Here is a 122,603-nt window from a genome sequence, read left to right as displayed (position 1 = left end):
GAGAGTGATGGTGTACCCATATACATTAAATAAATAAATAGGGGTTGGGGATTTAGCTCAGTGGTAGAGCACTTGCCTAGCAAGCACAAGGCCCTGGGTTCGGTCCCCAGCTCCAAAAAATAAATAAATAAATAAATAAATAAATCTTTAAAAATTTAGAGAGAGAGAGAGACTTGATATATGTTCAGCGATGAGATCTGATGCCCTCTCCTGATGTGTCCTGAAGACAGCTACAGTGTACTCATATATAATAAATAAATAAATCTCTAAAAAAATTCATCTATTCACAATGTACCAGAAAGAAATAAAAATATCTAAGTTTAACATAACAGTTTGTAAAGTACCTTTATATGCGTGATTTTATTTCTTCTTATCTTAGCATGTGACCATCTCCAAAGCCTATAACTAGTTCCACAGAATCTCGCTGTTTGTGTTTGGGACAGTCTCACTTCGTACGTATCCTAGTCTAGTCTGAAGTTTGATATGTATACCAAGTTGGCCTTGAACTTGTAAAGATCTGCTTACCTCAGCTTCCTGAGGGCTGGGATTAATTAAAGGTTCCTACTGCCACACTTGGCTTTTAATCTTTAAAATTTGCTATTCTTAATAGTCATTTCTGGTGTTTTCTCAAGTTAAACCACCTCCCCCACTCTGCCCCCGAGACAAGGTCTCACTGTGTAGCCCAGTCTGATCTTGAACTCTTAGGGGTTTGCCTGCCTATGCCTCCTAAATGCTAGGTTGAAAGGCCTATGCCACAATGTCCAGCAACTCGAACCTCCTTTTATTACTTTTCTTAGACTCTGCCCTTGCCCAGACTTCTACCACAACACTGTAGCCGGCCTTTGTCTACTTTGTGGGTTCTTCTTTCTTCCATCCTTCTCCACCCTTTTTCTTCCACCCTTTAAACCCCCTAAAATTAGGTAGGAGAGAAAAATGGATAGCGGGGAGATCCCTGAATAAAGTCAATAAAGTCCAGGGTCAGAACAGGGGCAACAATGTTGCTTCATTAAACTACTTCCTGCTGATTGAGGGCATCAAGTTCTTTGGGGCCAGTTAGATCTTCACTGTCAGGATATCTAATTTCTTCCCGTTGTTTATTCTTTGCACATGACTACTTAACAAAGCACCACCAACGATGTCCAACAACAGTCACAACAGCCAACAGCAGCCAATAATAGCCAACACTGGCCAACTACAGCTAACAATAGCTAAAAACAGATAACAACAACCAGCCAACAACAACTGATCAACAACCTACCTTGCCCTCTACCCAAGCATTTATACACCCGCTGAGAAGTCCCCGGAGTTCCACAGTCACACAATCACAGACACTTTCTGCAGCTGGCAAAACCATGCCCCTGCTACAGCACGAGGCAAATCACAGTCAGCTGAAACAGCCCCATATCCCACACCTGGGATTAAAATGGAAACATAGTCTTACAATGTCTCAGTTTTTTTTTTTAAGCAAAACAAAACTCAAAAATTCTCATTACACAGCACTTATAGCTGTCTGCCTTTCTGGTGCATGCTGGGGTGTTTCCCATTAGACTACAAGGTCTACATTGCATAGGAATTACTGCTGTTTTGATGTTTGTTTGTTTGTTTGTTTTAAAGACACCATTTCTCTGCGTAGCCCTGACTGTCCTGGAACTCACTCTGTAGACCAGGCTGGCCTAGAACTTAGAGAACTGCCTGCCTCTGGCTCCCAAGTGCTGGGATTAAAGGTGTGGACCACTACTGCAAGGCAGATTTTTGTTTTTTTGAGAAAAGATGTCTAGCCCAGGCTGGCCTCCTCATGATACTGGTACCTTCACTTCTCCATTGCCGGAAGCACAGGCGTGCACCCATTCTTGGCTTGTTGTCTGTTTCTTTCCTTGTTTAAGGGTTTTATTTATTTTACATATTGTGAGCACATTGTCCCTGTCCTCAGACACATCAGAAGAGGGCATCAGATCCCATTACAGGTGGTTGTGAGCCACCATGTTTTTGCTGGAAATTGAACTCAGGACCTCTGGAAGAGCAGTCAGTGCTCTTAACCGCTGAGCCATCTCTCCAGCCACTGTTGTCTGTTTCTTGATGCTGTGTTTTTTCTCCTGGTACTGTCACCTAGGTCCTTACACGGTGGACAACTGCAGTGCCCCTACCATGACCTTCTTGCTGTTAATGTTTTCCTTGTAAGAGTAATCCTCCTTCCTCTGCAGAAAAAACAACCTAGAAATGGTATTTGTTTACTTATTTTCTTAATATTGTTATGTGTTTGATGGAGGGAACTCACGCCATGATACGTGCATGGGGGTCAGAGGGCAATGTGGTGGGGTCAGTTCTCTCTTTCTACCTCTGTACAGGTCTCAGGGAGTGAACTCCAGCACTTTTAGCCACTGAGCCATTTTCTCATCCATAGCAGTACTATTCGTATGGGGGCTAAGCTTAAATCTTCCTCTGATAGTCAAAACCCTCCCATATATCTTTAACTGTATTTTCCATATCTACCTTAACTGTATTTTTCTTATTATCCACATTTCCTCCTTCCACTTGTCTATATTCCTTATTGTTTTTGAATCTCTTCTTTTAAGACCCAACTTCAATGTTACCTTCCCCAGGAAACTTTTGACTCTTTTGGTCCTAACTAATGTCTTTCTTTTACATATTACTATTTATCATCATATGACTTACTATTATAGCATATCTAGACATATTTTTATTATCATATAAATATAATATCGTATATTATCATCTATGTCAGGGATTGGCAGTTATGATTTATGATCCAAATATAGCTTACTGTAGGTAAGAGTGGTTTTACCAGTGCTGTAGACCTGGCTCAGGAGTTAAGAACCTAGGCAGCTCTTCAGAGGAGCTTGGTCTCAGTAGCCACATGAGAGTGCCTTATAACTACTTGTAACTCCAGTTCCAGGCAATTCAGTGACCTCTCTGGCCTCCATAAACACCTGGACTTCCACGTACAGTACTCCCTCCCCACGTGATTAAAAATAAAATAAATCAGGGACTCAGCAACTAAGAGCACTGCTACTCTTCAAGAGGATGCAGATTCAATTTCCCAGCACTCATAGGGTGACACATAACTGTCTATGACTCCAATCCTAGGAGATCCAATGCCCTCTTCTGGCTTCTGTGGGCACCAGACACACATATAATACACAGATAAACACTTAAATACATAAAACAAAATAAAAATGATTTTAAAAATAAGATAAAATAATCAGAGCTAGAGGGTTTGTACGATGGCTAAGAATACTTGCGACTCCGGCAGAGGGACCTAAGTTCAGTTCCCATTGGGGGCTCACAACCACCTGTACCCCCAGCTCCAGGGATCTGACACTCTCTTCTGGCCTCCTTGGGCCATCAGGCACACATACAGTATTTGCAGGAAAATATTTACATTAAAAAATTATTCGTTATTTTGTGTTTTATTCCTCCTCTTTCTTTCTTTCTTTCTTTCTTTCTTTCTTTTTCTTTTTAAAAGAAGTTCAATTAAGTAGCTGCGGCTGTTCTGGAACTCAAACTCACAGAAAACAACTTGCCTCTCCTTCCCAAGTGTTGGGATTAAAGATGTGCACCACCATATCCAACAAAACTAAATCTTAAAAATATGAAATAATAAAAAAAATCAGATCCTGGGGTTGGGGATTTAGCTTAGTGGTAGAGCGTTTGCCTAGCAAGCATAAGGCCTTGGGTTCCGTCCCCAGCTCCGAAAAGAAAAGAAAAGAAAAAAAAATCAGATCCTACAATTAGATCATTAGATCATTTTCCCCATTATGTAGTATTGTTAGTGTCTTTGGGAATATATATATATATATATATATATATATATATATATATATATATATACTGTTTTACACTGTCTTAGTTAGGGTTTATTTTATTGGGGTTGGTTTACAGGTTCAAGGGTTCAGTCCATTATCATCAAGGCAGGAGCATAGCAGCATCCAGGCAGGCATGGTGCAGGCAGAGCTGAGAGTCCTACATCTTCATCTGAAAGCTGCTAGTGGAAGACTTTCAGGCAGCTAGGATGAGGGTCTTAAAGTTCATGTTCACAGTGACACACCTACTCCAACAAGGCTACACCTCCTAATAGTGCCACTCCTGGGCCAAGCATATACAAACCATCACATTCCACTCCCTGGCCCCCATAGGCTAGTCCAAACACCAGTCCATAGGGGCCATACCTACCCATAGCATAATTAAAAAATATATAGTCCAACTTCCAAAACCCCCATAGTGTATAGCGGTCTCAGCAATGTTAAAAGTCCAAAATCCAAATTCTCTTCTGAGATTCATCCAATCACTTAATTGTAATCCTCAAAGCAAGACAGGAAACCAACTGGGCAAACTCCAAACTCTGGATCTCCATGTCTGATGCCAAAGCTGTCTTCAGATCTCCAACTCCTTTTTCATTTTTGTTGACTGCAACAAACTTCTTTCTCCTGGGCTGGTTCCACTGCCTGTAGCAGCTTTCCTCAGAAGATATGGCTCTGGCATCTCAAATATCTTGGGGTCTCCTAGGCAACTTCAGTGTTACGGCTTCTTGTTCCAATGTCTGGGATCCACACATGATCTTCTGGGCTCCTCCAAAGGGCTGGCATCACTTCTCCAGCTCTGCCCTCTGTAGCGCTCTAAGCTCAGGTTGATTCACTCCACTGCTGCTGCTGTTCTTGGTGACCATCCCATGGTACTGGCATCTCCAATACACTGGGGGTCTTTTGCTGCAACTATGCTTCACCAATAGCCTCTCAAATTCTCTCTTCATGGCGCCAAGGCTTAACTCCTTTGCATGACCTCTTCAGTCCTGGGCCATCAACTACAACTGAGGCTGCAACTTCACCAATGGCCTTCCCTGGCCTCTCACAGTGCCAAGCCTCAGCTGCTCTTCATGACCCTTTCGTACCTTCAAAATCAGTACCACCTGGGTGACTCTTACACATTACCAAGTACAGCTGCAACATGAGGTACAACCTTGGCTATCTCTGAAACACAGCTTCTTTGGGCTGTCAGAAAACATTTTCCCAGAAAACATTTCACCTCAGTGATGCTGGTCTCTTCTTTATCACCACTAATTTCTTAGCTACAGCTGACCAGCATCAATTATCCCTGCAGTCCCTTCTAATTTTACTCTAAAGCCAGAGCCACATGGCCAAAGCTGCTGGGTTCTGCTGCTTGCTGGGGCTGGAACATGGCACCTTGTCCTATTACATCATCACCAGTTTTCTGTTTTCCAACTCCTTCACTGCCTAAGCTTGGCTGTCCTGGATCTTGCTCTGTAGACTGGCCTTGAACTCAGAGCTGTGCATACCAGTCTCTTGGGGTTAATATCGTGTGCCACCATGCCTGGATCTAAACTTAGCTGGGTAGGATCTTGCCCCAAATTCCAATTCTCTTAATCTGTTATCTCCTAGAATCTAGGATTCAGCTCCATTCTCCTTCCTGGTGCCTCTTGAATACTTAAACCATATATTTTGTATAATTCCTTTCTCAGATTGATTCTTTTCATTAAAATGCTCTTCATAAGAGTGAAATTTAACCTCATGAGACTTTCTTTTTCAAAGCAATTAATCTAAATCTCTTCACCTTAGCCTCAGGCAACTCTTCAGTCAATGGCAAAAAGCAGCCACATTCTTTACCAAAATACCACAGAAGTAGCTTCAAAGCCATATACTGAAATTCTTCTCCACCGAAACCTCTTGGGGCAGGTCTGCACCGTTCTGCCATTCTAATAACGCTCAGCGTCAAAGTCTTCCATATTTCTACCAGAATAGCCTGTTAGCCCCACTTAAAGGATTCCACTGATTTCTAAATCCAAAGTCCCAAAATCCACATTTTCCAAACAAAAGCATGATCAGCCCTATCACAGTGATACCCCAGTCTCTGGTACTAACTTCTGACTTAGTTGGGACTTTACTGCTGTGAACAGACGCCATGACCAAGACAATTCTTACAAGGACATTTAATTGGGGCTGGTTTACAGGTTCAGAGGTTCAGTCTGTTATCATCAATTTGGAGCATGGCAGCGTCCAGGCAGGCATGGAGCAGGAGGAGCTGAGAGTTCTACCTCTTCATCTGAAGGCTGCTAGTGGAAGACTGACTTCCAGACAGCTAGGATGTGGGTCTTAAAGCCCACACCCACAGTGACAAACCCACCCCAACAAGGCTACACCTCCTAATAGTGCCACTCCCTGGGCCAAGCATTTACAGACCATGACATACATTAAAATGTATTTACTGTATGTGTGAGTATATGCCATGTTCCCATGTTTGTACAGGTGCCTGTGCAGGCCAGAAGAGGGAACCAAGATACCCTAGAGCTGGAGTTATATACACGGTTGTGAGTCATTGGATGTGTTTCTGGGAACTGTCCGTGGAATTTCCGGAAGAGCAGCAAGTGCTCTGAACTGTTGAGCCATCTCTCCAGCTCTCCCACTAAAATTTAAAAAGAAGACATAGTGTAGCCCATGAAATTACATGAAATTCAAACTTCAGGGGTCACAAATAACATTTATATCAGTTGCAGCCATAACCGTTTGTTGACATAACTGTTCAAGTGCAATAGGAGATGATGGCTCAGCAAAGAGAACGTAGATCCTGCAAAACAAAAAACATTTATTATTTGGTACCTGGGAAGCTAACTGATCCCTGACCTAGATGCTAGTTCTCATTATCACCTCAAAGCTGGTCTCATAGCAGCAAGAATAAAGGTTTGTTTCACTAAAGACAACCTTTCCAATGCTAATTAATTGTTCATTAGAAAGCTTCCAGAGGAGTAGGCTGTTCAGAGTGAGTAGGAGCTTAGTTAGAATTTTAGTAACGGAGGCAACCAGGTTCCTATTAGAAACAGAATCAGAGGATCTCAAATGGATCTTTCTTCCACCTTCCGTATATCTAACCCGACCGAGGAAAGATATAAAGAGTCAAGTTAGGAAAAAAAAAAAAAAAAGACTGTTTGAGGTTTTTCTTCTTTGAATTTGGTTGTTGAGAAGAGACCAATCCACTGAGTGGTTGAGGCAAGCCACAGTTAACAGTTGCAACAGTGTGTGACGGTACCAACAGAAGAATATATTTGTGAAAGCTGAAAGTATCCGGGTTTGGCTGACTGAAGCTGTAAGAGATTTTTTTTACAATGCCAACAAGTACCGTAGGCATGAAAACTTAAAGAATTTCCTTAGATGGACTAGATAGATAAACAGAACTACATTTAACCAAAGTTATCAGAAGCTCCGTGCATTTACCTGTGTTCTGTTTATTTTCTTCCTTACCTTTTCCCTAAAAGATATATACCATGTGGGGTTGAGCTAAGGCTCAAGGGTTTTTATTAGCTGTTCTTCCAGAGGACCAGAGTTCAGTTCCTTCAGATACTACTTACTACTTCTCTTTCCTTTACCAGCTCCCTACTTCATTTTCTGTCTTCTCATCCCCCATGGTCTCCCCCTCCTTCCCGCTCTCTCTGTCCTACCCTAGTTTGGAAATGCAGCAGATTTCTGAGCCTGCCACCACTGGGTTCAAGGAGCTGTCAGTCTGCGCTAGGCAGAGTTTCTATTGGTTGGGCTGGAAGCAGGGAACCGCAGCTCACTATAAAAGGTGGAGCCGGTCAAGGCGCGGGGAGCTGCTGACAGGACCAGGTCAGAAGGGGCTCCCTGAGCTACGCTGCAGCCTGAGCGCCTGGGGCAGCACGAAGCAGCAGCTCGTGCCGTGCACTCTCCCCTCCAAGACCGCTAGGGCCTCTGCCCCGGAGCCCAGCAACTCTCGGCCGTAGTCCACGCACGCATCTCCCAGGACCCCTTTGCCTCACCTGCGCCTGCCACGCCCCGTCCTGCCGCCGGGATGAGCGAGGTGAGTGGTGCCACTCAGCACACCCCGCCACCTCCGGCGCTCCGGGCCAGGGCTGCGGCGGAGAGAAGGCTGCCGCTCCAGGTCCCCGGGAAGCGAGAGATACTCTCTGGATGGACGCCACTGCCCCTCCAGGAAAGCCCCCATCTCCCGGTTCTCTGAAGTTACTGGGAGGGGGTGCTTTTAGCCTAACAATTGCCTAGAGTGCTTTGGGGAGGGGATGACTGGAGTCAGCTGTAAGCGGGAACTGAGCTCTCAGGGTGATTAGCCTCTTGGGGTGCTATCCTCTGCAACAATCGTATTGCTCCGAGGTTACCATGGCTTTCTTTGATGCCCCCACTTCAGTTCTCTCTGGCTTCAGCAAGGATTTTGTGGTTCTTGAATTCCATAAGCAGCAGCCAACAAGAGCTCCGTCCCTGGCCACCTAACTCCTTCCCTTCAGGTGGCACTTTTCAGTGAGGAACGATGGGGAGACCTGCCGTCCATGAATACTGTAGGGGAGGAAGGCACATCTAGCACCTGGGGAGATGTTCTCATCCAGGGTAGACCTCCCTCTGCAGTGCCCGTTACATTCAAATCTTCGCACAGGTATGGTGGTGATGGGAGCCAACCCGGTCCTTTAGCTGGTTGACTCATTTCAAAGAACACTGTCCATGGTAAGACTTTAAGATGACCTGTTCCCTATTGTCTGACTTAATTCGTAGCATCCTGGGCAGATCCTCTTATCCGGAGACAAAATTATCTTTTGCAGAGGATGTTGGTTTGAACAGTGGGGTCTCATACCTTCCTTCTACGGCCCCTTTCCTAGGAAGCTCGCCCTTGTGTTCAATCTGCTTCTCAGCAGTATGCCAGCATCTAGTTGTGCTACTTGGTAGCTATGCGGTCTTGGGAGCACCGCTTAATTTGTCTGTGTTTTGGCTTTCTCTCTGTAAAGTGGAAGCAATACTGGTTGTTCTGAAAGACTAAGTGAGATATGTCAAGTACTTTAAACACTACCTGGCTTCTAATGGAATCTGAGTTAGCTAGTGTGTGTGTGTGTGTGTGTGTGTGTGTGTGTGTGTGTGTTTCAAGTTAGTTGGTTCCAGAAAACCAACTTAAGAATCGACAAGCCTCCTTAATGATAGAGCACTCGTCTTGCATGAGTGAAGTTCTGGGTTCAATCTTCAATATTAAAAGCAGATAGACAGAGATACAGATAGAGATAAAGAGAGAGACAAAGAGACAGAGAGACACAGGTGCACACACGCACACACACACACACACACACACACACACACACACACACACACACAGACAGACAGACACAGAGAGACAGAGAGACAGAGAGACAGACACAGAGAATTCCCTGCAGCCGGGGCCTGTTTAGATAGGAAAGATGAATATTTTTCAGTAGTCCTGCTGACTCCTACCAAAAGTTATCACCTAGGGAGTCAATTAGTACCAACTGCTATGTTGTCTTGGTTGCTATGTCCACTGAGTTTATCCTGGAAAATCCAGCTCGCTTGGTGGGCTGCAGAGGAAGGAAAGTTTCCAGTACCTCAGCTCGTTGTGACAGTGACCATGGCAATCTTGCAGAAAGAAAATAATAATAAAATTAAAAGGACTGACCCTCTCTGGCTTTTTCCAGCTCTAACACGAGAAGGGAGGCTTTCTTTGCCCTTTTACCTCGCCAAGGTCTAGGGTCCCAACCGCTCCTCCCCAACATCCCCTTTCTAAATCCAACAATTTTAACCCAAGCCAACCTCCACTGGTGAATTTTTCTGAAGACTATGCTGACAGGATCTATGGTTAGTTTGTGGTAAACTAACATGAGGAGACACGCGTGGCTCCCGGGTAGGACATGCGGTAGAGGGCTTTCGAAGTGACATTTAATGAAGTGGGATGCTTTTCCACGGTAAGAACAGTTTGGAGTGCGCTTGGGGCAGTCAGATCTTGGCTACTCTAGACAGCAGCCGAATTTGACGAGAAGCTCTGCAGACTGATATGAGTAGGATCCATCAGTGGGGACTCTGTGTAGAAGACTGCTCAGCCTCCTAAGCTGTCATGAAACTGGGCTAGTTAGCAATTTAACCATCCGGGCTGTCTTCTAACACCGAGTGGAGCCTTGCTTCAGGGATGAATATTTATAATATCCAGAGACAGCCACCTGGGTGTACACAGAGACCAGCTGTTTCTAAACCAGAGCCCCAAGGGTGGAATCTCCTTTTCCCTACAGGCTAAGAACCAGTCTGTTTTCTTCCTCTTGAAAGAAACTATGATAAAAGCGGAAGTGTTGCCTGGAGCTGTGGAGCCCTAGGGCCTTATTTCTTTCAGCCCTACTCTCTTTCAAGTTGATGTGCTCCGGCCAGGAGAGCCAGGTACCCCAAATCTTATGTAGATTTTACCTCCCCCACCTGCTTATTTTCTTGTTTCAGAGACACTGCTTGAAATGAGAAGATTCAGGATATCTTTAAGAGATTCGAGTTTCCACTGAGGGACAACTGGGGAGGGGGACTCTGGACCAGGGCAACTGAATGGGTAAGGAAGGTTCTGGTAGGGCTGCAGAGCAGGGTGGCTGTGCTTTCTCCTGGTGGCTGTCATTGTCACTCAGTACTGCAGCGGAACATTTCAGTGTCTGCATGCTCTTGTGCACAGGAGCTGCAGGGAGGGCGTCATCTCCAGCTTGTCTGTGTTCACAGCTGGAGGCAGGACTTGATTGCCGTGAATCACAGTCTGTCTCCTGTCCTTTAATAACTTTCCCTCTGGTTCCGGGGAAGCTTGGGTATGGGAAATGCGTTCAGTCCTGGAGGGCTCTTTCCTATAATCCCCTTTTATGCAGCGTAGCTGGCTGCAGAGAGCAGAACTGCAGGGTTTTGTAGGAAGCCGTGACATTTCTCATCTGTGAGGCACTTAGCTGGGCGAATCCTTTGGTCCAACAGTCACTTTGCTGAAATGGGAGTCACAGATTACCGGTGACAATTCCCACACCCGTCTCCTGAGTTTTAGCTGGCAGAGGACAGAGACCGAGGGACAGAGCATCTAGATCGTTAGGAGAGAACTTAGAACTGCTGTTCTCGAGTCCTGTTGTTAGTCTTCTGAGGTGTTCTTACCTAATGGAAACAGATATTGCTCTTCAGGGATCACTTTCTTCCCTGTGCACATCTGTCTCCATTTGCAATCTTCCCCACAAAGGACATTCAGGGTGATGTAGTTCTAGTGGACCTCTGTGAGTCAGTTGTTAGGAAGCTTGTCACCCAAGTTTCTCTCTCCCTCATCGATGCTCATTATATTGCGCTTTGTTGTTATTTTATTATTATATTATGTTTTATTGTTATTATTTGGTTAAATTGAATATAAGACATAGGACTGACTACTTGTTATTAGAATGTCTTCTATCTCCAGCAATCTGTTTTCTAAAATAGGGAAAGCAGGGTTTGGCTCACAGCCTTCTCGCATGGTTCATCCTCTTCTCGCTCACCCATTTATGTCATTGGGTTTAGCTGCTTGGCTAAGACTTTCTGGTTGGTGAGAAGCTGATGGCTTTGTCATCTTCTGATCTGAGTCTAGAGACGATTCATTTTCCCAGTCGGCAGCCATGATCAGGTATCTCACTGCACGCCAGGTTTCTGTGGGGCAGGCGGTCATATGAGAGTCTGATGCCTCTTTCCTGCCTGTCTGTGGAGGGCCCTAACTAGCAGACACGACGGAGATTTTTGATCCTGGTTGAAGGGAAGAAAATAAATCAACTGCTATCTTTTCAAAGTGTTGGTCCTATGGATGCTTACCGCTTTTTACGGTTTACGTTTCCTAATTTCCAAGTCATTTTTTTTTTTTTTTGGTAAGTCTGGTTTATCATAGAAAAACTAAACTTTGTTTTGAAAAATTTCTTCGAGGTTGAAAGTCAGGTATATCTTTTACCGGGATAGCCTCAAAATGAAATATCAAGACACTGCAGTGATAGAGTTTTAGATTTGCTGAAGAGCTTTAAAGATCATCTGGTCCCGTTTTCTGATTTTACAGGTGAGGAACCAGAGCCCAAGTCTTGTCTGCGTTTGTGTAGTACCAAAAGACAAGGGCACAGTACTGCTGATGTCTCTTTCCAAATGCATTTTCTTCAGGACTCTTTTAAATTGTTGCTCCATTGAATATAGAAAAATCTCATTTACCTGTAGTTTTAAAAAAACAGCCTTGGAGATCAAACCCAGAGCAAATACTTTATCACTAAGCTATCATCTTTTCCCTTAAAGTTTAATTAATTAATTAATAACTTCTTGAGAGATATACTTGTGCCTTGGCCACCTCCCCTTACTGCCTTTACCTCCCAAATGATAGAATTACAGGCATTCACCACCATTCCCAGCCCCCTTTTTATGTGATTTTGAGACAGGTTTATATTAAGTTGCTTATACTGGCTTTAAACTTGCAACTCTCCTACATCTGTCTCCCAAGTAATGGAATTAGAGCCGTGTATCACCATGTTTAACTACCTTCAGCCCCCACCCCCAACACACACACCTTGGTGTTTGACCTAGGATCCCACTATGTACCTCAGAGTACTCTGGAAGTTTCTATACTCTTTAAAGCTCTTGACTCCCGAAGAACGTTGCCTGAGGTTGTATTTCCACCACCACCTGCACATACTCACATGTTATACACACGCCTCCCAGAGGTATAACACACACACACACACACACACACACACACACACACACACACACACACGGTAAGGGACTGTTCAGAAGCAGAACAATTTTCCAGCGTGTATAAAGCCTTTGGCTTCAACTCTCAGTGCAGTACATGTCCTCCCTCACACAGAAAGCTCAGTCAGAAGTAGATTCATAACTCCTTTGCAATGGTGCGCGTCTGTAGGCTAGGAGTTGGAAGCAGGAGGATGAGTTTGAGGCCCTTTAGCCTATGTAGCCAGTTCAAGACCAGTCTCTGGTACAAAGCTAAAACAAGCAAAAGCTAATGCTGTTGCAGTTCAGGTGGTAGACAAGGTCTTCCTTAGGTAGTGAGTTTGAGGCCTGGCTGGGTTACATGAGAGCTTGGGAGAGGGAGAGCAGGAGAATATGACAATCAGGAAGAATGAGAATCAGTGAACACAACACCGAATGCCGCCTCCTCCTCCTCCCTCTTCCTCCCTCCTCCTCTTCTTCTCCCACCTCCTCCTCCTCCTTTTCCTCCTCCTCCCTCCTCCTCCCTCCTCCTTCTCCTTCTCCCCTCCTCTTCCTCCCCCTCCCCCTCTCCCCCCTCCTCCTTCTTTTAAGGTATCCTTAAATAAAGGCCGGGAGGCCTAGACTTGGTGGCTAGGTGTGGGTGTGTGTGCCATAATCCTAGTGCTTAGGAGGTGATAGCAAGAAGGTCAGGAGTTCAGCCTGAGCTACTTGAGGCCCTGTGTCAAACACCAAAACAAAACAAACGGGCTGAAGAGAGAGAGCTCAGTGGTTAAGGGCACTCAGAGGTCCTGAGTTCAATTCCCAGCAACCACGCGGTGGCTCACAACCATCTGTAATGGAATCTAATGCCCTCTTCTCATGTGCATGAACATGAAATAAATAAATAAATCTTTAAAGCAAAAGTCTACAACAAAGCTAAACAATGAATTTAGACCTTGTGACCTTCTCCTCACCATTCAGACTCACTGAAAGCCTGGGTTGCTTTCTTCCTTCCCTCCCTTCTTCCCTTTTCCCTTCCTGCATCACCAGCCTAGGCTGACTTAGAGCTCATCAGCTCCGACTAGCCTCTGAGATCCCGGTGGCTCAGCCTCCTGACTACTGCTGTTACAGGGGTGAGTTGTTAACACGGGTGAGCTACCACATACCACAGGGCTGAGCTCCCTTCCTCAACTCCGAAGCTTGATTCCTGCTTCCGGCCGCTGGACTCCAGAAGGCATCACCTGGTTCCCAACCCCCACCCAGGGAAAAGAGGTGCCATTTACCACTCTGTTGTGTTTGGTGCTGCCTCCCTCCCACACAAAGGCCTCCAGCTGAGTGTTTGCTTTGTAGGCTGCAGGGGGATTAATACGTTTATTTTAGAATGTTAACACCGCTGGTGGGATGCACATTGAAGATTATAGTAATAAATGAAGCTTTAGCGTTACTCTCTCTCCCCATCCCCTGCTCCTCAGTATGGGGTAAAGGCTCGGCTCCAAGCTGCGTGCAGAGTGCCACAAATAACCACTCATTAAACTGTGGCAGCCCGTGCTGGGGGGAATGGGCAGGGGCTGTTGACTCATTGCATACCATGAGTTGGCAGGGGCGAAGAGTTCTGCCCCTGCCTCTAGTGGGGGGTACTGCTATTCCAGGAAACAGAGTGTGGTGGCCAAGGGGAGAGGGACAAACCAGGGGGCTAGTCTAGAAAACAGGGTGGGTGGCCAAGGGGAGAGGGACAAACCGGGAAACTGGTGCTGCTTAAGTTTCTAGTCTTGTGGTCAGAGGTATCTAAGATGTCAGGCGTCTGGTCTTAAAGTTTCTGTATTAGGAGAGGAATGTGCGTATGGGGAAACTAAAGTAAGGGTTCCTAGTTCTTTTTCTGTTATTATCTTGAGGGTGACCTTGAGCAAGGCTTTCTGAAGCTGTTTGAGGACTGCTGCTGGTTACTGCACTGAAAGAGTTGAAACAGTTCCAACAGATTTCCAAAAACAGCAGTCCAGGGTCGTGCAGGGGCACGGGATCCCAGAGGCTTCTGTAAGGGCTGTTAGCAGTGACTTCCATTGGGGGAGAACTCATCAGTATAAAAACACCCTCTTGGGGGATTAAGAACAAAGCCTCTTACCACTCAGTACCTGGAAAAATATCCACTAACTCGTGCTCCCGTTTCTTCCTGAAAATGGAGTTTGTGAGATCTTGGACTTATGTCAATATAAAGACGGGGAAGGGGGGAGTTTGTTTTTTTGTTTTTTTTGTTTTGTTTTTTTCGGTTTTAGTTTTTGGAGACAGGGTTTTCTCCATGAAGCCCTGGGTGTCCTGGAACTCACTCTGTAGACCAGAGTGGCCTAGAACTCACAAAAAATCCGCCTGCTTTTGCCTCCTGAGTGCTGGGATTCAAAGTATGCACCACCACTGCCAGGCATGGGGGTGGGGAGGAGGGCTCTTTTAAGGCTTATCTTTAGAATTTTTTTTTTTAGTTTTTTTCTTTTATTTATTTATTTATTTATTTATTTATTTATTTATTTATTTATTTATTTTTTCCATCTCTTTAGAATTTTTTTTACGCTTCAAGCTCTTTTTAGGCTTCTCTGTCCTGGTCTACAGAGAGAACTGTGAGTATCTGTGGCTGTCCGTCAAAGCTAAATAATTGTAGCAGTACTGGAATCGGTGTTTTCATCTGCACAGCACCCAAGTCATGTCATACAAATGCGGTTGTCCCAGGTACGGGGTGGGGTGGGGGTGGGGGCGTCCCTTGCTCCTGGTTATTACTGCTGTTAACCATCTGTGATCCCGGGAGTGTGAAGGGCGTGGAGAGAGCCCAATAGTTTACCCTTCCCCAAACTGGTTTTAACTTGCTGCTTGGAAAAGAGGAGGGGGAGACCCAGTTTTCCTCTTCTGGTGATGATGGTTGCTGTGGTAACACCACTAAAGGGAAATTGACAAAGGAAGAAAAGGAAGACCGGTAGGAGGCAGGGTGAGTGGATCCTGTACAACAGTTGAGTTATGGGGTACCTGCTCCCCATTGGCCAAGGGGAAGGAGCAGTTAGGCTGCTGCTATGTGGAATGTCTTTAGGTGCTTTGCCAAGACAATGCTGACTCATACAATTATTTTTGGATCTGTTTTTTTATCTTTTTGTGTTTTCCTTTTTTTTTTTTTAAGACAAGGTTTCATAATATAGCCCATGTTGGCTTCGAACTCATGATCTTGACTCAACCTCCTTGTGCTGAGATTATAGGCATGCTGTACCACGATTGGATACAATTGTCTTTTGTTTGCTTTTGCTCTTGGGTTTCTTTTGGGGGTGGGGAGTGGGGGTGGATCCTGAGAAGTAGCAGCCAGTGCTTTTTGTTGTTGTTTTTTTTCGGGACAGGGTCTCTCTGTGTAACCTTGACTGTCAGGAACTCCATCTGTAGACCAGGCTGATCTTGAACTCACAGAGATCTGCCTTCTGCCTCCCGAGTGCTGGGATTAAAGATGTGGGTCACCGCTGCCCAGGTCTTGTTTTGTTTTGTTTTTTTTTTTTTTTTTTTTTTTTTTGGTTCTTTTTTTCGGAGCTGGGGACCGAACCCAGGGCCTTGCGCTTCCTAGGTAAGCGCTCTACCACTGAGCTAAATCCCCAGCCCCTTTGTTTTGTTTTTTAAAGGTTTGTTTATTTATCATATACAAGTATACTGTAGCTGTCTTCAGACACACCAGAGGAGGGCATCGGATCCCATTACAGATGGTTGTGAACCACCGTGTGGTTGCTGGGAATTGAACTCATGACCTCTGGAAGAGCAGTCGGTGCTCTTAACTGCTGAGCCATCTCTCCAGCCCCCTTGTTTTGTTTTTTAAAGAGAGGGTCTCTCTATTGTATAGCCCTGGCTATAGACCAGATGGCTTCCAACTCAGAGATGTGCCTGCTTCTGCCTCCTGAATGCTGGGACTAAAACCACACTTGGCTGGAGCCAGTACTCTAAACCACTGAGCTCTCCAACCTCCCCTGACGTTCCTTGATGTTTAAGACTTACTTTCATGCGCGTATATGAGTGTTTTGCTTGAAAGCGTATGCAAGTGAACCATGAGCTTGCCTGGTGTCTGAGGAGGCTAGAAGGAGGCGCTAGGTCGCCTGAAACCGGAGTTACAGATGGTCGTGAGCCTACATGTAGACCCTGGGAACAGAACCTCAGTCCTCTTTGTTAGAGCAGCCAGTGCTCCTAACCACCGAGTTATCTCTCTAGCATACTCTATGGTGACTCAGGCTTGCAATCTCAGCCCTCAGAAGGTTAAGGAGGATTGCATGAGTTTGATAATAAACGAGGACCACATAGCCCTAGGTCAGCTTGAGTTACACAGTGTAAGACCATGCTAAGCAAACAAACAAACCCCCAAACCTCTGGAGTGCAAGTTTTTTCCGCCTGTAGCTTGGACCCCTCTTCTCTTGGGAAAAGTTCCACTTTATAATGCTTCTCTATGAGTTTTGTTTTTGCTACATCTAAGACATTTTTTTCTATGCTGAGGTTGCAAAACCTTTGCCCCTAGGCTTTATTCTAAAATCTTACACTTAATTGTACCCGCCACTGCCACCGCCACTACCACCACCGCTGCCACCGCTGCCCTGAGACGGGATTTCGTGTGGTCAGCCTGCAGTACTGTACAGGCCACGTTGACCTCAAGCTTGCCTCAGTCTAACCGCCTCCACTTCTTCAAAGTTTAGCTTTTGAGTCTGTTTGCAGCTGATTTCTGTAAGGTCCAAGTGAGCTAGTTTTGCAGTGTCCATCCAGTTGTTTCCATACTGCTTGTTGAAGACACCCCCATCCCCTCCCCTTCTGCTTTCAAGTCATGTGCATTCTAGCATTTTCTCCTCTTCCCTAATATCTCTTCCTCCCCTTCCTGGCCCCCTGTCTATTTTCATCTCTCTCCTGCGCCCGCACCCCACCCCCGGTGTCTAGAGTCTGCATAGGAGAGAAAACCGACTATTTGTCTTTCTGGGTCTGGTTTATTTCTCTTACCATAATGATTTTCCTTATCCTTTTAATGTTCCTGTTCCTCAGACCTTGGCCCCAGGTCTGTTTCTTTTCATTCTAATGGTACTTGGAAAAGGAATTCACATCAAAAGGGGAGGAGGGAGGGCAGGTAGACAGAGATGGGGGTGGGGAGTTATATTAGAGGATAAAAGGATGGATTGTGTGGTTCCTAGAGGAAGGGGCTGAGCCTGGAGCTCAGATCCCTAAGACCTGGTCTGACTGTTAATAAAAGGTCTGGGAAGGCGGAGATGGGCGAGTATACAATGGCTTCCTGTGCTCGGATTTGGAGGAACTAAAAAGGGCAGATAACTTTTTGGAGGGAAATACTAAGGAAAGAGAACATGGCCTCCATCTGCATCTTAAAGCCTAATGGGATAAAAAGGAAAAAAAAAAATCCCCTAATCCAGCAGGCCTTTGTCATCTACTCTCCCTACAGAGCAGAGTCCACACCTTTGAGCTGCAGGGAAAACAAGAGCATTCGCTTAGGAACTGGCACCTACTGGCAAGTGAGGGAATGGAACATTGGAATACATCAGGCCCAGAGGAGGGAGTGGATGAAAGGAATACAAGAAGGTAGGCAAGGGAAGACGTTGGGGCTCTCTAGGGAAAGTGAGATGTGATGGCTTTCACAGTTGCTAATTAGTGTTTGGTACAGAGAAGTGGAAACAATTAGTCCTGTGTGGGCAATGGCACTGCACTGAACCCAGCTCTGAGCTCACTAGGACGCGAATAATAGTTTCGAATGTAAGCAAGGGAGTCGTTTGCTCTGGGAAAGAGTGCGATGGTCTTGCACACGGAATTCTCAGACTCTGAAGGGCTAGGATCTGGTCCTGCGAGTGAAGAATCTGGATCGTCCCTGGGGGTCAGTTTGGTGTGTCAGGAGCCTCACAGAGCGAGCACCAGGAAGCAAACACCAAGTCAAGGTGGTCCGGTCAACAAGCCCAGCACGAATCTGAGTGGGGCTGTGTGGTCTGGGATAAAGTCCTCACATAGCATGTAGTAAGATTGCTCCTCCATAATGAGAGGGCAGGGTCCAGCTCCCCAAGGTGACGTGAAGAAGGCGTTTTGGATTGTGAATTGAGAAGCTGCTTGAGAATCCGAATTGGGGAGAATTTGGATTCAGTCGCCTGGCTGTCGGTATGGAATTCAACCATGATTCCAAAGATCTTCCTTCCTACCTGGGGACTGCTCTGCTGTATGTGCTAACTTCTACAGTCAGGTCATTCACATTAGCCCTCCTCTCGAGTGTATGTGAGTGAATGTGAGTGCACACAGACACTTTAGTTGGAGATCTAGATATCACATAGCATAATGTTCAAGAGCATGGACTCTCAAGACTGCCTTTCTGACTTCAAGCCCTGTCCTTGTGACTTACCTATGTGACCTTAGGCCAAAAAAATTAATCACTCTTGTCCTCAGTTCCTGGTTTGGAAAAGGAGAATAAATATTTTCTGGAGCTGATAGAGTGAGTCCGTATGTTAGTGGCTTTAAAAGCGCACCCAAAAGTAACAGACTGGTAGTATTTATCTATGTGGTTATAAATAACAAGGCAAGGTTACATTACCAAGTCCTTGATTTCTATCAGTTCTCCTACAAGGAGCCTGCAAGGGTGTGGTTCTCAACCTGTGACCCCTGGAGGCGGGCAGTTGAATGACATGACAGGGAAACGGATACTTACATGATGATTCATAACAATAGCAGAATTATAGTTATACAGTAGCAACAGAAATAACTTTATGGTTGGGTCACCACAACGTGAGGAACTGTATTAAAGGCTGAGCGTTAGGAAGGTCGAGAACCACTGCTGTAAGGAGAAGGAAGATTTTGCTAAACCATTTTATCATTGTTAGTTCTGACCTGAAAGGAGCAGAACGACCAGGAGCTTTGTGATCCACACCCGCCTAGCATGAGGGCAAAGACGAGGCTGAGAAACACAGACCTGTTGTAGCTCTTGAGTTGACGTTGCTCCTTTGGAGAGATGAGAGTTTGTGAGGGCTTTTTGGTTTTGATTGCTTTGTTTTTGTTTTTTATAGAGTACCAGGTGAACCTGAAGTACAGATAGGATAGTCTGATAGTTTGCGAGTACCTGTACCAGATCATCCTAATTCATCTAAAGTTGATTTTTCTAGAAAACAACCCAGAACGTTGAGGTAGAGGACAGGGACCAGTGAGCAACTGAGTACCATACAGAGGCTAGTCCGATTGTCCCTACCCCCAACAAGTCACAAACAGCTAAATCTAGAAATGCAGTGCCCACAAGTAGCTATTTTGAGAGTTGGCTCCAAAGGATGGAGGGAGGAGGGGCAGGAAGAAGCATCCCTAGCAGTTTTCCACGGATGGCGTGAGGGAGATTTCAAGGGGTGTTGTGAGCAGTAGGGACCTTACAGTACTCCTTTCTGGCCTCACCAGTGGAAACTTGTGATTTGGGTTATGATCCTTCATAAATATAACCCAAATGGAGTTAGAAACCCCTGGGGAGCCAGATCACAGCCACTGCTCTATTCCAGGGCCAGGCCAGGCTCAGGAAAGGGGGAGGCTAGTAAGGCAGAAGAAACATGGCAGTCTGTGGTTCAGCTCTGACACATACTCCTGCTTAGAGGACTTGGCTCCAGATCAGCTGACATGAGAAGGAGAGTTGAGGAACAACCTATTAGTTATTTCTCTATTACTGTGATAAAACACCTTGGCCAAGGCAACTAACAGAAGAGAGTTTACTTAGGCTTATGGTTTCAAGGGTTAGAGTCTATGATAGCAGGGTAGAGGCAGCTGGTGCTAGGAACTTCTGGATGCTGAGAGAGGAGGCTGAGGGCTCGCACTCTGAACCAGGAGCACAAAGTAGAGAGAGTAAACTAGAAAATGGTTTAAGTCTTTAAAGTCTCAAAGTCAGCCTGCTTCCCCCAACAAGGCCACACCTCTTGAGCCTCCCCAGACAGTGCCACTAGCTGGGAACTGTTGAATGAGAGAATATCCCCCAGAGGCTCTTGCATTTGAATGCTTGGTTCTGAGTTGGTGGAACTGTTTGGAAAGGACTAGGAGGTGTGGCTTGGCAGAGGTTTGTGACTGGGGTTGGCTTTGAGGTTTCAAAAGACTTAGCCATTCCTAATCTGCCTCCTGCTTGTGATTTGGTTTGAGATGTGAGCCCTCAGCTGTTCCCGCTGCCCTGGCTTCACTCTGCCATCATGGACTCTATTCCTCTGGAACCATGAGCCTTATTAAATGCTTTCATTGATAACTTACCTTGGTCATGGTGTCTTTTCACAGCAACAAAAGACGAAGTAATACAGTGTCTTAGTTGGTGTTTCCACTGAGTGGTAAAGCGTGTGATGGAGCACCATAGCCAAAACCAACTTGAGGGGAAAGGGCTTATTTCATCCTACAGCTTGTCCACCATCCTGTGAAGTCATGGCAGGTACTCAAGGCAAGGACCTGGAGGCAGGAGCTGAAGCAGAAGCCACAGAGGGAATGCTGCTTACTGACTTGCTCCCCATGGCTTGTTCAGCCCTTTTCTTTACAGCACACAGGACCACCAGCCCAGGAGTGGTACTGCCCACAGTGAGATGGTTCCTCTCACATCAAGAAAATGACAATAGCTTTCATCACAAGATGTTTTCTATGCTTTGGGTTATTTTGTTTTGTTTGGTGTGTGTGTGTGTGTGTGTGTGTGTGTGTGTGCGCGCGCACGCGCGCGCTATTTTGTTTTGGGGAGGAGGTGGCAAGGGCAGATACAAAGGGATGAGGAAATGAGTGGGACTGGGTGCATGAGGTGAAACTCACACACATACAAAAAATCCTTAAAAACTTAAGCACATGACTGGCTTGCCCATGACTAACTTGCCTACAGGCTAATGTGGTGGGGACACAATTGATGTCCCCACTTCTAAAAGTACTCTATGTCAAGTTGACATAAAACTAGCCAACACACACAGGGCTAAAGCATTCGAATGCCCAACACTATAGGGAACATTTCTTATTAATATCATCATAAAACTCCCGTAGGGGAGATATTTCAAGGGAGTCATTTTTTTTCCAAAAGGGAGGAGTCAGGATAGGTTTGGTGGGTTAAAGCAATAAGCTAGGAGTAAGAAATGGATAATGGGGGCTGGAGAGATGGCTCAGTGGTTAAGAGCACCCGACTGCTCTTCCAGAGGTCATGAGTTCAAATCTCAGTAACCACATGGTGGCTCACAACCATCTGTAAAGAGATCCGATGCCCTCTTCTGGTGTGTCTGAAGACAGCTACAGTGTACTTATATATAATAAATAAATAAATCTTTTAAAAAAAAAGAAATGGATAATGGTCAAAGCCAGGATAACAGTTGGAGATGTGCTGGCCAATAGAGAAAGTAACATTTGAAGTTCGAGACCATGGTACTGTTGAACTTGCCTCCCGACCCATGACTCTCCTGTCTGTCCTGGCTGTTCTCTCTCACTGCAGACACTCCGTGCTGTGCTTTTGCAGTGTGGACAGACTTTTCAAGACTACAGTATGGCACAGTGAAAGGTATTGCCTACTAGATCACTATGCTGATCCCAATGCACCAAAAATAAGGTAAAAATTATCTAACTCAAAAAGACCAATGAGAGAAAGAATAATGCTGTGGGCTAGTCATTCCAGAGTTTCAAAAAGAATCCCTCCTCCCACAAAAGCTCTTCTGGTCTACAAGAGACCAGCAGGCCTTTCCTGGGCTTTCAGAATCTTGCTTGGTGTGTTTTCCAATCTCTCCCTAGCCTCACCTCCCCACCTCTATAGCTCAGGCTGGTTTAGAATTTGTAATCCTAATGCCTTAGTTCCCCAGGTATTGGGATTATACATTTGTATCCTCATATCTAGCCTCAGATATTAAATTATTTATTTCTTACTCACTATATGTATGTATGCATGTTCCAATGGGCATAAGTATATCATGTGTGTGAGTGTGCCTGCGTGTGGAGGCTACAGGCTAACCTTGAGTGGTCTTTTTGTGGGTGCTATCAGGGTCTCTCACTGGCCTCAAGTACACCAATAGGCTAGGCTGACTGAGAGATGCCCAGAGATCCACCTATTTCTGTCTCTCCCTCTGTTAGAATTACCTTGTTTCTTTATGTGGTTTCTGGGGATTGGACTCAACTTCTTAAGCTTACATAGCAAGCACTTTTTAAAGCTAAGCTATCTTTCCAGCCCTAGCTAGCCTCAAATTATACACGCGCGCGCGTGCGCGCGCACACACACACACACACACACACACACACACACACACACACGTGTATATATATAAAATAGTTAAACACATGTTATCTTTTAAAAAAATATTGGACTCTGTCAAGTGACTTAGAATATTTATTGCTGTGAAGAGATACCATGACTATGGCAACTCTTATAAGAGAAAGCATTTAATTGGGGGCTGTGTGGTTTGGATATGCTTGGCCCCTGGGAAGTGGCACTATTGGAAGGTGTGGCTTTGTTGGAATAGATGTGACCTTGTTGGAGAAAGTGTGTCACTGTGTGGGCCGGCTTTGAGTACTCTTACCCTCAGGTTCCACCCAGTGCAGAAGGGAGCCTCCTCTTGACTGTTTGCAAAAGACAAGTCTCCTTCTGGCTGCCTTCTGATCCAGATGAAGAACTCTTGGCTCTTTTAGTACCAAGTCTGCCTGCATGATGCCATGCTTCCCACCATGATGATAATGGACTGAACCTATGAACTGTAATCTAGCCCCAATTAAATGTTGTCCTTTATACGAGTTGCTCTGGTCATGGTGTCTCTTCACAGCAATAAAACCCTAAGGCCAAGGGCTCACTTACATTTTCAGAGGCTTAGTCCATTATCATCATGGCAGGAAGCATGGCAGCATGCAGGCAGGTGCTGGAGGAATAAGTTACGAGCTACATCCTGATCTGTAGGCAGAGAGAGAGAGAGAGAGAGAGAGAGAGAGAGAGAGAGAGAGAGAGAGAGAGAGAGAGAGAGGGGCAGGCGCACATGAAAAAGCAAGAGCCACTCTGGATCTAACGTGGCCTTTTTGAAACCTCCAAACCCAACACGGGTGACACCCTTCCTCCAACAAGGTCACACCTACTCCAAAAAGGCCACACCTCCTAATAGTGTCACTCTCTAAGCATCCAAATATATGAGTCTAACAGGGACATTCTTTTTCAAATCACCACAATCAGTTTGTTTGGTTCTCAGAATGGAAACCAGGGCTTTGAACATGCTAAGCACCTACTCACCTACTGAAGGTCACCCAGACAGTGCCAGTTTACGACCTACTCTTTTTTTTTTTTTTCTGAGACAAGATTTCACCTTGGTTGGCCTGGAACTCACTATGTAGACCAGGCTGGCTTCAAACTCACAGAGATCTCCCTGCCTCTGGCTCTCAAGTGCTGGGATTAAAGGCATGCATCTCCATATCTGGCTATGACCTTGTTAAAGGCTCTTTTCTGTGTTAATACCAGTATATCACCATTTGAGTGAGTGTGGAAGGGCTTTATATGTTGGGGTGTGCATGTACACGTATGTGCATGCATGTAGAAGCCAGAGGGACACCCTCAGGTGGGGTGTCTTTTGGGATGGGTGGGGAGACAGGGTCTCATGCTGACTTGGAACTTGCCAATTGGCTTGGCTGGCTACCCAGCAAGTTCAGAGATCCACCTGCCTCTGCCTCCTCAGTGCTGGGACTACAGATGTGTGCCTGTCCGCCTCCGTGTTTTTGCCTTGGATCTAAGTATTGAGCTCAGGTCTTCATGCACGCCAGCTAACCCGTCACTAACTGTGCCGACTCCCCAGTTCATACCTCACTACTTCTTATGTTTAATATTTTCGTAACTTTAAATTGCTTTCCCATTGTTTGTGTTTGTTTAGAGGCAGAGTTGAAGTTAATTAACAATTCGTAAGAGCCGGTGAGACGGCTCAAGAGATAAAAGCACTTGACGTGCTAGCCTGACAGCCCGAGTTCCATCCTCAGAACTTGCATTGGCGGTGAGAAAAGACGCTGAAAATTGTCCTCTGGCCTCTACAGTGCACCAAGGCACACACATCCACACCAATGTACATGTGTTATGCACACACACTCACTTATAATGATCAATCAATTAAGTAAATAAATAAACAAATACATTAATTAATTAATTTTGGGCCAGACATGGTGGTGCATGCCTTTAATCCAGTACTTGCAAGGCAGAGGCAGGAGTAGTTCTGTGAGTTTGAGGCCAGCCTGATCAACAAAGTGAGTTCCAAGACAGCCAAGGATACACAGAGAAACTTGTCTCAGAAAAACCGTTGATGATGATGATGATGATGATGATGATGATGATGACGATGTTAAACACTAGGGTTAATTTAAAAGTGTTCAGGAGGAAAGTAAGACCCACCCAAGATCATGGGGTTGTCAAAGAATTCCTTTTATCTTTTTTTCTACAACTTCCTATATTTTGAAGGCTGTCTTGAATTCCCGATCCTTCTGTCTTTATCTCCCAAGCACTGTATTCCCACACCTAGATTCTCATAACTTTCTACTAGAATAGTTTACCAGGGTTGAAAGACTAGTCTAGTGTACATCTACATGTTCTGAAGAGCGTGGTCATTATTAACACATCGAGGTACTTGGTTAACATGTGAAAATACTGTATCTCTTTGTGACTTGGCCCTGGGTGAGACCCAGAACATTGTTCTAAGTTTGCTTCTTCAGCTATGAAATAGGATGTTTATCTCACAGAGTTAATAGGCCAGGTTTGTCACACAATAATAAATGCCCAGTAATTACCAGTTTCTTCTCCTCACTGTGCTGGCTAGTTTTCATGTCAGCTTGATACAAGCTACAGTCATTTTGAAAGAGAGAGAGACTCAATTGAGAAAAAGCCTCCATCAGATTGTCCTGTGGGCAAACCTGTATCATATATTCTTGAAAGAGGCAGGAGGGACTGGCTCACTGTGGGTGGTGCCAACTCTGGGCAGGTGGCCCAGGACTCTATAAGAAGACAGACGGGCAAGCCACTAAGCAGCACTCCTCCATGGTCTCTGCCTCAGTGCCTGCTCTCAGGTTTCAGCCTTGAGTTCCTGCCCCAACTGACATCAGTGATGGACTGGACCTCTAAGCTGATATTAACCCTTCCCTGCCCAGGCTGCTTTTGCTCTTGGTGTTTGTTATAATACGGACACCAGGACACTTCGGACTTCCCTTGGGCGATAGGACGGTATCTTGCTTGGTTTCACTTTATATCCCTGCTGTTAAACTCCAGAGGGCACTTTCACTCTCTGCTGATCCTGTTCTACCACACCTGTCACTCACTGTCTCAGGCAAGGATCTCACTCATCACCGTCTTTCCTCCAACTGTTAACACTTCTTGTCCTTAGTCTCTCAGGTGACAGTGCCCTTCTTGTTTCCCTGAATAGAGAGCATCTGTATATCCCCAGCACATCTGCCACCCTGCTCACCTCTAGCCCATGCCTGCAACCCTATCTGTAAAGGCTGTGCCAATCGCCTTGTTGAAGGCCAACCCTTCCACTCATGTACTGAGTCTGTTTTTTTCTTGAGTATTCAAACCACCACTCTGCTAATCATCCTTTCTCTCTTCCATCACCAATTCTCCCTTCTCTACCAAACCATTCCCACCACCATTCAAATCTCCTACCCTAACAAACACCTTTCTACAACCCATATCCACCCCAAACCATTGTCCAGTTTTGCCGTCTTTAAAGAGAAATCTCTTCAGTAGTGTTCTCTGTACTCAAAACTGCACCTGCAAATCTAGTTTACATTACCATGAAACTTCTTTGAAGTCTGAATACTCTATCATTTTGTCACTGTGATCACAGTCTAAAGTCCTCTCTCTGGTTTACAATGATGTAAGACTCTCTGTTTCTCCTGTGGTTTTTCTCTTTCTCTGCTATAGTTTAATCTCTGTCAGACAGAACAGTCCTGTAGAAGCCAGGTGGTGGGGTGCACACCTGTAGTCTCAGCAGTCAGGAGGCAGAGGCAGGTGGATCTCTGTGAGTCTGAGGCTAGCCTGATCTACAGAGTGAGTTCCAGGATAGCCAGGGCTATGCGGAGAAACCCTGTCTCGAAAAACAAAACAACCCCCTCAAAACCAGGATAGAGAGGATGCAACATGACCAACCGTCTCGCTCTCTGCTGCCATGCCTCCTCAGCCATGATGGGCTGCGTCCTTTCTGGAAGCGGATGTAGAGCCTTCCTTATCAAAAGCAACAACAAAAAACATACTAGAGAGAAGGGCATCACGGTACACACCTGTCATCCCAGCACTTGAGAGGTGAAGGACAGGAGGCAGGAGAATTAGTGCAAAGGCTTCCCTGTCTGCATTGCAACCCCTTGTCAGATGAGCGAGAAACATCTCAGCTGACTAACAGCTATCCCAAACTTTTTCAAAACAAAACAAAAATCCTCTTGTTCTTCTTTCTAAAACCCCTCCCTTAGTTGTCTTTTCTGTAGCAGGAAATGGGTGTAGGTTGATGTCAATATGCAGGTGTGGGCTGGCACAAGTTAGGTCAAGGCCCATGATTGGACAGTAAAAAGTAAGGCAGGGACAGAGTTTTTTGTAAGGAGAGAAAGAAGGGAAAAAAGAAAATCAAGATGGAGACATGATCCAGATCCAGGTGGCCTTAAATGGCCACAGGTAGTTATGAACATTTCTTAAGGGATATATTTCTATAGGTCAATTTATCTTATCTAGGTGGATGGTGGATGGTTTATATTCTTTTTTTTTTTTTTTTGGTTCTTTTTTTTCGGAGCTGGGGACTGAACCCAGGGCCTTGCACTTCCTAGGCAAGCGCTGTACCACTGAGCTAAATCCCCAGCCCCAAATGGTTTATATTCTTATTAATTGGTTTGTGAGTTTCTTGTGTGGACGTATTGTAGATTGAGAATTTAACATATAAATCTGATTACTAAATCACAGCTTATTGAGTCTTGATTTTAATGGTTTATTGGGAGTTTGTACTTTAACTACCTACCAGTGGGCAGTTAGTGGGAGTGTGGACAGAGTCCACAACAGGGAGCTGTAATAGGCCAGCCTCTGCTGGATCTCTAGTGTCTTGATTTTACTGGGTAGCTGGGACCAGAGAGTTCCCAGCTGGCAGAGAGACAGCCAGGAGAGGGCGACTAGCAATGGGAGCTGAGAGACTACTGGGGTTAGAGGATAGCAAGAGGTAATATGGCATGGTGCCACACTGGAACCAGCTGCCGCTGAGATAAAGGTATCCTTCAGATGCCATGTGGCCCTATGGTGTCAGCACTAGCACAGGATATAAAGGTCCAATTATTTATTACTGCAACTAGTGGTAACTTCTTTTTTCTGTTTCTCCTCCTCAGGAATAATCCTTGACTTCCCCTTTATCACAATACCTCTTATCCAGTTAGAATCATTTTGATCACAGTTTCCCAACCATTCCAGACTTTACTTGCTAAAACCAAGAGGGAAAAAAAAAATGCTGACACCTTGTGTCCCCTTCATGGCCATTGTTCAGATTCAAGCTTCCATCTTCTCTTGCTTGGCTGGCCTCTAACAGGCCTTACATAATCTGCTCCCACATAACTGGGCCTGATCTCTTTCCCATCCCTCCTTCTCTCTCTCCACTTAAGCTCTACCTGAATCCTGCTGCTCTTCAAAGAGGCTGGTCAAACTTCCACCCCTACGGTCTTGCCACAGATATCCAGTCTTTACCATTTCTTAAAGCTTTGTGCTCAAATGCCACTTTTCAGACAGTTTGGTGGGAAAGTATTTACCAAGCATACATGAGTCCCTGGATACTATCCCCAATGTCAAAAAAAGAAAAAAAGAAAAAGTTACCTCCATGGTTGACCAGATAACCTTTTTCTGACAACTGTAAAGGCTGCTCTTCTGTCCATACCTAGTACTCAGCATTTCCTACCTTGCCTCCTCTGGTTCTTTTTTTACCATCTCACATCACAGTCACCTTGTTTGTCTGAGTTATCCCTGGAATGAGCTCGGTAAAGGCAGGGTTTCTCCATCTGTTTCGTGCTCCAGGTTTCTGTACCATTACTAAATACTGAGTTAATTATTTTTGAAGTAAGTTTCCATTAAGTAGCTCACTATGTGGCCCAAGTTGGTCTGGAAATCATGACACTCCTCTTGCCTCAGTCTCCTGAATGTTAGGATCACAAGCATTCTCTATCACTCGGGGCTTATTGACTGAGCTTTGATGAATTTTCGTCTGACCTCCATACCTGCTTCTTCAAAAGTCTTGGGAAATTCGCCTGGTTGTGGGAAAGCTTGAACGTGCATAAAGATCTGATGAGGCAGCACCTTCATGCTTCCATTTGTCTCTCACATTATTATTCTTTTCTTCTAGCTTAACACCAAAACACCTCCAGCAACCAGCCAGGCCTCTGACCCTGAGGAAAAAGGTGAGTGCAGTTGGGCTAGGCTGTTGGTAGAGGTAATGAAGAAGGTAGAAACCTGATCCAAGAGTTGTAACTCTACAAGACAATCCTGTGGATGTCAAAGAATGGGGAAAGGGCAACTAAAACAAGCGATTACTATAGTGCTGGTCTCTGGCTACTTTTTCCTAAGAAGCAATCATATCAGTATTTGTCTCTTGGTTTTAGCAAGTAAAGTCTGGAATGGTTGGGAAATGCATGTAAATGATAAGGAGGGGCAGCAAGGTGGCTCAGTGGGAAAAAAGACACTTATTTGTCAAGCCTAATGACTTCAGCTTAGTCACATGGGGAACCCACATGATAGAAGGCAAGAAGTAACAAACCCAAGTTGTCTGTCCTCTGAACTCTACACATGGAGCACACACACACCAAAATAATAATAATTTAAAAAAATAAATATTTTAAAGGATGTTTAAAAAAATGTATATGTTTGTGTGTGCACCCATAGTGTGAATTTATGTGCAACACATGCATACAGATGCCTTCAAAGGCCATGAGGCTTCAGAGCCCCTTTAACTGGAATTACAGGTGGTCGTGAGTCACCAGATGTGTAACCTGGGTTCTCTGCAACAGCACCAAGTTCTCTTAACCACTGAGCCATTTCTCCAACTCAACCCAACAGTGAGTGATAAGAAGAAACTTGTCGGGGTTGGGGATTTAGCTCAGTGGTAGAGCGCTTGCCTAGGAAGCGCAAGGCCCTGGGTTCGGTCCCCAGCTCCGGAAAAAAGAAAAAAAAAAGAAGAAACTTGTCAGATAATCCAAGCCATTTTTCTCCAATGCTGGAAGCGTATTTTGGGATTTGAACTGCAGGATTTGGGAGTTAGTGCTGGCAGAAGGCATTTGTCATATCGATCCAAGAATAGCAAGACGTCTTGAGGCTGCTACATGAATTACTAGCCTAGCACCCTAACTTTTAGAATCATCAGTAATTTGTAATCCTGGAGAAGATGGGGGCAGAGTGAGGGGACCTCAAGTTGTCTGGCTGAAAGTGGACTCCAAGCGCTTTGTCTGAGGTTTGGAGGGAAGGGCTGGAATCATTTGGGTTGATTCATCCAGGTGTCTCCAACCAACAGGGAAACCTGGCAGCATTAAGAAGGCCGAGGAGGAGGAAGAAATTGACATCGACTTGACGGCACCAGAGACAGAGAAGGCCGCCCTTGCAATCCAGGGCAAGTTCCGGCGCTTCCAGAAGAGGAAAAAGGATTCCAGTTCCTGAATAACCAGACTTCCCCTTCACCCTTCTACTTCCTCTGTCCCCTCCACAGCTCTGACTCTCACGTGTCTCATCCCCTCATCCCTCTAGCCTGTCCCTGAGGCAAGCTTACCCTTTATATATTCTTGTCTCAGGCTCTCTTAAGCCATCACAGTAGTAGAGGCACAAGGACATGAGAAGGCCAAGACTCTAGTTGTTAGTCACTAGGCTAAGGGTGGATCAGTCCATTTAGGAGAACTAAAGGTTCTGAGGTTTGACTCTCCCCTTCACCTAGTGCTAAGGGGAAGAGGGGAAAGCCCTCAGAGTGCAGAGCCTCAAGGTGGGGCACATGTAGGCTTCTGCCAGTTGCACCATTAACACATCAGATGACACTTTCAGGTCCTTCTGCACAGCCCCTCCCATCTCCGTGATTCAGCCTCAGTGCAGCTGCCCTTTCTCCCGGGGAAGACCTGAATCAAGAAGCTTGCAGAATGTGGGGGTGCATGCCTTTAGTCCCAGCACTTGGAAGGCAGAGGCAGCTGGATCCTTGTGTGTTCAAGCCAGCCTGGGTGACATAGTGAATTCTAGGTTAGCCAAGGTTACAAAACAAAATAAAAACAAAAACAAAATAAAAAAACCCTGCCCATGCAAAAATAAATAAATAAATAAATAAATATAAATAAATAAATAAATAAATAAATAAATAAATAAATAAGGCAGCTCAATACATTAGTGCATGCTGAGTAGATTCCTGCCAAGGAAAGAAAACTGGGGCTGGTAGAGACCAGGAAAAGCTTCCTTCAGGCTGAGGTCAGAGAAGCCAGAGATGGCAGAAGGTTCAGGCCAGGAGATGAAACTGAGAGATGTTTAGGAAGGAAAAAAAAAAAAAAGCAGAGAAGGCCAAGATGTCTGAAGCTATATGCTATCGTTGTTAACTAAATACTACATGAGGGGCTCTCTGGCCTTTGCTAATCTGCCTACCTCTTTACCCGTCCCCATCTCTAGTCATCCCTAGAGCCATGTGAACCCAGTGACACCCCTGTAGTTCTCAGCCACCCTACTGTGGAGTCAGGGCAAACATCGCCACTGTATGTGACTTTAGCATGTTTAATAATTATGACAATAAAAAAGCCCTCAAATGGGGGCATTGAACCTCTACGAGTGGTGTGTGTGTGTGTGTTGTGTGTGTGTATGTGTGTGTGTCTGTGTGTGTGTATGTGTGTGTGAGTGTGTATGTGTGTGTGAGTGTGTGTGTCTCTGTCTGTGTCTGTGTGTGTGAGTGTGTATGTGTGTGTGTCTCTGTGTGTGTCTGTGTGTGAGTGTGTGAATGTGTGTGTATGTGTGTGAGTGTGTGTATGTGTGTGTATGTGTGTGAGTGTGTGTGTGAGTGTGTATATGTGTGTGAGTGTGTGAGTGTGTGTGTGAGTGTGTGTGTGTGTGTGTGTATGTGTGTGTGTTGAGATGAACATGAACATCGGCCTACGCTGGCCCAGGGAGGGTGGTAGAGAAACCGCATGGATTATGTGGCAGCATAGGAAACTAATCGAACCTGAGTGCGTACATTCCAGCCGAAGCTAAGCCTGCCTCCTCCTGCCCTTGCCCTCACCTTGATGCACCGCCCACACTGTGTCTCTCTGCTGCTGTCACCACCCCCAGGATACACCTGCAAGGGTGACATCTTCCTGCTCTCCTGCCAGCTCCGAGCACACTTGGTATGTATCTTTGAAAACAAACCTATTCTCCCTTGTTTCTTATCCCCAAATGACCGGTTTTAGATGTCCCTCCTACTAGGTCTTCCTCCCAGATTCTCCCCTCCCCTCCCAGCGTTTATAAACTTAAGAGAGGGAGTCGATGACTCTGGACACTAATGAGTACCACCATTACACTGAAGGTTCTAATGAGAAATTAAATAAAAATAATGCTTTTCAAGTGAGCTAACATTGCCAAGAAATGGTCTCTACACATTAAAATGACTGAAAATTGAGCAGAAAATCATTTATACTTGCCTTGCTCCTTTCTACTTTTCTGTGGGGGAGTGGTTGCTAAGATATTTTCACTACGCTAACCAGGCATGGTGGTGCACACCTTTAATGCCAGCACTCAGGAGGCAGGGGCAGGCAGATCTCTAGTCTGAAGCTAGCCTGGTCTACAGAGCAGCAAGTTCCAGGACAGCCAGGCCTACAGAGAGAAACCCTGTCTTGAGGAAAACAGTTAAAAAAGATCAAAACAAAATTATGTGGTCCAGGTTAACCTAAACTTGTTATGTAGCCCAGGCTGTCTTTGACGCCACAAGCTTACTACTGCTTAGCATCCCAAGTGCTGGGTTTACAGCCTTGGACCACTGTGCCCACCTAAAGACTCTTATTTTGGAAAACTTTGTAAAGCATAAAGTTTACCATTTTTACCACTTTTTGTTAGTTATTTTTTTTCTTTTTCTTTTTTTTCGGAGCTGGGGACCAAACCCAGGGCCTTGTGTTTGCTAGGCAAGCGCTCTACCACTGAGCTAAATCCCCAACCCCACAGTCAGTGCTCTTAACCGCTGAGCCATCTCTCCAGCCTGAGATACTTATTTTATATGCATCAATGTTTTGCTTGCATTTGTCTGTACAAATGGTACACATGGTAATGTGTATGCCTGGTACCCTCGGAGGTCAGAAGAGGATATAAGGCCCCCTAGAACTGAACATACAGATGGTTGTCAGTCACCATGTAGGTTTTGGGAGACAAGCCCAGGTTCTCTGGAAGAACAGTGTTCTTAATGGCTAAGCCATCTCTCCAGTCCTGAGTTACTCTTATTTTATGAACTATTATGAAAGTATTTCCTGCGTGTATGCATGTGCACCGTGTGTGGGCTTAGTATCCACAGAGGCCAGAAGACAGCATTAGATCCCTGGAACTGGAGTTTCAGGTGGTTAAAAGCTGTGGGTGCTGGAGACTGAATTCAGGTCTTCTGCAAGAGGACCATCTCGCCATCCCCAAATTTTATCTTTTAAACAACTCTCATCTTCTCTTTTCCCAGCCTCTGTAAACTATTGTTCTACTGTTCTCTATAGTTTCCTCTTTTTTGTAAAGACAGGATCTTAATACGCAGCATCCTGAAACTCAAGATTCTCCGCTGAGGGCTGAGATTATAGGCCTACCACCATGTCTAACTCCCTTCTCTTTTTCAGTCTAAGAATACAGAACTCAAAACCATTCATCAGCCACAACTAAGAAACAAGTGACTGACCCTGAAGGCAGGCTATACTCCAGAGTATATTCATGCCCAGCAAGCCCATGGCTATGGGAGATTAATAGATTTGAACAATGATTCCTAGGAAGTCCCTCTGCTAAAGGAAGTACTTCTTCCTGGTGCAACAGAAAAGGCGGAAGCTTCATTGTTATGTTTGGAATCTGACAGGAGTGCAGTATAATACTGATGGTGGCCTTGTATCTTAGCCTCACAGGCAAATTAAAAATAAGCTCATTGCTATACCTGGAGTGTGTCCAGGACGCCCTGATAAATTAAGAGTCTTCCCTGGGCTAGAGAAGCAGGTGTATGTAAAAGTGCTTACCGCTCTTCCAGAGGACATGAGTGTGGTTTGTAGTACCCAGTTCAGATCTAAGTCCAGCTCCAAGGGATCCAATGCTCTCTTCTAGCCTTTAGCCTTTGTGGCCACTCAGACACACACACACACACACACACACACACACACACACACACACACACACACCAAATCATTTAAAATCAATGTAAAGAGTAATCCCTGTCCCCATGGTCCATGGATGAGATGCCCTCCACCTCTACTTTGGTCTGCCCTAGAACACTAAAGCAAGGGAGAAGGTGATTTCTCTGTTGACAGCCCTGTCTCCAGTGGACGGCCACTTGGGGGATCCGCTGAACCACTTAAGCCACTCTGATCTGGGGTCTGTTGAAGCCCCAAACTCTTCATGTACATCCCCTCTCCCCAACTACTTTATGGATTCACTTTACATCCCTTTCGAAGCACCCTCATCCCACCTTCATATACATTTTTTAAAAAAGATTTATTTAATTTTTGTATATGCGTACATTGTCACTGTCTTCAGACACACCAGAAGAGGGCATCGGACCCCATTACAGATGGTTGTCAACCACCGTGTGGTTGCTGGGAATTGAACTCAGGACCTCTGGGAGAGCTGTCAGTGTTCCTAACTGCTGAGCCATCTCTCCAGCCCTCATATATATTCTTTTTTTTTCTTTTTTTTCTTTTTTCCGGGGCTGGGGATCGAACCCAGGACCTTGCACTTCCTAGGCAAGCGCTCTACCACTGAGCCAAATCCCCAACCCCATATATATTCTTAATAAGAGACATGATAGCATTGACCTGAGAAAGATAATTCTGACCAAAAAGAGAGACCTGGCTATCTTTGGCTAAATCAGCACTAATTCTCAATAAAATAGAGGCTTTAAGGGATTGTTTTCTCCCTAGTCTGCTTGCTGTTTCTCATGCTTTGCGTTGAGTTGCTTCTCTCTGCCTCTCTGGAACACTCTCTTTTGATGGTCGCTGAGCTTTTGATGGGCTCTCCTTGGGGCCGTACAAGAATCAAGAAATGATTCTTGAACGCTAATCACAGAGAGACTTTTCTCGGGTGTTTCATCTTGTGGAACAAAAACTGGAAATCTCTGTGTGCTGGGGAGAGGCTGTTATAAATGGACTAGCAGAGAAGATAAGCAGAAGAAAATAAACAGACGTGAATCAAGGTTGGGCATGCCTGTAATCTCAGTGCTTGGGAGGTAGAGGCAGGAAGATCAGGAGTTCAGGGTCATCCTTTATAGCTTTTCTTATTTTTTTTCACTACTTTGTGTTCCTCTCCTTACTGTCTCCTAACAATATCTTCTCTGCCTCATGGTCTCCTATTTTCACTCTGCTCCATCTCTGTTTTGCTCTGTCTGCTCCTTTCTGGCCCCACTCAGACTTCTCTAACCCTATTCTCATACTCCTCCAATCCCACTCTCTTTTGCCAGCTGGATCCTACACTTCCCAGAATTCCAAAGGATGCCGAAGGTCATAGGGTCAAACAGTTCTAAGGATTAAGCATCCCTGAAGGGCCATTTGGCTAGCAACTGGGGATCCTTTAAAGAGCCAGCCACACACAATAAATCATGTTACCACCCTGGGCAACGCATGTAGTTTAATGCCAGCCTAACTCTGTATCAACCCCCACACTCCAAAAAGTTTAAAAGAAAACAAACTTATATGCACAACAAATGTGGGAGTGCCCTCACGTCAAGCATTCTTCATCTCTTAGGACCAGGTATCCAGACTGGATGCCACCTGTGGCTGCGTGTGTAGCTAAGGAGCCACCAGTCAGAGAACTTCCTCCTCCTGCTTAGCGATTCACTTCCATGGCTCATAGAACTGGGGAAAATTCCTGATGACTAAAACCATTCTCTTTTTAAGGACTCAGCTCAGAAGCCACTATGGTAGTGGGCATTTGTAGTCCCAGAATTACAAGAATTACAAGGGATTCTGAGGCAGGAGGATTATGAGTTCAGGGGCAGCTTGGCTTAGTTAGTGACATAATGAGAGGTGAGAAACAGGGGAGACTCCCCTTCCTGCCTCCTAAGAAACAGCTACGAAGATGGGAGAAATAAACGTGAGGGGAACGGAACCTGGCGTGCCGTCTTTGGGCACGTTCCTGGCACGCCAATCTGAAAGCCCTCTGAACCTTGAACCCCAGGTTTAGCGCTTTTATAGAGTCATCATTACATAAGCACAATCGGCTGTTGGTGACTCACTATGCACTCTCCCCTTCCTGGAGAGCAATCAGAGTTGAGCTAAAAGCTCTAACTCTCAAATCACAAAGCCAGCTTCTCGAGCAGTCAGCCTGAGACTGGCTTCCAGGAGTCATCTTGAAGTGTGGCTGAATTAGACTTTTGAGCTGAGGTTGCGCATGCCTGTAATCTCAGCAGTCAGGAGACTGAGGCAGGTGGATTGCTTTTGAGATGAAGACTGGCCTGTAGCTACACAGTGAATTTGAACTTGAGGTCACCTTGGGCCACATAGGTAGACCTTGTTAAAAGGCTTAGGAAGAAAGGGGGCTGGAGAGATGGCTCAGCGGTTAAGAGCACTGACTGCTCTTCCAGAGGTTCTGAGTTCAATTCCCAGCAACCACATGGTGGCTCACAACCATCTGTGATGGGATCTGATGCCCTCTTCTGGTATCTGAAGACAGCGACAGTGTACTCACACACATTGAATATAGAAGATAGATATTTCCCTCATTCAGTAAATGCTAGAGGTTCTGGGATTCCTGTGCCAAGACATAGCCACATTTCTTACTTCATTCAAGAGAATGAACATCAAACATATGTTTCTAGTAGGAACTTGTCCAAGGCTTGATAGGAACTAGTCCAAGGCTTGAGAGTAAAAGAATTTACCAGTCTAGAATTTAATAAAGAATAGACACTTTAGACAAAAATACAGTACATGGGGCTAGAAAGATGGCTCTGTAAGCAGAGGACCCAAGCTTGGTTCCTAGGGGCACCTCACATCCAGAGGGAGAGAGAGAGAGAGAGAGAGAGAGAGAGAGAGAGAGACTTGGTGGAAGGTAATGGGATCCTTCAATAGCAATTAGAAATTGCTCAGTCTTGCCTCCTGGGCCATTCGTGCAGGGTCACTACTCAGCTATGCAGGGGTAACAGAGCTGGGATTGCAGTCCCAGTGAAAGCAGAAGCAGTCCTGAGATTTTTTTTTTTTTTCGGAGCTGGGGACCGAACCCAGGGCCTTGTGCTTGCTAGGCAAGCGCTCTACCACTGAGCCAAATCCCCAACCCCTTTTTTTTCTTTTTTTAAACTGATTTTTTTTGTTTTGCTTTTTAAGATATACATACGAGTACACTGTAGCTGTCTTCAGACACACCAGAAGAGGGCAGCGGATCCCATTACAGATGGTTGTGAACCACTATGTGGTTGCTGGGATTTGAACTCAGGACCTCTGGAAGAGTAGTCAGTGCTCTTAACCGCTGAGCCCGGTTCTGAGATCTTATGAGCCAGGGATATACTTTCCTTACATTCCCAAGGCCCAGATAGGGAGAGCTACAGGCCCAGGGGCATGGGTGGGGATGAGAATGAAGGGTATGGGGGGGGAGTATGGGTCTCAGCCTGCTCTCAGAGACTTCATGATATTTCGGGATAGGTCTGCACTGATCTTGCCTCTGTGTTTGGCTTGCTTCTTTCACTTCCTGGCTTCTTCTTCCAGGAATCTCTGCCTAACATCTTTCTAGGAGCTGTGTCTGTGTGTCTGTCCTTCCAGCCTTAGCCTCTCCTTGCTGAGTTTTCCTTGTGGTGAGAATTCTGGAATTTTGGTTCCTTAAAAAAAAAAAACCCACAGAAATATTATAAGAATATGTTTTTGTTTTGATCCCAGGTGTGGGATATGTGGCTGCTTCCGACTGTCCACCACAGCTGACAATGATTTGCCTTTTGCTTTGGTGGGTGTATGATTTTGCCAGCTGCAAATAGTTTCTGCGATTGTGTGACATTTGGAATTCTGGGGACTTTTCAGAGGGTGCATTTAAATGCTAGGGGCCCGGTGGGTTGTGGGTTGTTTGTTCATTGTTGGTCACAGTTTGTTAAGTAGTGATGTGTGAGGGAGGAGGAGGAAGAGGAGAGGGAGGAGGAGGAGAGGGAGGAGGAAGGAGATGAGGAGGAAAAGGAGGAGAAGGAAAGGGAGGAGGGGGAGGAGGAAGAAGAAGAGGAGGAAGAGTTAGAAGTCCTGATGTCAAGGATCAAACTTGCCCCAAGGAACTGACTCCCCTAGTCAGCAGGAAGTAGTCTAAGGATGACATCGCCCCCTCTGTGCCCCCTGACATTACCTTTTTCCTCTATCCTTTTCTCTCCCTTATCTAATGTTAGGGGATTGAAAGGGTGGGGGGAAAGGGTAGAAGAAAGAACAATCCACAAAGTAACCAAGACCAGCCACAAGTGGCACCCAGACGTGGAGCTAGGCAGAATGGGAAATCTGATTTCAGATGCTGAAGAGAAAGGGGCAGAGGATGAAGGGATGGGTAATTTTTCTTTCAAAATGCCAGCTATGTTTCTTCATTTCTGATCCTGCTTGCAGAGGTAGTGGCTCCTGGTGGCTCCCTTGTCCCTGCCACATGTTCAACATCTGCGAATCAGTCCCAACTGGATTCCTTCTAGTTAGCTGCTGTTGTCTTTGTTTTTCCTAACCACTCTAAATGTAGTCCCCGTAGTCTGTGCTTTCCTGGAAATTGATAGTCTGAGGGTGAGCAGTGTTGAGAAGTGTTAGGTTTCATTGGTGAGCTTTTTGGTTAAGTGGCAGGTCTGACTCTAGATCTAAAAAGGCGAGAAACTCATGGTCCAGAGATAGGCAGAAAATCATCCTGGTCACAAGAGGAGAGCTTCCTCGTTTCCTTCCTTGACACTGCCCCCTGGAAGTCATGGCTTAGGAGAGCATTGGCAGCCTTGTTTCCCTTCAGTCTTGGAGCTTTCTTTAGAGTTCATTTATCACCATGACTGTTAATCAGCAATCACAGAGACTGTAAAAGTAAAGGGACTTTATCTGGTGTCGTATGAAATACAGTCAAAGAGCCAGGTCTGGACAGCATTTGAAGGCGTGATCTCAAAGACAGGAGGAAATCAATAGCTTGTGTAAGCAAGTGGTACTGTTTTATTGCAATGCAGTAAAAATCCCTTTTTAGGAAAATTCTGTAGCATGCTGCGAAATGACTGGGGCGATGCATCCAACAGAAGACAAAGGGTGTGTGGAGTAAAAATGTCCACAGAATGGGAGTCCAACCTTTGGAGACATAGCTTAAGTCTCCGAGCATGATGTAATTGTCTGGCATTTCCAGATGTCGGCACTTAAATGGCGAAGGTGGCCAAAAGCTCACACACCTAGAAACCTGCGTGACAGGCAGGTGCATAAATCTCGTCCCTCAATGTCCTCTCAGTGCTGGGTCCTGAGTTCTAGTCTTAGTTCAATGACTCATGTGCCTTAGCAAAGTTAATAAATGTCTTTGTGACTCAGTTTCCTCACTTTTCAAGGGGGAGGGAGGCTGTGTCAGAATCTAAGGACGAAGTGAGAAATGAGAAGGGGAGGTTACCTGTGATTATTCTTTGCTGGGTTGAATTCTGTTCACTTAGAAGGTTTCATAGTTGGGGTCCTCTGGAATCCTCATTCCCTAGGTCAGGGTGATTCTTGAGTCTCATGCTACAGATAGGCCATTACGTGGTAAGGAGGATTGTAATGTCCCCCTGTGGGTCAGTCCCCTTTCCAGGCACTTTCACGTATATTAACTCATTTAATTTTTTTTTTCAAGACAGAGGTTCTCTGTGTAGCCCAGGCTGGCCTCCAACTCATGATCCTCCTGCCTCTGCCTCCTTCAGCAAATCCTACCGGTGTGCGCCACCACAACCGGCCAGAGGTTCTCTGGAACTCACTCTGTAGACTAGGCTGGCCTTGAACTCACAGAGACCCACTTGCCTTTGCTTCCCATGGCTCATTTATGTTCTTACAGTGGTACTTGTATCTCCATTTTGCAAATGAAGAAAGTGAGCACTGAGGTACTAAATAACCAAAGCAAATTAGTAGTTGAAGTAGATATAGAACTCTGGTGGTCTGACCTAAATTTGTGTTTTTTATATGATATGGATAAACTAAAGGTTGATTGTCAAGGATGCTGTCCAGCCTGGTTTAAAAGGCAGAGGGGCAGGGCAGGCCCCTTCTTAACTGACCTCCAGAATACCTACTTGCTTCTACATAGCAGACATGTAATAGACCTTCTTTCTTCCTTCTTGGGATGACCCCAGCCTGGCTCTACCTGACTCCCAGATTTCTAACAATGTCTTAATCTCATCCAGATGCCTCTTCTGCTGCTTCAGGGAATGTATGGTTAGGCTCTCTGAAGTTAAAAGTAGTTGGAAGTGAACTAGATAGATAAACAGGTCTCAGAAGAGCTGATGTGCCTAGAGAAAGAGAACCAACTGGAGGCTCAAGACACTGGCTAGATTCTTTCTCTATTTAGGGGGCCTCTGGCCTTATTTACACTTCTAGTTCTCAACAGCAAGGTACACTGCCCTCTAGGGAAAGTGTCAAGAATCTATGAAAGGCTTTTTGTTTCTTGGTTTGTTTTAGTTATTAAAAAAAAGGGGGGGGGGCTGGGGATTTAGCTCAGTGGTAGAGTGCTTACCTAGGAAGCGCAAGGCCCTGGGTTCGGTCCCCAGCTCCAGAAAAAAAAGAACCAAAAAAAAAAAAAGGCTCACTGGGGCCACCAAGATAGCAGTTGAGGGCACTCTCCAGGGATGCTGATGACTTGAGTTTAGCTCTTGAAGAGTCTGAAGTCAGCCTAGGCTATAAAGTAAGTTCAGGACCACCCTGAGACACAGTGTGGGACCCTGCCTCAGACAAACTAAGGAGTAAATAAACAAAGCACCACCTAAACTGGGGAAAGAGAAGCTGGACAGACGGTTCATGAGTAAGAACACGTGTAATCTCCAGTTTCAGGGGATCCAATGCCCCCTTTTGAACTCCTTGGGAAATAGGCACTTGTATGTGTACATGCATAGAAGCAGGCAAAAGACTCATGCACATGGAATAAGTCTCAAAGCAAAACTTCGAAAATAGCAAGTTAAGGGGGAAGAGAATATTCATCTCCAATTGACTATAACCTTGTGGAAAGTTTACATTAACATGAAAATAAACCCACCATGTGTAGGATAAACCAGAGAGAATATTCCAATCTCTGCTATAAAGTTAATCCATGCATTGCTCAAAGTGATAAAAACAACAAAAAGCAGAAGAGTCGATCTCGAGGGAGCCAAGTGGTAAACCATTACCGAAGAGAGGAGATGGTTGAAAATGCTGAACACCGCAAAGGGATGGCAGGGACTCAAAAGTGACCACTGAGTTTTGACAACGGGAGCTAGTGCTGTGGCTCAGTGGTAGAATGCTTGGCACAAGTGCACAAGGCCAAGGGTCAATCACCAATGATACCCAACACACACACACACACACACACACACACACACACACACACACTACGCTATCCTACAAGCATATTTATATTTAGCGTGGATATCATTGACGCCCTTTGAGGAACACAATTTTAGTGGAGTGGTGGGCATGACTGAAGTAGGCTGAAAGGACACAGTGGAACATATTGTAGATACTATACCAGACCAGACATGTTCAAATGGCTTTATCAGACAGGGAAGCAGATAAATGATAGATAGAGGTGGAAGTAGGGAAGCTATTAAAGTGCATTATAATTTCTCCATCACTCCCAGTTAACTTTTGGATTTTGTTTATAACATTTAGTATAGTGTATTCTGCCAATAAAGAGGATACAATCTAAAGCATTTCCTGTGTGAGTTTTAGATTCCCTGTGTTGCTTAAAGGTCCTCTCCTTGTGGAGTTTAAGCAAATATTTCCTTCCGCCCTTTCTCGTCTCCTAGACTGGCTTTGAACCCAAGGTAATCCTCCTGCCTCATTCTCCTAAAGGTGATTAAAATTGCAGTCATCAGGCAACTTGCCAGACTTTAAACAAATTATTTACTCTTTTTTTTTTCTTTTTTCTTTTTTCCGGAGCTGGGGACCGAACCCAGGGCCTTGCGCTTTCTAGGCAAGCGCTCTACCACTGAGCTAAATCCCCAACCCCCAAATTATTTACTCTTAATAATTGTTTCCCTCACTCCACAAATTCATGATGACCTCTTCTTTAATTATTGGAGGGTGTGTGTGTGTGTGTGTGTGTGTGTGTGTGTGTGTGCCTGTGTGTGTGTGTGCTTGTATGTGTGATGTGTAAGCACAGGCTGCTGACTCCATTTACTTCTACTTATATGTGTATGGCTTGGTACTGTAATTCTGTTTTGTTTTGTTTTTTTTTTTCTTTTTTTCGGAGCTGGGGATCGAACCCAGGGCCTTGCGCTCGCTAGGCAAGCGCTCTACCACGGAGCTAAATCCCCAACCCCTTCTGCTTTGTTTTTAAACAAGGTCTTGTTCTGTAACCTATCTAACCTTGAGCCCCTAGCCATCCCTTTACCTTCCAGCTTTCTGAATGACAGAATTATAGTAATGTAGCAACACACTTTTTTACATTTTATTGCTTATATAGTGTAAAATAAAGTCTTAGTTTTCCTCCAGACATTGTGCCTGATTCTTTTATTAAGAATCCTTTTGGGCAGCTGGAGAGATAGCTCAGCAGTTTGTCTGTGTCCTGCTCTCCCAGACAACCCACGTTCAGGTCCCAACACCCACAATCAAGAAGTTTACAATGGCTAGTTATAACAGCTCCAGGAGATCTAATGCTCCCCACCCCTACCCCTAGGAGAAGCTGTTACATTTTCCCACAATCATCTAAAGATTCCAGGACATCATCAACAAAGTGACTAGTCAGGTATTAGTGATGTATCTAAAATATAAAAAGAGGAAGTTGTTGTTTTGGAAATAGGGCCTCTTGTATCCCAGGCGGACAATAAATGTTAATTTGCTACTTTTTCATAACTGGTCTTGAACTTCTGATCTTCCTGACTGTATGTCCTAAGTGCTGTGTATAGGTATGTACTGCCATGTTCAACATAAAGCTCTATGTGTGTATATTCGAAGCGTGTATGAATGAGACTTATACTAGTTTATGAAGTGCCCTCCTTTATTTTATTTGTACAACTGATTCTCCTACATGTAAGTCTGTGTACCACATGCGTGCCTGTTGCCCACAAATACCAGAAGAGGACATCAGATCCCCTGGAACTGAAGTTACAGATGGTTATGAGCCTCCATGTGGGTGCTCTGACCCATCTCTCCATCCCCTAAAGTATACTCCCTTAGGCAAGACAAGAAACACTTTTAAGGACCTGACCCTTAATAAGTTATTTATATGTTATAATATGCACAACTAAGCTTATAGTTTATAAAGGTTACCATACATGGTCTCTTGATTCTCATGGAAGGTCTAGGAATTGTGCGGGGGCGGGGGCAGGGGCACAATTTATTTATATTGTATTTATGAAGTGCAAAACAAGCTTACCAAAGGTAAGTAAGCATTCTGGGGCAGACAGCCAGTGAGTGGCTGGCATGCTTTTGAATCTGGGTCTTGGTAAAGAAAGCTATTGTGTATCCACACATGTAAAAGCAGAGCTGGACACAGATTAGGACCTCATCCAGGCTCACTGGAAAGTTTTTTTTTTTTTTTTTTTTTTTCTGGAGCTGGGGACCGAACCCAGGGCCTTGCGTTTGCTAGGCAAGCGCTCTACCACTGAGCTAAATCCCCAACCCCTCACTGGATAGTTCTTAACACATAAATGTGCCCATGAGTCTAAGATTCTTATCTATTCTGTTCCATGGGCCAATACCATAAAATCAAACCTGACAATGAAAACCAGCTAATGAGGAAGAAATGTAGCCTGGAAATGAGAGAAGAGATTGGGATTCCTCTGAGGATTTGAAAATGCAAAACAGAGGCAGCAGCTCCTGGAAATGTCAGTGTTTATTAAACATTTAAGGACATTTGGAGATGGTAGGAGAAATATACAGAATGTAGAAAAGTCCTAACAGTCCCCTGTGCCTGGGAGTGCAACCACTTCCTTTCCTTCCTATTCTCATTGGCTTTCCCTGTTCTCCTTATTACTTATTTCGAAGACGTTTCTTGAAGCTCCCTACTGCACCCCTGACCTGTGAAGATCCATTTTTTCTCTCTCTCCTTCCCCAAATCTCGGAGTCTCAGAACTGTGCTCCAGAGTGGTCAGTCAGAGGGCCTCAATTATGCTCTGCTTGCCTGGCTGGCTCTCCAGTAAAGACTTAATAGGAGTGGGGAACTGCAAAAGCCACATGACGTCATTGGTCCTCGGTCATGGGGCCGTGGGCTCAGGTAAACAAAGGATGGATGAACAAATAAAAAATACTCAGCAACCTAGATAAACCCTGATGGAGAGTCTGATCTGCATGATGTGGATTTGAGCCCGAGGACAGAGTGTGGAGCTGGGCCACCACAAGGTAGGAAAGGAGACAGCAGGAAGGAGCCAGGGGAACCGGAGGAGGAGATGGGAAGGCCCAGTGGCCTGGAGTTGGGCAGAGGCTATCAAGGTTCCTTTCTTCTCGGTGCCTGAGGGAGAGGCACCAAACACACAGCCCTTGGGGCAGGTGAGGAGTAGGGTTAGTCCCTAGGCTCCCGGAAAGCCGAGGGGAAAAAGTGAAGGAGAAATACAAGACTTGGGAAGGAACATTGGAATGAAACTTTACATCTCATTGGGAGGTAAGGGCAGGGCAGGGCTGAGGAGCAAGGGGAAAGCATCTAGACCTGGGAAAAAGAGGAGCCTAGGTCCCCTGCTCTGACAGAGCCTGGAGGTGACGGTCACTTGTCCGAGTCCAGGCCCATCATGTTCTTGAGGGCGTTCTTGAGGCTGGTTCTACTGGGGGATTTGACTGCAGGCCGGAGCTCCGAGCTCTGCTCATCTTTGCGAAGCTCCATCTCGATGACCACCACCTGAGAGCCTTTGGAAGACTCCATCGCAGACCCCCGACCCCCCGCCCGGCCCGCTAACCGCTATTTCTTATCCTTGCGAGACTCCCCCAGCCCTTTAGATTTCTTCTCACTGGCAGCTTTGGTGCTTCGGCTGTGGTCCAGCATGGCATACAGCACTGGCGTCTGCGGGGATTGCACACGTCAGCCTTGGGCTTGATCATGTCCACCCGTCCCTCACAGCTGTCCCGGACTACCCAGCGTTCTCCTCCCCACTCTCAAATCCCGCTAACCTGCCGCCCGCGCTTCGAGGAGTCCTTAGAAGACTTGTGAAATTTCCCCTTCTCCATGGCACTGCGGGAAGAGAGGTTGCAGCAGGATTGGGCTCACTGGAACCCAGTACACTCATCTTTCTTTTCCCCTTGGCCCTCCCACCAGTGAAGCAGTCTAGGGGATCCCGGATAAAGATGGGGAGTCAGACTCCGCCCCTTACCTGAGCCTCCTCTGCAGGGCAGCCTGCCTGCGCAGCCAGCAGTACCGGATCAGGTAGAAGAGCAACAGCAGCAACAGCACCACCCCGAGGATGCCACCGATCACGGCTCCCAACACCACCCCATACCTAGTGGGCACTAAGAGGGGAGGGAGAAGAAACACGCGGGTCGCGGGCGGAGGAAGCAGAAACATTTATCTATGTTGCTTCTCAACTACACCTGTTTCCAGTTATTGGAAATGTGAGAATTTTACCCAGGCTGCCTTCCCTTTTTGGCGTCTTTGGTTTTTACTACTGTGATTGTTTTTGTTTTGTTTTTTGGGGGTTTTGTTTTGTTTCGGGCGGAGGGGGTGTCGTCTCACGTAGCCCAGGTTGGCCTTTAAGCAGTCTTTGGCGACTTGCCCCTTGCCAAATATGGTCTTGACCTTCCGATCACTCTGCTTCCATTTTTGGAGTATTAGGATCACAGCCAGACACATGGTGCTCATCCACCCGCCTCCCCTATCCTGCCACCTCCCTCCCAGTTTTGCTACATATCCCAGGCTGATCTTGGCTTCATTATTTTACCAAGCAATCACTTCCTGAGCCTTCCCAAGCTGGGGTTAAAGGTTTGCACCACCTGTTAGTTGAAGCTATTTGCCCTACTCACAGTCTATCAGCCCTCCCTGACACTGCCCTTGGACCACCTCCCAGTAACCTGTCCCTTGTCCCTTCTCATACCTTTTTCAAAGACATAGAGCGTGACCTGAGACGTCTTGCCCACTATGTCCGGTGGGTTTTTGACATCACATGTGAAAGTGCCGTTGTCACTGTAGTCTAGGTTGTGTATGACAATGGAGCCATCCTTCCAGCTAGGGTCCCCTACCCACTGGATGCGCTCCTTGAAGGTCCCCACCTCATCGATGTAAGGTTGACCCTTGGCATAGTGGAAGATCTGTGAGGAATGAAGGAAATGGTGTGAAAGAATCCTAGCGTGAAAAGCTGCCAAAACTTGACTCCAGGCTCAGGGTCCTAGATCTTGGCCTGTGAGAAGGAAGGCAGGGCACACAGGTCCTAGGCATGGTAACAAAGACTGTCTCTTAGCTTTCTACAGTTGAGTTTATGTCTCATAAAGCATTTTCCCTTCTCTAGCCCATGTTCTCTTTTCTGTTGTTTGAAGTACCTATTGTTGTCTAACCCCAGGACACCCACCACCACCAGGGCACTTACTGAAATGGCATCTCGGCCTCCTTCAGGCTGGTAGCGCCAGGTAAAAGAGATGTCATCTGAGACCCATTCACTGGACCAGAAGGAGCAGTGCAGGGTCACCTGGGAGCCCACAGCACCATAGACTTCCCTGTCCGTGTAAACCACAATGGCCAGGGTTGGGGACAGCACTGCAAACAGAAGGAAATGAGATACACATGAGGGCCCAATCAGTTACAAAGAGAAGATGAAACCAACCAGCAGTCAGGGGCTAAGGTACTGGTAAGGCCTTAGCAAAGAAACAAACATATTGAGGCCTACCTATGAAATGCTGTATCTGCTCAAGATGTCAGCATAAAGAATGTCCCTCAAGTCCATAGCTGTGCCATGCTGGGTATATCCAACTTTGTCTTACCTCTTAAAGCTAAGCAGGGTCAACTCTGGTTAGTACTTAGATGGGAAATCTTCAGTGTAGAGGAAATGAAATCAGTGCTTTTCTTTAGGATTCTAGAAGGTGGATTGTATCCAAGTCTCATTTTCCACTTTAGTCTCTTTCTTCTCTTTCTTCCTTCCTTTCCTTACTTCTTTTGAGACAGTCTTCCTATGGAGCCCAAACTCTCCCTCCTGCCCCGACTTCTGAATGTTCGAATTACCACATGTGCCAACAACTGATATCTAACTCTTAAGTAATTAATTAGAAGTAGGGTTTTGAATATTTTAACTAAATTAAGATATACTGAGTTTGTTTGCTCTAAGACAGGGTCTTACTATGTGTAGCCCTGGCCATCTTGGAACTCAATATGTAGACCAGGCTGGCTTGGGACTCACAGAGACCTACCTGCTACTACTCCTGAGTTCTGGGATTAAAAACATGCACCGTCATCCCATGCATACATTCGTATAAAGGTTCAAATAATGCAGACAAAGCTAACTTTGACACTCACTCTAACAACCAATTTCTTTCCTAAAGTCTCCACCCTGATAGAACCACCCTTACCAGTTTTCTCCATGTATCAAACTCAATAAAAATGCAATAAACTCAAGATGTATCTGTACTTACAACAGATGGCTAAGTTTGTTTTGTGGAGCTCTTTAAAATGTAATGTATATACAATACATTGCATTAAATTCTCCTTTTTGGTTTTGAATTAAGACATAAGTATCTGGGGGTTGGGGATTTAGCTCAGTGGTAGAGCGCTTGCCTGGGAAGCGCAAGGCCCTGGGTTCGGTCCCCAGCTCCGAAAAAAAGAACCAAAAAAAAAAAAAAAAAAGACATAAGTATCTGAGACAGCTTTCTGTGATGACTCATAGATGTCAGTTGTACTGTTAGTAGCTGTACAGTATCTTCAAATTCTTGTAAGAAAGAGAAGAGGAGGAAGAAGAAGAGGAGGAGGAGGAGGAAGGGAGAAGGAGAAGGAGAAGGAGAAGGAGAAGGAGGAGAAGGAGAAGAAGAAGAAGAAGAAGAAGAAGAAGAAGAAGAAGAAGAGGAAGAAGAAGAAGAAGAAGAAGAAGAAGAAGAAGAAGAAGAAGAAGAAGAAGAAGAAGAAGAAGAAGAAGAAGAAGAAGAAGAAGAAGACGACAAAGACTAGAAACTACAAGTCCTCTTTCTGGGCACGGTTGTCATGCCTCCCTGCTACACCCCAGGTTCCCACTTAGTGTATTCTTGACTGGAGATCCAGGGGAGGAAGGACTTCATATCACTGTTAAGAGAAACTAGATATAGAAGACCCCAAGTCCAGCACCCAAGTGACTCTGCATGTGGACCTCTGTGGTCCAATCATCCTCACCCTCTCCTTGGTCATCTTGGCCCAGTGCCATCCCTATAAGCCGCCCACACAGGGAGAGTCATCCCAGGCAGTCTATGTGTGTGGGCTGGCTCTGGGGAGGAACAATTATAGACTTTTCTGTTCTTTAGGAGGAGGCGACCAAACAAAGTCTCATTGTCTAGCCAGTGCTGGGGGCTCATAACTACACCCACTCCCCCCTCACTGTCCTGAGTCTCCCATCTTAACATGCAATACCTTTTACTTACCTCCTGGGAATTCTGTCTTAGAGCCTTCTTGGGAATCCCCAGTGTAACAAGAGAGTTATTTATTGTTTGGACTTCTATTCTTCCTATTATATCATCAGTCTCTGCTCTTCTCAACTCTGCTCAGTAGTTCTAGGATTGCGACAGAGTTCTTTTCCTCCCTAGACGCCCCAACTCCTTGTTTCCTTTACCAAGGCTCTCTCCAACTCCCTGACTTCAACATTGTTTTGGGATACCACAGAATAGTCCAATAGAAAGCAGAAAAGTCTAAGTGTTGGGTTTACAACCCAAGGAGTTGAACTTGACCAAGGAAAGAACCTTGGATTTTCTAACTGTTCCCCTTTCCCGCTGCTGACCCCATCATGCCAACTGCTTACACAGCATGCAAGGCACTTTGGAAAGCTTTACTTAACTAACCTTGCTTTGACGTTCTCTTGCTCACTCAACATCTGCCAAAGGGAAAGGGAAAAGGCTGGCCAGTTTAAAAGGATGGCTTTACTGAGACAGGATCCTAGGATTCGCTCACATTACAGATGAGCGGCCACAGGCAGAAATTCCATCTCAGTAGCTAAGAAGTGGACTCATTCCTTAATTCATACTCCCTCACTTTTCTCTTCTGAGTAATCAAGGTTGGGTACCTCTTGTGCAGCCAGGGGATGAAAGGGGACCAGAGCCCAGGGTTTGATCCTGTTCTTCACACACTCTCTTTGCCTCCTGACAGGCTGTCAGCATGAATCTGGGGGTCACTGACTGGTTTCCAGGTGCTCGGGGAACTCTCTGTGATCTCTTTCTCTATGTCTCTTTGGGAAATAGCTTTCCTGCTTCCCTTAAATGATCTATACCCTCCCTTCCCGCACATAAATACCTTCTTTCTCTCCTTGGCTGGCTCTCAATAGTGGAGGGTGTGAGGTTGGGGGGAGTCTCTGAGAGACTACCAAATCTCAGGTTTCTGGGACTCGTGGCTCCACTTACCCAAAGAAGAGAAGAGCAGGGCAGCCAGGATAGGGCTGGGGCTGGATGAGGGAGCCCCAGGAGCCATAGCTGGGGTAGGGGCAAGGGCCCAGAGCGTCTGTGGGGTGGAGAGAGCGGGGGACAAGGAACTGAGTGGTGTTTTCTGGAACCTGCTTAAAATCCCCTGGATCCCCAGCATGAGGGGGCTGTCCTGAGCCAGTGACCAATTGCAGCCTGGCATGTGCAATTGAGAGGTGGTGGGGAGGGTGGCAGGGGCATGGAGCAGAAGGGGCATTGTATACTCTGGGTAGGGGGGTGGGGGGACACATACCACCCCTTACACAGAGGGCTTTGTGTATACTGACCTCCCCCTACCCTAGGTTGGAATGTTGGGGTGGGGTGAGGCAGAGGGACAGAAAAGGGACATAGACACACTTCTCTGAGGGATAGATAAGCTGAGAAACCTAAATCCAAAAGGCTACAGCAAAGGATTCCTTCTTAGCCTCCTTGCCTGAGAGCCCTAGGGCCTAGAGGCAAGTTTCTTTCAGAGCACTCCCAAATTAGGGTGTCTCGTTGTTCCGATGGCTACGACAACACTGTAGACTACAAAGTCCTCTGGGGAACAACTTTTTCCATCTCCCTGCATCCTGGGAGATTCTACCCAGGCAGAAGATTTTCTCTATCAGGAAACTTCCAGGAAGAAGCCCAGATCTCCCCCCCCCCACTTCTGTTAAGAAATCCTTCGATTCCTTTTGCCATGCAGCAGTTTAAATGATCAAGACTGCCTATTGTCCTGCTTGGTGGCTATTTGGAGAGTTCGAGAATGCTCGTATTAGAATGGTAATTCAGTTCTTTCTACAAGCTCAAGATCACTAGATGAGGAGGCAGAAGGGAGAAACAGAGGGCAATCTCAACAACTACCAAGGCACAGTGCACTAGGAATACCACTTAACACAGGAAGTTCAGAGGAAAGAGGAGTCAGGTCCAGGAAGCAGTGTTATTTGGAACCTTGAAGGAGCAGCCATTTTGATAAGGGAAATAAGGGGATGGGAGGGATAATGTCTAGATGGGACAGCAAAGGTAAGGGCAGAGGTGGAAGTGTGTGTGTGCGTGTGTGACACACGTACGTGTATGACGTTTGTGAAGCTCTGCATATATTTAGAGTAGATATGTGCCATCTGTGTTTGATTTGATGTGGGGCCATTGAAAGGGTACAGCAGGAAACGAGTCTGAACAGGAAGCTTGAAGGTCTCAAACAACAGACTAAAGAAGAAGCATATCGGTTGGGGATTTAGCTCAGCGGTAGAGCGCTTGCCTAGCAAGCACAAAGCCCTGGGTTCCGTCCCCAGCTCCAAAAGAAAAGAAAAAAAAAAAAAGAAGAAGAAGCATTTAATCTAGTATGCTGTCAGCATCTCCTGAAGAGTTGTGGGGTAGAATTAGAGATGGGAAAATCAACTGTGGTATGCCTCTCTTCCTAGTGCTTGGGAGGTGGAAGCAGGAAGGTCAGGAGTTCAAAGCCAGTCGGGGCTATCAGAGACCCTCTCAACAAACAATGGGAGATGTTTGGAATGTCACATGACCGGAGTTGAGGGTTTTTTCTTTTTTATGGCTCATTTGTTTTTATGTGTAACAAATGCTTGCCTGCATGTATATGTTTCATGCGTGTGCATGCTAAGTATAGAAGCCAGAAGAAGGGATCAGCTCCCCTGGAACTGGAATGGTTGTGAATTCCCTTGTGAGTGTTAGGAGTGAACCCAGAAGAACAGCAAGTACTCTTAACCTCTGAGCCATCTCCCTAGGCCCTAGTTTTCTGTTTGTTTTTTTCCCTCCTCACTACCACAAATTATGCAGATGAGCTGATTTTAAGACGAATCTACCAAACAAAATCTTTTGGATGTATCCAGTGTCCTGCCTCTTTTTTCTTGCCTCCTTGGGATCATCGGAAATGACCATGATTTTCGTTAAAAGTGCCACTCTCTCGTCTCCTCTCCTCTCCCGTGCTTCTCTTACTTCAGATCATTGCGTTATACTGTTCATCTTTAAAGAAACTGTTGATAAAGAGCTTGGCTCGCTGAGAGTGGTAGTGTATGCCTTTAATCCCAAGACTCAGGAGAGAGAGGCAAGCATTCTCGGGAGTTTGTGGCCAGTCTGGCCTACATAGTGAGCTCCAGGATAGCCAGGGCTATAAAGAGAAAACCTGTCTCAAACAATTACATAAAAGAGTCCAGATTAAGGTTTGACGTCTGAGTTTCTGCTTTCTTTCTTTAGATTTATTTATTTTGCTTTATGTGCTCCACTGTTTTGCCTGCCTGTCTGTCTGTCTGTCTGTCTGTCTGTGTATTTGGAGTCCTCTGGTGCTGGAGTTATGTATGTGGGTGCTGGACACTGATCCTGGGTTCTCTGCGAGAACAGCAAGTGCTAAGCCACTGAGTCATCTCTCCAGCCCCATGGTCTGAATTTCAATGTGATTTATTTCCATCAGCTATAGTGTAGGTTATGGAGGTTGACTGCAGTGACCATTGATTGCTTAAGTCAAGTTTATCTATCTATCTATCTATCTATCTATCTATCTATCTATCTATCTATAATGTATATATACACACACATATACATATACACACATGTATATACACACATATAATGTGTACACAAACACAAACACACACACACACACACACATACATACACACAGTTTTGATTGGCCTGGAGCTGTGGTGACCTTTTTCCTGCCTTCTGAGTGCTGGGATTATATGGCACCACCTACCACACCCAGCTTGGCCCTGCTTATGAGACATTATAGGCACATCCGTGTGAAGCCATCAGTCTCTTAATACCTTCCATGCATCTCAGATCATAGTTCTTGTGAGTTTCATGGTTAGCGCCAGGATTCTGGTAATGGAACAGTAAAGAGAGGCTGAATTATAAATTCTATGGACAAAACTGTCACCAGCAAATGTTTATAGGATGCTGTAATCAATATCCTCACTTAACTTCACTTCCTTCCATTTCTCTTTTTTTTTTTTTTTTTTTTTTGGTTCTTTTTTTTCGGAGCTGGGGACCGAACCCAGGGCCTTGTGCTTCCTAGGTAAGTGCTCTACCACTGAGCTAAATCCCCAGCCCCCCTTCCATTTCTCTTTATCTAGCCACTTCTCTTAGCTATAGCTTGTTTTGGAGGTGTGCAGATTCTCTCCCCACTTTCCCAATCCCTGCTAGCTTTCCACTTGCTATATAAACCAGGGATGATCTTCAACTTGATTTTATTATAGGTCCTGAGTGCTGGGATTATAGGTGTGCATTACTCTGTCTGATTTTATGTAGTGCTGGGACTAGAATCCAAGACTTAGTGCATACTAGGCAAGCATTCTATCTGAGCTATATCCCCAGGTTTACTACTTTTTTTTTCTTTTCTATTTTTCGGAGCTGGGGACCGAAACCAGGGCCTTGCGATTGCTAGGCAAGCGCTCTACCACTGAGCTAAATCCCCAACCCCAGTTTACTACTTTTTATATTTGTTTCTTTACTGACATTGTTAAGGCTATAAACTTATTCAAGTGGACAGGTCAAGGTGTTCTTATATCTTTGAATTTCCTGTCGGACTTTCACAGATCGGCAAAAAAGCCAATAGTACATATATGCTAAATAAAACTGTTCAAGACCTGAGTGATGGGACTGGAGAGGTGGCTCAGCAGTTAAGAAGACTAACCTCTTCCAGAGCATGAAGATTTGATTCCCAGCACCCACATGGCAGCTCACAGATCTGGAACTCCAGTTGGGGGGGGGGGGGGACTGGCGCCCTCTTCTGGTCTCTCGGAGCACCAAGCACACATGTGGTGCACATACATACAAGCTAGCAGAACACCCATTAAAAAAAGAGCTAAGTTGGAGGCTGGAGAGATGGCTCAGTGGTTAAGAGCACCAACTGCTCTTCCGGAGGTCCTGAGTTCAATTCCCAGCAATCATATGGTTAGAGAGGGTTGGAACAAGGCTGGGAAGGAGGTCAGGAGCAGAAAGCTGGATTTACTAGAATGACTTTCTACTGACTGCTTACTAAACTTTTAAAAGCTGTTTTGTTTTTTATGTCGTTTTGTTTTATATTTCCTGTCTCTGGAGACTGACTTCAAACTCATGACCCTCTTACCTCAGCCCCCTAAGTGCTGGAATTATAGGCACAGCTACTGCTCCCAGCATGAAACTCATTTTTTTGAGGTAGCTGGTACTGAGTCGTGTTACATCCATCTTGAAGATCACAAAACACTGCAAAAAAAGATTCTTGCACTGAATAGAGAGGACAAGAGAACCTCTAAGGTCCCTTCTAGTCCTGAAAGTCTACAAAGTGCTTTCTTTGTCTAACATCACAGAAATGCAAAATAATATTATTCATTTGCTGAAGGGGGAATAAAGCAAATTTGTGCTATTTAAATCCTGAAAAGAAAAAGGCAGGAGAGTGCTAGAGTGCTAAATATAAATGGAATCTGAATATTAATACAATCAAAAGATTTGCTACAGAATAAGAGTTGCTCTGGGCTGCCCCCCTTTATTCTTTCACTCTCTGCCTTGCCACCCCTCAGCGCCCAGGGTCAGGAACTTTGACATTCTATTTCATTCCTCTCTTGCTCACTTTCTTTCCTCAGTTGAGGCACTCTGCAACTGATTTCTGTACTTGGATTCCTCAAAACCGTGGCTATACAGTATATATAAATCAAAGTGGGTTCTCCTCCACACCCCTAGGTTCTTGTGACTGTGGGTGTCACCCACATATCACTGAAAAAGAAACAAAGGAGCGTTGTCTTTGGCCAGTGGGAGTTTGGTTCATGCTGCAGCTCAAGCCCTGGAACTGCCAGGCCTAAAGAAAGGAGGTGGACAGAAAGGATGCCAACCTTGAAAATGATGGTGGAAGGCCCTCTGACAGCCTGCCCTACACTCCCTACTGCCCAAATTGGGGTACAGTGTGCTTATCTTGCTGGGGATATGGCTTAAAGGTACAGTGCTTGCCTAATATCTCTATAGGGCTGAAGAATCGTGAGGAGGCCCCGAGTTCAGAGGAAAGCCAAAGGAGCTTTTTCCTTGGGTGTCTCAGCCAGCTAACTCAGGATTTTTTTAGGACAACTTGGAAGGAGGGGCTTGAAGTGAGCCTCTGAAATCCTCCGGGAATAAGCCGGCGAAGCCAACTGCTATCTGGTAGAGCGAGCCCTACAAAATAAACACGCAGGCAGGTAAATGCACTAACTAATCACTCGGCGATTTTTGTCAAAACTTAGACAAACGACGCTAGAAACTGGAGCGAGAGAGGAAAACCGAAGAGCCGAAAAACAAAATCAAAGGAACAAGCAAACAAAAAGAGGAACCGTCTACAAACAGCGAACTGAATAACCAAGAGGAGGTTCCAGCCTAGAAATTCTAAGGTGTCACATGACAGCGTCCCCCGCCCCGGCCCGCTCCGCCGCCAAAGGGAGGGTTACGCGGGGGCGGGGCGTTGGGTCACTTCCGTCCAGGCCGGAACTCAAGATGGCTGCGCTCTTGCTGAGGTGACTTTAGCCTGGGGCTGGGAGTTCGTTCCGGTTACTCTTGGGGAGCCTGAATTGGTCCCTCAGTGGGTAACAGTGGGGTGTGCCCTGCGGGAACAGGGAAAGGACCTGTGGTGTGCAGGCCGGGTCCCTGGGATCTTAGCACCCTCTCTTCCCCCCGGCAGAGAGCCTCGGAAAGGCTTAGAGGTCACTCTGTGTAGCCGAGTGGCGCGGCTGTCATTGTTTCTGTCTCGCCCACGTCTAAAGCCTCTTCGCAAACTGCTCTTGTGGCCCCACCCAGGTCCGAGCCTCAATCCTAGGCCTACAATTTTGGGGGAGGGGGAATTTAGCGATTGTAGGGGGAGGGACTCCTTGGAGCACCTAGTCTGTGCTTTTAACTCCTGGCAGCTCTACGGCTGGCAGCCTGTGGAGACTGTCAGGCTTCCTAATGCATCCCTCCCATGCCAAGGTCAAGAATAACCTCCACAGTGGGGCTTTTAATGCTGCCCAAGAAATCATCACCCACTTTGGTTTTGGTTTAATTTTGGTTTAGCGGGCTGTTGGGGTGGGTCTCACCGCCCTTATATAAAGTGTTAATTTTCTGTCCAGAGAAATAGCTTAGATTTTCTTTTGTTCTGAATTCCCAGAGCCTTTATCGTTGTAAGGGCTAGTGACATTTCTGATACAAATCCCAATACACTTTTGTGCCAGTCCTATTTTTGGAAATTATTTGTTATGGAAAGTTAGCTTCAGTGCTTTTGAGATTCCAGACCCTGAGTCTCCCAAATATGTTTTCATTTCTCTTTCCACTTCTGTCGTGCAGTATAAAAATAGAGGGATTCTGTTTAGTTTTTCTTTGTAAAAGTGAGTCTTTGGGAGTTTGGATTGGTTATCTTTTTTTTTAAGCTTTTTAAAAATTTTTACTTTTTTTTTTTTAATGTGTTATACACTGTAGCTGTCTTCACACACACCAGAAGAGGGCATCAGACCCCATTACAGATGGTTGTAAATCACCATATGGTTGCTGGGATTTGAACTCAGGACCTCTGGAAGAGCAGTCAGTTCTCTTAACCGCTGAACCATCTCCCCAGCCCCTGGATTGGCTATTTTTATCCTTCATTTTTATCTTGCTGTGCATCCTCATAGCCATAGCACAGGTCCAGGTTTTCAGAGCTGCATCTTTCATTCCTAATTTTGACCGTAGTTGAATGCTTTCAAATTCTATGATGTAACACATCACATTCGATGGTGAAGGTTAGGGCGTATTGAGTCAATGATGAACATTTAGCTTAAAATGATCATATTGGTTCTAGACATTTATTTTAGGAGTTTCGGGATTAGTGTGGAGAGTCTTCATCTCTGGGTTCTTCTTGGATCTAGTCAGTCTCAGATCGAAACTATTTGAAAAGCCGATCACAAAAAGCAGTTTGAGTGTGCTACCTGCCAAGCATTGCACTGAGTCTGTGTGAGTGGAACTGTAGGTATGCCCTGGTCATTCAGGTACTCTGCCATCCCAGCCCTCAGAATTGTTTGCTTCACCTTCTGTCCTCCTGCAGGCTTGTGATTGGTTGTATCTACAAGTAACTCTTTTCTTATTTCTGTGTATGGATTGCATGCACATAGGTAGCTCCTCCCACCCCATTATCTTAAACCGTAGAGTGTAAGATAAGGAACATTTACATTGTAGTGGGGACTATAAGTAATACAGAAATTGCTGGAAGTATAGGAGAATGTGCACGGGGCATATGTAAATGCCACACCAGGTGAAAACATAAACGACTCAGCTGCTTGTGGAGACTCACACCACTCACCTCAGACTTAGACTGAGACAGGAGGGGTGCTAAGGTGGAAACCAGCCCGAGCTAGATAGTGAGTTGCTGGCCAGCCTGGGCCATAGAGTGTGATATCATCCCAAACCAAACTCTTGCTTCTAGCTCTAACCTTTTATAATTTTGTTCACTTTTCTTTAGTAAGGGTGTAGGTGGGTGCACATTTGCTATGGCTTGTGTGTAGGGGTCAGAGGACAATTGTGAATCCCAAGGGTCTAGCTCAGGTTGCCCCGCTTGGTGGCAAGTACCTTTTCTCTCTGAACCATCTCACTGGCTCCCAGCTGTAACATGTTAAGCTCCATCTCCAGGGTAGAGAGTTTCAGAGTTTCCAGTTTCACATGAAAGGCAAGGATAGGTAAGTACTTCCATATTTCAAAAGAGGCTGTCAGGTTTGTAGAGCTCGTGTCTGTAGGGTCTTGTGCAAGGCTTGCACTGGTATTTGGGAAACAATAGCCCAGAGAGCGTGCATAGATTCCAACCCACATGTGCAAACTCTCGCTGGGCAGCGGAGTGCCTGGGCCTAGCTCGGCGTGAGGAATGGGTGCCCTGCAACTTCAGAGACAGTTCAGCCGATGCAAAGAGCTTTGTTCCCACTTCTTTCAGACAGCCCTGGGTACACAATGTCTGCATTCACCTCTTGCCTACAAAGGGAAGGGGAGAGCTGAAGAAGGGCGGCTGGTTGGATTTTCCCCTTCTGTAATGGGCCCCTCTCGTGTGCTAGAGTAACGTAGAAGGCTCTTGAAATGATTGTGTGTCTAGTATCATGAACCCATTGAGAAGATGGTTGGATCTTTTGTTGTTTCTGTGTAGCCCTGGATGTCCTGGAACTCACACTGTACATCAGGCTGGCCTCAAACTCACAGAGATCCACCTGCCTCTATCTCTGAGAGCTGGGATTAAATGTGTGTGCCACCAAGCTCAGATTCTTAGATCCCAATGAGCTCTTATATCTCCTCAATGTCTTATACATTAATGAATAACTAGTTACATAGAATTTACATAGGTATTTTCACTTTCAGAATTTCACCGTGGTCACTTTGCTGAGTGCTTTAGACATCTTGACTGGAATTATGGTATTAAAGAGTGTGTGTGTGTGTGTGTGTGTGTGTGTGTGTGTTTCACTTTCCTTTTTGGTTTTTGGACAAGGCATTAAATATAGCCCTAGCTAGTCTGGAAATTGCTGTTTAGACCAGGATGGCCTTGAATTTACAGCAGTCTTCCTGTGTCTTGCCTCTTAAGATTACCTAAGTTCCACCCCAGAATCCAATGGTGGAAGGAGAGAACCAACTCTTCACAAGTTGTTGTCTGATCCCCACATGTGTGTTGTGGCATGCACCATCCCATACAAAATAAAGTGTAATTTAAATGATTTTAAATTAATTTTTTCGTGCGTACGGGTGTTTTGCCTGCATGTATGTTCATGTATCAAGTACATGCTGGTTCCTTCAGAGTCCAGAAAAGGGCAATGGGTTTTCTGGAACTGCCGTATAGATGGTCGTGAACACATGTAGTTGCTGGAATCGATCCCTAGTCCCCTGGGAAGCAGCCAGTGCTGTTAACCACTGGGCCATCTCTCCAGCCCCTATAATTTTTTTTTTAATAGCAACTTTTAGGTAGAAAACAGTTTTCTTTTGTGTGGAAATGGTAAAGAATCTTTGCTTTTTCCTGATTTTTTTTTTTTTTTACTATTATATGAGAAGCTTTGTGACTTGAAGTTTACCTCTGTATCTGTAAGTTGATGGTAACTTTTTAATTTTTAAAAAGTATTAACTATTATTATTGCCGCATGTGCTTATGTGTACGTACTGTGTGCACATGTGTCGGTCAGAGGAGAACTTTGTAGAGTTGGTCCTCTTCTACCTTTAAGTAGGTTTTTCGGGATAGAACTCAGGTTACATTTATGTAGAGTGCTTTTATCCCCTGAGCCATCTCCCCAGCTTCAGACTCAGTTGGTAGTTTTTGAAATCACCTAGGTAATCTTAGGGTTGTCCACCTCAGATGCCTTGTTCCTCACATTTTGATTCGTCCATTGGGTCAGGTCTCTGCTATGCATAAACTAAGTGCTTCTCATTACTCGTTCTGAATTTTTGTTTTTGCAGTGCTGGAAATGTAACCCAAAGCCTCACCAAGCATAGCACTATGCCACTGAACTGTTGAAACCCCTCCCCCTTTATTAAACACTTGTGTTTTATTTAACCACTTCCTGTAAGACGTAGCTTAAACAAACAACAACAATGACACAAAGTGCGTCCTGAAGAGAAACATGGAATCCTCCCTCACACTGGGAGGCGGAAGCAGCTTAGCTGCATAGTAAGTGTGACGCTGGCCTAAAACACAGACGATTTGTTTCTCTTTAATATTGTTGGCTTCATTTTTTCACCTTGTATTCATTTAAAATATTGTTTGTGCCGGGTAGTGGTGGAAACACCCACCACTTTGGGAAGCAGAGGCAGGTGAATCTCTGTAAGTGCAAAGCCAGCCAGGGCTACACAGAGCAGCCCTGTCTCACAGGATAAAAACATAACTAACAACAATAATCCGGTAAACAAAGGAGGGGAGGCTGGTGCTGGTGCTGGTCTCTAAATTTGCACTCTTGAATCTCTTGCAGACACATCGGCCGCCATTGCCTCCGAGCCCACCTTAGTTCTCAGCTCTGTATCAGAAAGTAAGTCAAATCTGGGACTGTTTTATTAACATTGTCTTCCTTATGAGAAGACAGGAGAAGGCCGTGTGTGGTGGTACATGCCTGCAGAGGCAGGTGGATCTCTGGCAGTTAGAAGCCAGCCTGGTCTATAGAGGGAATTCCAAGACAGCCAGGACTACATAGTAAACCCTGTATCAAAGCAAACAAACAGGCCCTTAATTTAAGTAGTTTCAGGACTTAGTTCTTATATTTTTTTCCTACTAAATATTTATTCCTAGTTGTTGATATCAACAATTGCCTTCAATAACTTTTTAAAAGGTTTTATCTTGGAAATATATACCTTATACTTTCAGAAAATATATAAGAACAGTGCTATTTGGTTCCGTTGATTTTTGTTGTTCTTTGGGTTTGTACTCCTGGCTGTCCTGGAACTTGCTGTGTAGACCAGGCCAGCCTCGAACCTCAGCGATCCACCTGTCTCTGCCTCCAAGGGTGGGACTGAAGGCACTGGCCACCAAGCCCAGCACGCACTTTTGATTTTTTTTTTTTTTTTTCCTTCGGAGCTGGGGACCGAACCCAGGGCCTTGCGCTTCCTAGGTAAGCGCTCTACCACTGAGCTAAATCCCCAGCCCCCGCACTTTTGATTTTTATGTTGGTTTTATTGTTCTGTTTTCTGAGGTAAGTCTTTTTTTTTTTTTTTTTTTGGTTCTGTTTTTCGGAGCTGGGGACCGAACCCAGGGCCTTGCGCTTCCTAGGCAAGCGCTCTACCACTGAGCTAAATCCCCAACCCCCTGAGGTAAGTCTTGAAGTCTTATACAGCATACTGTTGGTCTTAAGTGCCCCTTCTCTGTAAGCCTCTGTGCTGCCATCTAGACATTCACTGCCATACAGGGTACTGTGCACCTTTCATCCAGATTCAACACTTATTAACATTGTCATTTGCTTATGTGACCGTATACTTATACAAGCATAATCATTAAATTTAGTAAATTAACTGATGAATGCTTATCTGATACACAGTTGATTAGTGTGTGTTTGGTGGGGCTCATGGGTGTGCAGGTGGAGGTGAGAAGACATTGTATGAGATTTGGTTTTACCCACAGAACAGTCTTGCAGATCCAGCAATACCCTTTTAAAAAAGACATTTTCAGTGACTGGAGAGCACAGGGTAAGAGCATGTCCTGCTTTTGCAGAGGACCCGAATCAGTTCCTAGCACCCATACTAGGCAGCTAACAACTGCTATTACTCTAGGAGATCCAACACCCTCTTCAGGCCTCAGCACTAAGACACACACATATATACACATAACTAAAAATAAAATAAAACTTTAGAGCATACTTTTTGCTGTGTAGAATCTGTGCTTTAGTCCTGTTTGAACCTTTTGTTTTAGTGCTGCTCCTTTGGGAACCACAGCTAAGGAAGAAATGGCACGGTTCTGGAATAAGAACACGAGTTCCAACCGTCCTGTCTCTCCCCATTTGACTATCTACAGGTAAGGGCTCTGGAGCTGGATGGGCTGGAGTTGCCCTTATTTTGCTAAGTATTGGGAGTACAGTACATGGGAGCAGTGGGCTGGCCAAGAAAGATGGCATCGGGTACATTAGCATCCAGCTTCTTAACCTGGGTTGTTGATGTAAAGGATTTCTGAATGCACAGCTGCCAAAAATATCATTGAAAAGCAAGCAGGTTGGGGTTGGGAATTTAGCTCAGTGGTAGAGCGCTTGCCTAGCAAGTGCAAGGCCCTGGGTTCGGTCCCCTGCTCCAAAAAAAAAAAAAAAAAAAAAAAAAAGAAAAGAAAAGAAAAGAAAAGCAAGCAGGTTGTGTGTCTGAGGCATTTCCTGTATTGCTTGCCTGTGTTACGTACACGGCACGCACACTTTATATTGTGCATTGCCATCACACTACACAACACTAAATGCTGTCTGTGACACCTCTGCTCACATTTGAGTCTATGGTATGTATATTTTTTTTAATCGAGGTGTTTTTTACTCTTACAGAAGCCTAATGGTTTAACTGTAGAGAACAGTGACTTTTAGTACATCTCTACTGTGATTCCTCAGCGTATAAGTATCAAGCTCTCACAACATTGGAGTATTATGCTAGAGTGTTTGCTCTTAAAAATCACCGTTTGAGGACTGGGTGGCGACACACGCCTTTAATCCTAGCATTTGGGAGGCAGAGGTAGGCAGATCTCTGAGATTTCAGGCCAACCTGCTCTACAGAGTGAGTTTCAGGACAGCCAGGGCAATGCATAGAGACTCTGCCTCAGGGAAAAATTGTTGTTTGAGGCTGACCATAGTGGCACATGTATACATATGTGGAGTGTTGAAGCAGGAGGATCAACCTCAGTTAAATAGCAAATTCAAGGCCAGCTTGAACTATAAGACAAATGTATACTTTTACACTTCTATTAGAGAAATGGCTCTTCCCATTAAACTAAGTTATCAGGCTGAGAAGATGGTTCAATAGGTTGAGGTTCTTGCCACTAAGCACAATGACTTAAGTTTGATCCTCTGGTGGAAGGAAAGAACTGACCCCCTAGGGTTCAACTCTGACCTGCATTTTGTGTATCATGGTACACTAAATTAATAAATGAAATATTTTAAAATAAATAAACATGTCAACAGAGGCTGCATTCTTTTCCTTTGGCTGTAGGAAAATCTGTAGTTTCTAGCTTCTGGGAGCCGCTTACACTGCTTGGCTTTGTGCCTTACTAATTTATTTATTGGTGTTTTAGACAGGACCTTATATAGCTCAGGCTGACTTCAGACTCAGTATGTAGTTGAGATGGCCTTGAATAAATAAATAAACCCTAGCTTGGCAAAGCATCATGAGCCTTGCTACCTTTCAAATACTGAGATTACAGGTTGAGCACCACCACAGTTGTCTTTTTTTTTTTTTTAATTTATTTATTTACTTTATGTATGAGTACACCATATCTGTTTTCACACACACCGGAAGAGGGCATCAGATCCCATTACAGATGGTTGTGAGCCACCATGTGGTTGCTGGGAATTGAACTCAGGACCTCTGGAAGAGCAGTCAGTGCTCTTAACCACTGAGCCATCTCTCCAGCCCCATAGTTGTCTTTTTGAACATGCCCTTTGGATTTCTTTCTTTCTGTAGGGCAAACTTGCTTTCTTTCAAGGATTCCTATTTTACACAAAACTTACACTTTTTATAGTCATTGTTTCTTCTGATGTTCAAGTTGTAGCTGTGGCTATAGGGAGTTCTTCAGTATGGGACCAGTGTTGGGGTGCTAGTCTTCAGTATGGGACCAGTGTTGGGGTGCTAGTCTTCAGTATGGGACCAGTGTTGGGGTGCTAGTCTTCAGTATAGGACCAGTGTTGGGGTGCTAGTCTTCAGTATGGGACCAGTGTTGGGGTGCTAGTCTTCAGTATGGGACCAGTGTTGGGGTGCTAGATGTGCTCATTGTTACGAGAACATTAACTGTAGGTCCTCTCCTTGGATAGAGCTAACTAAATTCACAATCACCTCCCCCACGCACATGAGTATATGGTTATGTATGTACTTATACATACATATCTTTTCATCTCTTATTTTCAGAAATAGAAGTGCAAGCTGATTTTGTTTATGTCTTCTAAGAAAATCCCTGCAGACCTTTTTAAAAATTAAAAGTAAATAAACACTAGCTCAGCAAAGCATCTTGAGCCTTGTTACCCTCTTTGCTTGGGTTCCTGCCAGGGGATACTGGCCATTTTTTTAGCCACCTCCACAAATACCACAACCCTTTGAGATTTTTTTCCCAGCTCAGATTCCAGAAATAATTTTAATTGCAGAAATTGGACATTGTACTCTAACAGAAGGAGGTTAGTAAGTGATCTTAGTATTCTATAGTGAAATGTTTTACAAGATGAATGGTGAGACCCTGTCTCAAAAAGTGAGGAAGGAAGACAGATGGTTTGGGGAGGGGTAGGATCACAATGTATAGGCATAAGTTTTTTGCAACCTATTTTTAATAAGGGTTCAACCTCTCCTCTAGCCCACCACCCAGCAGAAGTAGAAAAGTTATTGGGATGTAGGAGAAGTGGACCTGTTTAGCAATAGTTCTTTGAGAGTGAGGTTGATCTTTGGCAGCAGTTCAGTCCTGTAGCAAACATCAAATACAATTCAGCAGCTGCAGACCAGTCCTCTCAGCAGGCAGACACCAGGCAGTTGTAGTTCAATCCTGAGGAAACCTCCAGACTTGCCAACCGGTGTAAGGCGAGGCCACAGAAGGGGCAGCTGCTGCAGGAACCTCATGAGAAGTTACTGGGCGATTTCTCTCAGTGTTGGAGTTACCACAAGTTGAGCTCAACAATGCTATGTAAGGTGAACCAATACATGCGTGTCGTTAGCAAAGAAAACCAGGGCTCAGTGCTCATCTCCCACTGTCTGTGGGGTCATATTTATACTCCTTCATCAAGCGTCCTTTCATGTGTCTGCCGTAGCCAAACATTCCTTCACCTGTGTCTGCTTCAGAAAAACATCCTTTCACCTCTGTGCCCCAGCAAAACAGCATTTGACATAACTAACTTTCCAAGGAACTAGAAGTTTCCACTTCAACAGTGATGGAGAAAATCCCAAATAAATGTAGCCTTTCTTCATAATTCATTTGAAGAAAATAACATTAGGTCCATTTATGGAAGTTTGCATGAAAAAAAGAAATGGCAGGAGACATGGAGCTATTTCCCAAATAATATGTCAAGAAAAGTGTCTGAAGTAGCTAACGTCATACTTTTCCTGTTCCTTTGTTTTCTGAAACAGAGTCCTGTTTGGTTGAGACTGTCCTTGAACTCTTTTAAGATTGATGTCTGTCTGTCTGTCTCACGGTGTAGCTCAGAGCTTACAGGTGTGAGTCACCACAACCAGCGCAATTGCTTTCTAGTTGTCCTCCCTCTAACTGATCCTCATATGGCGACCCCGGTGAAAGGATTTTGAATTGTAGTGCTTTTACTTCACGTACAGAGTTCTCTGCTCTTACAGAAGCTTAATGGTTTAATCACAGTATTTGCTTTCTGTTTTAACAGTAGCAAGTATTTGGTTTGGTAAAGTCAGGGATAACTTTTAAAAGAATTTTTTTATTTCTGTGTATAAGTATTTTGTCTGCATGCATATATGTATACCACCTGCATGCTCTCTGCCCACAGAGGCCGGCTGGGTTACAGACTGTTGGGAGCCATGTCATGGGCGCTTAGAACTGATCCTCTGACCCTTGCGAGAGAAGCAGGTGTTCTTAACTGCTGAACAATTTCTGCAGCCCTAAGAGATATTTTATTTTTAGTTGTGTATTTGTTTATTTACTTACTTACTTCTGTTTTGTTTTTTGAGCTAGTGTTTTTCTGTGTAGCTCTGGATGTCCTGGAACTCACTCTGTAGACCAGGCTGGCCTACAACTCAGAGATCCTCCTGCCTCTGCCTCCCAAGTGCTAGGATTAAAGGTGTGTGCCACCACTGCCTGGCTTTGAGATACTTTTTAAATAAATAATTTTTCTTCTTTTTTGCAGTGGAGTAAACCCAGGGCAACATGCATGATATCAGTCTCTGAGCTGTGTACTCAGCCAAATTTTTTACTTTCAAATTAGAAAGTGAAAATAAGAATATGAAAGTTAGGTGAGGTTTTCTTGTTTTTAAGGATTTATTTTATGTGTATGAGTGTTTTTGCCTGCGTGTATTTGTATACGCCAAATGTGTGCCTGGTCTCTCAGAGGTTAGAACAAGTGTCAGGTCCCCAGAATTGCAGTGACAGCTGTGAGCCACCATACAGGTGCTGGGAATCTAATCTAACCCAGTGCTTCTGCAAGAGTAACAAGTGCTCTTACCATGAAGCTGTCTCTCCAGCTCCAGCCGTTTTTTTTGGTCTTGATTTTTGTTTTTTTGGGTTTTTTTGTTGTTGTTCTTTTTTTTGGAGCTGGGGACCGAACCCAGGGCCTTGCGCTTCCTAGGTAAGCGCTCTACCACTGAGCTAAATCCCCAGCCCCCGATTTTTGTTTTTAAATTATGTCATCCTAAAAACAAAACAGAAACAAAATCAGAAAGCTTTGTCACCCTTTCCTTGTTAAGATTGTCTTTGCATGTCTCTTCGTAGGTGGTCTCTTCCCATGGCAATGTCTGTTTGCCACCGAGGCTCTGGGATAGCCATGAGTGGAGGTATGTATGCGAGTTATACACACATGTGGACAGGCACACACGCGTCTTTGAAGAACTGCTTTTACTGACTCTTCTCCCTGCCTCCTCCTTTGCACACCAGCAACATGGTTGAAATGAGTACGAGTCCTTAAAGCTTTACTTTTTTTTCTTTCTTTTTTGGTTTTAATTTTTTTCAGTTGGTCCTGTAGATGGTCTCTCTGTAGCTCAACCTGGCCCCAAACTCAGAGATCCATCAATCTTTGCCTCCCAAGTGCTGGGACTAAAGGCATGTGCCACCACTGCCTGGTTCCCGTTAAGCTTTTTATTAATTCATTCCTTTAATAATTAATTGAATCCCTATGTTCTTACTAACCACAGTAACACTTAATATTCTTGTAGAGGACTGGGGTTTGGTTTGGTTCCTAGGGTAGCTCACAACCATCTGTAATTATAGTTCTGGGGACCCATTACCCTCTTCTGGCTTCCATGGGCACCAGCCACACAATTGGTACACATACACATGTGCAGTTACAACCCATACACGTACAACAAAATACAAACAAATCTTTTAAAAGTATTAAAAAAGAAAAAAACAATCAAAAACAAAACCAGGTTTAAAAAAAATACATCAAGAATTCCCAGCTAGTCATGGTAGTACATGCTTTTATTTTTAATTATTTATTTTTATTTTATGTACATTGGTCTTCTTCCTGCTTATGTGTGTGTGCGAGTGTCAGATCCCCTAGGACTGGAGATACAGGCAGTCTTGAGCTGCCATGTGGGTGCTGGGAATTGAACCCAGGTCCTTTGGAAGAGCAGTCGGTGCTTTTAACTGCTGAGTCATCTCTACAGCCTGGTGGTACATCCTTTAAATCCCAGCACTCAGGAGGCAAAGGCAGGGCAATCTCTGTGAGGAGGCCAGCCTGATCTACATAAACAGAGTTGTTTTGTCCTTCAAGATTCCCTAGATCATCATTCTTCTCACCTGTGATATCTCCTTATGATGGGGAATTTAATTAGCTGCATATACTTCTCTGCATATAGGCTGTGGTGACCACCGTTTATATTAGTGATTAGCTAATCTTTGAAATCTCGAAAAGGTCTGCTCATTTATAGTTTAAATCTTGTTCTCGGTTGGGGATTTAGCTCAGTGGTAGAGTGCTTGCCTAGCAAGCGCAAGGCCCTGGGTTCGGTCCTCAGCTCCGAAAAAAAAAAAAAACAACTTGTTCTCAGCCCTCTGTACAGTACATTGTGAGTACCTTGTTTTGGTGTCTGCATTGCCAAGATGGAAATATATGGGGAAATGGTCAACAGAAGAGGATGTGCTGACAAGTACTTTACTGTACGTCAGTATGTCAGTGCGTCAGTGTGTGCTTACTCCAGGGTCTGAGGAAGATGGGAAGGAAGCAGATGGTCTGAGCATGTCACAGTGATTAGTGTAACACCGCTGGAGATAAAGATAACAGGCTGCTTCCAACCTAGGATTTGATGATCTCTTGGGTCACTTTCCCAGGGTTCTTTTAGAGGCTTCATTTTTATTGCAGGGCTCTCTAGGAAGAAGTGTCTGAGAGTTTATGGCAGCTCTGAGAAGAGGCAGAACAGTTGCTGACAGTCACACAGCCCTCCAGAGCACTTTACAGGCAGACAGCCTGCAGGACTGGTCCAGGCAGCCGAGCAAAGGCACCATCAGCATTTTCTGGGATTCAGGGGGGCAGCCTTGCCTGCTGTGCATTGTTTGCTACTCTGGCACCCAGGTTCTAAGAGGGGCCAGAGGGGGTGTCTCTGACCTATTGGATGCCAGAGGGACATGTAGGAAGTCTCAGATGAATTTCCTAGGTATTTTCACACATGGCTAACTTGGGACTCTCATAGCCCAGGCTGGCCTCAGACTTAGCAGTCTTCCTGATTCTGACAGAGCAGCAGGGTGACCTGAGCTGTCAGGTAAGGTTTGTTTTTATTTTAGTTGTGAGAGATAGTAAAAAGGAGAATAGTGCCTCGTTTTGCAACCTCATGTTACCATCAGAGTCCTAGTAGCTTGCCCTCCAGTATAAACTTCTTCCTGGTGCTGGAGATTGGAGATCAAACCCAGAACCACATCCATGGTAGGCAAGCGCTCTCCTGCTGACCCACACCATTAGGCCTCTCACTAGAGCATGAGACACAGATCTGAACACGAGTTTACATTTTTCTATTCCTTTAAAGATTTTGTGTGTGTGTCTCTGTGTGTGTATACATGTGTGCCAAATGTATAGGTACTTATAGAGCCAGGTTCCCTTGACGTGCCCTGTGTAGTCCTGGGACTCTATATATACTAGACTGGCCTCAAAAAGAACTCTGCCTGCCTCTGCCTCCTGAGTGCCGGGATCCAAGGCCTGCTCACCACCCCCGGCAGAACTGAACTTCAAACCCTCCTCTATCTCCCCTGTGCTGGGATGATAGGCATGTATAACCACACATGTTTTGTTTTGTTAATTATTGTTACATTTATAAGTATTTTGCCTGTATGTATATCTATCTACCATGTGCATGCCTCATCTCTGAATTGGCCAGAAGGCATCGGCTCCCCTAGAGATGGCGTTACAGGTGGTATGAACATTAACATGAACTTGGTATGAACTTGGGTGCTGGAAAATGAGCCCCGGGTGCTCTGGGAGTGAAGCTGCTACTCTTAACTATTGAGCTACACGCTTTATAAAGTATATTTTTATTATTTTTAATGATGTGTATAGATTTGTAGGGTATGTACACATGCATACAGGTGTTCTCCAAGGCTGGAGGTGTGTGATTCCCCTGGAGTGGGAATTACAGGTGGTATGAGCTCTTCAGTGTGCTCTCTTGGGAACCAAACTCAGGTTCTCTCCAACATCAGTGTGCACCGGTAACAGAGGAGTCACCTCTCTGGACCCTTATGCGTGGTTTTATGTGGTACTAGATTTCAAACCCAGGGTTTATATATTTTGGCAAGTGAAGTACATCCCCAACCTAAATTTTCTATTTTAAAGTGGTTTAGGATCATATCAGGTATCAAGAACAGTCATAGAACCCAGTTAATACATTGCATTCTTTGTAATTGATAGCTACATGTTCTCTCCCTCAGGGGTCTCTCTTTTTGGCCTGTCGGCACTGCTGCTTCCTGGGAACTTTGAGTCGTATCTGATGCTTGTGAAGTCCCTGTGTTTGGGGCCAGCGCTGATCCATGCAGCCAAGTTCGTGCTTGTCTTTCCTCTCATGTACCACTCATTGAATGGGGTCCGACACTTGGTGAGTCATTTGTGGGTAGCGGCAAGCAGGCGGGAGGACTGGGAGGGTGCCCTCCCTTGTTTCTGAGCTTAGTGTTCTTTGACCTTTTCATACCCTCCCATCCCCCTCTTTTTGATGCTAGGGTCACTGAACCAAGGCCTTATCTGGGCTGTACCTTTGAGCTAGCCTCTAACCTTAGAGCTAGTCTTTGTTCGCTGAGACAGCCTCTCACTACATAGCTCTGGAGGGCCTGGAACATTCTATCCTCCTGACTCTGCATCCCAGGGGCTAGAATTATGAGGAGAGACCACATATAGCCTAACCTTATTTGACTATCTGTTTTAATTTTGTTTATTAATGTTTTATTCTGTGTGTATGTGTGTGTGTGTCTGTGTGTGTGTGTGTGAGTGTGTGTGTTTCTGGGCACTGAAATCAACTTGCCTTTTCCTGAGCCATCTTGCCAGCCCTCCAGTACTATTCTTAAGGCTAATTGTACTGGATTGCATTGAAATCCTTTTGGAGAAAGCTAAACAAGGTTTCTCTTGCATTCCTTTATGAGTGTGGGTTAGGTCAGTACTGAAAGGGATTAGTGTGAACTTTCCCACTTTCAAGAGAATATCATGAGTAAAAGACCCCTGAGACTGGGGCTGGCAAAGAAGACATACCGATAGTTAATGTGAGTTGGTGCCTGTCTTTGGTCAAGCATGGAAATCTCATTATGAGTGAGGTAAGCAGCTACTGCTCTCAGTGTGACAGCCTTCCTAACCCGAGTGACGAGTCTGTCAGACTCCAGTGTGCTGACTTTGGTTTCCTCTCTGACTTATCAATAAGTAACTGGAGAAAATGAGAGCAGGCGCAGGTTAGGCACTGAGGACCCTGGGGGTGGTGGTGGGGTGATGGTGGTGGTGGTGGTGGTGGGGGTGGGGGTGGGGGTGGGGGTGGGGGTGGGGTGATGGTTTGTTAGTGTGGCACTGGGAATTGAACCCAGGACCTTGTGTGTGCCTGACAGGTATTGTACTACATGTACCGTATAGCTATATCCCTGTCCTTTTAAACCTTTACCACTTTAAAATTTTATTTTGTTTTTGAATATGTTGTCTCTGTATGTATGTGCACCATGTATATACTTAGTACCTGTGGAAGCCAGGAGAGGAAGTGGCTGTGACACCTTGTGTGCTGGGGCACACCTGCAGCCTCTAGAACAGGCAGTGAGCTGTCTGTCTCTCCAGCCTCAACCTACCCTCAACCCCCAGAAGGGCTCATGTAGTCAAGATTGGCTTCAGATTCACTATTTAGACAAGAATGATCTTGAAATTTTTTTAATAGTACACTTTAATGAGAATATATGTTCAAAACAGCATAAATATTACAGTGAAGGAACTGTGCAGGAAGCAGCTTGTGAAAGTAAAAGTTTGTTATTTGGTTGATTTCTCAATGTATCATCCAATATAAAGCCAGTTTTTGTTTTTTGTTTTTGTTTTTTTTAAGATTTTTTGATTATATGAGTACACCATAGCTGTCTTCACACCAGAAGAGGGCATCAGATCTGATTACAGATGGTTGTGAGCCACCATGTGGTTGCTGGGATTTGAACTCAGGACCTTTGGAAGAGCAGTCAGTGCTTTTTTTTTCTGGAGCTGGGGACTGAACCCAGGGCCTTGCGCTTGCTAGGCAAGTGCTCTACCACTGAGCTAAATCCCCAACCCCAGTCAGTGCTCTTAACCACTGAGCCATCTCTCCAGCCCATAAAGCCAGTTTTAAGGGCAGACCTTGAAATTCGTATTCTCCTGCCTCTAACTCAGTTGCCAACTGCTGGGATTATAAGTGAGCGCTACCATTTTTGGCTTTTGAGACAGGGGCTCATAGAACCTAGGTGTGCCCGAGGCTGGCTTTGAGCACACCTACATTACTGTTGTATTTCAGACAGGACTTCACTGTGTTGCCCAGGCTTGCTGGAACCAGGCGGGCCTCAAGTTCCCTGTCCTCCTGCCTTGCTCCCTCAGTAACTGCCATTACATTCCTGAGCCTCCAGTCTTGACTAGGTTCTAAATTCAGATCTTGGAGTCGGGAATATGGTAGTCAGCTGAAAACTGTTCACGTTGCCTCCTACATTGATTTTAACACTACATGGTGCTACTTCAAATTGAGGCTAGGCCTTGGGACCTTTCCCAGCATCACATAGTAAGTGTGTGTGTGTGTGTGTGTGTGTGGCCCGGGGGGGAGGGGTGACGGTGCTAGTGACGGTGACAGCATGCTGCCACATAATTTGGACCCAAACTCTCAAAGGCAGAGGCAGGAAAATCTTTCATTTCAAAGCCAGACTGGTCTATATAGCAGATTTCAGATCAGAAACTCTGTCTTAAGCAAGCCCCCGACAGCAGCAGCAAATGAGTCAGCACTTGGAGAGGAGGTTACAAGTTCAAGGCTGTCTCTGCTCTTATAATAAGCTTCAGGCTGCGCTTGGCTACGTGAAATTCAGTTTGTGTTTTGCCTTCTTTTTTCTTATTTTTTTTTTTAAAGATAGTCTTTCATGGAGGCTTTGCCTCAAACTGGCTGTATATAGAAAGATGACCTCGAACTCCTGATTCTCCTGCTTCTGCCTCGAATTCTGTAGTTAACAACTTATACCAACACACCCAGTTCTTCTCTTTAAGGACCTAGTTTTATTTTATGTACATTGAGTGTTTTGGCTGCATGTGTGTTAGTATATTGTATATGTGCCTGGTACCCACAGAGTCTAGAGGAGGAGGTAAATACCCTAGAATTAGGTTAGAAATGGGAGTCAGCCAGTGCTCCTAACCACCGAACCATCTCTCCAGCACCAGCTCAGAAGGAATTAAAGCTTGGTCAGACCTGCCTTGGGGTCAGAGCATTTTAAGAGTTCATATTTGTGACCCACTAGTCCTGTATCCTTCTTCAAGAAGGAACTAAAGTGTATTTTTTTCCAGTCTTCCATTATTTCTGAACACAAGCAAAATGTCGGTTGCATGCTTTTGCCTTAGTTTGACCTTTTATAGCCTCCACATCAGAGCCAACCTTAGAGACAGACATTCTCTGAATTCCAGTCTGGTCCAATAGACAGTTGAGTGAGGAGAAAAAGCAAGAGCTAAATGATCTATTAAATTAAGTGTATTTATCAAGTGTTCCCCGGAGCAGTGTTCAGTTTGATTTGAAGTGACTGATTCCTGAGGGAGACAGTGGAGAGAAAAGGCAGTTTTATTAATGGCTTTTGACTCCGCAGAACAAAGCTTGGTAACGAGAATCAGCTGAAGGCTTGACATCCTGGCTCAGACAGACACTTCTTTCTGTTAGTATTTGTCTTACACAGAGTTGGACTTGGGGGTCATTTGGCAGTCTTAGAACTCAGGCTTTTTGCCCTGGTTCCTGCCTATTATGGTAGTCTCTGTGGGATAAATTAGGCACCTAAAGGCTTTACTTAAGCCCAAACTCTGCTTTTATGTTTTTTTCTTCTGCCAAGTACTAGCTCTGGGTATAGGTCAGGCTTTGATGAAATTGTGCTCTTAACAGTTGCCTGGCTGGAAGGTATGATCGGGTGAAGGAAAATGGTGTGGTGGGTTATAAAGAAGACATAGGATCTCCCCCACTGTGACCTCCTTTCCCCGAGACTGGGGTTCTTTTGTAGCTTTGACTGTCCTGGAACTCACTCTGTAGACCAGGCTGGCCTCAGATTCACAGAGACTCATCTGTCTCAGCCTCCCAAGTGCTGGGGGAGGTAGGGCCTTTGACCTCCCTTCTGGAGGCTTCTCCTATCACTGCTACCCAGACTCAGTGTCTTATAAGCACTGAGCAAGGAGCTCTTTGTGCAGTCTGCCTAATACTTCATGTAATCTGGGGAGAGACTAATGAGGGTATCTGGATTTTTTTTCTGGGTTCCCCCAAATCTCTCTGCAGTGATTCCTAGTTCAGTCTGTTTTCAGTTAGATTGTGGGGTTCACATGTTCATATATGTGAGGCTGCTGTGTGTGATACGTACAAACCTGAACACTGCTTTTTGCCCTAAAGTTGTGGTTCTCAACCTTCCCAATGCTGCAACCCTTTAGTATGCTCCAACCCCAACCATAGAACTATTTCTGCTACTTCACAACTTTAGTTTTGTTACTGTTATGAATCATAACATAGTGTCTGGTATATAGGATATATGAAATGCAACCCCAAAGGGGTCACAGCCCACAAGGTGAGAACTGCCCTTGAGTATGCATATCCTTAGAGGGTAAGAGTCTAGTGTTTGGGTTTGTTTGTTTTGCTCTCAGTGCTGAAGGTCTACCTCCGTACATACAAGGCAAGTTTTTATGACCCAATATATACAAACCCCCATTCTTAGTGTTTGTAAAAATGTGCCCTTTAACTCAGTGGGTAGACAATCCACTTACTGGATTGATACCAAAAAAATTAAAAAATAAAAAAGACTGGAAAGGAATTTAGTAGAATAGAAAATACATAGCATAGCATAGCCTGCATTAGTAATGGCAAATATTTTTATTATGTTTCATACGTATATACACATTTCTACGAGGCTCCAGTTTAGAGGATGTTTTTGAATGAGATTGTAATAAAAAGGTTTTGAGCTAGGCATGGTTGTAAATGCCCAGAATCCTGGCTGTTTAGGAACCCGAGATGGGAGGATCCTGTCCGTGAGCCGGGGAATTTGAGTGTTTCCTAGGTCAATAGAGTAAAGTCCTGGATGGGAGAGGATGAAAAGCAAAGAGAACATAGAAAGTTAGATTCTGCTTGGGTGGTGGCGCAAACCTTCTCAGTACTCAGGAGGCAGAAGCAGGCAAATCTCTGTGAGTTTGAGGCCAGCCTGGTCTACAGAGTTCCAAAGACAGCTAGGGCTAAATAGGGAAACCCTGTCTCAAAAACAAACAAACAAACAAACAAACAAACAAAAAAAACAGCAAAAAAAGGAAAACCAGAGCTGAATAGCTCAGCAGTTAAGAGAACTGGCTGCTCTCCTAGAAGACAGGTTAAAGTCCCAGCACCCACATGACAGCTTAAAACTATCTGTAACTCCAGTTCCAGGGAACCTTCAAACATACATACAAGTAAAACACCAACGCACATAAAATAATTTTTAAAAATCATTACAAACAAACAAAAAAGCTAGGCATGGCGGCACACACCTTTAATCTCAGCACTTGAGAGGCAGAGGCAGGTAGAGTTCTATGAGTTCAAAGCCAGCCTGGTCTACAAAGCAAGTTCTAGGACCTTACATGGAGAAACCCTGATTTCAAAAACCAAACAAACAAACAAACAAAAAGATAGAGTTCTTAGAGGGAGATTCAGCTCAGTACTTGCCTAGCATTTATAAAGCCCTGGGTTTGATCCTCAGTACCGCTGAGAAGGGAAGGTGGAGGCAGGAGAATCAGAAGTTCAAGGTTTTTCTTGGCTATCTGATGAGTTCAAAACCTGCTTGGGAACTATGAGATCCTGTCTCCAAAGAGCAAGGAAGGAATTGATGTTAGGTCCCAGAAGTATTCTCCAATTTATCAGACCTTGAGGACGATCTCATTGAAGAAGAATTCTGTGATTGACTCTACTATGCATGCATATTCCCTTTGGAGATTCACAGGCTGTGTTAGTAAAGTGCTTACGAAGCTTGCAGTCGTAACCACAGAACTTTAACCACATCCACATAATGCCCTACACGATGCAGAAATATGTTTGGTCCAGACATGATGAACACCTGTAATCCCAGAACTTAGGAAATTTAGGCAGGAGGATCTTGAGTTGAATCCATCCTGGGATACATGATGAACTCTATGCTAATTTGCATGACATAACAAGATCCCTCCCACCCTTAACCCCCAGCTGAGAACTGAACCCAGGGCCTTGGGCTTGCTAGGCAAGTGCTCACTGAGTTAAATCCCCAACCATGTAACCAGATTCTATTTCAGAAAACAGAACTATGTTTTGGAGGAATACCTTTCCAGAAACTGATCTAGATGTGCTGTGACGTGGGGAGAGGAGGTTATATCTGTACAGTCTGGAAGCTTTTGTGTGGATGGCCTTTGGCATTCTGGAGAGTAGTCACCATCACTACCACAGGAGAGGACTTGGTTTTCAGTCCCTGGGAATGGGTGGTAAGATCACATTGAGACTTTGAGAAGTGTGAAACTGGGGCATAGGGATATGGTGCTTCTCTCTGGAACCACAAAAAATGGGAGGTACCTAACTGTCCAGTAGGTAGAACATTCTGAGACAGGAGTTGTCAGAGTGACTAGGGTTCTAATTGCTGAAAATAAGAATATAAAAACTTTCCCCTCTTTTTTTTCTACAGATGTGGGACCTAGGGAAAGGCCTGTCGATTTCCCAGGTCCAGTTGTCTGGAGTGACGGTCTTGGTTCTTGCAGTGCTGTCCTCTGCAGGACTGGCAGCCATATGAAGAGCTGGGATTCCCACATCCGTCCTGTGCATCATCACACTGATCTCTATTCCTGTTTGTCACTCCTCCCTCCAGCCACCAAGGTTCTCCTGATTTGTTTAGATGTCATGTGCTTCCAATCCCCTGGGGGCACAGTAGAGAAGCTTACAGAACTGTAATAGTAGAAAGAATCCTTTTCCCTAGGCCTAGGAGCCCTCATTCCTCTCCACTTTTGACTCTGATTTGTGCTGAGGGTCAGCTTTGTGCTGCTTCTTGCTGAGACAGTGGAAACAATGCCAGTTCTGTGGCTGCCCTGAGTGCCACTGCCTGTGGGCTGCAGGCTTAAAGGACACTTCTGTTCATTGGTCAGCTCAGGGCCTTTAGCACCCACACAGCGTGACTGAGAGAAGAGAAATGGAGGTGGAGGGGATCATCCTGCCCAGCTAGAGGGAGATAAAGAGCAGCGTGGATCTTGGGAGCTCATGCTTGGGGGAAAGACAGACAGCTTTCCATGTATGAGGAAGATCAAAAAAAAATTGTATTAAGATTGTTTCATTTTTCATTTCTAGGAACATACACCTTTAATGTCATTTTTTCTAATCTAAATTCATGTACCATCTTTCTTTGGAAATGATTAAAGTACTACTCATTTTATGTTTGCCTCTTTGAAATTTAGTGACAGTAGGTAGAAAGGGTCTAATTTCTGTCCCATCCTTTAGATTTTGGACATTTACGCCCTCCGGTATGACATTTCCCAGGAGAGAAATAGTTTGCCCAACAACTGACCACAGGAAAAATTGAGGTAATCACATCCAGGTAGTCGAGAGATTTTGGAGAGAAGAACAATCAGAAGGCAGTTAAGCACATCGAGAGTTCTGAGATTTCACAGGGTCACATCCCACCCTGTGGATGGTGGCTATTTACTTCAGCAGATTATTTGGTCATGGACACCTAGTACCCCTGGACACCTCTACCTTAGCTAAGAGCTAAGTAGGTCTGGGGGATGGGGGAAGTAGTAGAGATTTTTTTTTTTCGGAGCTGGGGACCGAACCCAGGGCCTTGTGCTTGCTAGGCAAGTGCTCTACCACTGAGCTAAATCCCCAACCCGAGAATTTTTAAAAGCAGGGCAGGATTGGGGGTCTCAGAATTCTAGAAAATATATACAATGGGAAAACTTGCTACTTTAACCCTCTCGAGACCCTGAATCTTAGCAGGAGTGCTTTGTCTGTGGTGCTAGGGATCAAAGCCAGGTCCTTGTACATGGTAGCAAGCACTGCAGCACTAGACAAGTTCCCCAGCCAGGAGTGCTCTTCTGATAAACTGCCAACGCTGGAGTCAGAGCTCCTTCTTGAGACTGGAGATTTGGTCCCATGATAGTATGCACAAGACCCATGTTCAGTTCCCACCACCAAGGAGAGCACGACTCCAAGAGATCCGTCAAAGCACTGATTGAAGAATGATTGCTTAATGGCAGTTAAGCAAGGCAACGTGAACCCAAATGGATGGCAGCAGAGGTGGGGTGGGCCCAGGTCGGGCTAGGTTGGGGCCTGTTTCATTAGTCTCTTGAAATCTTTTGAGAAAGGGACTTACCATGTACCTCCAACTGGCCTGAAACCCTTACCCAGACAACCCTCCAGTAGTCTGATATTGCTTCTGCCTCCACAGTACATGATACCACCACCCTCAGCCCTCAGCCATTTCTCTTCCTGATCCCAAGTAGTGTTTGACGTCAAGCAATGATCACTCCCCACTTTCCTCTAGATAGGCCCTGGCAAGTCTTCTGCTAGGAATTCAACCTAGAGTCCCATTCGTGCTAGGCAGGCACTGGGACAGGCCTCACCAAGTACCCAAACTGGCCCAGATAGGCCTTGAACTGATGCGTACCTGCTTCAGCCTCCCAAGTAGCTGGAATTACAGGACTAGGCTTCCACAGCTCACCATGCTGTGCAGTTCCTCCAGCGTCAATCATCTGTCTGGAATCAGGTTGTCCTTTGAGTAGGGTCAGTGTTCATGGGGCTCCATGTTGGCTTTAGACTTGGCAAGGCCATTAAATTTAACCAGTGCCAGAAAGATTAGCGGGGCGGTGGGGGGGGGGGGGGCAACAGTCAATGGATTGGCAGGCTGGGAAATTATGAGGACATTTTTACTTTTTTCTATGATGGCTTCTTAACTATTCAGTGATTGAAGGGAAGTAGATTATCTGACTTTATTTTTCAATTTGTAAGCTGGTCTATAGGCTTATACTTTTTTAAAACCTAGTTTAATAAGGGTATTTAAACACTTTAACCTCCCTTCAAGCCACCACCCACCAGAGGTAGTGGAAAGGAAAGGTTAATTGTCAGGAATTTTTACTTCGCTAGAGTGTCTGTCAGGATAGCTCAGTGGGTACATGGTCTAGCCACTAAGCCTGAGGACCTGAGTTTGAACACCAGGATCCCCGTGACAGAAGGATCCATATGCCCATATACGTTCTTCTCTGACTTCCACATGCTTGAGGCACGCCTACATACATACATAAATTCAATGAATACGTGTACTAAGAGGTTTTACATGCTCTACTAAGCAACCATACTTGTGATTTTTGAAGACATTGGCTGTACAAAGTTCGGTTCTCTGAAGTTTTACCCTTGTGTGGTACAAACCAGCTTCCTCTTGGTCATTGTGGGAGTCACTGAAGACTCACTGTTCCTTTCCCTACCCTCTTCCCCAGTCTTCCTGTAATTATGGATTACAAAAGACAGTGGTAAACGAAGAGAAAACCCAGGTCAGTAAAAGATTTAACAAGCAAACAATGTTTATTTTCCCAAATTTACCTTTACTCCTGGCCCACCATTTCCCTATTCCACACTTCTGAATACAGGGTCTTGTTTATTTCAATCAGTATCTAAAATGTCACCCTAGCATGGCCTTTACCCCGCACAGCTTTGCTCATCTGGATCTCAGCTAGACTAAGCCCCGCTTGGTGCTCTAACTTGGGCTCGGAGGTGGATTCTTGGGAGAGTTGAGTGGTGTCTGGGGACCTGGAGTGTGACCCGCAGAGGGGTGTGAGCTCTGAGGTTCATCCGGGTTGTCTCCTTGGATCACCGGGGAGCTGGGGATTATGGTTGGATTTAGTGCTTGTTGTACAGTCTTTGTGACAGATTTCTTCTGTTTCTTCTGACTGTTGAGATCACGGGGCTGTTGGAGAAAGGTGATCATAGCTCTCATAAGGCCCAGATTGTTCCCAGGAGTCAGCCTCAGAATCCAACTCTCTTTCTTAATACACTCCTGGCAGGCGGAAGGAGGTCAGGGTTTGAACAAGAACAGTTACATTTAACCTCCCTTGGAATTCTTTCTTACTGGGGTTAGGGGTGGGGGACAAGACGACTTCGTTTCGTCCCTTCAGACTTGACTGGGCAGCACGAGACAGATTTGGTTAGAGGTCCCCTCCCCTTACTGGAACAGTTTTGAGGCTGAAAAGAAATGGAGACAGTGGGAGTTTGGGTTAAACAGGAAGGATAGATACCTTGCCGATGATTTCAGGACGCAGCCCATTACAGGCATTGAGTAGGTCAGGATTCTTGTGTATCCATTCGGTGAGGGAGTCGGCAGCAGCCGTTGTACGGGCGGTCAAGTTCGCCTTAGCAGGTGGTATCTTCAGGGGCATTTGCCAGGTGCCTATGTAGGAACCCCAAGGACTTGCCTAAAGGGAAAAGGGATTGCTCACCAGGTCTTCACGCCGTAAGTGTCTGCTTGGCAGGACTGGCTGGCTTCGTGGCCATTCTGATGCTTTGCCAATGCTTAGTAAGGAAACATCTGGGAGGATGACTAAGGCATTGGGTTACCGAGGAAAAGGAAAGCCTTTTCTTCAGTCAGTTTCTCCAGTTCAGCTGTTTTTCGGCCCCTTTCCTTCCAACTTAAAGTTTTGCATTCTTAGGCTAAGTGTGACAAAGGAGTTCTGTGCATAAATATTGCCAGCGGAAAACAGTTTATATATTTGTCATTTTCAGGACTTCCATGGTGCTAAGCACAGCTCTGTCCTGGTGGATAGAGGGTTGGGGCATCGCAGGTTGGAGTTTAATTTTCTTTGCTCTTTTTGTTGGTTTTGACACAGCATCACTCTATAGACCTTGGCTGTCCTGGAATTCACTATGTAGACCAGGCTGGCCTCAAACTCTCCTGCCTCTGCTTACCGAGTATTAAATCCCCCCTGGGATTAAAGGTGCAGGCCACCATGATTAGCTGGCTCTTCCCTTTTTTGTATGATGGAGGTGAGGAATCTCACCTTGGAACGGGGCACTGAAGGCAAGAGGTGACCTCGATCGTTGGCGATTATCTGAGTGTAACCTTCATGGGTAGCGATTTTCTGTAGTGGAGGTGGAAAGTGTCTGAAGTGAAAGAGGGGCTGGGGGTAAAAGTTATGGGGGAGAAGCACTTGGATCATTCCAAGGCTAAGGGAGTTAGGTGACAGGGGGAACTCGAGGCCAGTCACCATGAACTGGCCTTGAAGGGGCACTGAGCTCAGAATACCTCTTTTGTTGGCTTGGCAGGAGACCAGTTCTGCAGGTACCTGGGTAAGTAAGCCCTTTCATACTGTGGAGAGAGAGAGGAGGTTCCCGTGAGGCTCAAAGGTTTCCCTGTGAGGTGGTGGCACTGCTCTCTACAGTTATGTGAACTCTAACTCACTGTGACAGGGGTATAGGTGGAGGAAGCCATCTTAAGGGGGGTAGGAGCTAAGGAAATGTGCTACCAAGTATGAGGAAAGCTGAACTAGGCACTGAATCTGGGAAGAATCCCAGATTCTGGGATCCCTGAAGCTGGAGGGGAGAGGGGAAGGGGGAACGGTTGAGAACAGCACACTGACTCTCGTGTATGAAGATCCCCTGACAAAACCCAACAGTTTGTTTGCCAATCTGAAAACACAGCAAAGAGAGAAGAGATTGTGTCTGGCTTTGCCATGCTGCGAGTCGAACCCAGGATCTTGTGCATACTAAGCAAGTATAATCTGTCTGCTCAGGATGTGTTCTGGGGGTGTAGCTCTGGGTTACAATGCTTATCTCGCATTACAGAGCCCTGGGTCCAATTCTCAGCGCTAGTCGGGGAAAATGGATTCTAAAGAGCAGGCATGAGATAGGTGTGCACAGGGAGGGGGAGGAGACGGGGTTATGGATGGGAAACCGGGAGAGGGGATAACATTTGAAATGTAAACAAATAGAACATATCCAATAAAAAGAAGATAGGTATGCATGTGTGTGTGGAGTGGCTTAGACTGTTTTGTTTTTTAAAATGCAATTGAATGTTAATGCTTGGGGTTTATTACGTTCTACTGAGCACTAAATATAATTTTTAATTTTCACACAGTTGCTAAAACCTCTAAAATTATGTTTGTGACTCAATCTATGTAACCAAATCTATATTGCTACCTTCTTTCAGATAGCCAAAGGGCAGAAAATGCCGGTTTTATTTATTTATTTGCTTGTTTGCTTGTTTATTTAAGGCTGCCCCGTCTCCCTGGCAAGAATGGTTTTTATTTGTAAAAATAACCCATTTGTGGGCTGGAGAGATGGCTCAGTGGTTAAGAGCACCGACTGCTCTTCCTAAGGTCCAGCAACCACATGGTGGCTCACAACCATCTGTAATGAGATCCGATGCCCTCTTCTGATGTGTCTGAAGACAGCTACAGTGTACTCATATACAATAAATAAGTCTTAAAAAAATAACCCATTTGTAAAAGTATTTGTAAAAATAAAACAACCATTTACGTTGCTTTGACAGAAGGTAGTTAGCCAAGATGGCACACACCTGTGAACCTAACACTTAGCCGAGTGAGGTAGGAGGGTTTTGAGTTTGTGGGCCAGCCTGGGAGAGAAGTATGTAGCAGCAAGACCTTACCTACCCACACACATACACATAAACAAAGAAAAAAGAACAACACTAAACCTTGAATACTAAATAAGGGAAATATTTTCTCCAAAAGAAGTCTAAAAATGTATAGACAATATTTTTTTTTCCTTCAGACAGTCTTACTACAAGACTCTGGATGGCCTGGAACTCTCTATGTAGACCAGGCTGGCCTCCAACTATCAGTCATTGTTCTGTCTTCTTGTTGGAATTACTGAGATTATAGGCGTGTCCTACCATGCCCGAATTCATGTACACTCTATGTCTCTGTCTCTGTCTGTCTCTGTCTCTCTCCCTCTGTCTCTCTCCCTCTCTTCTCCCTTCCCTCTCTCTCTCTCTCTCTCCCTCTCTCTCTCCTCTCTCTCTGTGTGTTCATGGGGAAGAAGGTTCTCTTGAAGCTCAGACTAGCCTTGGACTCAGTATATAGCTCAGGATACCCTGAACGCCTGATCCTCCTGCCTCTGGGATCACTGGAGAGCATCTCCACACCTATATTTTGAAATTTTCCAAAACAGATTAGTGATAACTTCCATGTAAATAGATATGACTTTGTTACTTGATTTACAAAGCCTAACAGGTTTACCTCTGGCCTGTAAAAATAAAATCACTGCTTTCTGCCTTGCGTTCTACAAATTTAACACAGATCCTTTTGCTTGTTCCTGGGCCCTCCCAACCATGAAGTAAAGCACCACCTCAGCCCAGTCAGTCTGATGGGAGCAGGTAGGTCAAGGGTAGAATCTGGAACGTAAAATCAACGTAAAAGGGTGAAGAGCAAGGACTTACCTGGTTGGCACTGTAGTTAGTGGCCATGATCCAGTGCTGTTTACACTCGTTGCCTAGCAACTGCAGGAGGACAGCCTTCTGGGAGTAACTCCCAGTCAGCAGGGGTTGGCTACCTTCTAGGGTTCACACTGCCCCCTTCCTTTCTCTCTGAAACTTAGGTCCATTTTCATTTTAGACTATCGAGGCCCAAACAAACGTGAGAAAATGAACTGAGAAGTAGCCATGGATCTTCCTGCCTGCCTCTGCTTCTAAAGTCCCGGGACCACTGGGGAGGACGGCTATGCCTGCCTCAGTTACTAGATTTTGAATTTTTCCAAAACAAAGTAGAGATAACTTTCATGTAAAGAGCTCTTTCTCCAACATAAGTTAACCCTGCTTCAGAATTTCCAGGTTGTCTTTGGATGACATCTTCAACTGTTTAAACAAACTTTGTGACCCCCCCCCCCCAGCTGAGTTTGTGAGGCACTGTGGTATAATGAACTAAGCCCCTGGCTTTCTCCACTAAATCCCTCTCATCACATATTGTAGTGATGGCCTGCTTTGTACACGGAAGGATAAAGCGAAGGAGAGGTCTAGACGCTGTAAATGCTTATCCTTGGTGCCTCCTGCCTCCTCCATCGCTCTACAGTCTACAGATACAGCTTCCTGGTGTTGGTTAGGATATGGCACATCGGGACCGGGATGGGGAACTAAGAAGGGAGAGCAAGAGAAAGTCCGAGATGAAAACACTAGGTTTGGGAGGATCAACTGATGGTACCAGGGCCCAAGCCTATTAGCTATAAAACCAAGAAACCCTGAGGGACTCATCTACATTTTTGTTAAGTCCATCTATTCGTCAGTTAGGGTGTTAGAACTAGAGGGCTTGTCAGTTATACAGTCTCAAGTTTTAAAAAGAAACAAAGTTGTCCCAAGATACTTCTGAGCCAGAGGTGGCTGTGCACACCTGTAATCACCCCAGTATTCAGCAAGTGGAGGCAGGAGGATCTCAAGTTCAAGGTCAGCCTTGGGTACATAGTAGGACCCTGTCTCAAAAAAAAAAAAAAAAAAAAAAAAAGAAAAGAAAAGAAAAGAAAAGAAAAAAGGGGGAAGGGACTCACGAGGCTCCCCTCCTTCCTGGGGTAATATAGTTAACCATTGTTGGGGGAGGGGCTCACAAGGCCCCACCCTGTATGTTAACTGTTCCTGGCAAGATCTTTTTTTTTTTTTCAGTGTTGCAGCCACACTGGCAGGTGGTCCGTGTTCCTGTAAATAACCTCCGGCTTTGTGCAAGCAACTCTGAGCTCAGTGAGACATACACACTCACTCGCACACCAAGGCATGGCGATGCCTTTAACCTCAGCACTTAGGAGGCAGCCAGACCATGTGAATTTGAGGCCAGCCAGGTCTACATATAGTGAGTTCCAGACCAGCCAGGGACGCACAGGGAGACCGCATCTCAACAACCAAACTACAAGAGCCAAAGCCCACACGGAAGTGGGAGGAGGGCAAGGTGAGAAGCAGATGGGGGGGTCCATCGGGAGGGGGAGGGGCGTAAGAGCATAAGAGGGTGAATTAATCAGAATCCTTCGTGTCTGAAAACGTCACAATGAGACCCACTATTATATAGATCACAGATGCTGGTTTAAAGGACATGGAGAGATGGCTCAGTGACAGAAGAGTGCTTTCTGTCCTTCCAGTGGAGCCAAGTTTGGCTTCCCAGCACCCATGACTCACACCCTCCTGTAACTATGGCTGTGTGGAATCTGACACCCTCTTCTGAAACAGCCTCCTCAACTCCACACATAGGATTAAAAAAAATTTGTTTTCCAAGAAAGCAAGCTGCTTGTGGTAGTTTTTACCTGCAAATCGCAGCCTTTGGGATGCTGAAGCAGGAGGATTGCTACAAGTTTGGGTTACTTGAGAGTGCCTCCAAAATTCAGGTGGGGGGGGGATAATTGTTGGTTCTTTCTCTGCCTAAAATCTTTATCCTATCCAACAGAGCCATCATGATGATACTCCTGAGCCTTCTAGATAATGGCATAAGAACAGCTCTTATTCTAGGCTCTGACAGTTCGTGGCTGGGTACTGTGACATAGGTCAGTAGCCCCGGGTGCTCTGTCCCTGTGGTTCTCATTACTCTAGAGTGATGGAGGGCACAGGAGTTATTTTAGGATCAAGGACTGTCTCTGCTCAAACATCCATTTTGCCCACAAGAGGCAAAGTGACAGCCGTGCACTCATGGCTTCTCTGGAAACTGCTGCCTTCATTGCCAGCTATTAAGGCAGTTTTCCTTGTCCCTGGGCAGTGTGTGAACTCAGACCTAAGTAAGGACAACCATTAATGTGCATCCTGGAGCCAAATTATCTTGGGTGAAATTCTGGCTGTGTTTAGAAAATGAGGCCTTAGAAAAGTCCATCTGGCCCAGCTTTGTGACCTTGCATGAGAAATGAAGACTGCCCTACTTGGGAGCATTAACTATGTGTAACATACCCTGGTAGGCACCTGATGCAAAGAGGCTCAAGAATTTTAACCTTGTTATTGGCTTAAGGGTGCCTGGGGTGGGATGGGGTGGGGTGGGGTGAATGTGATGGTGCACACCTTTAATCCCAAAGTTCGGGAGGCAGAGCTGGTAGACCTCTGTGAGTTTGAAGTCAACCTGGTCTACACAGTGAGTTGCAAGTCAGCTGTGGCTACACAGTGTTGTGTGTCTCAAAACAACAGAAAGAGCATCCAGAGGTGACCAGCAAGATGACTCGGTGGGTAAAGAACTACTTGCCTGAGAAGCCTCGTGAGCTGAGTGTTGTCCCAAGTGAAAAAGCCAGCTGTATCCGCAGCTCCTCTACCTGGACGGGTATGCACGATAGGCACCCTTGCCTGGTGTGCAAAGCAGGCAGAAGCAGCAAGAAGATCACACACACACACACACACACACACACACACACACACATGCAGACACACATACAGACACATACACAGAGATACACACACACAGACACACACACAGACACATACACACAGAGATACACACACACAGACACACACACAGACACATACAGATACACACACAGACCCACAGACACACACAGACCCACAGACACACACAGACCCACAGACACACACACACACAGACCCACAGACACACACACACAGACCCACAGACACACACACACAGACACACACACACACACACAGACACACACACACACACACACACACACACACACACACGAGGACCAGTTCAGGTTATGTTAAACAGAAAAGGGTGGGGCACTAGAAAGCCACAGGTGTGTTTAAACTACTCCAAGGTAAGAAGCAAAACCTTGGACTGGAAGGACAGAGGACTCGGGGGTAGAACACGGTCACGGGAGGGTTTCACTCTTCTCCTCAGCACTGCATCTCCTTACTACAGAAACTGATCTTTATTTCCCCTCAGCCAAAGTCATTTGCTCCGAGCTGAGGACCACTCTCCAGAGATTGTGTGAGTTCTGCTCAGAGAGTCTGACAATGTGAGACAGCAGAGAAGAGGAAGGACAGAAAGGATCCTGGCCAATGAAAGGGCTGGGATGTGGCTCCCGTTGGTAGAGGGTAGAGCGCCTGCCTCAGAAGCAGGGAGGTAGAGATACCCAGCACTACAATAAATCCCAGTGCCTTGAGGCAGGAGCACCAAAAGTTCAAGGTCATCCTCAGATGTATATTGCCTTTGGACCCTGTCTTAAAATAATATGATAAAATAGAAGGGGGCTGACACACTGGGTCAGTGAGGAAAGGTGCTTGCCACACAAGTCTCACAATGTCTTAAAACCAGTCGTCAGTTCTTGTATAGATTTCTAAAGACATGATCTGGACATGACAGGGGAGGCTTGTAGTTTGAGCATTCGGGTAGATAAGACAGGAAGATCCCAGATTCAAGGTCATCCTATACAGAACTATATAGTAGGAACCTTTTCCCTAAAGAAATTAATTAAATAGATAAAGCAAGCCAGTTGTGGTGGCACATACCTTTGATCCGGCACGCTGGAGACAGTCAGGTGGTCCTCTGACTTCAAGGCCAGCCCGGTCTGCAGAGCAAGGCTCAGGACAGCCAGGACTACACAGAAACCCTGTCTTGGGAAAAAGTCAATACTGTTAGAACCAGTTACCAGTTTTCATATTTTTTTTCAAAGATTTTATGTGAGCACATGAAAGAGAACAACACAGGGGTTGGGGATTTAGCTCAGTGGTAGAGCGCTTGCCTAGGAAGCGCAAGGCCCTGGGTTCGGTCCCCAGCTCCGAAAAAAAGAACAAAAAAAAAAAAAAGAAAAAAAGAAAGAGAACAACACACAGACACACACCCCACATCTGACCCTCAAGACAACCAATTTCCTGTGAACCCAGCCAGGGCCTGAAGCTCGGACTATTAAGATTCTGTCTCAAACAAAACAACCATGAGAAAGCCATGCATGGTGTATAACACCTCACTTCATAACCATGTGTGCACCACGGAAAGCGCACATGCCGAACACGGAGGCTTCACCCAAGCTTTCCCAAAGGCAGCAATGCCTCTGCCCATGTGTCACTTTGCATATGCGCATGTCTGTAGAGTCCGGCAGGAAACAAGGTTGTAGACTCAAAAAGCCAGCTTTGGCAAACTGCTTTTCATGGACATTTACTTCATCCTTGAACTGCTTATGAAACAGGTCTGGGGATGGAACTTAGTAGAGTAGTTGTGTGGTGTGTTCAGGGGGAGCCCTGGTTTCAATCCCCAGCACCTCAGAAAACAAAGAAAACAGAACCACCACCACCGCAACCCCCGCCCCCACCAAATCCAGCAAGTTGGAGGCAGACCCCAAAAGCTTAGCTCTCCAAAGAACACAAGCATTATGTACTATGGTTTATCTAATTCACAATAGCACAAAGTGAGAAACTTAGACCTCTGCCACAAGACAGGGTCTCTAGACCATGCCGACTCAATTCCTTATGTAGCTGTGGGCTGGAGATGACCTTCAACTTCTGATCCCCCTGCCTCCACTTTCTGAGTTCTGGAGGCATAGATGTGCATCACCACAACACATTTGAAACACACACTTCTCTTTTCTAAATCAAATGCTTATATTTTGTGTGGCGATTCTTCAGAGGGGCCACGCTGACCTCCCCTGCGTTGTTCTGACTTTAGCTGTGACTCACACCTGTGATCTTAGCACTTAGCAAAGCTGTGGCAGGAGCGCAAGCCTTGAACTTTTTGCCACCCCCAACCCCTGTGGCAAAAGTGAGAAGCTAAAAAAAGAAGGTTTAAGCGGTTGTTAATCAAGACTGAGGCATCTATAATTTCCCCTCTCAGGCAGTTTGACCTGAGAACCGTTAGCTCTGATATCATCAATCCTCCAAGATGTCTCCCAAGGTAGCTCCGAGGAGCCCTACCTGTTACCTCACGGGTCCAGGCGGTACCTAGGTGCTGGAGTGGAGACCTGGACTTTGTAGGTTTTCCATAAAAGTTGAGAGCAGTTTGGTACACAATAAGGCCAGAAATGGCCCATGGCTCAAAGGTTAAAAAAAAAAAAAAAAAAAAAAAAGCTTCAGTTCCAAAACTCCTGAGTTCAAAAAAGCAATAGTAAATTTCTTTTCTGAGACTACAGCACCCCCTGATGGAACTTGTTATTATCACTCTCTTTAATGTGTGTGTGTGTGTGTGTGTGTGTGTGTGTGTGTGTGTGTGTGTGTAAAAACAGTAACAAGAATAAAACTGGTAGATTTTCCAGACAACTGTTCAAGAAAATGGATGGAGATGACACAAACTAAATTAGAGTTATCGAGGAGGCAGAAAACCAAGAGTGTATATTTGAGACAGGGTATCACGTAGCTCAGACTGACCTTTGACTTCTTGTGTGGTAATCTGGCCTTTTTCCAGCTCCTCTTGCTTCCGTCTACTGATCATTGGGGTTGGATTTTGAGTGTATGCTGTGACACATTCAGTTTGAACAAAAGAACTGTTTTAAAAATAGGAAAACCTTCGTGAAGTGAATTTAAAAAAACAAAAACAAAAACAAAAACAAACGGAAATCAGCTTACTAGAACCGGTCTGTGCATCCACGATGGGCAGGTAAGAATTCAGAGGCTGGCGTTCAAGCCTGGGTCTGCCATGCTCTCCAGCTTCCTTCCATTCATGGGAGCACCTTTTTTTTTTTTTTTTTTTTTTTTTTTTTCCGGAGCTGGGGCCTTGCACTTCCTAGGCAAGCGCTCTACCACTGAGCTAAATCCCCAACCCCGGGAGCACCTTTCTCTTCTCTGTTTTCATAAGCTATTTTTTAAAAATTACAGAAATTGCTTTCTCTTCTGGTCCCCGCGACTTACCGTGCAGACATGGCTAAGTTCAAGAACCACACCACACACAACCAGTCCTGCAAATGGCACAGAAATAGCATCAAGAAATCTCAGTCACAAAGATATGAATCTCTTAAGGGGGCTGACCCCAAGTTCCTGAGGAACATGCGCTTTGCCCAGAAGCACAACAAGAAAGGCCTGAAGGAGATGCAGGCCAACACTGCAAAGGCAGTGAGTGCACGTGCAGAGGCCATCAAGGCCCTTGTGACGTTTCAGGCCGTCAAGCCCAAGATGTCAAAGGGCCCCCAGCTGCAAACTCAGCCGTCTGGCTTTCATCGTTCACAACAGCTTAAACTTTTTTTTTTTCATTCAAAGCTACATGGCCAAGGGTCTTGGCTCTGCCAACCAAATCCCAAGGTTCAAACCAAGGCAGAGGCCAAAGCTCTATCAAAGGCCCAGGCTGCAGCTCCAGCCCAGGCTCCCAAAGGTGCCCAGGCCCTTTGAAGGCTCCATAGAAAAGGCTCCTGCCAGTGTGAAGACAGACGACTGCTGTGACACACCCACCTACACAGTATTCACAGATGACCGGTGTCCTATGCTGTTTTTACAAATAAACTTGAGGGAAGAAAAAATTTACAGATATCACTGTTGCATGCCTTTAATCCCACCCAGCATTCAGGAGGCAGAGGCAAGAAGATCTCTATGAGTTCAAGGCCAACCTGACCTACAGAGTGACTTCCAGGACAGCCAGGGCTGTATAGAGAGACCTTGTAGCAAAAAGAAAATAAAATTAGTTTCAGTGGGCACAGTGGTTACAGGAATACAATGTCAACTGCTCCAGAAGCTAAGGCAGGAAGATCATAAGTTCAAGGCCATACTGGGCCACTTAGCCAAACCTTGTCTCAAAATTTTAAATATTCAAACAAAAGGGTCTATACACGTAGCAGAGCAGCAAGGACCTTGTCTGGCATAGAAGCAAGGCCTGGTTTTCCATTGTTCATACCAAAGTTAGAAGAAGAAGAAAAAGGAGGAGGAGGAGGAGGAGGAGGAAGAGGAGGAGGAGGAGGAGGAAAAAGTAGAGGAAGAGGAGGAAGAGGAGGAGGAAGGAAGAAGAAGGAGGAAGAGGAAGAGGAGGAAAAAGAAGGAAGATGGGGAGAAGAAGGAAGAAGGAGGAGGAGGAAGAAGAGAAGGAAGAAGAGGAGGAGGAGGAGGAGGAAACTAGAGGTTTGTCTTCAAAACAAAACTGTCCTAGATAGTTTCATAGAGGATTCCATTAAACCTTATTTTTAATTCTGTAAGTACCAGGGGCTGAACCAAGGTGTACCTGTGAGGCAGCCCTCTATCATGGAGATACATTTCCTATCCTTTTAATTTGTTTAGGAATTGCTTTTCCTGGACTAATGAGGTGGCTACATGCGTAAAGGCACTCACCACCAAGCCTGACAACCTGAGTTTGATTCCCAGCTCCTCACAATGGCAGACTAGCCAGGTAACAGTGACTGAGGCCTTAACATTCCATTTAGGCCTTAATATTTGAGGACTGGAATAGTTGAGGCCAGCTTGGGCTACACAGTAAGACTGTCTCAACAGAACAAAGAGAATGAGTTTGCTTTACATGTCTTTGTTGATTGGAAGCAATAAGTATACATTTCTTTGGTAACTTTTTTTTTTAAAAATGCCAGGTTCAGTGGAACAAGCCTGCAATTCTGTCTACTCAGGAGACCGAGGTGGGAAGGTGGTGAGTTCAAGGCTTCCAGTCCGGACATTAGTGAGATCCTGTCTCAAAATAAAAACATAAAAAGGGGGTGCCTGTCTACACATGAGAAACCAGGTTTCAATCCTTAGTAGTGTGTGTGTGTGTGTGTGTGTGTGTGTGTGTGTGTGTGCGTGCGTGCGTGCGTGCGTGTGTGTGTGTGTGTGTGTGTGTGTGTGTGTGTGTGCGCGCGCGCGCGCATGCACAGGACCACTCCTTTGTTACTGGCTAAACTTCATTATCAATTTGACTAAATTTAAAACCACCTAGGAGACACACTTCTAGGAGTGTGTGAAGAAGGTACTGTCAGATTTAACTAAGAAGAGAAGACCTTCCATGAATGTGGATCACATGGACTGGAGGTCTATCCTGAATACAGTGGAGAACGCTGATAGAGTACCAGTGTTCTTTTCCACTTCCAGACTGCAGATTCACTGTGACCGGCTGCTGCATACTCCCTCAGCACGGTGGACTGTACTCTTGAACTGTGAGCCAAGATAAAGTCATCATTCCATAAGTTGTGTCTGTCCGGTACAGTGATGAGAAAAGTAACTAAGACACAAGCCTGCTGGTATCTTGTACTATTTCAGGATATTGACAGCAAGGAGCCCATATAACTTTAAAAAATAAATATAAAACCAACCTGGTCCTCGTATTGAGTTCCAGGACACCCAGGACTATAGAGAGAGAGACCCTTAAAAACTAACCTAAATAAATGAACAAACAAAGAATGACATTTAAAGAACCCCAAAGGTGGGAGGTGGAAGTGAGGGCCCATCATGTTCTTGGCTAAGTACCGGGCTAGGTAGCAACACCCTGTTTGAGAAAAGTGTAGAGGTAATATAGTAGGGATAACTTGTCTCTACCCCAAATCAAAATCACTTGGAGACTCCAGATAGCTCAAGGATAGTTGGAATCATCTGGAGCTGTTCATTCCGTGACTAGAAATTACACTGGTTGTAATGTAGACTACTCTGGTAAATTGTCACATATTGTTTGAGATCACTAGGAACTGGTCCTGGTCCTGGTCCCCTATTTCAGACCCCAGCCTGCTTGTCAAAGTGTCCTCCCTCCAAGACCCCTTATCTGTGAATGGGCTGCCCCACTCCTACTGTGACTGGCGGGTTGGGGGACATAGGAGGCATGTGGTGTTGGCTACTTCTTAGCTGAGGTTGCAGTCAGGAGTACACACATATGGCCTCTCAGAAGATATCATTCAGAAATGAATTTTATTTAGTTATTTTGCTATCCGGGCGTTTTATTTCCCACGTCCAGGATGGCGGGTTCTAAGTGTATCCCAAGAGAACAAGGAGGAAGATGTGTCACTTTGTCTAATGATACTTGTGTCATTTCCTCTTTAGTCAGTTTCTCCCAAGGAGGAGATAGAGACCACATTGTTCAAGTGAGTACACAGAAATAGCACAATGCAGGGCAATGACTGGAAGCTATTCAGTGACTACAGTTCCGTGTCCGGTCTTACTCTTTTGAGATGTTGGTACCCATGCTCAGGTTTGTAAGGTGTGTCCCGTCTTTTCCCTCAGCTCCTCTCTTATCTTTCCGTGTCTGTCCTTAAGTCTGTATTAAACAAGGTGCCATGTACACCTCCAATCAAAGCCGCCACTCAGGAGGTGAGGAGGAGGTGAGGCACCAGTACTTGCTGTTTCTACAGCTCCTGAACACTTCAAAAAAAAAAAAAGTTGAAGGTTAAGAGAGAGACTAGGGAAAGAATAAGACATACTTAAGTATGCTTATGGACTCCTCAAGGGAGAGCTATACATAAATATTTTAACCTGAGCCATAGTTAAAGCCATAGCCAAAGTTTTGCCTCAAAAGGTAGCTTAGGAACACACGTTTATTGAGTAGTTCTAGAGAAACCACCAGGGTCACTCAGAGGGTTTCTGGTGAGAGTCCGGGAAAACTGTCTCTTCACAGATGGGAAGGGTTGTAATCCCTTAGGTAAATGTTGCTAATTGTATTTTATAGTCTGCTACTTTGTGAATTCTTCTTCCTTCCACCCTTGTCCATCCTTTCAACCTCTATAATTATATAGGAGAGGAAAAGAATAAGAAGGAAAGGGAGCGACTTCATGGTTGGACTACTTCCTGTTCATTAACGGTGGAGTTTCTTGGGACAAGTTTGATCTTTGCCCACAGGATACCTAATTTCTTCTTGTTTCTTTGCACGCAAATACTTACACGCCTGGACCAACAGCTACCAACCAACAACTCACCCCACCACTTGGGGACCTACCATTTATACACACTCTGAAAAGTCCCCAGAATTCTAAATGTCACACAATTGCAGAAAGTATCTGCAGCTGGCAAAAACACGCTCCTGCTAGAGCATGAGACAAAGCATAGTCAGCAGCTGTGGACAGTCTGAAGCTCCATATCCCAGGCCTGGGATTAAAATGAAAACATACTCTTAACAATATTTCTGTGTTGCCTAAATAAACCAGAATTTCAAAATTCTCTCTACACTACTTACAGTTCTTTTGTTTATTTTCCTTCTTTCTTTCTTTCTTTCTTTCTTTCTTTCTTTTTTTTTTTTTTTTTTTTTTGAGATAGGGTTTCTTTATGTAGTTCTGTAGATCAGGTCTTGAACTCAGAGATCCACCTGCCTCAGCCTCCTGAATGCTGTGATTGTAGTGGTACAATCCCCCCACTTCAATTCCCCCCTTCACCCACCCACCCACCCCCATAACTCTGACTGTCTTGGAATTCATTATATAGACCAGGTTGGCCTTGAACTCAGAGCTCCACCTTCCTCTGCTTCCCAAGTGCTAGGATTAAAGGTGTCCACTGGCTCTGTAGAACAGATTTTAAGTCAGTGGTTCTCAACCTTCCGAGATCAGGCGCGTTCAGGGTGGTATGGCCGTAGACGAGGGCGGCGGTTCTCAACCTTCCTAATGCTGCAACCCTTTAATACAGATCCTCATGCTGTGGTGACTCTGGGCTATCAAATTATTTACATTGCTACTTCATAACTGTGATTTTGCTACTGCTATAAATCACGATGTAAATGGATATTTGATATTCAGGATATCTGATATGCGACCCCTATGAAAGGGTTATTGGACCTCCGAAGGTGTCTTGATCTACAAGTTGAGAACCGCTGTTTTAAATGATATTCTGACGTAAAAAGGAATTTGTGGACATCGATGTAAATGGCCAGGGTTTGGACCTAGGTCCCATCACCTAATAGGATGGGGTCACATGCACGCCTATACTTTTCTTAATGTATAACATTTTGATGATGGTGGTTATCTCCTAAGGTGATTACAAGGATTTGATGGCACTACAAATTAATCTGCTACAAAGGAAATGTAAAACGAGCAATTATGATTTCAGAGTTCCCATTAGTGAATTGAAGATTCTGTAAGTTACTTAATGAAAGATAACCTTCCTAAGTTAACTGCTGAACTGTTGAGCGAGGCCAGGGATTGGGGGTGGGGATGGGGGGGATGTGCACCACAGCAATCACACAGCTCAGGAGGCCGAGGCAGGTGGATCTCTGAGTTAGAAGCCTGATCTACATGGCTACACAGAAAAACCCTGTCTCGTAACCCCCTCTCCCCTCAAAAAAGGATTAGGCTGGAGCGACGGGAACTCTGTTGGAAGGAAAGGGAAAGTATCCATTTCGCTTGTGGAGGTTTTCAGAGTCCCTTGGCCACAGCCTCTGTCGCAGAGAGGTCCTGCCCTTTCTCTGCTCTGCTCTCCTCCCGCAAGTGCGTGGCGCCCGAGAGTCACATCCGGTCCCACTGTCCAGAAATGAGCTCAGCGCGCAACCCCCCCCCCCCCTTTTACGGTGACTCACGCCTGATTACCCGGAAAGCTCTACTGGGACCGTGGGACCCGGCGTGAAGGCGGCGGGGGGTTGGGAGGTGCACAGGGGACAAGGCCGAACAGGCTGCGTCCCGGAGAAGGAACCGGATGCTGGGGATGAGCCCAGTGGCCTGCAAATCCTCAAGTCCCGCATTTTGGTCTCAAAGTGCTGTCAAGAAACGCTTTGCAACCTAGGCCAGCCCCAAACTTGTCTGGGAAGCCACCACTACAGACAACGCCCCTCTGTTTTCGGTTGGCTCCCTTTATAACCAGTGGTTGCAACCGCTAATTTGCTTTCCTCTTGTTAGACCGGTTCATTTGCATAAACCAGCCTCAGTAAATCTTCCATCTCAAGGTGTGTGCTCCACGTTATGTGTATTAGTACACCTCTGTTAATATAAGAAAATACCGTAATAGGTACAAAACGAAGATTATTTAGGCCAAAGATCCAGTATCAGGCGCTCTCGTGTGTTAGTTCTCTGGTGAGGACTTCATGGTGATACAGGAGACATACGTGGAGAGCCAGAGATCGAGAGGGAATTCAGGGGCCAGACTTTTTTTTTTTTTTAAATAGCAACTTTATCTTGAGAAATACATACATGATGTAGCTTACTTATTATGCCCTACTTTTTTTTTGAGATTGATTTATTTAATGTATATGAGTACACTGTAGCTGTTTCAGACACACTAGAAGAGGACATCAGGTCCCATTACAGATGGTTGTGAGCCACCATGTAGTTGCTGGGATTTGAACTCAGGACCTCTGGAAGAGCAGTCAGTGCTCTTAACCGCCGAGCCATCTCTCCAGCCCCCTACTTTTATTTTTAATTTATTTTTATGTCTATGGATGTTTTGCCCGCATGTGTATGTCTGTGCACCGAACTGGGTGCCTGGTGTTAGGGAGGTCAGAAGAGGGGGTAGGATAGCTTCCCTGTGGGTGCTGAGATCCTCTGGAAGACACCAGTACTCTTAAACACTAACCTCATCAGGGCTACTTCTTAATGCTTCTAACGCAGCCACACTGAGAACCATCTTCTAGCACACAAACAATTATCCATAAACCATATCCCATCTACAGTACTGTATGAGGCAACCTATTCATGGCTTAATACATGGATAGGTTGGGAGGGGGTGTTTTGCCTAACACTATGGGTCAAGGTCAGTGTCTAACAGTTAGAGGTTAGTGTATGATTTATGGTCAAGGTCAGATCGCAGCTCTGTCCTCATCCATCCTTAGTGGAACTCAGGATAATGGTCAGACTCAACAGTACAGTGCTTACTTCTCTCTGAGTCCCAGGATGTGGTTTTCACTCTGTGCTCTGGAGTTAAGAATAGGCCATCATATACTTGGCATTAAATAAAAATTAAAACAACAACAACAACAACAACAAACTCAGGTGGCTGAGGCAGGGCCAGCATGGAGTACAGTATGAGACCCTGTGTTCTATATCGTCCTTCAGTTTTGGATGAGTGAATTCAGTAAGTATAAATTGAGCGAAGTTAAGAATTATCCAGGTAGAGTAACAGATACCTTTAATCCCAACATTGAGGAGGCAGAAGCAAGAAGATCTCTGTGAATTTGAGGCCATCCTGTCATATTCAGTAATTTCCAGGCTGGTCAGAGCTACAAAATGTGTCTTAAAAAGAAAAAAAGCACAGGATACCCTTCCAGGGGACTAGGTTCTGTCCCCAGCACACGACAGCTCCAGTGTCTTTAGCTCCAGTTTCAGAGGACCCAATGCCTTCTTCTGGCCTCTGAGCGCGTGCACTATATTGCATGTGGTACACAGACATATATGCAGGCAAAACACCATATGCTTTAAGAATAAATAAAATAAAGGGACTATGGAAGTGTTGTTGAGGCAGCCAAAGTTCCCAGTCCAAAGTTGGAGGCACGCTGTCCTCCTGGGTGAGGTTTCCAAATAAAGGAGCAAAGAGCATGCAGCAGACAGAGGCTCGGGTTGCTTGCTGAGGCAACGGTACTGGAGCTCACGGCGGAGAGTTCTGGCTTTCTTAGTCAAGGTTGGGAATCTGAACTTAGGTTTCCATGCTTAGGGAGCAAGCACTTTGTAGACTGCCATCTCTCTCTAGCCATGGAAAATATTTTCCCCATAAACATTATTAGTATTATTGTAATTTTTGAGACAGAGTTTCTCTGTGTAGCCCTGGCTGCCCCGAAACTCACTCTATAGAACTCAAGAGTTCTGCCTGCCACAGCCCCCCCCCCCCCCCAGTGTTGGGATTAAAGGTGTGAGCTACCACTGCCTGGTGGAAAATAATTTTTTTAAATAATTTTTTTAATAAAGAGAAAATATATTGTTTCGAAGCGACTTAGGATCAAGGACCTTAAGATTCCTCATGGCAAGAGACTGTGAAGTGGGAGAGAGGGAGAACGATTGTCATGTCTGAGAACTGGATGGTTGACATCTTAAAACAAATAGTAAAACCAACCACAGCCAAGACGGGTGTAAATAATAGTTTCTCTGCTGTATGAAGGGTAATGCTACCGCATTATAAAGCAAGATAAAAGATCATCACGGGGTAGGGGGTGGCGGGATAGATCTCAATACAGGTTATAAACTCTGGAGAGGAGGGACTGACGCGAGGCAATCCCTGCTGAAAAGATCAGAGCCCTTCCGGGGGCAGAAGTATGAACTGACGACTCCACGCACTGAGCAGCGGTTTCTGGCTTTCAATGTGTCCGCAGTGCCTTCTGGCAGAAGCTGAACAAAGGCAACAAAAGAAGGACAACAAAAATAACTGCGGATCTCTTGCTGCAGAAACAAAATCCATCCCAAGCGTCATTGCTCTGGGAGGACCTGTTCACCCCCGCCACTCTCCCGTCGTTTGTAACTGTGCTGTTCCATCCCTCCGTGGGACCCAAGAGGGCGTGGGATCTCACTGTAATTCGATCAGATCCTTTTGTGGATTCTAGCGGTAAAATCTTTTAGATCCTTCAATAGGATTGAAAAGAGTATAATAATAGGTACCTCCTACAAAAAGTAGGAAGTAGCTGTTTCCGCCCGGTTTCGAACCGGGGACCTTTCGCGTGTGAGGCGAACGTGATAACCACTACACTACGGAAACTAGCTGTCTACTGCGCTTATATAAACTGTACTTAAAGTGAATTGTTTCTTTTCTGGCTCCCATTCTTTAACTTTACTCCGTCAACTAACATCTAGAATCAAACAGGTTCCTCTCTGAAGCTGTTAAATGATACTCACGCATGGAGACTAGACAGTGCCTCCAAAGAAAACTGCCAGCAAAGTTAAGACTCAGAGGCCTCGGGAAGAGCGCCAGGCTTCCGTCAACACCAATAGGTGCAGTTTTCCAGATCCCGTGGGTCTCCAGGAATTGCTTGGCTGACGTGTCTAGGGCACCACCTGGCGCCCAGCATCTGCTGTGCGGCGCGCGCGACTGGAGAAAAACCGAGCAGTCATCAGGCAGGAGGAGACCACCGACCCAAGTGATGGCCCGGGCAGGGAGGAGGCAAGTTCAGGCCTGAAACAATGAAAAAACACTTTATGCTTGTCCTGAATCTAATGCAAATGGTGTTTTCAGGCTTTCTCGTTCAGTTTTTTGTTTGTTTTTAATGAGTTAAAATGTTTATTCGTTCATTTCCTGCAAATGAGGTACTGTTCGGTGACATCCTTGATCTTAGTACTTAACTACTGCACAGCTACATTAACTGCTTTATCTGGTTTCTCGCCGGGTCGGTTTTGCAGAGGCCTGCCTGCTCCCCTGGTTTCTCCTCATCAGCCTTAGGTCTGTTTGGTGCTTGGCACGAAGGTCTTCCTCCAACTCGACATTCACAAGCTCTTCACAACTGGGTGCATGTTCCAAGGACAGACTCGGTGCTTGTCTAGGGCTTTGGTAGTTTCGTGAATTCCAGTGCTAGGCCAAGGTGAATGAGAGAGATCTCCAGACCCTTTTGTAAGGCAGTATCAATGTCTACTATATCTCCAGGAGCAATGACTTCCCCGGCCATGGCAACTGGAGAGAAAGAGTCCTTCCTACATCTCAAAAAATAAAAACGAAGTAAAATAGCCGTAAGACGCAATGGGACACTTTTGGGTTTTTTGTTTCTGCAGCAAAACTTTTGAGACCGGCGGGCATTTGTGCTGCCCTACTTATTATAAAAGTGAAAGTCTGTGGATGAGTACATTTGATTCGGCTACGCTAAGATGGGAGGAGAAAGGAAATGAGAATCTGGAGTAGGGAGTCACGGTTAAAGGATGAGTAAGAAGGGAGGGAGGCTGAGTTGGAAGTGGTGGTGAGAGAGTTGCAGGGAAGAACTGACTGTGGGAGGCTGTGTAAAATGTGAAAGGACCTCAGGTGTTTCCCAGCCGGTGCTGGGCCAACACTAAAGAACTCATCATGCTAAGCTACTTTTAGGGAAATGCTTCCTCAGGGAATCTTGTTCCAGCACATGCTGATCCTAGTCTGTTGGAAACATTTACACTTTAGAGATCACTACAGAGCCAGATGGTAGCACATAACTCTAATCCCAGCACCCAGGAGGCAGGTACAGGCAGATTTTTGAGTTGGTGGCCAGCCTGGTCTACAGAGCAGGTTCCAGGACAGCCAGGGCTTCATAGAGAAACACATAGGGAAAAAAAAGTCATTTTGAAAGGTTGGATTGACATATATAGTTTCAGTAGGATAGAGGTCCTCTGCAAGTGTCCTGGGAGTGTCTGGTGAGTCCTAGTTACACTATCTCCAAACAGCACTGTCCTTTGACAGGTCTTGCTTCAGCAAATCATCACGTGAATCTGCATCACATGACACAACCAGAAATTTCCACTCTTCCCTCCTTCCCTCCCTCCCTTCCACGTACTTGGGCCTTTAAGAGTGGGTGTATTTATTTGCTCCGTGTTCACTGGGCTCTAAGAGCAGCTGTATTGCAGAGATTCAGATCACACAAGTAGTTTTTCCAGCGCCAGTGCTGTCTCCACAGCTATCTCTTCTCAGGTGGCCCAATTACAAGGTTCAATCGATATACTTTAGTTATTAACATATTTTAGGAATGGAGTCTTTCTCAATTCATTAGGTCAGAGAGAAAAAAAAGAAAGACAGAGAAGAGACCAAAGAAAGAGGACACATTTCTATCCAGTAATGTACTTTATATGTGAGATGAACTACAATGAGTTAAGCAAAAGAAAGGCTCTGAAAAGCATCAGGGTCCCTGACCAGATTGACCTTGACCCACAGTCGGCAACATGACTTCAGATTGTTTGACAAATAGAGCAGAGGATTGTGGGGTGTCTGGCAGTTACAATATTGACTAGAAGTAAAATCAAAATGCCCTAACCAAGAATTAAAGGCCACCATGGTGACAGTGACGAACCCTAGACACCAGACCACCAGGAAGACATAATGAATGTTTTGGTTGGTTGGTTGGGTTGGTTTTAGTTTTCAAGACAGAGTTTCTCTGTGTAGCATTGGCTGTCCTGGATCTCTCTTTGTAGACCAGGCTGGCTTTGAACTCACAGACATTCACTTGATTCTGTCTCCCGTGTGCTAGGGCCAAAGGTGTTCACTGCCATGCCCAGTTTATAATGAATGCTGTTCCTTAGTGCACTCTGAGAAAACTTTTCAGGATCGGTTTCAATATTTTTGCTTGTGTTAGTGTTTCTGAGATGAGGCCTCATGAAGTCTAGGCTAGCCTCCAACTTGATAGGTAGCCAAAGCTGGCCTAGAACTCATGATCCTACTACCGCTGCATCCCAAACGCTAGGATTGCATTTGTGTGCCAAGAGCCATCTAAGAGAGGCTAAACACTAGCAGGCGATCTTCCTGATTTGTCTCCACCTTGGATTAAAATCTATGTTGGAGGGGCTGGGGATTTAGCTCAGTGGTAGAGCGCTTACCTAGGAAGCGCAAGGCCCTGGGTTCGGTCCCCAGCTCTGAAAAAAAGAACCAAAAAAAAAAAAAAATCTACGTTGGATCTGCTTCTGCAGGCGAGGCTCATGAGAATTTCACCTTAGGAAAGATTCCTGCTATTAACATGCTTTTCCTGTTATTATTAAACATGTATAACAATCACTAGGTATTAGCCCACCCTTTTGAGCAGATCTCTGCAGACCAACGAAGATGTACCGTCCTGTAGTGATGCTACATAGACAAAGAGATGACTTTTAATTCTTAATGATAATCCTGTGAGGACTCCTAAAATTATAGAAGTAATCATTAAGCTCTTTTATTAATAGGGCTGATATTCAGTCCTTCCTGATGTCAAAACTGCATTGAGAACTCTGCCAGTCTTCAAGCGTCACGAGTTAATTGCTTTTGAAATAGCAAGAAAGCATCTACAACTCAGAGCACATTACAGGAGGTTGTAAAATCCATTAACCAAAGGTCATAAAAAGAGAACTAATATTTATACAGGAGCAAGGACAGAAGACAGAAGATAAAATATTGACTGGGTTCATCTTTACAAAATGTCACTAATACTTTGTCACAAAAGTTATGGTTTTTAACTCTCCAGGAACTTGCAGAGCTGGTGACAGGTGATGGATGTTTAGCCAGACAATTACTCTTTTTTTTTTCTTTTCTTTTTTTAGAGCTGGGGACCGAACCCAGGGCCTTGCGCTTGCTAGGCAAGCGCTCTACCACTGAGCTAAATCCCCCACCCCCAGACAATTACTCTTAACGGCTATGCATGTAAACATTCTCTGTTGTAAACTTCTTATTCGATTTATGATTTGAATTTATGTGTAAACTTGTGATGAACTTTTTACCATGTTATCAATCAAGTGTTCTGAAAAAGGAATAAGTGCTGAGGACAAAGAGAGAGACAGCCCTTACCCCCCTTTTAACTTACAAGTCCCTTGCCCCTCCTTTCTTATAGAACTTTCATAGGGAACTTCCTAGAACTTAGAAATAAAGGCTAAAATCACTTTTCAACATGTACCTTTGGGGTTGGGGATTTAGCTCAGTGGTAGAGCGCTTGCCTAGCGAGCGCAAGGCCCTGGGTTCGGTCCCCAGCTCCGAAAAAAAAAAAAAAGAAAAGAAAAAAAAAGAGAGTAAAAACATGTACCTTTTTCTTCCTGCAACTTCAACTAGCAAGGCTAGGAGACAGAGCCCTGCAGTTCCCGTGTAGATAAAACGGAGGCTACTTTACTTAATCCCCTGCTGTTTTATGATGGAGGTGCTAAACAGTTTCTCACATCAGAGGAACTCAGAAGACAGATCAGCTACTGACGTTACTTAGACTTAAGATAGGTACACATTTTATTATTAAGCAGCAACTTTAAATCTCTCACCCCCACCGATGCTCTTCCCCGTTGTCATTGGCTTTCCTTCAAGAGGGAGCTAGAAAGAAAGAAGAACAGCCAGGGCATGGCCCCTGGCATTTGTGGGCTATGGTGCTCTTCTTCAAGTATGTTCTAGAAGCCTTTACATATGCCTGAATATTTGGGAGAAGATTCATGTGTCTCCGAGTACACTGGCTGCCTCCTAGGTCAGAGCACAGGTGGAGGCTTCGTTGACAGAAAATGGAAGGAAGACTATTACAAATAACACAAGGGAAGGGAAGAGTCCGTCTTGCAGGACTTTTGTCTGATGGTATCTGCTCTTTGGGGTCCTCATTTTCTATTGAAGGGCCCTGCCCTGTGTGAAATGTGTCTGAAATCTTGTACATTCCTGCCGTTGGCCTATTTTATATCAGTTTAGTTCTAAGACCTCAAAGGAAAGCTAAGAGGCTGAGTTTGTGCTGCCTCTAAATCCTTTCAACTGGAAAAATATCATTGGGTTTTCCTTAGTTGTTCTGCGTCTGCTGTGAAAGATGAATGGAGTGAGCTGAACATGGCAGCCAGCACTTAGGAAATAGAAGCAAGGCAACAGATAATTGCCCTGAGCTTGAGGCCTGCTGGGTCTACACCCAGAGTTCTCACCCAGCCAGGGCTTCACAGTGAGTGGGTGTAGGAATAAGAGAGTAATAGAGGGAGCGAATACAAGCAAAATAACATATATTTGTGTGCATACGTACACATATCATATGTTATATAATAAGATATATTGGAGTGTTGTGATGGCTATTTTTGGTTGTTAACTTAGAATTCACTAAAATCCCAGTGGCTGGGTACACCTGTGAGGGAGGGATTTTCTTAATGAAGTCATTTGAAATGGGAAGATCTTTTAATTCAGATCCGTTGGGGTGGGAAGATCTACCTTAATCTGAACCATGCCATCTACTAATGACCTACATAAGGACATGGACGAAGGAATCTCCCTCTCTGTCCCCCCTTTCCCCTTCTTCCTCCACCCCCTCCCCCTTCTTCCTCCATCCCCCTTTCTGGCTTCTTCGTCCATCCACCTTTCCTCTTCTCTCTCCCCCTTTTCCCTTCTCTCAATTTCTCTATCTCCCCTCTGCCCCCTCCCTCCTTCCCTCCCTCCCTCCCTTCCTCTCCCTTTGCACACTTGCCCTCTCTCTGGCTGTCAAGTCCTTTACGGTCATTAGAGCCTACTTTGAGATTCTGTCATATATAGAAGACCAGCTGAGACACCCAGCCTCTTGGACCAAGCAACTATTGTATTCTTGGACGTTCCATTGGTAGACAGCTACTGAGGGAGTATTGGGACCACAGTTATAAGTCACTCTAGTAAACCCCTTCTCTCTATATGTAGTGATTCATTCTATAAATTATGCTCCTGTAGAGAACCCCGACTAATACTACAGAATTGAGATAGGAAAGGAAGAAGAAAGGTGAGTGCAAGGCCCGGGTTTGGCCTAGACTTCAAGCCTGTGGGGAGGCAGGTGGGAATGCCTTCGGTGAGGGAACCACAGTACAATATTCCAGATTAGAAGTAGAGCGTGTGGATCATAAAGTCCCGTGGCAGTGCATGCATGCCTTTAGTCCCAGAACTTGGGAGGTAGAGGCAGGCAGATCTCTGTGAGTTCGAGGCCAGCCCGGTGAGTTCCAGGACAGCCAGGGCTACACAGAGAACTGTGTCCTAAGAAAGAACAACGACAACCCAAAGGCTACAGAATAAATAAGTCCTCCCTCTCACGCCCCTGAGGTAATAGCCAAATAAGCTAACAAATTACACCACGAAGGCAGCACCAATGCAGATCTTTCTAAAGATCGTATTCACGAGGGGCTCACGAGGCCTCACCTCTAACTAAGGAGCTGTGCAGAGAGAATCTCTTATGTTCTGTGTGGAAGCACCATCTGTCGTTAACAAGCTGATGGCGTCTTATCAAAAGGCTGCAAATAGGAGAGAGAGAGAGAGAGAGAGAGAGAGAGAGAGAGAGAGAGAGAGAGAGAGAGAGAGAGAGAGAGAGACTGCCTCTGGGAGACATTCTTAGAGATAGCCTGATGTTCTTGGAACTCAGTGGCATAACAGTAAGAACACCAAACAGCTCCACATGTCCTCCAACCTCTTGCTGTTTCCCCCTTCCCAGCTAGAAATTATTGAAAACTAAGCTCGCTGCTGACTGCAATGGGGGAATGGACGTGTTGGGAAAATAGCTCTCTGCTCATTTGAACCAGAATCTGTGCTGAAGACGTTGGCACGATGCCTCTGCTTTTGTAAACTTCTATTTGAAAACAAATAGGTTTATGACCCTTATTTCAAAATCAAAGCTAAAGTACACTGAAGCAGTCTGTGGATGACTCTTAACCATAAGAAGACAAAGTTTTAAAAATGCCATAGAGGGTAAAACAATATCTGAGAAGGAAGGAGGTTGAGCAGGTTGAACACACAATCTCCATCCCCCAAGACCAGCCCCATACAATCATTCAAAACTATCCCTGAGGGGTCTCAGGGCATTCAGTGAGCACAGATATAATCCTAGCCCTGTGGTGGCTAAGCAGGGCTAGCACCAGTTATAGGCTAGCCTGGGCCATATATTAAGATTTGTCTGGAAAAAAAACTTTGTAAATTTACAACAGGCCAGGGATTCCCCAGAGAGGGTCCCAAATTTATAATTACTTTACCTCAATTTAATTTTTAACACTGAAACACATAATTGAACGGATAAAACCCAGAGCCTTGACCAAGCTTAAAACAAACAAACAAACAAACAAACAAATGCTATACTGATTATCCCCAATCTTCTGCCAGATATTCTGAATCAAAAAAAGGTTTTAGCAATGGATGTAATTTCCCCTTGGCTTTTAGGAATTCCAAAGCCATTCATCATTTGGAGATCTCTTCTACTATGGAAAATTCAACAAAAACTTGTGATATTCCCACTGGTAACTTAGAAGTTCCTGGTTAAAGAACCTGAGGACATCCATTGTACTTAGTAGGTTTGACAAATCTGGATGTCACCCCTGATGGGGCTAAATGTTCAAATGATAAAATGATCTTGAAAAATGTCCATCCTGGGCAGTTGGGTACTGTTACTATACAATGTTTTCCACCCTCTTTAGTACAACTAGTGAGATCCCTTGTGGGTTTTCAAAAGATCTAGAATCATTTAGCTGGAGTTCAAGAATCAAGAGCCTAGAAGATTCAAGTCAATTTGCTTGTCTAAGGGTAGGTTTTGGGCTGCAGCATCCAGGTGGATGAGGTGATGAACAGGGGAGGCAGCCTAGGGGACTTCTTTCAGAGCTAAGAGCGGGTAACGGGTAACGAGTCTGACGGAGCTGGGAACTCTGCGAGGTGCGTGTGTTCCGCGTGTGATGGTGGCTGGGCACCGAGTGAAGCAGAAAGGCTGAGACGTGAGAAAGAAAATTTCGGGACTCCGAAAAATAAGAGCAGGAACTAGGTGTGCATCTGAGGGCAAATGTGTTAAAAAAGGACAGGAATGCAGAGTCACTGAAGAGTTTTAAACATAAGCATGGTTCTGTGGTGCTGTGCATTATGAGGACCATTAAACAGTAAAAGGTTTTTACAAAGGATGCTGAAATGGTGGGTAAGAATAAGGTTTTAAAAAAGGCAGCTTCCCTGACCGGGAATCGAACCCGGGCCGCGGCGGTGAGAGCGCCGAATCCTAACCACTAGACCACCAGGGAGGGACAGTAGTTGCCTCCCGCTTAGAATACCTAGGACTAATCTGAAGTTCAGTACTACTTATTATTTGGCTCTTTGATGGGTAACTATAAGCAGAAGACTCCAAAAAACACCTGCATCTGGTACTTATCCTCCCGCTGACCACATTCTCAAAATATCTCAAGCCTCCGTTAGGTCACGCAGTCTCGAGACAAGCCAAGAGGCCCCAAAAGGGCCACTCTAGATCCCAAATTCAATAAAAAAGAAAAAAAAAGGCACACCATGCGTTGGCCGGGAATCGAACCCGGGTCAACTGCTTGGAAGGCAGCTATGTTCACCACTATACCACCAACGCAACGCCAGTGTTCACCCTTTGGGACCTCCAGGCTTCCTAGTTGCTACAATCCCTCCCGTAAGAACAAGCCAAGAGGATGAAAGGCACAGGGGCCGCTCCCGAAAGGCCACCACCCAGACTCTCCTGGCACACCGCTCAGACCCAGAGAGTCGCACGCCGCCCATTCTGACACATCTGGACTGGACCCCAATATCGGGTTCGGGGTGGAGGGCGCGGTAGGGGAGGCGGGGAGACAGGGAGGCGTGGAGGCGGGTTCACGGGCGCCAGGGCTCTGGGCCAGTTGTCAGAAAAAAGGATTGAGGGCTCAGGAAAGCTTTGCTGGAGGACATCGGGTTGGGCTGGATCATCTGGGTCTTCGTCTGGGATGTGAGTCAAAGGACAGTGCTCTTGCCATCTATCTGGCCAAAAAAAGTCTCCTTATGTCTCCCCGTCGGGGAATCGAACCCCGGTCTCCCGCGTGACAGGCGGGGATACTCACCACTATACTAACGAGGACGACATCTGTGATAGCACCTGGACGCCGGCCCCTCTCCGACGCCCATCAGGACCGCCAGCCTCGGTCTCACCCATCGCCCAGTTCTGCACTGCACCGCAACCCCAAAGCCTCCTGGACCTGGCGACAACACCAGGACAACACTTGCGTGCAACCCTCCGGTGGTTGCCTCCCGGAGACTCTTCCGGAGAAGATCTTGGCTTGGGCTGGAAAGCTTGAGTTGTTGCTGAACTAGTCCCTAAACCGAAGATGGTGAGCCACGCCCGGGCTGGGTAAGGACCGGAGACTCGAGGTCTTTGGAGTATCGTGCCCATTCTATTGTAGTCGAATCCAGTTGCCTCTTCTCTGTGGTGAGGGTTACAGTTTGAGTCTGGAGTCCAGATATAGTTATTGCCGGGTTCAATCAGCAAACGATAAGGGAACACGCTTCAGCTGTCCCTTCCAACTTAGCTGCTTATCCTTCCTTTGTGTAGTCAGGATGGCCGAGCGGTCTAAGGCGCTGCGTTCAGGTCGCAGTCTCCCCTGGAGGCGTGGGTTCGAATCCCACTCCTGACAAGTTTTCTTTTCTAATCCCCGTTGTTTATTCCTGCTAGGTAGCAATTTGCTGCTTTCAAGCATCCTTTCTCTTCCTGTCCTGACATAAATAGCAAGTACTCATACCCAACTATCTGCCTCAACCCACCATTGCTCCTCTCACCCCAGTCACTCTCAATATGTTTTTGTGAACGTTAGACAAGCGCAGCCTTTGAGCTACATACCCATGTCCCTTTAACTCGAGCTGTGTTTTATCATCGCTTTTAGGTGTTGTTGGCGTCTCTGCTTCCCTTCACCCTAAGTTAATATATAGAGTCTTTCTCCTTATTGCTTCCACATTTTCAGTTCCTGCTAGAAAAAACATTACACTTCAGGCTGAACCTTTTTCTGGGCCCTTCAGAATTTTATTTCCACATTTGGATTACATAAGTAAATGGTGAGTATGGGCTCTTCTTCTCCGAGATAGCCATCCAGCGTTCCCGCCTTTATTTAGCATACAGAAGTAATTTTTTTCTCACTGCTTTCTGATACCAGTCTTCATACACCAAGTTCCTGATTTTGTACTTAGTCTGAACTTTATTCGTCCTTGGCTTGTTCCTTTGTGGGCTCTGGATTGTGCCCAGGCCTTGGGAATACTGGACAAGTGCTTCAATTTACCTGTCAGCTACAATCTCCTGCTCATCTCAGATTTCTAAGATAGGGTCTCACAGAGTTGTCCACAGTGGCCTCAAACTATGTAGCAAAGGCTGGCCACACTCTTAAGATCTCCACTTCTCAAGAACTCGGCTTAAAGTTACATGACTCTTCATTTTCCCATCTTGCATTTCCCATCCCCCACCCCCTTAAATCCTTTTACTATACTTTAAATAGTACCTTTTTTAAAAAGTGTGCGTGCATGTCTGTATGAGCAGCACATGAGCGTGGTGCCTGCAGAGACCTTGAAATGGAAATCAGAACTCCTGGGCTGGAGGTGCAGCAGTTGTGAGCGCCATACGTGTTCTGGGAGCCAAGCCTTAGCCTTCTGCAAGCTGTAGCAGGGTTGACCTTGAGTTTACTGCCCATCTCCTGATCCTCCTGTCTCTACCTCTAAGGACTTAGATTTGAGACCTGCCCCAGCCCACCTGGTTTAGTTGTGGTTGATGGGGCAACTTTGTGGAGTCGGTGGTGTCGGGTTTTTCCTGTGTGTATTTCTCCCAAGACCAGAGCAGGGAAGCTTCTTTCTGGTACAAGTCAGGTTGAATGTCACAAGTGTAGTCAACGGGAGAGGAGCCCTTTCAAACTCGTGATGCCAAGCACAGCTGTAGGCTGAAAGACGCTAAGACGTGGTTTCTTCTGAACTGGATATGAGTGACCATGGCCTGGAACGTGGTTCCAGTTTGCTCCAAAAAACGCATTTCAATATGCAAGCCGTTGCATACGTTTTCATCACAGAACAAAATAAATCATACCAAGGTATACTTTAAGCAACCTGATGGGAACATGGGTAGGGAGGAGCCACATGAAAAGACCTCTACTGTGGGTTTTGACTGCTATCTGATGGCATTCTTAGTGTTTAGGGTTAGAAGCTTGTGATCTACCAAGTGGATTTGGTGGTGAAAAGGATGTTAGGTCAGATACAGACGTGAACAACGAGTGGTTGTTAAGGAGACCAACAGTAGCCCAAGATAATTTGGCTGAGTTTGCAACATCCCATCTTCCTACAACCATGACACAACTGGTCACTCAGCGTTGTAGAATCTTTAACTAATCCCCTCCATGCCTTCCTATGAGAACTGTAGTCTGCAGAATCGAGTCTAAACAGTTTCCATGTTCCTAAGGAAAAGAATACTGTCTTAGTCAGGGTTTCTATTCCTGCACAAGCATCATGACCAAGAAGCAAGTTGGGGAGGAAAGGGTTTATTCAGCTTACACTTCCACATTGCTGTTCATCACCAAAGGAAGTCAGGACTGGAACTCAAGCAGGTCAGGGAGCAGGAGCTGATGCAGAGGCCATGGAGGGATGTTAGTTACTGGCTTGCTTCCCCTAGCATGCTCAGCTTGCTTTCTTATAGAACGTAAGACCACCAGCCCAGGGACAGCATCACTCACAATGGGCTGGGTCCTCCCACCTTGATCACTAGTTAAGAAAATGCCTTACAGCTGGATCTCATGGCAGCATTTCCACAACTGAGGCTCCTTTCTCTGTGATAACTCCAGCTTGTGTCAAGTTGACACACAAAACCAGCCAGTACAGATACATATAGTATATGCCTGCGTTTGTGAGGGTCATTGTTTAATTCTTTCTCTTTCCTTTCTTTTCCGTTTTCTTTGTGCTGTTGTTTTGGGTTTTCTTTCTTTTTTAAAAGATGATGTCTTACTATGTAGCTCTGGCTGACCTCCAGCTAGAGGCAGTTCTCTTGTTTTCTTAGTGCTGTTTCTCGAGGGGTATATATATCATCATGGCCTGCATTACATTTTGAGATGGATTTTGCTATGTTCCCTAGGCTGGTCTTGAACTTATTAGCTCAAGTGACTTTTCCAATTGAGCCTGCTGAGTGCTGGGACCACAGGCATACCTTATCCCATAAGCTCTGTTTGAAGAACTGAAATGGTAGATAGATGTTAAGTATTAAGTTTCAAACCAGGGACAAGCATCCCTGAGGATGTTTAACATATCAAAGCAGGCATAGCCTCCAGGTTTCCCAATATCCCTCAGTCCCTACCTGTTTCAGGGTATGGCCTGCAAACCCTGTTCTTTACCCTGCACCTTCCAGCCCAGGGCTAGGCTGCCCTCCCCCATAGAGGCTCTTCCCTACACAATCCAGACGTTGTGGTATATACTCTCTTTGCCCTTCTGCCCTTCTCTCTGCCTCTCTCTGCCCCTCTTTTGTACTTCTGGCTTCCTGGTTGCTATTCTTGGTCATAGATGATTTCTCAACCTCCAGTGAAATGAGACAATTCAAACCAGATTAAATTATCTTAAAGGCTGGTTTATTAGAAAACTGTTGGGGGCTCTATCTCCTTCCCACTTACGTCCTGCACACAAGGTTCCCCACCAGCTGAGGTTCCCCACGCCTAGCATTCCAAATGCTGCTGTCAGAGGACCCAGTGGGAGGAGGACTCAGCTCTCATCCGCCATAGAGTTGGCCCGACCCTGCTCCAACTTTGGATCAGACTTGGATTCCTGCCCAGATTGTGGCTCAGTCCTGCTGCTACCTGGAGCTTATGACACTGTCATCTGCCCTCGCTGTGGCTTCTCCATCAATGTGAGAGATTTTGAAGGGAAGGTTGTGAAGACCTCAGTTGTGTTCAACAAACTGGGGGCTGCCATACCTATGTCTGTGGACAAGGGACCTGAATCCCAGGGACCAGGAGTTGACGGGCATGACCAGAGGTCACATGGGAATGGCCTACCACACCAGACAGATGTGCTCAGTCGGTCTTTATTCCTGTATCAATTGCAAGTTTCAGGAAAAGGAAGATTTTTGACCTTTTTTCCTGGCAACTCAGCAACAATCCTTCCCTCCTCTTGGAAGTGAGGACATTGGTCTCACTTCTCACATCAATGCCTTCTTGGTCTCCTCCAGTTACCATGCTTTGTTCTCAGAATAAGACCATTGACCATTCTTTCCCTTGTTGTGAAAAGCTCTCAGGGAGAACTTTCCCTCGGGATGGAGACCCTCTAACTCCAAAGACCAGACCGAGACACCACAGGATGCAATCAGCAAGAGGATTTGGTTTATTGTCGGGATACACAGGCACAGGCACCTGCGGGCGCTACAGTCACTCGGGGGACTGGCGCGCCCCACGGAACCAAGGATGGGCTTTTATAGGATTTTGGGGAGCAGAAGCAAGCATACAGAAGCAGATGCATGGTTACAGGGATATAATTGGTGGATTCTAATATGGCAAGGGTTTAGCCCGGGGGCAAGTTTCCTAGCTACCTTCCTGAAACATAACGGCTGACTCGGCCCCCCAAGGGTTCAGCCCGGGGGCAAGTTTCTTAGCTACCTTCTTGGAACATAACGACTGACTCGGCCCCCCACCAGGGTGTGGGACCTCTCCCGGGGCTTTTTTCATTGTCAGGTGCTCAACCGAAGTCGTCCTGTTGCCAGGCCTTCAACCAAACACATCTTGCTTGGCAGCCGCTGTGTACTCAGTGTTCTAACCTTTCCCTGAACCAGTCATCTTAAGTACAGTCTTGCAAAATGGCGTTACTGCTGCTAAGCTGGGGTCTTTCAGTTGAATTTACTAAAGTTATTTTTTCTATGAAAAAAAAAAAGGAAACTGTTCTTGGTTGGGGGAGCTCACTGCCCCCAAGGACTGAAGCCAGGGAAGTCACCATGGGGAAGGGGGAGATAGGGGAGGGAGAAAGAGAAAAAAAAATGCATGCAGAAAGAAAAAAGGAGAAAGAGAGAGAGAGAGAGAGAGAGAGAGAGAGAGAGAGAGAGAGCAAAAGGCCAAAATATCTGGGTTATATAGGGAAGAGCCTCTGGGGGAAAGGAAGGCTAGACCCTAGGCTGGAAAGCTCAAGATTGGGGACAGGGTAAGTAGGGACTGAGGGATGCTGGGACAACCTGGAGGCCAGGTCTGCTTTGATGTGTAAAATATGTGCCTCAGTCCCTTGTCCCTGGTCGGAAATCAAACACTTGGTTCTCCCCCTTTCACTCCTCACCCCCTCTCCACAAGGTTAAAGGTCACGGCCACTCTGAACTTTTCCAGATATGTCTGGCCCTGGCTATGCTCTCCTGAATAAGTAAGTATGTAACTGAGCGTTCCTGTGTGTCTATGCTTGGTACGTTTGTAATGTGGAGGTGTGATGCGGGGGTGGGGGGTGGGGGGTGTTTATGGGTGAGGGGAAGGTGTGGGTGAGGGGAGGGTGTGGGTGAGGGGAAGGTGTGGGTGAGGGGAAGGTGTGGGTGAGGGGAAGGTGTGGGTGAGGGGAGGGTGTGGGTGAGGGGAGGGTGTGGTGAGGGGAGGGTGTGGTGAGGGGAGGGTGTGGTGAGGGGAGGGTGTGGGTGAGGAAAGGGTGTGGGTGAGGGCAGGGTGTGGATGAGGGGAGGGTGTGGTGAGGGGAGGGTGTGGTGAGGGGAAGGTGTGGGTGAGGGGAGGGTGTGGGTGAGGAAAGGGTGTGGGTGAGGGGAGGGTGTGGTGAGGGGAGGGTGTGGTGAGGGGAGGGTGTGGTGAGGGGAGGGCGCCTTAACTGCCCATGCTGAGCTTGCTGAAGCATCCACCCCTGAGGTACCAGCCATATTGTGTGTCTAGTATAAAATGAGGTTTATTTGGGGGCATGAGAAGAGGGTTGAGAAGGAGTAGAAGCCGGGGGTGGGGGGAAGGAGTAAGAGGCCAAACCTACTCCATCTTGGAACTGGCCTCCATCTTAAAGTAAACAAAGAAAGCCTGAGAACTTGACCTGCAGTGGAAACCAAGCTTCACCCATGTATCAGGCAGGACCTCACGTCTTGTCTTTGGCCAGAGTCACTCCCTTGCTTCTTCCTAGCAATAGTCAATCAAAGACTAGTCTGATTGGTTCACATATACTTTCAGACCAGTAGTGATTATATCCAGTCTTGCTTCAGAGCACCCACCTTTTGGCTTATAGTCATTCTATTAGATACTTGCCAGACTGGACACCCCCTCCTTTAGTCCTATTTTTCTATAAAAACTTGTCCTGCTGAGGGTTCAAGGCTATTCTGCCTTCCCTTCCGGTCTGTCACTGTTGGGTTACAGGGGAACACCAGCCTGAGCTTGTAATAAAGAGTCCCTAATGCTATTCCATCGGAAATGGCTCCTTGGTGGTCTTTTAGGGTTCATGAACGCTTCCTGGCACAAGGGGAAAAAGGAGAGAGAGCAGGGTAGGGGGAGAGGGGCTGGGTGGGGGGAAGAGGTAGGCCAGAAACTCATGGAAAGATGGGGGATAGGGTGAGAGGGAGGCTAGAGAGGGAAGAAGAGTGAGAAAGTCCAGAGGGGGCCTGGAGAGATGGCTCAGCGGTTAAGAGCACTGATTGCTCTTCTAGAGGTCCTGAGTTTGATTCCCAGCAACCACATGGTGACTCACAGCCATCTATAGTAAGATCTGGTGCCCTCGTCTGTCATATATGTGCAGAACACTTTTTATGTAATAAATAAATAGATCTTTAAAAAAAATTAAAAAAAAAAAAAAGAAAAAGGAAGTCCAGAGAGAGAAAGGGTGGCCAAGCAGTCCTTTCATAGCAAGCCAGGCTCATACCTGGCTGTTGCTAGGTAACTGTTGGGTAGAGCATTAGAAGAAATGCTACCAATGTTCTCCCTGGCATGCTCTCCCAAGTATCTATAATAAACTTTCTCCAACACCATGGAGCAGTCATCTCTATGGAGTAGACATAAGATGTCCTTGCCTTTCATCTCTCTCTCTTTTTTTTTTTTCTTTTTCTTTTTTTCGGAACTGGGGACTGAACCCAGGGCCTTGTGCTTGCTAGGTAAGCACTCTACCACTGAGCTAAATTCCCAACCCCTTTCATCTCTTTTTATCATTAATTAAATTGTAGAAAATGGGGACTAAAGAAATGGCAAAGAGATTAAGAACATATATTATTCTTGCAGAGAACCCAAGTTTCCTAGCGCCTGTATTAGGTGGCTCTCACCTTCTATAACCCCAGCTCCAAGGGAACTAACATCGTCTTTTGGCCTCCGTGGGCTCTTGAGCTCATGTACACATACTCTAACACATACACAAATGCCCTGGAACTCACTGTAGAGCAGGCCAGCCTTGAAACCGGAGATCCACTTGTCTCTGCCTCCATAGTGCTGGGATTAAAGGCATGCACCACCACTGCCCAGCTTACTTTTTTTTTAACTTTAAAAATCAGCAAATAATAAGTAAATAATGCATGCAACTCACAAGTCTCAAAAAGTCCCTGAATCTTACAATGTTCACAGCCCTCCCCCCATCCCTGAATTTATGTAAGTAGTAGGGACTCTTGGGGACAGAGCGGTCTCTGAAACCTATAAGCTTCCAATAAGTCATTGCAATGAGCTCCAGGGAATGCAGCTTTCATGAGTCATCAATCAGATTGGGGTGGAATTTACAGTAATACAGCTGTCCTTGAGTCATCCATGCCTGTAAATAACCCCTCACCCACGCTTCTATAAATAACCCCCAATAAAGTCATTGGTTTGTCATTGTCGGCTAAACAAGGATCAACAGAACTGAAGATGAATTTGGGAGAAATGCTCACATAGTCCTGCCTATAGGTAGCCAGATATGCAACTAAAGCCAAACAGTCTGAAGGCAGAGCATCTGCAACGGGAACCCTCAAATATCACATCTTCTGCCACGTCCTGTGTGATAGTGTGCTGTTTTGCTATGACAGTAGTTGCATGGGTCTTGCTACAGGTAATAAGACATAACTAAGGATATCCTATTGAGAAGCGGAATGTCCATTGTTGGGATAACCTACCCCCATACGTATTATGTCAACTGGCTATGAATGTGTGCCCCTGTATTGCCATTTCTACAGCCCACAAGACCTGCTTTCCATAAGTAAATGCTTCTGGCTTCATCACCTGCCCCAAAAGATGTAAACAAACTGATCTGCAATTCTCTGTTTAAAAAGCAAGCCGCCATGGGGGAGGTCACAGAGCCCTCAATCTGGCCAAAGGACAGCATTAAGAGATAGACAGGAGGTTGTCCTGCTGCTGATTGGTTCAGAGTGTGGAAGCTGTGGAACCCCTCCCATTATGCTAATAAGCCTTTCTTAGCCGGAGAGAGAAGAGGGCTTTGGATAAATGAGGAGCTGGAGGCTGGTTCTAGAGGGAGAGCTGAGTCCAACAGTGAAAGCAAAAAAAGCTGTGAGGTTGAGACACAGTGGCAGGCAGGTCTAGTCTAGATGGTTAGCTGAGGAACTGCCCCCCAGCATAAAGGCCAACAGGTATATACTATACAGATGTCTCCCTATCATTATTAAATGCCAAGTGGGACCCTGATTCCCAAAGTGCCCACAAGAGTCCACAGATGCAACCTCAGAGTGGCTCTTGACTCCTATCTTGTATCAAGTGGCATGGCTTCTTGATGAGTTAGTGGGGTTCTCCAGATGAGTGTAGAGATGCCCTGAGAATGGTTAAAGATTTAAGCCAGGTTTTATAATCCCTGACAGTAACATATAAGGTCTCAGAACATGGACAGGTTGCTAATGAGGTCACATGGTCACTGTTGTGTGTAGTAAAATATATGTCTGAGGCCAAGATGGCTCCTTAGGAGGAGTGGAGGAGTGTGTGTGTGTGTGTGTGTGTGTGTGTGTGTGTGTGTGTGTGTGTGTGCTCGCGTAAGGGAGGTGTCGGTGCCCACGCCAACAGGGTACCGAGAACCAGGCCTGCGAGGTTTAAGAAAAAACACACAGACTCAGGTCATTCATGTTAAGAAAAGAGAATGCCAAATCTTTTACTTGATTCACGGAATATATATACCCCAAGTTCACCAGGTGGAAAATTCCGGGAAGCACAGGGAAGCACAGTGGAAAAACTGCCTTCTGTCCTCAGGAACAAAGAAAGAGGAACAAAAGACAGGAGCCAATTATCGCCCAGCTGTACCACCCAGGCTTGTGCTCAGAGCCAGGGCTTTCATTTGTTAGGAACAAAAGGCTTCCACACGCATCGGCAAAGCTCAGCGGGGGTCAAACACTGGGGCCCAGGAGGACTGGACAGGGAGGGATTACAGTGAGAAAGGAACTTGAGTCTAGAGACTTAGAGTGAAGGAAGGATGAGGCAGACATACTGGCTGGCTTACCATTTCTTAAGAATGAGGGAGCGGGGGGGGGGGGGGGGGGGGAGGGAAACCAGTGACCACAAGTTAGATCTGTTCTAAAGAGCCCTTTCTAGGATCCAAAAACCTGAAAGTTGTGCAGAAAATATGTGTTAGGAGAAAAACAGACACATTAAAAGTGATTTAAAAACATATTCCTTAGATTTGAACTTTAAAAGTAGAAATCACTGGGCAGTGAGTGGTGGCACAGGCATTTAATCCCAGCACTCAGGGAGCAGGGCAGGCAGATCTCTGTGAGTTGGAGGCCAGCCTGGTCTACAGAGAGAGTTCCAGGACAGCCAGGGATACGAGGAGAAACCCTGTCTCAAAAAAATCAACAGCAGCAGCAGCAGCAGCAGCAGCAGCAACAACAAAAAGGAAGAAAACAGAAAAAAAAAAAAAAAAGAAAACAAGAAGAGGAAGAAGAAAAAGTAGAAATCTTGATTCAACAACAGATGGGGGGGCCTTAAAAATGGAAGAAACTGTAACAGACAAGGAATGCTTAGCACAGAGCTGATTAAATTAGGATAGACTTTTACGGAAGGTTGTCTTCTGTTGTTGCTGTTATTATTTGGTTGGTTGGGTTGGGTTTTCTGTTTGTGTGTTTATTCTGAGACAGGGTTTCACTCTGAGGCCCTAGCTATCTTAGGACTCCTCATTTAGACAGAGCAAGCTGGCCTCGAACTCACAGAAACCTGCCTGCCTCTGCGTCCCTATTACTGGGATAAAAGGTGTGAGCTACCATGCATGGCTTTGTTTTTGTGGTTGCGATATTTTTTTTTTTTTTTTGGTTCTTTTTTTTCGGAGCTGGGGACCGAACCCAGGGCCTTGCGCTTCCAAGGTAAGCGCTCTACCACTGAGCTAAATCCCCAGCCCCGGTTGCGATATTTTTTAAAGAGAGATTTTTATTTTTAAGTGTGTGTGTGTGTGTGTGTGTGTGTGTGTGTGTGTGTGTGTGCGCTCACGCGTGTGTTGGTAACTGAACTCAAGTCTTCTGAAGGAACAGTCAGTTCTCCTAACCACTGAGCCATCTCTGTAGCCCCTCCCAGACACTTTTAAACAAACATTAAAGGAGCCTTGCATGATCTGGTTTGTGAGGCTCTGGAATATGGGGCCATATGGGACTAGTCTTGTATGCCGTTGAGGGACCTCCCCCAAGCTCCTCCCCCTAATTGAGTAATATAAGCTACCAACCTCTCCTTAAAACAAAGGCTACATTGGAGATAGTATGAGGGAAATCCATCACTGATAGACTTGGTTAGCATTGTGCCCAGATCCAAGGGTCCCAAATGACCATCAGGAGTCAAATTCATAAGCAAAAGCAAAGAGTATACAAACTCTCATAAGGGCCCTGAGTCCCTAAGGTTCAGCTGTTTTATTGCAGTTACAGCAGGATGAGGGGCTTATCAACTTGGCAGTTACATGACTGGCTAACAGCAATTTCATCTGACTTAAGTAATTTATACTTATCTATAGCCTCTGGAATGTTATGTATTTTCCTACTGGTGGCCTGTGTCTAGGTTAGTTTCCTCTTGGAACAGTTTGTGGTTTTTCTAGTAATTAGTGCTTAACTTAAGCCCAGTGTATAAGATGGAGGTCTGGCTACAAGATGGGGTTTATCTTGTCAAGTTGGGGCCCTTCCATTAGATAAGCCATTAAGGATGAGTGGTTATCACCATGTGAGATCTGAGAGACTAAAGGAGAGACAGGTATTACTGAAATGTAGGTATTAGAGATGTTCAATGTCCAGTTCATCAGGCCAGACCTTACTGTCTTTATAAGACTCAAAAAAGAAGTTGATTCAACAGAGACATCAGAAGTGTGTGTGGGGCTTCAGTGGCTTTGCTGACGTATTTAGTGGGGCATGGATCTCGTGAGGGAGAAGATCTGATAAATCTAAATGACTTTGGCCGACATGCAAATAGGGTTTATAAAGTACAAAGAAAATCAAGAGGCAGTAAACAGGCAAAAGTCTCTGTTGGAGTTACTCAAAGGCAAAATGTGGCAATATTTGTGTTGAGCCAGAGTTCCTTAAAATAAATTACTAGAGCCCCAAATGCTCGTACGCCTCTGATTGGCATTTTCTTAGATTGGGTCTCTATTGCTGTGCAGAGACACCATGACCCAGGCAATCATAAGGACAACATTTAATTGGGGCTGGCTTACAGTTTCAGAGGTTCAGTCCATTATCACCATGTTGGGAAGCATGGCAGTGTGCAGGCAGGCAATTTTGTGCAGACTGCCAATTAGACTGAGGTCTGGCTGTCCCTGCTAGGTCATGCCACTGCTGCTGCTATCCCGAGACTACTGAACTGGCCTGTTGGTGTATTCATGAAGTGTTTGTGAGTGAATCGAACTGCCTCTGCTGAGTTGTGAGTCAAAATGCTGATTTCCTGATGACACAGATGGGATTTGCTCCAGAGAACCATTTCTAAACAAGCCCACCTCCTCTATAACCTAATAATCTTCTTTTCTACTACTTCTGGTGGGTAGTGGGCTAGAAGGGAGGTTACAGTTTTTAAGAACTCATATTAAAAGTAGGCATTGAAAAACTTTAAATTACAGAGGAGAGTCTCAAAGGCCATGCCCACAATGACACGCTTCCTCCACCAAGGCCACACCTTAACTCCTAATAATGTGCATAATGCAAAGAACATTTAGTCCAATCTCAAAAGTCTTGTAGTCCATAACAGTACAGATCAACAATGTTAAAAGTTCAAAGTGCAAAGTCTCGGGGTTGGGGACTTAGCTCAGTGGTAGAACGCTTGCATAGCAAGCACAAGGCCTTGGGTTCAGTCCTCAGCTCCAGGTAAAAAACAAAAACAAAACAAAAAAACAAAGTGCAAAGTCTCTTCTGAGATTCATCCAGTCACTTAACTGTAATCCCCTATAAAATCAAAAGCAAAAAGCAAATCACACACCTCTAACATCAAGGGTTATACATTACCATTCCAAAATGACACAGTGAGGAAATCCTGGAGAAAAGCAAGATGAGAAGGCAGTTGGGCCATCTCCAAACTTTGCATCTCCAAGTCTGATGTCCAGCTCCCTTTTGCTTTGTTGACAACAGCATAACTTTTGCTCTTTGTCTGGTTCCACTCCCTGTTTGCAGATTTCCTCAGCAGGCATCCCATGACTCTGGCATCTCGAGCATCCTGGGGTCTCCAAGGCAACTTCATCATTACAGCTTCTTGTTCCAATGTCTGGGGTCCATATGTGATCTTATGGGTTCCTCCAAAGAACTTAGGTCAAATCTCTACCACTATAGGGTCTGTTTAACTCCACTCCACTACTGCTGCTGTTCTTGGTGGTCATCCCATGGTACTGGCATCCCTAATTCGCTGGAATCTTTTATTGCAACTAGGCTTTACCAATGGCCTCTCATAGGCTCTCTTCAAGGTGCCAAGCCTCAACTTCTTTGCATGACCCCTTCATATCTGGGCCATCAAATGCAATTAAGGCTACACCTTCACCAATGGCCTTCCCTGGACTCTCACAGTGCCAAGCCTCAGCTGCTCTCCATGACACTTTCACGCCTTCAAAACCAGTACCACTTGGTTGATTCTTTCACATTGCCAACTCCAGCTGCAGCATGAGGTACGACCTTAACTATCTCTGAAGTACAGCTTCTTTGTGCTCTCAGAAAATACTTACCAGAGAATTTCACCTCAGTGATGCTGGTCTCTTCTTAATCACTGCTAATGTCTTAGCTTCAGCTAACCAGAATCAATTGTCCCATTAGTCCCTTCTATTCTTGACTATAAAGCCAGAGCCATACGGCTAAAGCTGCTGGGTTCTGCTGCTTGCTGGAGTTAGAACATGGCCCCTTGTTCTATTATATCATCACCAGTTTTCTGTTTTCCAACTCCTTCACTGCCTAGGCTTGGCTGTTATGGAACTTACTCTGTAGACTGACATCGAACCCAGTGATTTGCATGGCTCAGTCTCCTAAATGCTGGGATTAAAGACATGTGCCACCATGCCTAGACCTAAGCTTTCCTTCACCTAGAACTTTCTCTGTCCAAAGCTGGCCTTGAACTCAGAGACCAATTGCCTTTGTCTCCTTTGATTGAAGCTGTGTATCCCATACCTGAGCCTAAGCTTTTCATGGGCACTATTATTACTCAAGATCTAGATTTAAAAAATCTGTGTCTTTCAGTCTCAAAATCTGGATCACAGGTGTGTCCTGATTTCTGGATTGTAGTTCATGCCAGACAAAAAGTCCAAATGGAAATAACAACCAGGTAATAATAATGCCTAAATATAACTATCCCTTGTTTAACTGCAAAAGCATAAACAGTCAGTTTAGTTGGGTGGGATCTTGCCCTGAGGTCACCACTCCCTTAATCTGTGTAACTTCTTGAATAAAGGATTCAGCTCCTTTCTACTTCCTGGTGTCCTTTAATCTTTGTATTTTCCTTTCTCAGCTGGCTCCTTTTCATCAAAACGCTCTTCATAAGAGTGAACTTTAGTAACCACACAACAGAATTTATACCAGGCTGTCTGAGACTTCCTTTGTCAAAGCAAATAATTGAAATCTCTTTACCTAAGCCTCAGCAGACTCTTCAGACAAGGGCAAAAAGCAGCCACATTCTTCACCAAAATATCACAAGAACAGTCTCTAGGCCACAAACTAAATTCTCCTCTAACTGGAACATCTTGGGCCAAGTCTGCACAGTTCAAATCACCCTCAGCACCAACATCTCAAGTCCAAGGTTTGGGGGTGACACTCCCTGGTAGTCTAGAAGGTAGGATTTGGTGCTCTCACAGCCCCATCCCAGGTTCAATTTCTGATAAGAGAAGCTTCTCTTATTTATTCCTCTCTGCAACTTGTCCTCCCACCTCGAAATTCTCTCCTGTCACCTCAAACATGCTCCCTTTTGGCAAAGAGCCAGTCCAAGGGCAGTCCTAGAGCAGAACTTGTCTCTGCTGATACATACACACTCACAACACATCATACCCATCGCTCTCCTACACATGTCCCAGCGGATGTATGTATGTGTGTATGTATGTATGTATGTATGTATGTATGTATGTATAGATGCGTGGATGGGTGGTTGCAGGCATGAATGGACAGACAGTTTCATTGTTGGATGGGTGGGTGGACAGAAGGATGCATGAATGGAAAGTTGCTTGGATGCATGGATGGGTCTGTTAGGAAAGGCCAATTGGGTCATGCAGAGGGGAGGAAAGTCCCAGCCTCTGACTGAAGTCTTAAGGTGAAACCAGCCTCTCCTGGAAGCCCCCACCACGTAGCCTGTACCCACCTACCTGTGTGTATCTGGTGTGTGCACATGTGTGTGAAGTCAGTGAGCAAGCTAGCGAGTGAAAGACGAGAGCAGTTTCTAGGGTGGGCACCTGGCCTTTTGAGGAAGCTAGGGCTTAGGTGTGGTGGATTGAAACTCAGGGGGCACCCACACTGCTCCCAGGGATTGGAGTGCTTTAGCTCCTGTTCATTTCCACAACCCCTGTACATGACCATCACCCCAGCAACAGCAGCAGAAAGAGGGGCAGCATCAGCCATAAGACAGCCAGCCACCAAGACCATCATCACTACCGCTATAACCATCACCATCATCACCATCATCATCATCATCACCAGCAGCAGCAGCAAAAGGACCAACAGAGGCATCACCACCACCACCACCACCACCCCCGTCACCATCAGCAGCAGCACCAGTGTAACAACCATGGGTACACATCAGTGATGGTCACTGGGAGACTGTTCAGTGAGGGAAGGCTTAGCATGGCGGACCATGGAATCAACTGTGTGCCCTTGTGCCTCTCGGAGCTGTGCAGAGTGTGTGTGTGTGTGTGTGTGTGTGTGTGTGTGTGTGTGTGCGCGCGCGCGCCCCTCTCTCTTTCTTGGTCTCTCTGTGTGTGCATCTCTCTTCCTCTCTGTCTCTCTCTGAACCCAAGGGCATGTGCACGCACATGCACATGTATTTCTGTGTTTCCCTTGTTGCATAACTGTGTGTGTGTGTGTGTGTGTGTGTGTGTGTTCTGTGTGCGTCGCTCTCCCTCTCTGTCTCTCTGTGTTTCTCTATGTCTGTCTCTCTCTGGGTGTTTGTGTGCTTGCACGAACGCTGGCGGGCTTTTACTCGCAGAAGTGCATCCACTCAGCAGAGAGGGAGGAGTGGACAGGATGCCAAAGTGAGAGCACATGGCATCCCGGCATGCACGTGCGTGTGAGGGTGTGCTCGCTCACGCTGTGAGACATTGAAGATGGAGATGGGAGAGAACAGGATTCCCCACATCTACATCCCAGAAGAGAGGAGGAAGTGGTGTTTCCCAGCATTGTAGGGTGGGAGCCAGTAGGTGAGGGTGGTGTTAAGAAGGTGTAGAGCTGGGCTGGAGAGATGGCTCAGCCGTTAAAGGCTAGGCTCACAACCAAAAATATAAGAAGGTGTAGAGCTGGTCCCCAGCTCCGAAAAAAAAAAAGGTGTAGAGCTCCTGGTATTGGTGGTAGAGGGAAGCCTGCAGGATGGGTATATCATGTTGCTTGAAGGTGACTGTAGGTCATTTGCAGGGTAAGGATGCAGTGTGTTTAGGTACTAGAGTGTGTCTGTTGCTGTCCCCGTGTGCCGCACGGCGGTGGATGGGAACGTTAACCTCAGAACCAAAAGACTAAATTTTGCATGGGCCGGGAATCGAACCCGGGCCTCCCGCGTGGCAGGCGAGAATTCTACCACTGAACCACCCATGCCCTGGCTGTAAGTGCTATCTGACGCTCACACAGCCTGTACTTGCTGAAAGTCCTGACACTCAGAAGCTCTTACCTTCCTCCGCCCCCCTCCCCCCGCGACAGACCATAGGCCGGAAAAGATGGATGGATGGACGGATAACTGGTTGGATGGAAGGTCTCATGGATCGAATGATGCATGGATGGAAAGATGTAGGTATGGATGGATCACCCGACAGGAGAGGCCAACTGGGTCATGCAGAGAGGAGGAGGAGAGTCCGGGCTTGGAGCTGGGGCGAAGCCTGCCTCGGCTGGAATCCACTGACTGGCACGTAGCTGGCGCGCTCCTACCTGTTTGTGTCTGTTGTGTGTACACTTGTGGGAAGCGAGCGAGGAGAGCGGATTCTAGGGCGGGCACCGGGCCCTTTGAGGAGTCCAGGTCTTAGGTGTGGTGGGTTGGAACTCGGAGTCCCCAGACTACGTTTCCTTCGGCACCCGCTGCGGGCCGGCGCTGTGGCTATCGGGGCGCCAAGCGTCAGGCAGGTGTGCGCCAGGGGGGAGGGCGTGGATTTGGGGAAGGCCAGCTGTAGAGCAGAAGCCTCGACGGCCTCAACACAGAGGCATGGGCACCGTGGGTGTCTCCCTTGAGAGGCGGAGGAAAAGAGGCGGTGGGCCGGAGAGCTGTGTCAGAACGTCCGGGTGTGGGGTTATGGGTGGTGACGGTGGACGGTGACCAGTGGACGTGGGCTTGGACAAGGTTAGCTGTAGACAGAAGGCGCTAGCCCCTGGCTGGCTGGCTTACCGGCGTGCTTAGGACCAGCCTCCTACTCACTCGACTTTCTCATAAGAGAAGCAACGCGACCACACCACCCCCTTCCCCTCTTCCCCACCTCCCACCCCCACCTCCTCTCTCCAGCTGCCTGAGGCCAGCCCGGGTGGGAGTCTTCTTTCTTGTTGGTTCTTCTTGAGGCAGCGGAGGGGGAAGAGCGTTTGCGGAGCGTAAGACTTTGTCTTACGAAATACCGGGTGAGACTTTGTCTTACGAGATATTTAGGGTTGCTGTATAATAATACGTTTACTTATCTAAGTCTAAGTTATAATGCTACTGTAGTTGTTTTACTTATCTATGTCTAAGTCACTATGCTCTGCTACTGTAACCGACCCGCCTTCCGTGTTCCTCTGAGGCCAGAAACTGCAGTCTCTGGCATTTAGTACCTCATTCTAAAACAGCAGGAGATAAAGTAGAGGATTACTTGCTGGGGCCTTTTCCCTTTTGTCCCTATGCCTCTTGCTTGTCAGGCTAGGGGGAAATTTGGAGCAATAAACTTCTAGTGAACCAAGAGAAGTGAATAGCACTTGCAGAAGCAAAAACTTTTACATAGGCAAATATGCATAAACTTATATAAGTTCATATACAGACCCGTGAATGCTCATTTATACA

At 45.6% G+C, this 122,603-nt stretch overlaps 4 protein-coding genes, 6 non-coding genes and 2 pseudogenes across 32 annotated transcripts; 5 read left to right on the top strand and 7 right to left on the bottom strand.

The window, feature by feature from the left end:
• The first annotated feature begins 7,611 nt into the window (after positions 1-7,611).
• Pcp4l1 (Purkinje cell protein 4-like 1) lies at positions 7,612-31,212 on the top strand. Of its 2 annotated transcripts, XM_087581653.1 has the most exons (4): positions 7,612-7,842; positions 17,911-18,047; positions 28,775-28,829; positions 29,936-31,212. In XM_087581653.1, exons 1-4 carry the CDS (start codon positions 7,834-7,836, stop codon positions 29,990-29,992), a joined length of 258 nt encoding a protein of 85 aa, XP_087437779.1. In that variant the 5' UTR covers positions 7,612-7,833; the 3' UTR covers positions 29,993-31,212.
• A 12,297-nt stretch (positions 31,213-43,509) lies between these two features.
• Positions 43,510-49,412, bottom strand: Mpz (myelin protein zero). 2 transcript variants are annotated; one of them, NM_017027.2, is given in 6 exon segments: positions 43,510-44,685; positions 44,793-44,853; positions 44,993-45,128; positions 45,710-45,923; positions 46,199-46,365; positions 49,176-49,412. In NM_017027.2, coding segments are annotated over 6 exon segments (747 nt in total). In that variant the 5' UTR covers positions 49,243-49,412; the 3' UTR covers positions 43,510-44,583.
• Positions 49,413-54,634: 5,222 nt separating this feature from the next.
• Sdhc (succinate dehydrogenase complex subunit C) lies at positions 54,635-75,537 on the top strand. 2 transcript variants are annotated; one of them, XM_087580271.1, is made up of 7 exons: positions 54,635-54,679; positions 57,507-57,560; positions 59,096-59,152; positions 60,523-60,624; positions 65,221-65,282; positions 68,359-68,522; positions 74,800-75,537. In XM_087580271.1, the coding sequence occupies exons 4-7, from the start codon at positions 60,557-60,559 to the stop codon at positions 74,902-74,904; spliced, it is 399 nt and encodes a 132-aa protein (XP_087436397.1). In that variant the 5' UTR covers positions 54,635-54,679; positions 57,507-57,560; positions 59,096-59,152; positions 60,523-60,556; the 3' UTR covers positions 74,905-75,537.
• Positions 75,538-77,637: 2,100 nt separating this feature from the next.
• Cfap126 (cilia and flagella associated protein 126) lies at positions 77,638-106,003 on the bottom strand. 20 transcript variants are annotated; one of them, XM_087581394.1, is made up of 7 exons: positions 105,947-106,003; positions 96,624-96,900; positions 87,571-87,899; positions 87,373-87,459; positions 85,525-85,625; positions 78,389-78,565; positions 77,660-78,060 (listed from the first exon to the last, which is right to left on the bottom strand). In XM_087581394.1, the coding sequence occupies exons 4-7, from the start codon at positions 87,434-87,436 to the stop codon at positions 77,851-77,853; spliced, it is 552 nt and encodes a 183-aa protein (XP_087437520.1). In that variant the 5' UTR covers positions 87,437-87,459; positions 87,571-87,899; positions 96,624-96,900; positions 105,947-106,003; the 3' UTR covers positions 77,660-77,850. The 20 variants fall into 20 exon arrangements, with proteins under 20 accessions (NP_001102545.1, XP_087437520.1, XP_087437514.1 ...); XM_087581388.1 differs by lacking the exons at positions 87,373-87,459; positions 87,571-87,899 and adding exons at positions 79,148-79,228; positions 79,393-79,455; XM_087581383.1 differs by lacking the exons at positions 96,624-96,900; positions 105,947-106,003 and adding exons at positions 79,148-79,228; positions 79,393-79,455 and having other exon boundaries at positions 87,373-87,488; positions 87,571-87,910.
• On the top strand, positions 87,842-88,449 carry LOC100526655 (ribosomal protein L29 pseudogene; annotated as a pseudogene).
• Trnav-cac3 (transfer RNA valine (anticodon CAC) 3) lies at positions 96,414-96,486 on the bottom strand. The gene has a single exon. It is a non-coding gene; the product is annotated as a tRNA-Val (tRNA).
• On the bottom strand, positions 104,292-104,363 carry Trnae-cuc8 (transfer RNA glutamic acid (anticodon CUC) 8). Its single transcript has one exon. It is a non-coding gene; the product is annotated as a tRNA-Glu (tRNA).
• On the bottom strand, positions 104,624-104,695 carry Trnag-ucc7 (transfer RNA glycine (anticodon UCC) 7). The gene has a single exon. It is a non-coding gene; the product is annotated as a tRNA-Gly (tRNA).
• On the bottom strand, positions 105,119-105,190 carry Trnad-guc9 (transfer RNA aspartic acid (anticodon GUC) 9). The gene has a single exon. It is a non-coding gene; the product is annotated as a tRNA-Asp (tRNA).
• Trnal-cag3 (transfer RNA leucine (anticodon CAG) 3) lies at positions 105,661-105,743 on the top strand. Its single transcript has one exon. It is a non-coding gene; the product is annotated as a tRNA-Leu (tRNA).
• Znrd1-ps1 (zinc ribbon domain containing 1, pseudogene 1) lies at positions 108,727-109,975 on the top strand (annotated as a pseudogene).
• Positions 121,116-121,186, bottom strand: Trnag-gcc5 (transfer RNA glycine (anticodon GCC) 5). Its single transcript has one exon. It is a non-coding gene; the product is annotated as a tRNA-Gly (tRNA).
• Between the last annotated feature and the right edge of the window lie 1,417 nt (positions 121,187-122,603).

This window comes from Rattus norvegicus, chromosome 13, assembly GCF_021556685.1.
Source record: "Rattus norvegicus strain SHRSP/BbbUtx chromosome 13, alternate assembly SHRSP_T2T, whole genome shotgun sequence".
Classification (NCBI taxonomy): Eukaryota; Metazoa; Chordata; class Mammalia; order Rodentia; family Muridae; genus Rattus; species Rattus norvegicus.
Note: the sequence above shows the minus strand (reverse complement) of the source record. Positions and strands in the feature narration are given on the sequence as shown.

What these genes read in the sequence shown, in the direction of transcription:
- Pcp4l1 (XM_087581653.1), top strand. An exon ending in GATGAAAGGAATACAAGAAG is followed by an intron (nt 18,048 to 28,774) that starts GTAGGCAAGGGA and finishes CTTTTCTTCTAG; the next exon opens with CTTAACACCAAAACACCTCC. An exon ending in CTCTGACCCTGAGGAAAAAG is followed by an intron (nt 28,830 to 29,935) that starts GTGAGTGCAGTT and finishes TCCAACCAACAG; the next exon opens with GGAAACCTGGCAGCATTAAG.
- Sdhc (XM_087580271.1), top strand. Translation starts at nt 60,557, where the DNA reads ATGGCACGGTTCTGGAATAAGAACACGAGTTCCAACCGTCCTGTCTCT. An exon ending in CCCCATTTGACTATCTACAG is followed by an intron (nt 60,625 to 65,220) that starts GTAAGGGCTCTG and finishes GTCTCTTCGTAG; the next exon opens with GTGGTCTCTTCCCATGGCAA. An exon ending in TGGGATAGCCATGAGTGGAG is followed by an intron (nt 65,283 to 68,358) that starts GTATGTATGCGA and finishes TCTCTCCCTCAG; the next exon opens with GGGTCTCTCTTTTTGGCCTG.
- Cfap126 (XM_087581387.1), bottom strand. Translation starts at nt 85,962, where the DNA reads ATGGCTTTCTCATGGTTGTTTTGTTTGAGACAGAATCTTAATAGTCCG. An exon ending in CTGCCAAGCCAACAAAAGAG is followed by an intron (nt 79,229 to 79,392) that starts GTATTCTGAGCT and finishes CCTCCACTACAG; the next exon opens with AAAATCGCTACCCATGAAGG. An exon ending in GTCCTGAAATCATCGGCAAG is followed by an intron (nt 78,061 to 78,388) that starts GTATCTATCCTT and finishes TTTCTCCAACAG; the next exon opens with CCCCGTGATCTCAACAGTCA.